Source organism: Schistocerca nitens, chromosome 11 (genome assembly GCF_023898315.1).
Source record: "Schistocerca nitens isolate TAMUIC-IGC-003100 chromosome 11, iqSchNite1.1, whole genome shotgun sequence".
Classification (NCBI taxonomy): domain Eukaryota; kingdom Metazoa; phylum Arthropoda; class Insecta; order Orthoptera; family Acrididae; genus Schistocerca; species Schistocerca nitens.
In genome coordinates, this window is record NC_064624.1 from 56,881,830 (window position 1) to 57,026,008 (window position 144,179).

Below are 144,179 nucleotides of genomic sequence, written 5' to 3' on the forward strand. Positions count from 1 at the left end.
CACATTCATGATTAACACTAACCTGTTGAGGCTACGTACTGATGTGCTTGATGCTAGTACTGTAGAGCAATGAGTCGCATGTCAACACAAGCACCGAAGTCAACATTACCTTTCTTCAATTGGGCCAACTGGCGGTGAATCGAGGAAGTACAGTACATACTGACGAAACTAAAATGAGCTCTAACATGGAAATTAAGCGTTTCTGGACACATGTCCACATAACATCTTTTCTTTATTTGTGTGTGAGGAATGTTTCCTGAAAGTTTGCCGGTACCTTTTTGTAACACCCTGTATAACACCATTCATGACCATTCATGACCATTGATGACAAGAGTGATTCAACTACTCAAAACAGATGACATAAGTTTTAATTTGAAGGCTGTGTGTCGAAAGGTTCAGGGCTAAGTTGCGCACCTGTGCTCAAAGGTTAAACAGATTAGAAAGCAATATGACAGTGATAAGGCTTACTTCAAGAAACCAACCTCTTAATTTCAATCAGCAACCCAGGTACGACTGGATCCCAACCCGTCGCATGGGACAATCTTATTTTCAACAAAGCTCTAGTGACAGTTGGCTGTTAATATTTCCAAAGTTAAACTGATTGTTAGTTATTAAGACCACTCTGAAGGAACGTCTTAAAACATTACTTGTGAACCCTTATTACAAAAAAACTCACTTGGCCGAACCACAAGATCCAGCTAAAATACTCCAATAATGACGCAGTCTTTCAAACACAGCGACACACAGCTTACTACAACAGGTTGTTCAGATCGTAACTGATGACTGGGAAATGTAGTTACAATCAAAGAATTGAACCAGTTAAAATCTAAATGTAACCACTGAAAGGTATGTGCTGAGATTCGATCAGGATAGAGCCAGAGAAAAATGTCGATAGTTCCCAACCGCAAGGTTGGACGAGTAGTACATCTTCGAGTAGTAAGATCTTTGACAGCTAACAGAGCTAGGTGCACGCGGTAAAAGTTCGAGTAGTGGTGAGGAGATGCGCAGAGACAGCAGACGTGTTTCGAGTCGGAGCTAGATGCCTGCAGGAGGCAGCCGGGTCGTGACAGCATCAAAGTAACAATTGGCGCTAAGCACATAATAAGCTATATATTGAGCGAAACTCGGCACATACCTGGGGAAACTAGAAAGAATAATTAATAAAATAGGTTTTCTTTGGTTAAATAATGTCCAAAAGCTAAATAGAAATCCCATTGTTGATGCAATAAGCGTTTTGTGAAACTTTCTCGTAAATCCATGCTATAGAAGTTTTTTTTAGTTTTTCACATGTGCCTTAAAAGTTTGAACAATAAATACTTTTCAGATAAAACTAGAGTTTCATCTCAGACCTTATGTCGTTCTCCGCATCCTGTGCTTGCATTGAACCAAAAGGTACATTAAAGTAAAGTTCCCATGAGTAAAGCTAATAATTTAATTTATCAGAGTAAAATAATCTGTATGCCATTGTACAGTTGGCAAATTATTCAGATCAGGACATAATTTTTATTAAGTAACAAACAGGACCAAAATGAGTAAAGTTGTCTAGAATGACAATTTTATGCCATTGCACTAGGGCTGAGTTGAATATATGTTTTATTATCGGCTAAACGGGAAGGAGTGCACGAGCTAAGTCCACAGACGCAGTCAGATGCAGGTTGGTGGCTTTCATTTATTTTTACCACTAAACTTTCACGCAGTCAGATGTGTATTTTGAGTATTAATTTTCCAACAATATTTTCATGCAGTCAGATAAAGTTCAGTTCAGTTAAATACGCAGTCAGATGCAAGTTTTATTAAAGACTAAAGCAGTCACATGCAGTTCAGTCTAGTTTAAGTAGAGAATTTTTATTAACAACACTTTCACCACAATGCCCCAGTTTTGTTTAACAGCAACTTGTGCCTTAGTACAATTGTTCCAGCTGTATTTACGACCAGGAGCTGATTCATTAGAACATTAATGATCGTGTATAAACCCGAAAGGAAAGGCGGTAGAATTGTGTGACAAATTTTCAGATTACAGCTAGTGTGTTAGAACAATACTATGGCCTATATTTACGACCAAAGAGCTGACCGAGTAAAGCTATGAGGGTCGGGAACAAAGCAGAAAATAGCAAGGAGGGCTGGTAGACAATTACACAAATCACCACGAGGATTACAGAATGTTAATTCCCTTTATCAGAAAGCAGCTCCATGGATCCACGGTGCGTCACGGTGGCTACCGAGTGGTGCCGATGAAAGCCAGGTAGAAGAGGCCAGCCAGGCCACAAGCAGTCGTCCGACACGAATGTCCGACGGGGTGTCGGCTTGCTGCTTGTAGTTGACGCTGACCCCGGTGAAGTACTCCGCTCTGTGCAGGCCCTCCTTGCGCAGCTCGTAGCTTCGGCTGCTCGGACCTCTTGTCGCGATGCTACTGCCAATCCCCAAACTTCTGTACCTCTCTCTCGGGCGAGCAGACCCCATATATACAGGGTGGTCCACTGATCGTGACCGGGCCAAATATCTCACGAATTAAGCGTCAAACGAAAAAACTACAAAGTACGAAACTTGCCTAGCTTGAAGGGGGAAAACAGATGGCGCTATGGTTGGCGTGCTAGATGGCGCTGCCATAGGTCAAACGGGTATCAACTGCGTTTTTTAAAAATAGGAACCCCCATTTTTTTCTACACATTCGTGTAGTACGTAAAGAAATATGGATGTTTTAGTTGGACCACTTTTTTCGCTTTGTGATGGATGGCACTGTAATAGTCACCAACATATGGCTCACAATTTTAGACGAACAGTTGGTAACAGCTAGGTTTTTTAAATTAAAAATACAGATCGTAGGTACGTTTGAACATTTTATTTCGGTTGTTCCAATGTCATTAATGTACCTTTGTGAACTTATCATTTCTGAGAACGCATGCTTTTACAGCATGATTACCTGTAAATAACACATTAATGCGATAAATGCTCAAAATGATGTCCGTCAACCTCAATGCATTTGGCAATACGTGTAACAACATTCCTCTCAACAGCGAGTAGTTCGCCTTCCGTAATGTTCGCACATACATTGACAATGCGCTGACGAATGTTCTCAGGCGTTGTCGGTGGATCACCAAAGCAAATATCCTTCAACTTTCCCCACAGAAAGAAATCCGGGGACGTCAGATCCGGTGAACGTGCGGGCCACGGTATGGTGCTTCGACGACCAATCCACCTGTCATTAAATATGCTATTCAATACCGCTTCGCCGGCCGCGGTGGTCTCGCGGTTCTAGGCGCGCAGTCCGGAACCGTGCGACTGCTACGGTCGCAGGTTCGAATCCTGCCTCGGGCATGGATGTGTGTGATGTCCTTAGGTTAGTTAGGTTTAAGTAGTTCTAAGTTCTAGGGGACTGATGACCACAGCTGTGAAGTCCCATAGTGCTCAGAGCCATTTGAACTAATACCGCTTCAACCTCACGCGAACTATGTGCCGGACATCCCCCATGTTGGAAGTACATCGCCATTCTGTCATGCAGTGAAACATCTTGTAGTAACGTCGGTAGAACATTACGTAGGAAATCAGCATACATTGCACCATTTAGGTTGCCATCGATAAAATGGGGGTCAATTATCTTTCCTCCCATCATGCCGCACCATACATTAACCCGCCAAGGGCGCTGATGTTGCTCTTGCCGCAGCCATCGTGGATTTTCCGTTGCCCAGTAGTGCATATTATGCCGGTTTACGTTACCGCTGATGGTGAATGACGCTTCGTCGCTAAATAGAACGCGTACAAAAAATCTTTCATCGTCCCGTAATTTATCTTGTGCCCAGTGGCAGAACTGTATACGACGTTAAAAGTCGTCGCCATGCCATTCCTGGTGCATAGAAATATGGTACGAGTGCAGTCGATGTTGATGTAGCATTCTCAACACCGACGTTTTTGAGATTCCCGATTCTCGCGCAGTTTGTCTGCTAGTGATGAGCTGGTTAGCCGCGACAGCAGCCAAAACACCTACTTGGGCATCATCAATTGTTGCAGGTCGTGGTTGACGCTTCACATGTGACTGAACACTTCCTGTTTCCTTAAATAACGTAACTATCCGGCGAAGGGTCCGGACACTTGGATGATGTCGTCCAGGATACCGAGCAGCATACATAGCACACGCCCGTTGGGCATTTTGATCACAGTAGCCATATATCAACACGATATCAACTTTTTCCTCAGTTGGTAAACGGTCCATTTTAACACGGGTAATGTATCACGGAGCAAATACCGTCCGCACTGGCGGAATGTTACGTGATACCACGTACTTATACGTTTGTGACTATTACAGCGGCATCTATCACAAAGCGAATAAAGTGGCCCAACTAAAACATTCATATTTCTTTACGTACTACACGAATATGTAATAAAAAATGGGTGTTCCTATTTAAAAAAAACGCAGTTGATATCCGTTTGACCTATGGTAGCGCCATCTAGCGGGCCAACGATAGCACCATCTTGTTTCCCCCTTCAAGCTAGACGAGTTTTGTTCTTTGTAGTTTTTTCGGTTGATGCTTATTTCGTGAGATATTTGGCCTGGTCACGATCAAAGGACCACCCTGTGTATCAGCAAGGAAAGACCTTCTCAGGGTATAACCCACTGATACCAACTCTTCCTCACAGATATTGGCAATGGCGCCGCAAGAGAGATAGCCGATACTACACCTGAGCCACTACTGTCAGACAGAGCAGTCTACTGACTCAATGACGCCATGGCTCAGAGGAGAGTCTGGTGAGAGAGGAAAATTCTAGTGGGAGTGAATGGTTCGGCTACAATAAGCAGGTGCAGATGGATATTGGTACCAGAAGTCATGTGAAGACTGTATTTCTGGATGAAGCACCTTTTACAAACCATGGGCAAATGAATCTTGGCAACGTGCCCTACTAGCCAGCAGAAAATCCTCACCAGCTAAGTGGATAAATAACCACCTTGATCTGTCAACGTTTGTGTAAAGAGACCATTAACAGAAGTGTTCAATGACATCAAAAGTAAAATATTGTCAACCAATCTGAGTTGTCGTCCTATGTAAAATCAGTAAGCGGTTCGAATTCGTCTATTCACTCACTCAATAACCTCACTGGCATCGAAATAGACGATAAAGAGATAAGGCCAAAATACTGAATTCGGTCTTCCGAAATTGTTCCACCGAAGAAGACCATAACGCAGTCCCCCCTTTCAGTCACTGTACAGAGGTGCAAATGGCAGGTATTGAGATAGGCGATAGTGGAATATAAAAGCAACTGCAGTGGCGTCGAAAGGCATCAGGACCAGATGAGGTACATACAAGATTCTTCAAAGATGATGTGAAAGAACTTGCTCCTCGTCTAGCGACGAAGGATATCTGAGGCAAGGAAGGATATCTAACGACTGGAGGAAAGTGAAGGCTATTCCCATTTTCAAGAAGGGCCGTAGGATAGATGCACACAGTTATACACCTACATCGTTGTTATCAATCTTTTGTAGAATTATGGGACATATTTTAGCTCAAGAACTACGATGTTTTGGACAACGAAAATCTCCTCTGTAAAAATCAACATAGATTCCGCAAACAGAGAATTGTAAAACTCAGCTCGCTGTCTTTTTCCATGAGAATCATAGACACGGCCCTCAGGTTCATACCGTGTTCCATGACTTTAGGAAGTCATTTGACACTGTCCCACACTGTCGTTTATTGAAACAAATACGAGTTTATCGAGTATTTTACCAGATTTGAGACTAGATTCAATACTTCCTTGCAGTTAGAACTCAGCACGTTGCTCTTAACGAAATAAGATCGACAGATGTAAAGGTAACTTCCGGAATACCCCAGTGAAGTGTGATAGGACCGTTACTGTTTGCAGTGTGTATAAATGATCTTATAGAAAGGGTCGCAAGCTCTTTAAGACTGTTTTCAGATCGTGCGGCCGTTGTCTATGGGAACGTAGCAACGGCAGAACACGGAAGCGATTTGCAAAATAACCTGCAGAGGATTGATGAATGGTGCAGCCTCTGCCAGTTGACCGTGGACGTAAATGAATATAACATATTGCGTGTACATAGGAAGAGAAGTCCAGTACTGTATAAGTACACTATTGGTGACAAATTTCTGGAAACTGTATCTACCGTAAAATACCTAGGAATAACTATTCACACCGACCTTCAGTGGAATGACCAGACAAAACAAATAGCGGGAAAAGCAGTTGCCAGACTGAGATTCATAGCAAGACTCTTAAGTAAATGGAGCTCATCCTCGAAGTGGCTCATATGGCGCTTTCTCGACCGAATCTTCAGTATTAGTTCGTTAATATGGAATCTTTACCTGGTAGGACTGATAGAAGAGACAGGGAAGAACCAACGAAGGGCGGCGCGTTTCGTCACGGGATCGTTTAACGGGTGCGACAGCATTACAGAGACGCTCTCCAAAGTCCACTGGCATACGTTTCAAGTGAGGCGTCATGCATCACAGACAGGTTCATTATTGAAATTTCGAGAGAGTACTTTCCGGGAGAATAGGGCAACATGTTACTTCCTCCTACATACACCTCACGTAATGACCACTACGAGAAATTTCGAGAAATTAGAGTCAATACAAAGGCTCACAGACATTTATTTTTACCATGCGCCATTCGCGAGTTGAACAAGGTACAGGGAATGAGTCAGCGGTACCAGAAGTACCCTCCGCCACACACCATTAAGTGGCTTCCGGAGTATGATCTAGATGCAGATGCTGTAGGTTTTTCGAGAATCGCATCAGTGGCTCCTGCTTCATCGATGGGATTCTACATAGCCATAATTATTTGCAGTTCGTAAGAGATATTTTGCCACAATTTTTGGACGACATCCTACTGGACACGGAGTAATTCACATTAAATCCCCATGACGGGTGTTGTTTTCATCCGAACAGGTAATTGCAAACCTCTTTATCGAAACGATGGGAGGTTGCTGGCTAGATGGTTTAAATATCAAATGATTAAATATCAAATGGCCTGTACATTCCTCAGGTTTAACCACTCTGGTCTTTCACCTATGCAGTAAATTAAAACAAGAGGCTCACAAGGAAGCACCACCAAATCCTAAGGACATGAAGTGTCATACAACACAGGCCAGAACTGTGATAAATCAAGATGATACTGAAGGTGCAGTTTTGTCTGTCCAGGATCGCTTTGTAGCATTCATCAGTGAGCAAAGTCAACACTTTGTGCACTTGATAACACAGTCTTCATAATAAACACACAGACCGTACTTGAGTGATAAGTTTTCTTACATTTGCTACAGTACGGAGGATGTTTGCGGGACGTATTCTCCTGATGGCGAGACTCTGCTTTGCGGCGCTGTTATCGTGTCACTACTTGATTATAAATCCCGCATGTTATGTCACTGAAACCATCTTTGAATGTTGTTTTCGACGCTACAGGAAAAAATATAGAGTTCCATTAAAAACATTGTAGGAGTCGTAATTCAGCCGGTATAAGCACTGAAAATTACACACATCAAAAAAAGTTTTGCATCACTTCCGCTCATAGAGTTCCGGAATATGTACAGAAAATTGGAATAGAGATCAACATAAACATCATTTCCGCCCTTTTCATTGCTCATGAACACCACACATTGCATCTTGTGACACCATAAAGCGAGACCTACAGAGGTGGTGGTCCAGATTGCTGTACAGACCGGTACCTCTAATACCCAGTAGCACGTCCTTTTGCGTTGATGCATCGCTGTATTCATCGTGGCATACTGTACACAAGTTCATTAAAGCGCTGTTGGTCCAGATTGTCCCACTCCTCAACGGCGATTCGTCGTAGATCCCTCAGAGTGGTTGGTGGGTCACGTCGTCCATAAACAGCCCTTCTCAGTCTGTCCCAGGCATGTTCGATAGGTTTTATGTCTGGAGAACATGCTGGCCGCTCTAGGCGAGCGATGTCGTTATCCTGAAGGAACTCATTCACAAGATGTGCACGATGGGGGCGCGAATTGTCGTCCATGAAGACGAATGCCTCGCCAATATGCTGCCGATATGGTTGCACTATGTCGTAGGATGGCATTCACGTATCAAGAAACCGTTATGGCGCCTTCCATGACCACCAGCGGCGTATGTCGAGGCCACGTATTGCCACCCCAATACAGCAGGGAACCTCCACCTACCTGCTCTCACTGGACAGTGTGTCTAAGCCATTCAGCCTGACCAGGTTGCCTCCAAACAAATCTCCGACGATTGTCTGGTTGAAGGCATATGCGACACTTATCGGTGAAGAGAACGTGATGCCAATCCTAGCAGTCCATTCGGCATGTTGTTGGGCTCATTAGTACTGCACTACAGGGTGTCGTGGTTGCAAAGATGGACCTCGCCATGGACGTCGGGAGTGGAGTTTTGCATCACCCAGCCTATTGCGTACAGTTTGAGTCGTAACACGACGTCCTGTGGCTGCATGAAAAGTATTATTCAACATGGTGGTGTTGGTGGTCGGCCTGAACGAGGCATGTCATCAACAGTTCCTGTCTCTCTGTATCTCCTACATGTCTGAACAACATCGCTTGGGTTCACTCTGAGATGCCTGGACACTTCCCTTTTTGGGAGCCCTTCCTGGCACAAAGTAACAATGCGGACACGATCGAACTGCGGTATTGACCGTCTAGGCACAGTTGAACTACAGACAACACGAGCCGTGTACCTCCTTCCTGGTGGAATGACTGGAAGTGATCGGCTGTCGGACCCCTCCGTCTAATAGCCCCTGCTCATGCCTCGTTGTTTACTTCTTTGGGCGGATTTAGTGACATCTCTGAACAGTCAAAGGGACTGTGTGTGTGATACAATATCCACAGTCAACGTCTATCTTCAGGAGTTCTGGGAACCGGGGTGCTGCAAAGCTTTTTTTTAAGTGTGTACTTGTGTACGACAGACAATAAGCCACATCATCTGCTACAATTCAGGAAAAATTACTTCTTGGTAATTCACTCATTCTCTATATATTTGGGACGGTCTGTCTTAGAAGCTCCACGCTGTATACTGGCGAAGCAAAAACCCGTTTACTGTGAGAATTAAGAGTAAAGCATAATATACGTCACCGAGTCCAAATACACTGACAGAAAAAAAATCACAACGCCGGGATTGGAGCTGAGCAACATAAAAGAAAGTTGGTAGGTGTGTTTCTACTTCTGAAAAATGATGTCTGTTTAGATTTCGTGCCAGTCGCTTAAGAGTGGCGCTATTAGCGCCACTATGAGGATGTAAATCAAGTTGGCCTTAGATACATGGTGGAACTGTCGTGAGCATTAGTTCCCTTTGAGACTGGACATAGTGAGATGTTAGTCAATGGCCTTAACGCGATAAAGATGCCATTATCAATGGGGTCACGAAACATGGCTATAAGAAGCTGGACTTCCCTGCTGCGATAACACAGAAAGGAGTGGCAGGAAAAAAGTTACTATCCATGATAGCTGGTAACAGTGGTCACGATAATATACAATGAAATGAACACCCTTAGCTGCTTACAGGCGTTGACATACGTCAACGGGGACAGATGAAAATGTGTGCTCCGACCGGGACTCGAACCCGGGATCTCCTGCTTACATGGCAGACGCTCTATCCATTTGAGCCACCGAGGACAGACGTTGAGAATGTGGGTTTCGCGGGAGGCGTGACAGAGATAAATCCCTGCAGTCGCGCTATCCTCTGTGCCCTCGGTGGCTCAGATGGATAGAGCGTCTGTCATGTAAGCAGGACATCCCGGGTTCGAGTCCCGGTCGGGGCACCCATTTTCATCTGTCCCCGTTGACATATGTCAACGCCTGTAAGCAGCGAAGGGTGTTCATTTGATTGTAATTTCATTCTAACGAGCTGCATGGTCACCGATGGTATCTGTTCTTTCGGACATGTCCGAGGGGAAGACCATGGTGTTCGGCAAATAACTGTGGCGCATCGTACTGCATCTGCATAAGCAGCTTGAGTAGCAGTTTGAACCACAACGACAGAACAGATTGCTACTAATCGCTTACTTCAAGGGCAGCTCCGAGCCAGAAGTCCTGTAGCGTGCATTCCACTGACCGCAAACCACTGTCATTTGTGACTTCAGTGGTGAAGTGAGAGTTCATTGGAGGGCAGGGTGAAGTTCTGTTGTGTTTTCTGATGAAAGATGGTTCTGCCTCTGTGTTAGTGATGGCCACGTGTTAGTTAGAAGGTGGCCAGTTGAGGGCCTGCAACCAACCTACACCTGGAGTTATGGTCTGGGACCATGACAGCAGGAGCATTATCGTAGTTACCCCATGCACCATTACTGCAAATATTTACGTCAGTCTGCTGGTCCGATCTGTTTTGCTACGATTCATGAACAGCATTTCTGGAGGTGTTTTCCAACAGGGTAACAGGCGAAATACCCTCACACTTCAAGAAGAGTATAATAATTCCAATCCCAAAGAAAGCAGGTGTTGACAGATGTGAAAATTACCGAACTATCAGTTTAATAAGTCACGGCTGCAAAATACTAACACGAATTCTTTACAGACGAATGGAAAAACTAGTAGAAGCGGACCTCGGGGAAGATCAGTTTGGATTCTGTAGAAATGTTGGAACACGTGAGGCAATACTGACCCTACGACTTATCTTAGAAGCTAGATTAAGGAAAGGCAAACCTACGTTTCTAGCATTTGTAGACTTAGAGAAGGCTTTTGACAATGTTGACTTGAATACTCTCTTTCAAATTCTGGAGGTGGCAGGGGTAAAATACAGGGAGCGAAAAGCTATTTACAATTTGTACAGAAAGCAGATGGCAGTTATAAGAGTCGAGGGACATAAAAGGGAAGCAGTGGTTAGGAAGGGAGTGAGACAGGGTTGTAGCCTCTCCCCGATGTTATTCAATCTCTATATTGAGCAAGCAGTGAAGGAAACAAAAGAAAAATTCGGAGTAGGTATTAAAATCCATGGAGAAGAAATAAAAACTTTGAGGTTCGCCGATGACATTGTAATTCTGACAGAGACGGCAAAGGACTTGGAAGAGCAGTTGAACGGAATGGATAGTATGTTGAAAGGAGGATATAAGATGAAAAATCAATAAAAGCAAAACGAGGATAATGGAATGTAGTCGAATTAAGTCAGGTGATGCTGAGGGAATTAGATTAGGAAATGAGACACTTAAAGTAGTAAAGGAGTTTTGCTATTTGGGGAGCAAAATAACTGATGATGGTCGAAGTAGACTGGCAATGGCAAGGAAAGCATTTCTGAAGAAGAGAAATTTGTTAACATCGACTATAGATTTAAGTGTCAGAAAGTCGTTTCTGAAAGTATTTGTATGGAGTGTAGCCATGTATGGAAGTGAAACATGGACGATAAATATTTTGGACAAGAAGAGAATAGAAGCTTTCGAAATGTGGTGCTACAGAAGAATGCTAAAGATTAGATGGATAGATCACATAATTAATGAGGAAGTATTGAATAGGATTGGGGAGAAGAGAAGTTTGTGGCACAACTTGAATAGAAAAAGGGATCGGTTGGTAGGACATGTTCTGAGGCATCACGGGATCACCAGTTTAGTATTGGACGGCAGCATGGAGGGTAAAAATCGTAGAGGGCGACCAAGAGATGAATACGCTAAGCAGATTCGAAAGGATGTAGGTTGCAGTAGGTACTGGGAGATGAAGAAGCTTGCACAGGATAGAATAGCATGGAGAGCTGCATCAAATCAGTCTCAGGACTGAAGACCACAACAACAACAACGCTCGCCCACATACCACTATTGTAACCCAGCATGATCTACAGAGTGTCAACATGTTGCCTAGGCCTGCTCGATCACCAGATCTGGCTCCAGTCAAGCACATTTGGGCATCATTGGACGACAAATCCATCGTCATCCACAAACAGCCTGTACCCTCCCTCCTGTATTAACCGACCATGTGCAGCATACATAGAACTCCAACCCGCAAATCGGCATACACGTTTGCATGCCTGCATTTAATATTCTGGCGGTTACACAGGTTACTGATACACCAGAATTTCACATTTGCAAGCGCTTATCTCATGTTTACATTAGCCTGTGATCCTGAAGTGTTAATAACATCAATATGTTACCTACACAAATATATTCCTGATATTTCATTAGCCTACATTAATTATTTTTTGGCGCTCCGATTTTTTTCCGTCTGTGTATTTTTATAAATTATGGGATTGGTGAAGAAGTTTTTACGAGTATCTGAGGGCTCCTGGCTGATGTCTACCAACAATCTATTACATACTCCTCCACCAGAATACCAAATTCCATTCTTAACTGTAGAAGGGGTGCATAACCTACATATAAATTATTTTTGCTTGTAGTACTGCGGTTGTGAATTTCGCAGTTCAGCCTACATTCATCTTGTTATTACCTAAAAACACCAACAGTGAGGTTTATGAGCCCATAAGTGTAAGAATCCCTTGGTCCCTGAAAAACTTCTGAAAGATGTTCAGTTACCGACTTTACATTGAACTCTTGTTGCATTCTTATGTAAAATTAGTAATTTTTGACCTCAATGCGTTGCCTCAGTATGCAAAAGTTCTAGCAATTCTGTCTGCATATCAATTCAGCGATGAGATTTCTTACAGCAAACCTGTCATACCGGAGCATTTTGGTTAAGTAATCGACCTCTTTTTGCCTCTACAGTTTATTATCCATTTGGATGCCTAGGAACATCGCTCATGTAGCCTCATCTAGCGTGTTCTCTTTGATCCCTACTTCTGGTGCAATATGTGTAAGTGATTTTCACTTTAATGGAATTGTACAATAGGAGTCTGTGAAAGATTAAGGCTTAACCTGAGTCCCTTATTCTCTAAGCACTGGACAGGACTGATGAGTCTGCATCCTTTACCAGTGCACATGTATCAACAGCGAACATCACAGATTTTGGAGAGTCATAAGACAAGGACAGGAGTGGTCCAAGCACCAAACCTAGTGGAATGTAATATTTAATGTTTTCTCACTCAGAATTTAGTCTCATTCCTATGGAACAGAGGAAAGCCACACTAGTTTAGTTTGCCTAGGATAATTTTACGATCCAAACAATCAAAGGCCTTAGTAAGAACACAGAAAATAGTCACAGAAAATGTCAATAGGAGAATTTGTCTTCCTTAATTCTGCCAGAACTGAGCTTAGAGCGTCGTATATTGCTTTGTCTGGTGAGAAGCCTGTACCAAAGACCAACCAACAGCTGTAATGAAAAGGTTATTAGCATGAATATTGTTCAGTGTTCTGCTATAGGTTACATCTAAAAAAAACATGGCAATGAAGAATGTGGATCTACACCCACTTTTAGAAATGAGTGTTGCTACTGCATATTTCCGCCTTTTGAGAAATGTAACTTTTCTAACTGACTGACTACAAAGATAACACAAAGGGAGGACGGGTTGCTACCAAGTCAGCACAACATGCATTTGCTCCGGTTGATATATTGCCATAACCGTAAGCCACTGCTTTTCGGTGACTTTTTTGTGATTTTTGTGATCTATTCTGCAGTTGATATGGTAAAATTCATGTCTGCTTAAGGAGTGTGCAATATGTGTCTGACTAGGCCAAGTGAATGTGTAGTCAATGATTCATTTTGTAGCTTGTGGTTTCAGCCGCTGTTAGGCACAAGTACCTAAATTTATTGGCCAAAAATTTGAATCTAACTTCATTTGTCTCACTGCTGCGGTCATCATGGTGTTGTCTCTATCTTTTGCCTTACAGAGTTCTTTCATTTCATTTCTAAGAATGTCCTAAACTGTCGTTGCTTTGGTCTCGTGACTTTGAATTTTTTGGTATATTGCATTTCTCTGCCTTTTCCATGATACAGTAAAGGATTTTGTAATTCTATTTGTGGTGCACCTTTGTCTTGATAAATGTTTGTTCTCTATATTATACAAAGCTCTAGAGCTCTATGTTCCTGCCACAAGAAAATTTGATTTCAAATGTTAGCCAACATTTTCTCTCCACTTCTAATTTGAGAAGCATGTGTGTCACCTACACCAGCATATGTATGATGCCAAGATTCTACAGGTACTTGAGTATTTCGATGTCTTGAACATGAGAGCTTAGAGATGAGATCAGTAAGAGCCTATTAACCCATGGCATCATATTGGTGCACATGTAAAGTGTGTGTAGTCACCATATTTTCCGCATATACCGTTGCAATAACAGTCAATGACGAGATGGTTAAGGGGAGGTTTGGATAATAGAAATAAGCGCTGCAAACCTGGAGGTTTGGATAATACAGATGTGCACTGCAAACTTGGCAATTTCCTGAAATAGGTTATTCACCAATCAGAGGTTATAAACTGTTAGCACAGATGAAATAGAATGCCTTAAATGTATTTTATACAAACAGAGAAATGGAACTCTTCTGGAAATCCATTTAAGTTTCCCTGGAATTCGGACCTTTTTTTTGTATCATAATTTTTTCCTTCCCTATTAGTTCATAAATCTGGGAACTTTATGGCGGCTTCTGTTATGGCAGAGCAACTGGATTGTATTTTGGGTTCACTGCTTGAATCACAAAATCTATAAAAAGAGAAATATTTGTCTTCCTCTATTTGACAATCCTGGACTCATTTACTGTATGTTTTTGTGTTTATGTTTTCAACTGGCAATTTTTGTTTTGTAGTGGTTGACATTTAACAGCTGGTGACACGTAATGCTTTTCTGTCTGGCTGCTAGGCCAGTGACAGATTCTGGAGTTGCGCTGGATGATGATAAACTATGTGATCAAAAGTATCCGGACACCTGACTGAAAATAACTTAAAATTTCGTGGCGCCCTCCATCGACAATGCTGGAATTCAACATGGTAGCCTTGATAACAGCTCTCGCATTCATATGTTCAATCAGGTGCTGGAAGGTTTCTTGGGGAATGACAGCCCATTCTTCACGGAATGGTGCACTGAGGAGAGGTATCGATGTCGGTCGGTGAGGCCTGGCACGAAGTCGGCGTTCCAAAACATCCCAAAGGTGTTTCATAGGTTTCAGGTCAGGACTCTGTGCAGGCCAATCCGTTACATGGATGTTATTGTCACGTAACCTCTCTGCCTCAGGAGGTGCATTATGAACAGGTGCTCGATTGTGTTGAAAGATGCAATCGCAACCCACAAATTGCTTTTCAACAATGGGAAGCAAGAAGATGCTTAAAACATCAATGTAAGCCTGTGTTGTGATAGTTCCATGCAAAACAACAAGGGGTGCAAGCCCCCTCCATGAAAAACACGACCACACTGTAACACCACCGCCTCCGAATTTTACTGTTGGCACTACACACGCTGGCAGATGTTCACTAGGCATTCGGCATCCCCACACCCTGCCATCGGATCAGCACACTGTGTACCGTGGTTCGTCACTCGACTCAACGTTTTTCCACTGTTCAATCGTCCTCCTTACACCAAGCGAGGCGTCGTTTGGCATTTACTGGGGTGATGTGTGACTTATGAGCAGCCTCTCGACCACGAAATACAAGTTTTCTGACCTCCTGCGTAATTGTTATAGTACCTGCAGTGGATCCTGATGCAGTTTGGAATTCCTGTGTGATGGTCTGGGAAGATGTCTACGTATTACGCATTACGACCCTCTTCAACTGTTGGCGGTCTCTGTCAGCCAATAGACGAGTTCGGCCTGTACGCTTTTGTGCTGTACGCGTCCCTTCACGTTTCCGCTTCACTAACACATCGGAGATAGTGGACCTAGGGATGTTTAGAAGTCTGGAAATCTCGCGTACAGACGTATGACACAAGTGACACCCAATCATCTGACTACGTTCAAAGTCCTTGAGTTCAATGGAGCAGCCCATTCTGCTCTCTCACAGTACAATGCAGCTAATATGAAAGACGTTTGTTTTTGGAAGTGTTCGGATACTTTTGATAACACAGTATTCACATGTTTAACTTCTGGGGCCTGAACTAATATCTTACTTCATTATTTCGTAGTTAGTATTACTACATCTAAATTATGTGGTGCACAAAACTTGTACCATAAAAAAATAAAATAAAATAAATCCGAGTTTGAATTGCATAAAACTGAGAAAGCATTAGATCGAGAAATAAATGTGTTAAAGTGAAAAATGGAAAGGTGTGACAAAAATATTATGCAGAAGATTTACAGCTGCTCATGATAGACAGTGTACCTTTATACATGAAGTTCTAAGAGACAAGGCTCTCCGACATGCAGATTAGATGAAAGTTGGTGACTCCTTGAGGTGGTCAAGCATATCCAAGAAATCATACAGAAATACTAAGTTTATTTATGTGAACGGTTAGAGGAGATGCATTTGTACAGAATACTATGCAGAAAGTTGTACCTTATATTAAGAAAAAGCTTGCTGTTAATCCTGCAACTACAGTATACTGGTCGTCCACATTCAGGAGAAGCAGCTGAAATACTGCTTTGGTAACGATAACCATAACAAAATATTATGTAATTATAATCACATGGTTATTCAGCAATATACAGATAAAACCAGTCCAGCTTTTGGAAATACATATAGGGCGAAGAAAAATTCCCGCACTCTGACTTTGCAGCGCAATTCCTCACATAGTGGCAATAAACGGACGTTGAAGATTGGCAGTCTGATAACACTGTAATCACATGTCGGTAAGTACCTATGTTAGAGGAGAGACCAGTGCTGTGCAGTTCCTGCAGTGGATAGTATTTTTGATTAGCATGCAGGAGGTCGGAAGTTCGATTCTGGGTCGAGGTTCATTTGTTTTTATTTTCTAAAAGTAGTCTGCTTGGTACGGTATCTGGCGACTTAATCACAAAACAACTTTTAAAGTTCGTCTTCTACAATACATTTGCAGTTACATACTATGAACACAGAAATGGAAGTACAATCATTTTCATTAGTCAGCTTTTAAAGAAGCCTTTTGCACGTCGTGCTCGCTAATTGTTTTTCACCACTGCAACTACTACATTCTAAACCTGTTTTCCCTGTAACCTCTTCCAATGGTCCAATCTAAATTATTTGCAAAGCATGTTGCTTGCCTTACTGGTGCTCTAGAGCCGCAGCAGCACTCCATCTTCAGGCCACAAGTGGCCCATCGGGACCATCAGACCGCCGTGTCATCCTCAGCGGAGGATGTGGATAGGAGGGGCATGTTGTCAGCACACCGCTCACCCAGTCGTTATGACGGTTTTCTGTGACGCTACTATTCGGTCGAGTAGCTCCTCAATTGGCATCCCAAGGCTGAGTGGACCCCAAAACATGGCAACAGCGCATGGCGGCCCAGATGGTCACCCATCTAAGTGAAGGCCACGCCCAACAGTGCTTAACTTCAGTCATCTGATGGGAACTGATGTATCCACTGCTGCAAGGCCATTGACTGGTGATCTAAGGTCCTTACTAACTGTAATAGACCTGAATGCGGCAAGAATAATAGTTGGTTTTAATTGGTGGAATAACTGGGGGAGGATACACATAAAAAAATTTGGAATCTGGTAGGTGCATTGGTGCAAAACAATTGGCGTCCACGACATGCAAATGTTTCCTTAAAAGTTGACTGATGAAATCGATAGTGTTTCCATTACTGTGTATGCAGTACATAACTGCAAATGTTTTGTAGAATACCCACTGTACTTTCTGTATGATGGTTAAGGCACCAGATACCGTACCACTCAGACTGCTTTTAGCAAATAAAAACAAATAAGCATCGATCCAGAATCGAACCCTCGACCTCCTGTAGGCTAACCCGAAATACTATACACTGTACCATGTGCACAGCACTACTAGCACCTCCTGACAGAGATAGTTATTTTATCAGATTTCCCATCTTTGACATCCATGTACCCACTGAAATATGCGCAGAACGGAATTTTGTGACAGACATTTTCGTATTGACAATATGCAAGTGTAGGGAAGCAGCATACCCACGCTTTATAAAATTCACATCATTAATCCTGGTACGCCGCGCCGGCAACGCCATACGTCGTGAAGAAGGAACTAAGTTAAGTGAAAAGCTGTTAAAACTTTTACTAACCTGCACTAAACGACTGTCGGCGATGGAACCGCAAAAAGAAACAGATGTTAAACCTAAATCAGGACCTATGTCTGTTGAAGGAACTGTAAATCCAGACAACAGTTCAAGTGTGAATACGCATGATAATAGTAATGTTAAAGTGAAATCCGAACTAGTGTCTCCTGACAGTAGTGTGAAAACGGGCAACGATTCAATAGTAGAGACCCCTGTAGAAAAACATCCAAATTTCGAAAATGGTTAAAGTTATTGAACTGATATCCAACACATATTGATTTTGTATTACCCCTGACATGCTAGAAACGTTTCAGGTTATTTGCTTCATTTTAAAGTATTGCGCAATATTTATGACGTCAGAGCTAGTTACAGCGGACTGGCTGGCACACAAAATGGAAAGACTGATGTGAATTTTATAAGGCGTGAGAATGCTGCTTCCCTACACAAGGAATCGCACTGCGAAGTCTGAGTTCGCAAATTTTTCTTCACCCTGTGTAACTAATGCAGTCATTACATTACACTATTAACAGAGAATTGTGAGCTGAGCCGAAGCAATGTCTATGTAGCTGAGCTGACCAGTGAGGGAGCATATACCTTTGTTGATCATGTATGGGTTTCTGCCATAACTGATGCTAGCTTCACATAAGCGTATAACACAGACACAGAGTAACAGAGTCTATCAGTATGGTACAGTTTTGCTCAGTTTACACTTTTGCTAAATGCATATGAAAGTGTCTGAAGATCCCACATAGTATCTGGTAGTATTACATAAAACTATGTCTACATGTGTTATAAAAAAATTTTTTTGTCCAAGCTCTCTTCTGCACATTGTTTCTCAGGAAAAAGGAGATAATTAAAATGGGTGACTAACAGCAAAACTGTCAAACTTGGTTTAAAAGACCAGTAAATTCGCGACAAATTTGCAGTGTAATCTGTATTGGTATACCAAAAGCAATTGGTTAGCCAGCAACAGTGACCTAAATGTGGTGTTTTGCTGGTATTGTCTGTTGTTTGGAAAGGACAGAAATACTAGTTGGACCAAAATTGGATACACACATTTGGGAAATTTACTGAAGCCGGTAACCAACAGCAGAGTGTCTGTTAACTACCTACGATTGTCTGTAGCTATAGCATCTTTTGAGGAAAACAGAGTAGAAACTGTGCATCTCAGAAGCCACAGCGACATCCAGGTCACCAAGGGATTCCAGTGGCACCCAAGATGTCGCAGGTCTCGTCACCGGCGCCCCGACATCACTGCAACTTTGAGTATTAGCTACAAGCTTGTTATTGGTAGTCAACGCAGCTTTCAGCTGTTTACGGATAGCAGCCAACTCTCCTTGTGTACGTTCACAATAATCACAGTCCTTAGACATATCGTAGTGTATATAAAATACATATATGGTCTCAAATGGCGCTACTGAAATTGAAATGTATACAAAATATACCAAAGGAGAATAAAGTAACACTAGAAGTTGCTGTACAGATTTCTCACAGTACTCTGAGACTGCAGGCTATTAAATAGAAATAAATATCTCTGCTGAAGTTGATGTATTTATAGACACCTGTTACTAGAAATCCTGTTTACCAAAAAGCTACTGCGCGAGACAAATATTCAAACTAGAATGCTCTGATCTAAACTGTATGCTGTCTACTAGCACAAAATTAAAACTTAGTGGCGTGACTGTCTCGCGATGAGGAAAATTTACACTACGAGGCTGCCATACACAAGGATATTCACAACTCTTACGCAAAAACAAAAACTACGATTAATTTACTAACCACTAGTCTACACAGTAAAATACACACATATAGTTCACTTCTTTGCATAAGCACATGAAAAAAACAAAGACCAAATTAATTTACTGTTTATCAGACAAGTGCTGTTGCTGCTGTCCATCTTCTCGGCTCGGCGGCTGCCACTACTCTTGGATGCCTATGGGAAGTCCTTTGATACTGTTTAATTTCAAAAATAAGCTGATGTAGGGTACAATACTGAAGAGTTTTGCAATAAAACCGTGGGTGAAATTGTAAAACTACTGAGTACCACTGTAATTTGATGCTAAATAAGTTTTCACCATTTTTTACATCTACATCTCTACCCTGCAAACCACCGTGGTGTTCATAGCAGAGGGGACATCCTATTATACCAGTTATTAGGGATTCTCCCTATTCAATTTGCGCATGGAGTGTGAGAAGAAAAGAATGATTGTTGCAATGCCTCTGTGTATGCAGTAATTATTCTAATCTTATCCTCATGATCCCTATATGAGCGATAGTATATCTGTAGAGTATTCATTTAAAGCTGGTTCTTGAAACTTGCTTACAGACTTTCTTGGGATAGTTTATGTTTGTCTTCAAGAGTCTCCCAGCTCAGTTCCTTCAGTATCTCTGTGACACTCTCCCATGGATTAAACAAACGTGTGAGCATATGTGCTGTCCTTTTCTGTATATGTCCAATACAACTGTTATTCGTATCTCGTATGGGCCCCACACATTTAGGCGGCATTTTAGAACCAGTTGCATGATTGATTTGTAAGCAATCTCTTTCGTAGACTGATGGGCACTTCTTAGTATTCTACCAATAAACCGAAGTCTACCACCTGCTTTACCCATGACTGAATCTATCATTTTATATCCTTAGAAAGTGTTACATCCAGGTACTTGTAGAAGTTGGCTGATTCCAACAGTGACTCATTGATATTGTAGTCATAGGATACTTCATTTTTTCGATTTGTGAAGTGCTAAATTTTATATTTCTGAACATATAGTGCAACTTACCAATCTCTGTACCACGTTGAAATCTTATCAAGATCTGACTGAATATTTATGCCACTTCTGTCAGATAGTACAACATTATACAGGATGTTCAAAAAGTCTCTCCACAGTGCTATATGATTGTTAGTCACGCATGCCATATGCCGCAGTGAATATACCGAAATAAAACTCAGTGAAATACAAGTTATTAATTTATTGAATATTCATTTTTACTGACACTGGTTGAGATAAACGAAACAGTGGAATGTTGGGAGAGTCCACTTTAAGGGAAGTGACCCAGGCAAGCGAACAATCATACGGCACATGCAGCTAACAATCATATGGCACTGCGGAGAGACGTTTTGAATACTCCATCATCTGTAAAAAGTCTGATTTTGCTATAAATATTGTTCACAAGGTTCTCAACATACAACATGAACAGCAAAGGTCTCAAATCACTTCCCTGAAACACACCCAAAGTTATTTCTACATCTGATGATGACTCTAGATCCTAGATAACATGCTGTGTCCTCCCTACCAAAAAGTCCTCAATTCAGTCACAAATTTCACTTGATACCCCAAACGATGGTACTTTTGTCAATGAGCGTATGTGCAGTACTGTGTCAATTGCTTTTCGAAAATCAAGAAGTACAGCATCTGCCTGAATGCCTTGGTCCAAGGTTTTCAGTGTGTCATGTAAGAAAAGTGCTAGTTGGGTTTCACATGATCGATGTTTTCGAAATCCATGCTGGCTGGCATTGAGGAGGTTTTAGGTCAGAATATAGTCTAAGATTATACAACAAATGAATTGTAATGTGTTAATTTGTTAGTGTCATTAATGTGAGTATTTCTTCAGTAGAAACGTTGTTTTCAACGCCAAAGAGAAACAAAAGCTGCTCTTGAAATTCTGCTGCAGGAGAAGACCTGTCTCATCTTGGAATTATTTCAGTTGAAGCTCACCTACTATTAGAACAAAGAATGAAGAAAATTTCTCTGAGGAAGTGGTTACCCAATTTGCTTCTGAGGAGAGAAGAATGGAATTTCAATTCGGTTGATCTTGCAGAGGTGGTCTACTCCCAGATAGCACAGTAAGCTGGTTTCAAACTTGTTTCCAGATGTAAAGTTCAAGTATATAAGCTTGATCAAAGCTGGAATATTCAAGCCTGTTAGTTGGATTCAAGCTTGAAACAAACATCAAAGTTGGCAGAGTTCAAGCTGTATTTCAAGCTTCACTTATCAAGTTTGGCCCAACTGTATCTACACACTTGGAATACAGCCTGGTATTTACAGCTTGTTTTAAGCTATATAATTATTAATCTGAATTTATTGAACCTAATTAATTAAATAAATATCAGAATGGAAATGGTGTGAAAAAAATTATCAAGACATGTATGTTTAAAAATTTTTATTTCCAAAGTGTTTAAAATTGTTTTATTTTAAAATTTAATTATCCTGAAGCCCCTCCGGCCCCAGCACAGAGACCAGAGCAGGATCAAATATCGATGACTTCTGCTGGTATAATGATCCTGTAACAGGTAAAAGAAAATGTTAGCCATACCTAAACATAAAAAATGTAAAAAGTTGAAACTGAGAAATTGCAGTTTATTTCAAGTTTGGGAAAATTATTTTAATTCAAGCTAAATTTTTACAGCTTGATGTAAACTGTGTAACAGGTTGATTTTTCAATCTTGAATTTTCAACTGAACCTAAACTCGATATCTACCTTGAAATAAGCTGTGTAACAGGTTGATTTTTCAATCTTGAATTTTCAACTGAACCTAAACTCAATATCCACCTTGAAATAAGCTTGAGTGCTAGCTGGACTGAAATGTCAAAGGTAACTCTAAAGCCAGAAGCTTGTTACATTCCATAAAAGTTTGCTTATAGTAATATAAATTGATATTAGTTCTAATTATTTCAGTATCTATTCCTTCAATGTAAACTGTTACCGGTACCAGGTGTGATTTCACTTCTTCAGCTGGGAGTGTTATTGAGACTTGGCTGTCCCTTGATGTACTATTCTTTTCTTAAAATTAAAATATTAATATTATTAATTCATTAATTCGCAATATAATTATAACTGATATAAAACAATGTAATATAATTATATACCAGTAATGATAATATTCAGTGCTTCGGCAGGCTCAATAATCTCTGCACGCCACTGTTCAATAATAACTGGTATCGTAGCATCATAAAAGTTTTGGCAGTCTGCTACGTGGGTCCCAACCAAATCCAAAAATAATATAAATACTGCATTAATTTTGTTCAGAAACAGATTTTCGTTTTCCTTTCATTGATGTCTGTAATATTTTGGTGCTTATGTATTACGGTACCTGGGAGATGTAATTTATTAGTTAGTGCGGTATATGTGCAACATGACGACCACTTGACTTCTACTGTGGACTTTACTGTGCATAAATAATATTTGTGGTCTATTTATGGTCTACATATGTAGTCAATGAAAACAGAGCATAGCATTCTACGAAAATAAGAAGCTGTGCAAGAGGAAAACGACGGCACTTTTGTGCCGGAGCAGTGTACACTCTCCGAGTGTTGTTGTTGTTTTTTTATTGATTTAAGCAAACAATCAGATTTCACATAGTTTAGTGGTTCCATATTCACTCTGTTGCAAGGTCTGCATTTTTGACAAGAATATTCTGCAGCCCTCAACACTTATTCCTTCTTCCACAGCTAATCTCTTTATGACACTGAACTTGTAATCTTTGATTTGTCAGCAGAAGTTACGCAGTGTTGTGGGTTTGCAGTGTCCAGGTGTTTATAAACTACGTCCTACAGGTAATAAACAAGTGACAAAAGGTTACCAAAATTGAAAGATGAAATGTTCAAAACTTATCTTCGAACATAATTATCACTTTTTAATCTCATAATTGACTGTGCCTCGTTAAGTATTTTTCCAACAACTTGTACTGTAGTGACAGTTCGTAGCAATGTCGTGTTAATGTTATGTTGCGGTGTGTTTGGAATTTATTTATTTATTTTTGTGTATTGAAACGGGTTAGTCGGAATCAACGTCGGTGAATTTGCTTCTTGTTTGGGACAACTTGTGGATTTAGTACATCGGTAATTGCTTTAGGTTAGGTTTCTCAAAACAAACCACCGGTGTTATTGCCCACGAGCTTGTAATTTTTCTAAATGCGACTAATAAGTTAATTTTTCCACCAGTATTTTGGTGCGTATCAAATACGCAACGTATACTGTGCATCAGATATGAAAAATACATGTAACATCTTGCAGAGCGTCTTGTGAATTACATACTATTTTCGCCGTCCTATACAATCTCTACATGCATCTTCCGTGAATTCGTACAAGGAACGGTTTGTACTTCCGAAGTTTTTGCAACAGTTTATGTATGCTATGATCTCCAGTGAGTGTGAAAGTCATTGTTAATTTCGTTGTGGTGGACGATGGAAGACAACCAACTTTTTACCTGATCTGTCTGGCTATGCAAATTTGTATACCAGTTGCGACGTAATAATGTTTACGAAGGATTCACAAGGGACAAGAAGAGCTTTTGCCGATATCTAATGTATTGCTCCTTTTTCTACCCTAAGGTATTTGTCGGCTTCTTCAATATTTCACTTTTAAGCGCAGATAGCGCATCATTTCGGGGATTGTGTACGTGGAGATAAAAGAAAATGTTACCGCATGTATTTATTGGTTTTATTAATTTAGCATCGTTGTCATCGTAAAAACTATATTGGACTTGTAATGCACAGAAATAAAAAAAAGTCTGGAATGTACAAAATGAAATTGTCTACAATACATACTAGAAAATTTTAATTTTTATTTGCATAGGAATGGTGTATAATAATTTGTTTCCCGGTAATAACTACATATAGAATAAATAGTAATATAGATTAAGTAGTACAGTATAGACTGAAACATACAAAGATAGGATTTATCGCACAGCTGCACTATATGTATTGGGGCTTGGTTTACGAAATCATTTTCTCAATCTTCAGGATATTCGTTTACTTAGATCTAGCAACTTTTATCACTAAGAAATTTAAGTTCTAATTTAAAATTGATATTGTCCTTTAAGTCTTTTATCTTTGAGGCAATGCATTAGAGTGTAATACCCATGCATCTTACATGCTTCTGATTTCAAACTCTATTTATTTCTTCTATGTGTAGGTCATTCATGTTCCCTATTCTATAATTGTGGCAGTTAGAATTTGTGTGGAGATTCCTTATATTTGCTTTGGTTATCAGTACACATTTAACAATGTAGGGTGGTGGGAGAGTATTCCTAATTTCCTGAAAAGAGGTCTGCAGAGAGTTTGTGTAGCTCTGTGGGCCATTATATGGACAGTGTGTTTCATAAGATAAGTTTTTTAAAAATTAGGTTTTGAACTGGGCAAAAATGATATTCCTTATGAGTCAACAGAATGGAAATGTCAAAAGTATGCCATTCTTATACCTTCGAAAGTGCAAATATTTGTGATAACTCTCAGTGCAAAGAAGGCTGAATTAGCTCTGTGTGTAAGGAGCCTTAAATGTTGCTTCAAAGTAATAGCTTCATGCATATGCATTCCTAACATTTTTGCAAACTGCACACACTACTAGTCTCTCATCCATTTTCAGACAAGCTTCAACCCGGATCATTTTACCAAGCTGAATGTAGTTTTTTTATTTGGTAATATTTTTTTAATTTTATCGATAGTCACTCATTATTAGACTTGTCATCAGTGTATAATAAAATTTTGATTATCGTATTGCAACTGTAAATGATTGACATATGTGAGAAAGAATGATAGTCCTAAGATGTTGCCCGAGGGGCACCTGTAAAGTAACTTCTTTTACTATTTGTACTGCCCTTATTTTCTGATTTGGATTAACAGTGGTGAGCTCACAGTCTGAGTTCTGTTTTTGAGATACAACTGAAACCACTGTTCCTGTGACACTAATTGCTTCCAGCTTATCAAGGAGGATTTCATGAAATTATGGTATTGGAAGGCTTTAGACATCTGTATTCATTGCTACCACACTTTTTAAATTATTTCTTGGGTGTAGTCTAAGACAACTGCAACTGTTGTGCTGTATTTTGCATGAAAGCCATGTTCAGAGTTCATTGCTGATTATCAATTTCATGTTTCTAATATTTTGGAGAAAGCAGAAAGAAGTGATATGGGATGGTACTTTTTCTATTTTATGCCTGTCTCACTTTTAGCCACTGTGGAAACAAACCTTCACGAAAGGATAAATTTGTAACATGTGTTAAAGGTTTTACGGTCTATGCTGCAGTCATTATTGTGATTGGATTGAAATTGGTACACCATCTCCACCCACGGTCATTTTTGTCTTAAGCTCCTAGTCAAACCTAATTACTCCTGTTCATCTCTTGAAGGAATGTTCATTCTAGAGGCAACATTTGGAACCTTTATTTATTTATTTATGCATTTATTTTACCTGGCAAGATTAGGGCCTTCAGGCCCTCTCTTACACCTAAACAGGCATACTCAGATTCAACAAATTTCAGTTTCTACAGAACATTAAGGACATATAACATGTTATACAGTATTAATGTTAAAGAAAAAAAGATAGAAATTATAAAAGTAGTACAATGATAATTATAACAATCAAAAAATAATTATAACAATCAATAATAATAATAATAATAATAATGACTATGTATATGAAAGTAAACATATTTTTCTTTTATGAATGTCAGTCCTATTGCTAGTTGGGATTCTTGCAGCTTGTGAGTTATTCTCATCAAGCAGAGACATAAGACGATAGAATGGGGTGAAAGAGATACAGAAGAGGTAGTAGGTTAGAGGAAGAGAAATAGAATGGTAAAATTCGAAGCTATGGTGGAGAGGAGAAAGAAAGAGATGAGAGGGGCACAACAATGGTGGCTATACCGTCCCTAATATGTAAGTCTCGAGTTCCCTCTTGAATGTTGAGTGGTTCTGGATAAGACGCAGATCACAGGGGAGCGCGTTCCATAGTTGTATGGCTGAGATGGAGAATGACACGGAGAAAGATTTTGTGTTATGTAAAGGTACAGCCAAGATGCTAGACATATCCGATCTGGTATTGCGGTTGTGGAATGATGATAGGTGTTTAATGTGAGAAGATAAGTATTGGGGGCACCAGTGGCTAAGAAATCAATGAAGTAAGCACATCGTGTGGAGATCGTGTGCCTTATGTGGGTGTATCCAACCTAGCTGGGAGTATGAAGGACTGATATGATCATACAACCGTATATTGCACACGTATCTAACGCAAGCATTCATCACTAGCTCGAGGCGTCTCGAATTTTCACTATTTGTGCCGTGTTGAACTACATCACAGTAGTAAAGATTAGGCAAGACTAGTGTTTGGACTAATTTTTAACATGGGTTGGAAATATTTTTCTAAATTTTTGAATTGCATGTAGGGAGGAGAGCGATTTCCGGCAAGCTGTGACTGTTTGTTCTTCCCAGTTTAGGTGTTCATCCAAGATTATTCCAAAGTCTTTTACTGTTTTTTGGTATGGTAGTTGGGTACCATTGAGGAGTATTTGAGGGACTGTTTCGCGAAAGTACCGACTGATTAACTTGGGATGAGATATAAGTATGACCTGGGATTTCTTGGGGTTTAGTTTCAGACCTAGGTTCTGTGCCCATCGAGAAACAGAGCAAAGATCTGCGTTCATACTCGCTACTCCTTTTGAGAATTTTGAGTTTAGTGAATGTGGTACTTTAAAAAAATAGGTATTAATGTAGTTTACCATTTCCTTCTTTTCTGTATTATAATTTTCAATGTGTTTATTATTTCTTCCTCTTCTCAAATGATACTAGTTTCATTTATTACACTTTCTCAAACAGTATGGCGAAACCATAAGCACAAGAACATTATAATTAGATAAACCAAGGTCAGTATTAATTACCTCCTCTTCATAGGAATCTAAAAAGTATGTATTGTCTATGAGAGTCTTTACTGTGTGTTATTAGAGTAGGACCTATAATACGGGATAACATATAAAAACACTATAAAATGTTCAGAAATGATATTTAACTGTGTCATTTCACATAATTGTCATAAAAGCCCCACCAAGAAGCACAGTTGCTTTTTCAAGGTACCCAATGTTTAAGCATCATTTCTAGTTTTGAAATAAATTTTTCTAAATCTCCACAAGGTGACCTATACACGGTCATTACCAGTTTCCCTTTTCTCACCATACAACGCAATAGCAGCTGTTTCAAAATGCTTTTCTACAATTAACTTTAAAGTATCATTTCTTTTTAATTTTACACGTTTTTCATATAAATGCAGATACCACCATTTTTGGCATTTTTCCTACAGTAAAAGCTAGCGAGTCTAAAAGAATGTATAATGAAACAATGGAAACTCCAGGTTGGAATATCAACAGTTTGAGAAGAACATTGATTGCTGCTTACTATAAAGATGACACACGAAGTTGCAGACAAGCACAATTAGGGCACTTACAAATTTTCATTTGGCCACAACCTTCGTCAGAAAAAGAAAATCACACACACATTCATTCACACAAACAGGAATACCTCACGCACACATGACCACCATCTCTGGCGGCTCAGACCAGAATGTTATTTAATTGATATTCCCTACACCAATTCTCTGAAAGACACATACACTGTCTGAAACTCATCTAAGACAACTTTCTAGTTAAAGGTAGTCATTCCTTAGAGACCGAATATATAGATTCATAACTTGGAAAGAATTTGGGGGAAGTCTAGATTTAGTTGCACTTACAATTTGTTTTATCAAGTTGGTTGTAGAGGTATTGGTTGTTTCTACATTTGTTGAAAGTACTATACTGCAACTTTGCCTGTCATGAGGTAGAAAAAATCCTGGTTTGTTCTTGAAAGTCATTTTGGTAAGCTCATTTTTCGTCTTTGGAGTGTTGTTTGTCACTATAGGTTGCACTGATCTTAGTTTTTCTTTATTCTGGCAACTACATTTGTGCTTGTTGCAGCAGAGATGGGCTGTACTAAATGTGTTATTCCAATGGTCCATAAAGCTGTTGGAGTCCACAGTTTGTCTTGAACTAGTCCTTTAGGGCACAGCTTGCAAAATTGGACAATGTGCTGTTTGAGTTAGAGAAGGAAAGTTGCCACTCACCATACAGCGGAGATGCTGAGTTGCAATAGGCACAACAAAAAGATTTATGCAATTATAGCTTTCGGCCATTAAGGCCTTTTTCAGCAACACACACACACACACGCACACACCATCCTGGATTTTGTTACCTTCATTTCTGTACACACATTAGTGCTTTGTTGACCCTTCTGTTTCCATTTGTAAATAATAGGATCATCATCTTTTGTTTCAGTAAATTTCCATATGTGTGGTTTTTTTTTTTATTTCTGTAGAAACATTTTATTTTCCCACATTATTAAAATGCAACTCTTGTCTTATATAATGTGCTCTTTCTAAGTCATCAAGTTTTGAAACAATGTGTTTGGGAAGGCTTTGGTAATTTTTTCCCATTTTTCTGTTCTTGACTTCTGTTTCCTTGTTTACCCATAGATGTGGAATTGATCTTTCCTGAATGGTATGCTTGGTAACACTATGTTTACATTTCTTAAAATATTTAGGGCGCTTCTAGCATACCTGATAGCTTTTTGGCTGTTGTTTTGGTAGACTTCACTTGCTCCAGCAAACATTAAAACAACGTCTTGGTTGGTTTGTGGCCCTGCTACTTTTTTTTTGGTCCTGTAGCCTTCATTCATTGGAGCATCTTGCTTAAATAAACGTGTTATATTAGGTTGTACTTCTTTCAACATTTCTGCCATATTTCATCCAAGACTGTCAGCAAGAATCAGTATTTTTCTTTGAAATCCAAAGTTTCCATTTGTATCATACTTGTGATCTGGTCTGTTGCTTTTTTTAATGATGGTGACCTGTATTTATATTGTTACTACTATCAAGACACTTTGTAACATGCACACTTGCCTGCCACTGGTACTCTGGTTTTCTGTTGCATTTGTTGAAACTATTTAGAGTCTTTTCCTTTTTATTCCTATTATTTTGTCTGCTTCATAAACTTGCAAATTGAGGGTTAACAACAATTTGCCAGAATGTGTATATTCCTGTGTAGTTTTGTATAAAGAAAGTGCAACAGCTTTGCAGATTTATGTAAAAAGAAAGTAATTGGTCTAGGAAGGACTATTTTTACTGACAAGAGTCATACATCATCAGAATGTAACAAAACATTCATCATGGATACAAACTTAAGAGGAGCAATTTAAACAAATTAGTTTTGTAAGAGGATTTTACCCCATATTAAAAGTGATTGATAATAAAGAATAAGTTGTACAACATGCGAGTATTATCTCTAGCCTGAGTAGCTATACAACTATACCATGTATAAGGAAAGCCATATAAAAGCAACTGCGTCAAAAATGCATATTAACTGTCTAACAAAGAGTGCTTCATAGGCTGCTGAACACTGCGTATGGGTAGATATGAATATTAGAGTGAACAAACTGGAGACTGACACTTGTGTTTTGAGATTAAGTACTCCAAATGTTGCAGACATGATTAAGCAGTATAAATTCCACTCTGTTGTTATGTACAGAGGCCGTAACGCAAGAAGAAGATGATTATAACAGTTTTGGTTTATCATACACAATAGGGTTGATGGTAGCAAATGGTTTTACGTAGCAAATTCACACTACACTTTTGGTATTAGTGTGGAACAAGCAATATATCTCTCCAGTAGTGCTCACAGTAGTTTACTATCCCTAACTCCAATGACACAAACAGTAGCAATCAATTTCATCATTTCTTTCCATGTGATAGCTTCTGCAAAACTTTAATTTTCTGTCATTTTGAGATAATAAGTTATGGCTGTTCATAACCTGACAGTTGCATCTCAGTTCTTATCATGGACTCTTGTTCTTCAGCTAATGTTGCACTTATGTCTGGTTAGTGGTTCATCTGCTGCAAATAGTACTGGATTGAAAATACTGCCTTTGATTTGTATCTCACAGCAACAGTGGAAATCAAATGTGACTGTTCTTATCTGGTTGCTTGTGTTTCAGGGACTAATAACTGCAGCAATGGACCACCGAATAACTATTTGGATAAAAGAAGAGAGAAAAAATGACGTACCAAGTACACCAGGCTCCACGGTAGGTGATTTTTTTACCATTGTTTCATTAATTTCTGTGTACAATATGCTGTGCAAATAAAGAGAATTCATGTCACATTTCTGGTAGCATGATTAATTCATTGTAATAAAAAATGTGGCTTTCTGAGGTTATATGCAGCATTTCTCAATGTTGTCCAGAGATTGCAATATCTCTTAAAATTCTCAAATTGTGGAGGGGGGAGTTTAACTTTAGTTTTTGTAATTTGTAGAAATTCTTAATGCACTGTTCATTGGCACTGATGATATGTTTGCATAAAATTAAGGTATGCTGTTGAAATAGTTGATGCATGATCTGCAAGAAGTCGGTCCCAATGGGCACAGTATGTCAGCAGATGACCTTGATGCCATCATCAGGTGAGCTGATGAACTGTTTGTTGGCACATGTATAATAGCACGGGCACTTACTGGAATGTTGTGCTCATTGGACACTGATATATGGCCATTTACCCATGATCTATTTTTTTCATGATTTATGCTGACAGAAGTTGAAGATTCTTGTAAATTATTATGCTTTTGTATGCTTATTTTAAATGAAAACTTCAATATGCAGTTTAAGTATGAATATTATGATATGTTAAATATTAGGGATGAAATTGAATTTAAAAATAAAATAGGAGCAGGAAGCTGATTATTACATTGTATATATAAGATTAACTGCATTGTTCACTACCATTATGGCAACTCACAACCAAACAGTCACCGTCCAACCTAACCTAGACATTGGCTGCACTACAGACCAATATTATGAATTTTAAGGTAATATTAATGCACATTCATTGGCAGTATGTTTGCAAAAAAATAGATTTATTCTGATCTAATACACTTGCTTTAAGTGTTAACTTTAATGTGTAAAATACGAATGAAGATAACTTTATTATCCCATTATCAATGTAATTTAAAAATAAAGTGGATGGAGGAATGCATTATTACATTGTATAGTTGAATTGTGGACACTAACCTGAAAAGAAGGGAGCACATGCTTTCAAAAAGTTGTGCTGAGGATTTGATGGGGATATTGTATAACTGCTGGGGAGATACTGAGTAATAGAATTGGGGAGAGAAGAAATTTAAGGCATAATTTGAGCAAAAGAAGTTTAGGGTAAAAATTGTGGGGATAGACCAAGGCTTGGCTACAGTAAGAAAGTTGAATTGTAGATTCTAGTATTTAGGCAGAAATAAAGAGGTCTGCACAGGATAGACTAGTGTGGGGAGCTACATCGAAGAAGTGTAAAGACTTAAGCCAATAAAACAACAGTGTAGGGATTACAAATTGTGATTTCTATATTAATGTAAGATTTTTAGAGGGCCGTAAAAGTAATTAAGAATAAGAATAAGAATCTTTATTGGCCGTTCAGTATTTTCTTATACAATGGGCTTCGTCAGTAAGTTCAATTACAGTATAAAGATGGTTATATTCTCATAACAATGTATATATAAATCATATGAAATTTAGTGTAGTACAATAGCACACATTTGGAATTTTATATATTTTTAATTTTACAGTAAAAGGAAAACATTATACAGATTTATATTAAGCAGGGAGTGTTCATGTTGATGACACTATGTCATTATCCTAAGCTATTGATACAAATTTAGGTCCTACTACTGGCAGAGGTACCTTTCTCTATGTTAAAACAGCAAATCTGCCATATTACAATCTTTAAATTCATCAACTAAGTAAAATGCTTTACCTTTGAGCCATTGACCCAATGTTGTCTTAAATTTACTGTTAGATACTGTTTGTACAATTTTAGGGAGCATATTAAACAGTTCGAGGCATACATATTAATAACTATTATGTATCTTAGACAATCTAGATTATGGCAGATCAATTGTGTGGTTTCGTCTTGTATTGTGGGTGTGGACAGATGACCTAAGGGGATATTGAGCTATGTTTTCTTTTACGTGTAGTAAGCAATAATAGATGTACAAACAAGGAACTGTCATGATGTTAAGTTTTTTGAAATGTTCCCTGCATGTATCCCTAGGAGATAAACCCACTATACATCGAAGAGCTTTTTTGCCATCTGAAAATTGATATTGAATTGGGAGAATTTCCCCAGAGCAGAATACCATATGAAAGATGGGGGTGGATATAAGCAAAATATGAATGCAGCAGTAAGTTTTGGCTGACATTACTCCTAAGCTTATAAAGTAGGAACATAGCACGTGCAAGTTTACAACAGACGTATGTGATATGTTTATCCCAGCTAAGTTTATGGTCAATCATCATTCCTAGCAGTTTAATGGACTTATTTTCTTTGTTTGATACCTTCAAATTAAAGAATATTTCCTCAGTTTTTGTTTCATTTATGAATAGGGAGTTTGCACTAAACCAATGAACCGATTTTTCAAATATTATATTATTTTTTTCTCGTACAGATTCAAGAGTCTATCCTGAATTGATAAAAGTTGTATCGTCTTCATAGAGGACTGTTTTATGGGGTAAATACTATGGCATATTGTTAACATACACTACAAACAGGAAGGGCCCAAGTATGGAGCCCTGTGGCATACCTCTTTTTATTGTTTGTGGGTTTGACACCTGCCCATTTACACTAACAAATTGTACTCTGTTGCTTAAGTAGGATTCTAATAAATTCAGGGTGTCCTCTTCCATGCAGTAGTGTCTTCATTTCATGATCAAAGTACTATGAGATACAGTGTCAAATGCTTTTTCAGGTCTAGGAGAGTAGCACAGGAGATTAATTTATTTTCAAAGCCATCATATATATCACTAACAATATTTTCAACTGCTTTAACTGTGGATAGTTGAGACCTGAATCCATACTGTGAGTTACTTAACAAATTATTCCTCTCAAAATAGTGATTCATTTGTTGGTGAACACAGTCTTCGATTATTTGAGATATTATTGGGATTAATGAGATAGGGCGATAGTTACTTGGATTTGATTTATCTCCTTTCTTAAATATGGGAATAGTTACTGCTATTTTCAAACAGCCGGGGAAAATCCCTTGCTGTAATATACGGTTAATGAGAGTGGTTAGAGGGGGCAGAAGATCACTTGATATCTTCTTTATGACAAAGTTTGACAGACCATAGAAGTCCTCTGCTCTGGAACTACTTAGTTTGCCTATTGCTTTGCTAACATCATTTTCAGTTACTGTTGCCCAGCAGAATTTATGGACTACATACTTATTTGAACCTAAAAGAGTTTTAGCATCAAGCATGGCATTGAGGGGAGACAAATCTTGTTGTAAACTGAAGTTAACAAAGTGTGATTTAAGATATCTGGGGCTATGGGTATAGCTAGTTGAGTTGTTGGTCTATTTATTTCACTTTTAATTACTTCCCAGGCAGCTTTACAGCTGTTTCTGGATTTAAGAATATAGTTATCATTCGCCCTACGTTTTGCCAAACTTATTTCAGATCTATAAATTTTTCTTATTCTAATGTACATCTCTTTGTACTCGTTGCTGTTATGAGATCTGTCCTTAAACATAAGAAGCATAATCCTGATGCTGTTGAGGTATGGTGTAAACCAATTATTTAGTCTCTGTGGTTTATGAGCTTGGTTATTATTCTGTCTTTTTACTAATCTGAGACAACACTCATCAAATATTCTTGCAATTTCCTCTATAAATAATTTGCTTGTGTTATTCACACACATATCTTTGTATAAGATGTCATTCCAGTTAACTGACCTTAATCTAGTTCTAAACTCTTTTATGTTGCATTCATTCATATGTCTAACAGTTTTGTGTTGTTCATCTGGAATGCTGACTGGAACTGTAATCCATAGGCCATCATGGTCAGCTAGGCCTAACTTGACTACTTCAATTTCAACATTATTTTCATGGATATTACTTATTGTCTAAGCATGCATTATATCTTGTAGGCTTATCGTTTAGACAATAGCAATCAAAAGCTCTTAGGCTATCCAAGAATTCCAATATGATATGACTCTGTACCCTGATATCCATATTAATATCACCAAAAATTAAGATTCTTTGGTATTTATATTTAGGCTTAGTTAGTAAGACTAACAGTTTTTTTAAATTTACCATAAATTCATATTCACTAGAAGACGGTGTGCGATATACAGATGCAACAATAATATTATGTTTAGGTATATGTACAACTGCAGCCTCAAAGATGGTGTCTATACACAGGTCTGTGACATCAATAGTAAAGTATTGTAGATTTAGTCCATTCTTAATATATATTATATATTATGGTTCTAGTGAACAATGCGAGCTATCAGTTCATTTTTTGAAGTGTATCATACATAGGTGGCATCTTGGATATTGTTTTTGTGTGTTCCAGTTGTAGATTGCAGTTGTTTTAGTTTGCTATTTAGTTGTAAGTGGCATATTAGGTTATATTTTTGCTACACTTGCAATTCATTTTAAGGTAAAGATGTTTTGGATCGAGTTGTATTCTATACCTATATTGTTTCTTTAATGATGAGGAGACAGGGTTGTAGCATAGTCAGTGGTTCAATTGGAAGGTCATAGGTTGATTGAGAGTTGAGAAAGCATAATAATTGTGTCATAATAGTCTTTTTTCCATTGTTACAAATATATCATTAAATGAAAACCCAACTTTTCTGCTGTAGTCTGGTATTCTCAAGATTTTTATTTTTTTATTTATTTTTGTCTGAAGTTAGTAATAACAAGATAAGTGTCATTTTTCCCATATATTCCCACTAGTTTCAGTTTCTATTTTTCTGTTGCCGACATCATCCATGGGTCATTTATTAAGGCTTATATATCTCTACCATGTTGTCATGTCATGAGTCTGTCAGTGCAGAGTCATGTTGTATATTTATCTCGTAGTTCCTTTGAAAGATGTTTGAAGAGACATTTATTGCAGTTACTGGTTTGAGAAGGAAGTTTCATATCATAATAATTTCTGTATTAGAACTTGGTTCTGAATTGTAAAGTAGGCCTCAGTAAGAACAAAGCAGGAAATTTTTATTTCGGACAAATGGCATTTAGTAGACATGCAATACTGTGTACATGCAATCTGATAAACTGCCGTGTGTATATTTGTGACAGTAACAGAGTTGTGGCAAAACTAAGAGGTTACAGACTGAAATACTGATTCTTGTAACTACGTCTTACATAGGCATCTTTTCATCACAATAAATGTTTGTAAAGTTGCAAGGCTTTTACAGAAGAATTAAACAATTTTTTGTGTAAATAATGTAACTTGAAATGTGATTGAAACTTTGTCACACTGTACAATACCTGTTACTTCCTATGCCTCACTAATCTTGAAAGTTTCTCTGGAAGCAGTGACAATGCAAATGTAAGAACTTGCCTGAGAAAACTGCAATGTAAAAATAGCTTCGGCAGAGTACTTATATGCAATGACAATATTGCAGAATTCATATGGATCGAGTCAAGCTAGACTCCACATTCAGTTTAAGCCTAGACTAAGAACAACAGGACAGAGATGAGCATAGTGCTTTGCATTTTGAATATATCACATTTTATCATTTACTTGATTTGAGGATTATCTTGCCCAAATTCAGGACATTCATTTTTTGAATGGTATCTACCATTGGTCTGACAATGAGAACAGCTGGAATAGTTTGTGATATATAACACCTATCTTTTCTATATTAATCTTCTCATACTACTCTTCTTTGAAATAACCATAGAAATGAAGATTACATACCACATTTATCTTTTGCACTACTTCTGTTGTACAAAAGTACATGGTTTATCAGTAGCTCAAAATTGTGTAAAAGTTACATGGGTGTTCCATCACTACATGAGAAATTATATGCAGAATGGTTCTGTATTGGCACATATCTATAAAATAATGTTATCAGTCACATAATTTTATTTTCAGTGTAATTGAAATAAATCTTATTGACTTTGTGTGACCCACAATTATTCTCTCACAAAAGAAAACTGAAAACAGGCAATAAAATGATAATTGCTAAATTATGTGGTGTCATTTATTCTTGACAAGTGCTTTAATTTAGCTGGAAACTTGTGAAACTTGGAAACAGTATGTGAAGATTAAATATATCCACTATACTTTGTGTTACTTTTACCGCAGGTCGAGGTATACCCCTCCAGTGTGAAAATAAAGGAAGAATTGCAAGATTATGTGAATGAAGAGGTAATTTTAAAATTTAGATGACTGAGTAGAATTAAGCACTGCTGTATTACTTCACAGCTGTGGTGAATACAGTAGAAGTAGGTGATACAGCTGTTTATTAGCATCTAAGTTTTTTCTGTAGTACTTCCAATAATGACACCCATAGTACGATAATATGCCCTCTAGAGCCAAGTATTGAAAGAATCAAAATATAGCAATTTTTCAGCATTGCAGTGTATGGTTTGAAGTATTATCTTCAAGAAGGCACAGTAGTTTGAACATAGTTTATTTGCATATTTGTGAAGACAAATAAAAACTCTGCCATGCCCTGGATTTGAACCACAATTCCACACTTTTTTGGCCAATTGCCTTCATGAGTAGGCTATCTACAGATTCCACTTTGACTGAATCAAATTGTCATTCTTACAATAGGTGCACTTAGGGGAGAGAACAAGACCGAGAACTCATTATACTTTTTGGAAATGACATAGAACAGATGCAAGACACAACAGTAACTTCATAAACACTGATTTACATGAGCCATTTTGGATTTGAGAGCTTTAGACTCACTTCTTTGAGGTGGGGGCAGCAGAAGACTTGCTTCTACTGTACAGAAGAGGAACTTGAAACTTAGCAAGTTGGAATAATTGCATTTGCTAAACTCTACTCCTCAGATAACTTTTTTAATTTCTTTTTTATATTATGCTGATAGTAGATGCAGAACATTTACATAAAGACCAAAATTATTATTTAGGCGATATTCCAGTAAAATTATTTATTCATCAGTTTATTTGAGTTCTGCTAATGCCAATGGTGTAGTTAATGATTCACTGTTTATGTTCTTTTAAGAGAAATCTGTAATTTACTTTATTCAGAAGCCATATGGTCGGAAACATATCGTGAGATAACAATTGTTTCTTTCCAGAGTGACAAAAATTATTTTAAGGCCCTCATTTCACTCTTTCAGTAAACATTTTATTATTTGTGAAAAGTCATGAACTAAAAAGTTATTCGTAATTAAAATTTCCACTACCCAGAAAATAATATTATTACCTGGACGTTTCAGTATGTTTATAATATCATAACTGTAGTTATAATTTTCTTGCTCTAATTTTTCTGAACTGGAAAATAGCTTTGGTTATCGAAGTAATTTGACAATTGAGAAAGGAAGAAAACTACTATCCTGTGAAATTTACAAGAGGCTCAGTAAATCCCCATGGCAGTGTGCGTGGTATGAATAAAATAATCCACCCAAGTTTATTTATTTCCCAATCGTCTATCACATAGATAAATCTAATTATTATCTGCTTCCTCATAATGTCATTGCCACTAATTTTGTTCGCTTTATATAGCAATAGGGATTTAGCTCCTAGTAATTGTTACAGTAACTTCACCATGGCAGAGTCATGATTAGCTATTTTCATCTTAATGTCTCAATGTAAAACTTCATAGAGTGCATTCATCCATTCCACATTTCAATGTCAAAGTCACTAATATGAGCAGATTTGTTACAGTAACTGTGTGTGATTATTTCATGAACTTGTTTGAAAAAACTGTGTCATGATATTGTGGAAGTGACATGTACAGAGGTGACACCCTCTGTGTCCATGGAGTGTGTTTGCTCTCTGTCCAGCAGTGCATGAAGTGTCATCACTCGCACCAAGTGGTAAACTACCAGAGGCCTATCTCTGTGCTCTTCATCAACGCTCCCATTGATTGCTAAGAGCATATCCTGTGTCTATTGAAGTAGTTTTCACATAGTCTAATTTCAACTGCTTCCTTGATCAAATAGTGCCAATAGTTTCATGCATGATCAAGAATTCTCATTCGTTCAAACAAAATCTTGTGTTCATTTAATAGGCTGCACACAGCCACCACAGATTTTTTGAGATTCTGTGTTTAAAGTGAGGCTCACACTCAACACAGCAATCAGCAACAGTACACATAGACTGGCCCAAATAACTTTTAAAACACTCACAAGGAATATTATAAATTCCTATGACTCTCAGGCAAAATTATCTTTAATGACTCACAAAATTTCTTTAATTTTACTTTGTGAGTGGGGTACTGGTTTATTCCTTGCCTCTTTAGGACACTATGTATTATACTAGTTGTTGCACAACAGAATGAAAGCTGAACCATGTGGTGGTCTGGCTTAGTTGAATGGTGTCATGTCTTGGTTTCCCCAACAGTATTGATTAATATTAGGGACAGAATACCTTTTCCTTTTCTACACTATCATTAGATGTGTAATCTTGGAAGTAAGGTGGTTCTTGTTCAAAATAGTCCTGGCTCTGTGTATTCAGGTGTTCAGAATAGCTCTCTTCTGAGCTGTATGGTGAAAGCTATGCCTGTTTGGATAAAAATCGATGTACATCAATTTGCTGTGCACAGAATGACAGTCATCCCTCTGATTTACATTCGAACAACACATCTATAAAGGGCAACTTCCTATCCTCCTCCACAGAGTCCTGGGTTCGATTCCAAGCTGGGTCAGTGATTTTTTTCTGTCCGGGGACTGGTTTGTGTTGGCTTCATCATTTCTTCTTCTTCTTTTGAGAATGTGACAGGACTGGAAATGGAGAAGATTGGGAATTTGTACGGGTGCAGATAACCACACAGCTGAGTCCACTACAAAACAGATATCATCATCCACATGCATTGTAAATTCATGTGGTTGATGAAGTGCTGCAGTACCTCACTGCCATTCGGTCAGATTGAAAAGTATTGTCAACATATTACCTGAAGAAGCAGGATGGACATAGGGAGCAGTGATCAATACTCATTCTTCAGAACACGCCATGAAGAAGATAACTATGGTTGGTGACACTGGCGAACTCATGGTTGCTCCATCAGCCATTTCATAATAATTTCCACTGTAGAAAATATAAGTGGTCATCAAGGTATACCAAAATAACTTTAAAATTTAGAAGAGAAATGAGTGGCCAGTAGTTTTATTGTATCTTACATTGGTACTTTGTAGGAAGGGAGATCGTGTCGAGGCTGATTGTGACTTGACTTAGAACTGTGTTCATCCGCTATATGGTTCAGCAAACATCTATGAGTTCTTAATGTGATGTTCACAGTTGCCAACTACAGGTCTCAACAATTTAATGAATTATTTTGTCAGTTTATATGAGGTCTGTCTAAAAAGTATCTGACCTTTTATTTTCCCACACAAAATAGACGATAGCATGGCATCTCTGTACACAGTAAAGGAAGAGACCTTTATGCACATGCGTGAATTTTGTCCCCTCTTTCCAGAACACCAGTCGCTGCCTGTTGGTTGCTAAGTGAGGTGCTACACAATGTGTTTGTCAGATTACTAATTCTCTCAAGATGACTGAACGTGTTGAGCAAAAATACTGCATCAAATTTTGTCAAAAGCTTAGTGATTCTCAAAGTGAAACAATTTGTAAGATGCAGCAGGTGTTTGGAGAAGATGCGATGGGTGTAACACAAATTAAGGAGTGGTTCAACTGATTCAAAAATGGCCGCACATCAGTGGAGAGTGACCAGCATTCTGGCAGGCCCTAAACTACTTGGAGTGCAGCTGTTGTTGAGAGAGTACAACATTTGATGATGGCAGGCCATTGTTTGACCATGTGGGAGATTGTCCAACAGGTTGGAGTGAGTAAAGATTCAGCACATGCAATTTTGCGTGATTATTTGAACATGCACCGAGTGGCTGCGAAATTCGTGCCCAAGTTGTTGTCACCAGAACAAAAATACCTTCATTTTGACGTTGCACAGGACCTTCTGGACACCACCAACACTGATCCTGGGTTTCTGAACACCATGATAACTGGAGATGAGTCATAGGTGTACGGGTCCGACCCAGAAACAAAAAGTCAGTTGTCACAATGGAAGCATCCCGAGTCTCCAAGGCTGAAGAAAGTGCGGCAGGTGTGAAGCAAAATCAAGGTGATGCTAACTGTCTTCTTTGCTGTCCGTGAAATTATGTATCACAAATACACACTGGAAGGACAAACAGTGCCAAAGGAGTACTATCAAGATGGTTTCCAACGACTCCATGATGTAGTTCCACACAAAAGACCAGACATGTGGACAGCGAAAAACTGGCAACTGCATCACGATAATGCCCCCACACATTCATCCCACTTGATCCAAAATTTCTTGGCCAAGCATGGAATCACAGCCGTTCACCAGCCTCCCTACTCTCTAGACATGGCTCCATGTGACTTCTGGTTGTTTCCAAAATTGAAGATGCCACTGAAAGGATCCTGTTTTGAAAGGAGAGATGAGATAATGCGGAACACGATGATGAAGCTTAACACCATTCCAAAAGACAACTTCCAGAGGGTGTTTCCAGCAGTGGAAGTATCGGTGGGCTAAGTGTGTGCAAGCACAAGGGGCCTACTTTGAAGAGGATTAGGGTCCCAACCCCATCAGGTATTCGAAATATTTTTTCTGGCCAAAGGTCAGATACTTTTTAGACAGGTCTCGTACATTGGAGAGCCAATAGCTCTAACAAAGTGTCCATGGTCGCCATCTTTGTGTATTTTAGGTAGACCATATAGCCTGTGTTGGGCTGTGATCTGACCTCATAATGGTATCAACTGGCCTTTTTGCCAGAGGAGAGTACAGCTGTGGGGAGCTGATGAATCAGTACATATCCATGTTATAGAAATGGCAGTGTTTGTATCCAACTGGAAACCTGCATTTACTCCATTAATTTCTAGCTGCAACATGAGCTTCTGCATCTCATGTGCTGACACTAGTGGCCCCAAGTGAAATAATGAGCAATTCACTGATGGCTGTTGCCATGTGCTAGCTGAGGCAGACACTTGCTAGATACCCCAGTTTGCAGCAGGCAAAACAGGTGATGCCATGAACAGGGCAGTGACACCATTGATGCTGTGGGCTGCAACCTGCACAAGATTTGATTGCATGAATTTCCTGGGACCCACTAATAGTGATGGGGAGCAACTGTTGCATGCATGTTTATTTGCTCTGGGACATGCCATAGGTTAACAAAGGACTTCTGCTTTTGCACATAGACTTACGATAAGGGCGGTGGTCCACCAACTACTGCAGTAACCACTGTATCTGAGTCACCAGATAAACAGGTGCTCATTAAGTCAGATGATTATGTTGAATGGAAGGAGTCAGTTGATTATTGACCACAACAGTGGCTAATACTACTAACAGTCAATGTCCAAAGGAGCTTGCACCAATCCAGTTACAGCAAGAGCTTTGGCAATTTGTAGCACATTGCCCAAGGTTGGCTCAGATGACCCTAAAGCCCTTGCATTAACTTCTCTACCAGGAGAAAGATTTATAACAGCATCCTGGATTACAAGTCTGCATATGATGTGTCACTCTGTTTACGAGAATAATGACACTTATATGCTAAGCCTTGCAAGTCAGCAGCACATTCCATGTATTTTTTGTATGTTGCTTAACACATTGGTGAAATTTGATTCTGGTTACAACTAAGTGGGTAGGATGATGAAAGTAACAGCCAGCAAACCACAAACATCTGAAAGGCTCTATTACTGGAGACTGAAATTGGATGGTTTTTTGCAACACTTTTTGCAGTTTATTAGTAGAAGACAGTAAGCATCCACTCTGGTATTCTTGGACCTTAGACATAACTTACAGTGAATGAAAGACAGACTTAAAACTCCTAACTCTTGTTTCCCTCATTGAAGCAGACAAATGATGGAGTGGGAGGTTATGAAGCTGCAACTGTACACACTTAGTTTTGCAGCTCTTGTAAGAGGAATTTCTGCTGTTGCTATTGGAATTCCTCTAGCTGTTCTTACTGGCCGATTGCTTTTCTTGCCATTGCTGTTGTAGCCACAACTACCACTCCACAGCTGTAGAAACTCAAGATCTATACTTCACTGAATAGATGCACAGTGAAATAGTTCTCATTGCCACTTTTCTGTCCTACTATGCATAGGTTGAACACAATTTATGGTCACTTGGAATGGCAGTGACACAGAGATCGGTGGAGCAATAAGAGGTTCCGGTAATTTAAGAAGATGGAATTCATGAAGTGAACAGATAGCCAGAAGCAAAGTCCAGAGCATAGCAAAATGATCAAAAGCATACTCAGAACAGTCTGGAGAGCAATCTGAATAAAAAATTACACATGAGCTTAACAAACTAAAAAATTTCTAAAAATGGTGCATTTGTAAGGCATCAAGTAGTTTAAGTAGAGTGCGAGCCCTTGAAAGCGAAATATTCTAAGTACTTGTCTGGCTCACAATTTTAAGCTCTCAGTAAATTTGAAATCAGTGCACACACTGCTGCAGAGTGAAAATTCATTCTATTTTTAAGATCCTTTTTTGAGCCCTGTTGTTCTTTATGTGAGGTGTGTTTGAAATCATAAACATTCACCCTCTTGCCATCCCCACATGTCATGTAGTGATGTAGTAGTTACAGAAGTGTGTGTGTGTGTGTGTGTGTGTGTGTGTGTGTGTGTGTGTGTGAGCTTTAAATGAGTAATATTTTTCTTTTTCCAGTTACTTCAAGATCCATTGAAAATCGTAGAGACTTGTTTCGATGGAAAGGAAGATGGAGGAATGGAACTGAATGCGAGTCCATCTGAGCGTAATGTAAGTTTTCATGTCAGTATTCTATGCTTCAGGTATGATAAGACAGTCGTGAAATGTAATGGGCACTTATACTTAAATTATCATAGCTGGTGTGGCATTTTAAACTATTAGAGCATATTATTTCTGCACAAGTTCAGTGACTGTGGTTATCTTTCTGTGCTTTGTGTAAGCTGTTATAGATGCTATTTGAGTAACACTCCTGACAAGTCTGTCATTGTTTTCCATGACCATTCTTATAATAATCTGCTTCGTTTGGAATGTATGAAATGAATGTCTTAAATTCATACTTATTACAGTGTGTAGCTGTATTATGTTGTGGCAGTTCCTTCTGCTTTTATTTCTTCATTTGTTGATCGTCCTTGATGTCGATGTAATGCGTCACTACACTGGTTAAAAAATGGGTTGTGGATTCTGACACTAACTACTGTAAATTATGTAGCCGAGACTTGCACAGTTGTGTTTTGCAGTACTTTGATTTCACTGTTCTCAACCGCCCCCCCTCCCCCCCCAATAATACACAGTTATATATGTATGGCCAGTGCACTGTCATTTAAACTTCCTATAAGCCTCATTAACAGTTTGCTGGTGAAACTTAACATACTGCTACAATAGTTTCTTGTTGAACATCTACAAGCAGTAAAACCTAACCACAAAGTTCAGTTCTCGAAGAATAAATGGGTACATATGGAAACAATCACTGTCATTGTCTTTACACATGGCCTAATTGTTTAACACTTATTTCACAGTTAATTTGAAGCATTGTTGTTCTAACCAACACAGGTTACTTGTCTGAAACTCGGCCGTGGACTGACTGTCTCATGACCAAAATTCAGGGCCTTGTATATCATCACAATAATAGATTCTGAAATGACACATTGTTTAAAGCTAAATTTTGAGAAATTACAATTAAAACTTAACTCATTCGATTAACTGAATGCATTGAAAAATTGGTTCTTTTTAGCAGTTTCTTCTACTAAAAGAGTTAGGCCAAATTATTTGTGTAAATCATGAAATTAACAAATATAGTTATGCAAACAATGCTTTTGACAAAACTGTTAATTACTTTGGAATTAATTAAGGGCTGGCTTTGCTAACATGTTTCCGACCAGAGCCAAATAGATACTTTAAGAATACCTGCATTTCGTCTTCTAAATATTTACAATTATTACAGGATTTATATTTTTTTATATGCCAACAACAGAATTTGAGTTATGAAACAATTACTGATTTTGCCCTATAATAAAAGATGCTAACTAGTTATAGTCAAAATAAATTAGAAAATCAATTACATACATAAAACTAAGCACGAAATTAGATCTGGTGTTATATTCTTTAAGGCGACCACACCCTGCCTATCTAACCCATGTTAATTTAGGCAAGTATTTGACCCATTTCTGAAAAAAACTATTTGATGCAGGACCTTAATACTTTCACTGTATGTTGCATGATGCTAATAGTCAACTGTACTAAAATCTACTTTATCCATTTTTATAGTTTTTAAGAAATACTTTTTTAAATTTATTAACAAAAAACTAAAATTTTTTCTGCAGAAAATATTTTTTGTGAACTTCCTAATGGGGAAATATTAATGAATGTAGAATAAGAGGTGGCTTTTTAAGTTATGCAGAGTCTCTGAAAATTTCATTCATTTATCTATGATAGTTTCCGATATAATGGGGCATATGTACTGAAAATTTCAGTTTGCAGGAAATTGACTGTAAAGAAAATTTTTTCGATATTTGTTACTTACAGTTAATTAAAACTGTCCTGCTCTGCCTCTAGCAGGTCTTCCAGCTTCTTTTTTCCACCTTCCTGGATGTTTGTCTTGCAGTCTTGGCCATATTAGATGCAGACCTGTCTGCATCGGCTATCCTCATTTTATCGCAATGTTGCAGCTCAGTTATCATATTTTCACCATGATTAATTCCCAGCTTTTTCTGTGTTTGCCCATGCAGACATTTCCTTAGGTGGTCAGGATGAGCCAAGTCTCAAAAAATAGGTTTAATTGCTGTAACAACAGCAGCAGGAAGAGAATGCTGGTGAGAATAAGATTCTCCAGTTGCCTGAACCCTATTGTATTTGCACCATGAATTTTCTCCTGATGGACACAATCCATTACATAGCTTATTATCAGTAGAGAACTTATGGAAGAATAAGGCCCAAACATCTCTCTTCATTGCTTCCCGATTTTCTTTATTTCTCGTAGTTGCCTGCCCGTAGTATACCTGCAAGTTTTCTATTTCAGTTTTAGTTAACCGACCCTGTACGGTCAACAATTTTCCATCTTCTAATTTTTTTCCTCTCATATCAACAGTTAGTTTTATCAGCCTTGTTCCCAAACATTTTGAACATGTCCTACACATTCTGTTTTGCTAATAATGGCATCTCCATATGGATTAGAGTTCACCACATTTTTGTATGCCTTACTGTCACCATCGCCCAAATATTTGGTGTACCGTACGCCTCTTGTTTCTATGGAGCGATGAAATATTTGTTGTACTCCATGAACTTCCATGCCACCACTTGTTTCTCTAAAATTAGCCACAGAGCTGTGTTCTTTATGTTCATTGACCACTATACATTATTTGCAATATTTAGACATTATCTCCCCATCTAACAATTTACTGGTGTCTACACTCGTGGCAATCACTACTCCATTCAGAGAAGTATGTCCTCTTTTCTGCAAACTTCCATCAAATGCAACTGCAATATCTAAACGTCCATAATTTTCTTCCGCTGCTTCCCTAGCAACCAGTTTCATGCTTTCCTCACTGACCTCACATACAGCTTTCTCTAATATTGCAGTCATTTTTTCAAATTTATTTGGTGGTTGATGTAAGTTCATCACTGAACAAAATGTTCTCCCTGCAGCCATTCCCTTGCCAATGGGCCGTAAGGCATAAACTAATCTAGTATTGATTGCATAAGGGCCACTTGCATCTGGTTTTTGAAGAACTCATAAATGAAATCACAGCTGAGCATTTTGTGCAAATTTAATCCAAAGCACTTGCTATGTCTTTTCCCCCACTGGCACTCTCATAAATTTTCACACGTAATTCACCACACTGTCTATATTGTACAAATTTAGAAATTACATCTGATGATAATCTCAAATTTATAATGATGTTACTTCACCCCTTGTCACTTAACAGTAAATTCATTGAAATGGTGAGAGCTTCTTTGATGATGCATTCGTTGAATAATTACAATTAGAAACATAGTTGCCAGGCGACATAACCTCTTGTACAGAAAACTTTCTAAACTTGTTTCCTCTAAATTGTTGTTTCTTGAAAATGCCTTTACATATCGTCATGTTCAATAAACACAACAAAACACATGTAAACAAGCACTGCAAACGTAAGTATAACAACTACTCGCAATCACACTTGAACAAAACTGACAATGTGTTTGAAAGCGTGTTGTTTACAAACAGCAGAAACAAAAGAGTACCAACCGTTGCATTCCAAGGATTGCCAACACACTCGGGAGTAAAAAAAATAAAAAATAAAAAAAAACCAACATGCAGTGTAAGGGATATAAAGATATATAATACATGCAGGAAAGTGGGCATGACACATAAATACAGGTGGTAGGAAAATGTTCTTTAAATGCTCAAAAAAAATTTTTTTTTCAGATAAATCTTTTTCAGAGTACTTAAATAAAGCCTTAATCTATTGAAATATGATGAAAACCGAAAATCAATATTTTTCGACCTGAACCATGGTGTTGTCCCCTTAAAACTAAGGGGGCAATCTTTCTCTTTTATGAAAATGCAGACAGTATTCATGTATGTTAATGGTAATTAGTTAAAATTAAAAAAAATGAATTTAAGATGGCAAAGCAAGAGGGGAATTAAAATTATCCCAACTTGCTTCGTCATGTCACCCCCACATTGGATTGACCAGATAGATATTGCTAATAGCTAAATGGGCAGTTCACTAACAACAAGTGATGCCAGAACTTGGGTTTAAAATCTACACACACAAAAATATTTTGTAAGAAATTCTATCAAAGAGTATATGTTTTTTTCAAATTTATATGTATGTGAACTAGCCATACGAAAATCCCCATACAAAGTAATTACATAAAGATCACAAAATATCTGCAAGTTATACTTTTAACAAAATTTATGCATTTTCATCATAAGAGATGTCCTTTTTGGGTAAGCAAAGACTTACATTTTAAAACACATACCACTTGGTACAAGCACTGCCTTGCTAAACAAATTAAATCCTCATGGGTTGGAAAAAAAAAATTAGATTACACTGCACATTGCAGTTCACTTGCTCAGTGCTCAGTTTTTTTCACAGGCACTTTCAATTTTTCAATGAGCTTTTAAACACTTTCTCTCCAAGCTGTCCACGCCTTCAACAGGTCCAAGTGGCAGTTAGCCAGGAAATGCACTGCTGTCAGTTCCCTTGGAGCTGGTTCTCCTCCACCACAGTACATGAAAAAATGAGACAAAATACCCTACTTTAGTACACTTACTTTTACTTCTAACTCAAGTCTAAAAAAGTTGTTTAACACTAATGGCAAATGATAGTCCTTACATCATAAATTAAATACATAGTTCTCATAACATTACAATAATTAGTGGCAAATCTGACTATAGTACGAAAGGTAGGGACGAGAAAAATTTTAAAATCAAGTGCACATTACAATGCAAAACATTACTCTTAAGTCATAACTGTCTGAAACTGGTTAAACTTGAAAGATTTGGTCTCTCTTCCATTTGCAAAAATAGCAAAAATTCAAGATGCGCAGTAGCACAAAGTTACTAATCATCACGTAATGAAAAAAAAATAGTGTCACCATTACATAACTTAATTACTATTCAAATCAAAATTACGGGGCTGGAAGTTGTACCAAATCCTTGCCCTACTTCTCTACTCAACTCTGAGTACTACTCATTCAAACAGAAAATTAAATCCTCATCAAATGTTCCAAAAAGGGAACTGACAGCAAGAATATTCACATCAGTCTAACATCTATCTGTTAATCAGCCAAATTAACTTTTCTTCACCCCATATGACCATTTTAAGCTCATAATTCCTCAGAACACAAATAGAAGTTTTCAGATATCATATCGATCCAGTGATGCAGCATTATATTATTTGTAAATATTGCTCTTTCTGTTAATCTCTCATTCCCAGGAAGGAGGAGCAGGAGGAGTATCAACCTCATAAAAAGAACCAGGGTTCTTCTGGTACCCTGTATAGGGCCTCTTCCCAGGGTAATGGTGAAGACCTCAATGGCATCTGCGACGGATGGCTTCAGAATGGTGTCGATGGCGAAAGATTCAAACCTATAGTGTCTGTACTCCAGAGGAATGGATACAAAAGGCGTCTGATTCAATGTTAGGGGTGGCCTCATTTAAACCATGGAAGGCAATGGGAAACCACCACTGTTATTTTCCCAAGACAACCTCATGGATTTACTCAATCTTAAATTAGATTCCGGAGTAAGTCCTCCAGTCAAATCTCTGAGGGGGGGAGGGGGGGGGGGGCAGGGTTGAGAGGAGCCTTGGAATGCAAAGATCAATCTGAACCATCCTTGTAAAGTGTTAAAAGGATAGCGACCTGGAATGTGCGAGGTCTCTTACAGACAGGAATGCTTGTTATCGTGGAGAGAGAAATGGATCTTAATGTGCTAGATGTACTTGGACTCAGCGAGACACTGGAGAGGGTGTGACCACTTCATGACTCAAGCAAAGAATACAGTATATTTTTCCGGGTGTGCGGATATGAATAAAAATGACATTGCTCTAGTGATTCCCAAGAACCTCTGTAATGCTTTCATGCTGTGAGCCCATTTGCAACAGAATTATCTCCATTAAAATGAAAACTATTCCATGCAATATCAAAATCATTCAGGCTTATGCTCCCACGGTAGCTTCATCAGACATAGTAATAGATGAATTCTATGAGTTGCTAGAAAATACTATCAGAAAGATACACAAAAAGGAAATATTAGTCATCCAAGGTGACTTTAATGCAAAGATAGGTGAGACTGTAGATGATGGACACATGAGCTCTGTGGTTGGACTTCATGGCCTGGAAGTGAAAAATGATCATGGGTAGTGGCTACTGGAATTTTGCATGAATAACAACTTATCTGTTTGGCATATCCTCTTTCAACATCACCCACAGCAGCAATGCACATGGATTTCTCCAGGGAATAGGGTTAGAAATCAGATTGATTTCATTTTGGTGAGACAATGCTGGCGTACTTCGGTCCTAGGTAGCAAGACCTATCCTGGAGCAGGCTGTGGCAGTGACCAATTCATGTTGTATATGATAATTAAGATAAAACTGAAAGTGACCAAAAATAAAACAGTAAGGCAGATTCATCTGACTGACAAAAATAGTCTCAAAGAATTTCAAGAAAGAACTGTGGTATCGTGTTGAAGCTGCATGGGCAGCTGTACCTGTACACGCCATCCAAGCTCTGTTTGACTCAATGCCCAGCCGTATCAGGGCCGTTATTATGGCCAGAGGTGGTTGTTCTGGGTACTGATTTCTCAGTATCTGTGCACCCAAATTGCGTGAAAATGTAATCACATGTCAGTTCTAGTATAATATATTTGTCCAATGAATACCCGTGTATCATCTGCATTTCTTCTTGGTGTAGCAATTTTAATGTCCAGTAGTGTAATTCGGAAAAATCCCTATTAATGTAGGTAAATAACTCATGATCTTGTAACATCAAAATCCAAAATTTTCGCCGTTTAATATCTGTTGATAACTTGCGCTGTACTTTTGATTTTGAAGCTGTAAGCTGTATTCCAGAAACTATATTTAATATGTAATTGATGTACTAATGTATTTATTTTTGACTGTATATAATTGATTGTAATTATAAAGAAATTGCTGGGTAATAGCCAAGTGAACATTATTGAAATGTGTCGATAGCAATTACGAAATGGTAGTAGTTGTGCCGTTGTTTCTTTGCGTATGAAGAATGTCATGTTGTGAGCAGTGAGGCAGCAGAGCAGCTTGAGTTGTGAAAGAGTCATGAAAGAATGCAGAAGTGTTTGTTGGGTGATCCCACTGCCGCGGTATGCAGCTATGCTCGTGCGAATGTAGACACGCCTGATTTGTAAACCCTTTTGAGAGGACAGTAGGGGAGTTGACATGCAAAGAAGCTGCAATTCAAACTGTTGCCTGTCCTATAATTATTCGTGGCTCTGGAGATGACTTGGGGTTCTCATCGAGGAGGAGCAGCAGCAGCAGCAGCAGCAACAACAACAACAACAACAATGGCAGCTTAGCATTATCGTTGGCTACTTTTTTAGGCGTCCGCACAGCTACAACATTGTAAGACTGTTAAGTGAAAAATTATAAACTTACATTGACATTGCCCAGCAACATTTCTTTCACAAAGTGTGAATAACTTGAATAATAACATGCAATAGCTCAAGCCTGTAGGGCACCTGTGTTGTCATTGTCCTGAGACATTATTACCAAGCAGGGTTGGTTTCCTTTCCATGCAATCACAACGTGTCATAAGAATATGAAAATTGATTAAATATTTACTATCAGTTTTTTGTTTTTTCTAACGACCAGTTTTGGTCTAAATTTTCTGCCTCAGCAACTGTTCATTTTTGTATTACATGACTGAGGCTACTTAAACTAAAATTTCACTGGAAAAACTAATAACTAAAGATTCAGCACAAATTAAGATTTCACAATTTCTTTTATTCTGTATTTAGCTTAGCGAGCGACTTCATCTGTCTTGGCATGTATTTTATTGTTTTTATTTTAAAAGTAAAACCAATTGCTCGTTTGCGTAAAGTAAAGTTAGTTCAATCTTTCACTACTCAAAAGTAAATTGCTTGCTTTTTCTAAATTTTGCATTATGTTATACTGAGGTTTCTGAAAGTATTTTTTTTTTTTTACCTGAAAAGTTTAAATTTAGCCAGTCATCTATTTAACCAGTAATTTCATTTAACTTTACTTTCAAAATTTAGTATTCCAGAATAAGTAACTGCAAACTCAGTGCTTTCTGATTCATGTATTTTCTCATGAATTGTGCAGTGGAAAAGCATGACAATCTTGTTGCCACACCAGTGATTATTGCTTAAATCTCTTTGCCATTACTTTTCTCAAGATGCTGGAGATCCATTACCGTAGTGAGCTGGTGACCATTTAATTATCCCCTTTTTAGTCAATTGGTGTTTACTTTGTGTTATCAGTGATTTTTGTAGTAAATATTATGTTGTACCCTTTTCCTCCGTGCTGTTTGTGAGCGATTGCACTGTACTCCACCTATGTTCTAGTTATCATCAGTTTCTTTCCTTAAGTGCAGAATAGATTCTTCCTTCAGAAATGTCTGTTGTACACTTTCCTCCAACTAACTGGCTTTATTTTCTGTTGATAATGATAGCCTTACTCACTGTAAAATTTCATTAGGCATGTGTGGTCATAATCAATTACATCACAATCCAGTAGGCCGATTAGGGAGGGGGAGGTTACAATCAGGCAAGAATTTTGCGGAAAACTGTGTGTGAAAGCATTTTCTTGAAAGCTGGAGCCTGCAGTTGATTATGGATGAAGCCGTGTATTGTAATAGCTTCAGTTCTACTTGGGATTTCCCTTCTCCGTGTAATGCGAAGAGATTACGTATGTAATTGTCAAATGCTGTTCTTCACCCGTCAGTAAAAGGATAAGCTACAGGGTTAACATAATGACATACACTATGGCCGATAGACGTTTTAATGAAAATGTTAGTATTCTGATTTCATCGACAAAGAGCCAATCATATGATTGACCACTTTGCTCACTGTATGAGTCAGTAATGTAGAGAAATGGCTCCATTTTTACATACGGTCGCAAAACTTTTTCCAAATACTGATGATATGTTTCTTTTGTGAGCTGTCCTGATTTTATGGCTGTTGCGTACACATTATGTTGTCTACCACTAATTGGTTTAAGCTTTGGTGGATTTGAGGACCATATTTGCCTCTGACAATAAGAGGAACAAATACTGTTGGTAACAGTTTTTTGGAAAGCGTTAATCCATGTCAGTTGTGATGATAAATCTCTCTTTAATACTACATCTGATGATAAACAATACAACAAGTATTTGAAATGCTTTCTTCTTTTGTCTATAATTACATCATGATGGTAGAAAAGATATTGAACTTGCATATTTCCATGACAACAAAAGAGAGAGGGGAAAAAATACAGGACACTGGATTTGAACACATGGTGCTAAAATTCAAAACTGTATTCAGGGCAGTTTGTTTCCAACTCACCTAGATATACATTACACAAGAGAACTGATACTGTCACAATGAAACTTTCATTGAATTTTTTCAGAAACTATAGAGTGTTGGCACCTAAGGCTAAATAGGCATCCCCTCCTTTTCACCCTTCTAAGCTTTCACTGCATCAGACAGCTGAGTACGCTATTTTCCCCTGTAAGTTAATTAGGCTGACTGTTGCCCATGTATCTGCCTAAAACTCAATCAGTTGCCCATCCACCACCAGTGTCAACGGAATACACTCAGTCAATGCTTGTAGGGCATTGTAAACAGCCTCAAAGTCCTGCGGAAACTCTGGGACTCTTGAAGACCATCCTGCAGCATGACGACTGTCATAAACGGATACCGAATGGCCTCCTTTTCAGCATACCTTACACGTGGAGCCTGTGAATAAGCAAGCCTGTCTAATATGCACCAAATGACACTCATGTTAGGACTGCCAACTTTCTCTTTGAGCAGAAACGGGTGCGGAGGAAGAACAGCGCTGGATGTCCGACCAACATCGTGAATGGGAATCATAACTTTTTGACATACTTGTAGCCACTGAGATTCCTGCAGGGAAAGTCAGGTAGTGTTGTGATATCACCACATGTTGTCATTGGTGTCATTGCACAGTTACTTGACAGAAGGCAAGGTTGGCTGGTCAGCTGCACAGGGCACCAGGGGTCTGCTTACTGTGCAAATCTAATTTCTCCCCCTGTCAGTTGTTGGAAAGCACATCCATTGCTGCTACCATAGTACATGTGATTCAGCAATCAGGTCAGCTTCATCTAAAGGAGGATCTGACAAGGCCAATGGCCTAGTTTGCACCTCAAGGTCACATGTTAGATTATCACATTTGTATATAGTGAGTCCGTATATGAGGTAGCACATTTGGGACACTTGAGTGAGAGACATTGAGGTGTTTTGCAAAGGTAAGTTTCTTGAGCTTGGTAGAGGGTTTCAAATTTTGCACTATTTTGTAGAACCTCACACTGCTGGAAATTAACAAGGCAGCCATATCAGCTAGGTTAATGATACACCTTACTTAACAGTGCAGCATGGACTGAAGCAGGTGCTTGCCCCACATTTCTGTACAGTCTTTGAAACTGGCTCTCAATTGAGGGCAGCAGAGGAGCAGGGAGTTGGAACACCAGCATAGAGACTGGCACAAAGGAAAGTACAAACATGACCAGCCCATATGATGGAAAACAACTAGCACGCAGATCCCTGAGGATGGTGCAATGTACAAGCCAGGTGTGTGTTAATGACGTCAGCTAAAGAACTGGCTGATCCGACCTATAGCTGCCAACAAGTAGACACCCAGGTGAGCAGTTGTGCCTATACAAATGGAGTGCGCACTGCCCCAATAGCTTCTTGCACTGCTGTGCTGCATGACCCACACTAGCCCATCTGCTCCATCTGTATGTCAAATTGAGGGACACGAAATAAAAATTTTATATCAGTGTTTAGAATACTTAGTTGTTGTAGTTAATTGGTTTAAAATATAAATTTTTGTATATTATATGTTCAGTTGTGCATAAAAACAAATAACTTTTTGAGATGTTATGCTGTTACATTGGGTTACAAAAGTAATACCTATTGATAGCTGCTTTGAATGTGACAGAAGTACAGGCACAAGAGCTATTACACAAATGTTTTAAGTAGGAATCTATAATGATAAAACTGAATTCCATGTCATGGATTAATGACAAAAAAGTTTGATCACTATCTCTCTGTAATGAGTGATGAAGAGATCAATACCATATGAAACAAAATCCCATACCCTTGGAAACCCTACAAGGAGCACTATAGATGACAAATGCAAAATACAAATAAAGAAAAGTGTCTGAAAGTATTGCTCTTTCTTCCTCCAAGACTCAAATGGGAATGGGCTTCAATAATTATAATAAGCTTTGACATAAAATAGGGCTTCAAGAATGAATAGTTAATAACAAATGAGATGCTAATATACTATATTAGTTAGAGAGACATGTATGTTGATGTCAGTTTTAGAGAACTTTGTAACACAGATAGTTATAAAACAGCTATTGGTTCGCATAGAAAAAAAGAATTTTTCACATAAAGTATGACACACAGATCAACATCTTATAATGTCACTATATTCCTAAAGGATGCCATTTGGATTCGCTTTGTGAGTTTGTGATTTTTACAAATTTGAAAAAATTCATAAAACAGTTTTTAAATGAAAATGCTCTTTCCATAATAAAGCATTTTTCCAAATATTTTCTTGTCTGTTTTGATGCCTTCTCCCTGTTGTTGCTTTTAGTTTCTTGGGGGGTTCCTGTTACTGCTGGTTCACACTTGGCGAGTAGTAGTTTGATCTAATTGTTATTTTGTTCTGGCAGATAACTGTACATTGCAGATGGCAACTACAGAGAGGCATTATGTATCCTACTTTTCCATGTTACTTACATATCAATAGTTAAATAATTGTTTACTCATTTTCTTTTTTAGAGAGCTTTACCTCATTCTGTTTTATACTGCAAATATTTTTAATCATATATTTGGGCCTGAGTTGCCAGTTGATGCCACTATGCAATTAGCTGTAGCTTTCAGTTCAAATAATTGGCCTTCCGATATGTTTACATTGTTAGTGTCTATTGGGGCCTGTTCAGTTGATGACTTATCATGTATTGTGCTGAAGTTTGTGCAGTTGTGTATGAAAGTAAGTTAAGTAATGGAACACTTTTTTCTAAAAGCAAGTTGATTTTATTGAGGATGTCAATACACCATATTATTCCCCACTTTTTTCCTACAAAATCTTATTTTTAAACATTATTTCCATTCAGTGTAATGACCTTACACCACCATACTGGGAGGACCTGTATGCCCACATGGTAGCACTCTACTGGTTGTCATCAGAGCCAACATGCTGCTACATCAATGATCTTTCTGCCATTTGTGTGCAGCTTCCAATGGAGTACATCCTTCATTTGGACAAACAGATGGATGTTGTAATGTGCAAGATCCAGGTTGTAGTGTGGGTGAGGAAGAACAGTCCAATGAAGTTTTGTGAGCTTCTCTCAGGTGCACAGATTTTTGTGAGGCCTTGCCTTGTCGTGAAGAAAGTGAAGTTCATTTGCATTTTTCTGGCAACGAACACGGTGAAGTTTTTTCTTCGATATTATGAGGGTTGTGCTACCTTTTTATAATGATGACAGATGCCTTTCGCAGCAGCTCACCGTGCTTTCCTTCATTCTTGTATCTCTGAAGACATCCTGCAGGCACCTATGAATATCTGCCATGCTCTGGTTTTCCACCAAAGGAAACTCGGTGACAGCTCTCTGCTTGGAACCCACCTCTGTAATAACAAATGCCTTTTTGAAGGCTACATATAGCACTGCCACATATCAGAACATCATTAAACTATATTGGCTGATGTTTATGATGCCCCATAGCAAAACCCTCATTTTTTCAATCATAATTTCCCATGAAAAAATTGTGCTGCATTACTTATTGAACATCCGTTGTATATAGTTAAAGGAAGACAATAATTTTTGTGTATCATAGATAACAGGGAAAGGACAGTTTTGTGTACACAGTAGCACAAAAAGTAATGAGAAATTGACAGTTTTTAGCCACATGACACAAATGGCACTTTTTATGTAATTAATGAAATTTAGTCTTGTCCCAGTTTTATGAAACACTGTCATAAATGTGAAGACAGTAGTGGTTGAATGTTGACATTGGGTTTTTAATTTTTTGTGAGCTGAGATTCGTGTGCAATGTTTCAATGACACTTCATGTCATGTGTAAAGAACTACAGCTCTAGATGTATTGTAAAATGAAAACATGATGCTTCCAATGAACTCCAGTTTGATAGCAGTTTTAATCACAGATGTTACATGTAGAGATACTGGGACAACAAATGGAATAAAAAGTAATGCATGTATGAGAGATCTTTAATGTGGTGCATCAAGTAAATTCCATATTTTCTTTGTACACAATTATAAATATGAAAACTATCAAATACAGCATTTCAGCTTTGCAGACATGTGTATCAATATGACATTGGTAGTTTTGTGTCTATCAGCCACTTGCAAGACAGAGTATATGATGGTATGCAAATATCATTATCAGCATATAAGATAAATTGATGGTTTTTAAGTCGTGCTACTGAGTAGGATGATAGCTTTTATGGAATCACATTTATTGGGTTTGCCAACTCACAACCAAATTACCACCTTTCAACACAACCTAGACATTGGGCTATGCAACAGATTGGGCTACTCATCACAAACATCATTCACCAAGTAGTGTAATGTCAGTCATGTTTGTATGATTTATGCCCTGTGTTGTGACTGGTTGGCAGAAGCATCATGTTGATTTATGGGTTTGTGAAAATCAAGTACTATATTTGGGCCGGCCGAAGTGGCCGTGCGGTTCTAGGCCTGCAGTCTGGAACCGCGAGACCGCTACGGTCGCAGGTTCGAATCCTGCCTTGGGCATGGATGTGTGTGATGTCCTTAGGTTAGTTAGGTTTAACTAGTTCTAAGTTCTAGGGGACTAATGACCTCAGAAGTTGAGTCCCATAGTGCTCAGAGCCATTTGAACCATTTACTATATTTGGTTATATTCATATTTACACCAGCATACTATTCAGATGTGCAGGGCAGTTGAATTGCATTTGTGATCTCTCCATAGCAAGTCAGTTTTGTACAACTTGTGTGTAAATATCAGGAAATGTGTTTTCCTGTATTTCAAGCGAAATGAGTTTGAATGATTCTTTATAAATATGGGTAAACAAATTTTTGATAATTTGACATTTTGAAAATAAGCTTCTGAAAAATTAGAAGTGACAAATAATTCAGGCAGAAGTGAAGCAAATACTGAATCACAGAGTTTCACCTTCAAACTTGGCGAGCAACTCTTAGCCACAGATCCAAGCTAATGAATCACATCCCTTCATAATTTAATAGTAAAAAATTTCTGTGCCAACAAGAAATGCAGATATTGTGAAACATATGATGATGGACTGAAGGCAGTTTGTCTGTTGAGTTCAAATAAAGATTCTGGACAGCTACTTTCATGCTGCTGCAAAATGTTGGGTTGATGGTATAATGCTAAAGGAGAGAATTTTAAAGTTGTGTCAATGTATTCATTTAAAAAACTTTAAAGTGTATGGTTGGAGAGAGATTTTATTTCTAATATATTAAATTTAAGATTTAAAAAAAATGTTTTCTTTCTCCAGTAATGTAAATAAATCTGATGTCAACAGACATATTGTAATTCAGAGTTATCATCTGCAACAAAGATAATAAAACAATGAAAGAAAACAGAAATAAACAACACGAAGCACTTAAAAATAACCCATCAGAAACTAAAATCAAATTTGAACAAAAAGACACAAAAACTTGGCATACAATAATACAAACATTGTCAAAAATAGAGCCAAAATTGGCTGAAAATAAAACAGCTTTTTCCTGTCCTCATATTGCATCTATACATAGGGTGATGCAATAATCCCAACCTATACACAGTAAGGCTAATTCTGCATACATATCGTATTAGTTACAGAATTGGCTGTAAGTAAGTGATGTTACCCAGAGAAAATCATTTACAGCCTCTCATATGAAGTCTCAATAGAGCAAAACAAGAAAAACTATCTACTTGGATCATCCTTTTGGGTTGCTAAGGTTTTTGCTTGTGTGGAGAACAAAATTATTCTTGATAAACTAAAATGCTTTGGTATCAATATTCTCTCTTGTGTGAAACAAAAGCAGATGGTCCATTGATTGACTTTTACATGAAAATGAAACAACTCACAAGGGAATGATCCACTCTGACATTTCAGAACCCATGTGGAAATTTTTCAGGAGAAATGAACCATGAAAATTTTAGCTGCTAGGACAAAATTTTAAATATTTTTGAAAAATGGTGGAAGTTAATATTTTTTGTCACATGTTGATCTACTATTAATGGCACTTTTTTACTAGTGTGTGGAACAGTGAATGAGCAGAAGTAATTGTGACAAGAGAGAATAGTGTTACAATCCAGGACTACACACAGACATGGAAATTACAAGCACTTAAGTTTTACCAAATATGACATACACCTAAACTGTTTTATATGTATTATTGCAAAGATGACTAACAGAGAATGAAATTTGTGGCACATTTTGACTTTACATTACATGTCTTCCATCACGTCAATTAGGAATTCTTTGTTTTAAACTGGAATAGTACATACACATACATAATTTAAAATAATCCATATAGAACAGTTATAGTAATGAATTCTGAAATTTGCACATTTTACTCACAATGAAATAATTTCTTTGTTATTCCTTATAGTTGTCACAAAAATAAGAAATGTTCACAGAGTGACAGAAAGAAACATTTTCCTTGCACTAGGCACACTTAACAAAAATGGAAGTTACTGCAGTAAGCACTTCTCAGTAATTGCTAGTTTTATTTAGATAAAATTGAGATGATCTCTGTTCTGCATATTGTTTTGTTTACTAGACATATTTGATCAAATTTGAAAACTTACAACGCAAATAACTAAAGTTGAAAGATAATTTCCTGCTGATAAATGTGAAATGATGGAGATCTAGCTGTCTCAGATTGTCCAACAATTTTCTGAAAACTACTTACCACTGTTGAGAAATTTTTTTGTCAAGGATTGAATCACATTAATTATTCCTAGGGAATTCACATAATATCAAGTCATTTTGTCATCTTCCTGAAAGACATAGCTGATATGTACAGGTTAGTAGTCCAACAAAAGCAGTGAATTATTTTCTCCAGACAGCAAGAAGTTTTGAACAAAATGTTGTAACCTGGTGTTTCATATTTCTCCGTACTTTGATACATTAATTACAAGATTAGTCCCTAAACACTCCCAGACAGCATCAGCCTCTCTCCCCACTCCTACACTACTATCCCTTCCCTTTCCGCACCCCCTCCAGACTGCTGCTTGCATACCATGTGATAGTTGCATTCTGGCCTTAGATGCTGGAGTTAGCTGTCATGTGTGGATGAAGTGTGCTTGCTTGTGTGTATGAATGGTTTGTGTCTTTTACTGGTGAAGACTGTGACTGAAAGATTTATGTGAGTTCTTTTAATTGTGCCTGTCTGCAACATAACATTTCTTCTTGACAGTAAGTAGCATGTCTTTTCCTACGTTGTCAATTACAAGATCCTTGCATGTTATCTTTCTTTTTCAACTTTTGGTCCTAATTTCCCTGAGGCTCCTGAAGACTGACACAAGACTTGTATTATTTGTGTACAAATGTGTCATAGCATTGGAGATTAGAAAACACCATGTTTTACTATGAAGTAGTGAGTTATGGTCTGCACACAGTTCTCACATGAACCTTTGATTAATCAGTGGTATATGCTGCAGTTGCTGAGATAACAATAAGCTTTGTCTTCTCATTAGCTTTGAATTTCCCTATAGTATATCCTAATAAAGACACCACCTTGAAACAGCCACAGAATGTAAACTATGTAATTTTATGACTGCTTGATTCTGCTTAACCACCTTGAATAAGCAGAAATTACCATTGTTCATCTCGTTTGCAATTCAGGAGCCCAACTGAATAGATCTTCATAGGTAATGGTATGTTCTCTCTCATGAGTAGTTATAAGTTGTAAGGGGGCTTCGCCAACTTTCATTTTGGTTCATATTTCTTTCTTCCTTTTAAACAATTCTTTCAGATTTTATGAAATGGGCCCAGCTTTTCACACTCCATCACTTCAGATGGAGTATTGCTGAGTGCAAAACAATGAAATATGTTGTTATCCGATTCCCCAGAAGTTAAACTCTGAAAATTGTACTACAAGCAATAATGGAATCTGCTGCAGTTCCAACAGCCATAGTCATGTGTTGATGTGTTACTAGCTGTAAAATTTCCACCATTATAAAATGAAAATGTGCAGTGAGGAACAGAAACAAAAAACACACAAGAAATGTGCCATCAAAGTGTTGAAAGCAATCATTTCTTTTTTTACTGCTGATTTTGTGGTCTATGCAGTGAACCTGAAATTACCTTCCAGTTACTTATTCAGGACTGCGCCTATTACAAAGTCCCAAATGAGAAACAATGTCTACATAATAAAATATCCCCTACAGACCCATGGAACAAAATGGCTTGTGTGTGCAAATGAGGAAAGTGAGACTCCTGGTACCTGGAAGAGTTACACCTCCCTGTGTCATGACATTCATTTCAGAATTCTATTCTATCTGTGTTTACAGTTTATAGCCTCTAAATAAAGAATAACCTATTTGAGGAAAATCCAAGGTTGGAATGGTGGTGATCATCAGTACCACCCGTGGTGTACGTGCAACGTATGTTTCCCACCCATTAGAGAGGATGGTTAACAACAGAGATCAAAGTGTCTTTTCAGGAAGAGTGAGTTTTAGAGCTGTACATAATTCAGAGGACTAACTCTAATCAAAACAATGTGCACTTCAAGTAGAATTACAGAATTGTGAGAAAGACAAAACTATGCACTACGCCTAAAAAATTCAAAATTACAAGAACAAGACAAAAGAAGTTTGGGCATTATTTGAAAGAAATTTTCTTAACTCTGTAAAACAAATGATGATGAACTCCCTGAGGAGTGTAGCAGTGAAACGGATGAAATTAAATTCAAGTCATTGGAACAATTCATTGAATTTATAAGCCAAACATTAGCTGTAAACAAAGGGGGTAAGAAATGAATTGTTGAAAGGAGATGCAATACACTTATACAGGTATTGCCCATTCCTCCATTAGACTTTAGTTTTGTCTTATAAACTATAGAAGGGATTACAAAATCTTCAGATCATCAAAAAGAAGTGATATTTGTGATTTATGATGTTATTTCAGCCAAAATACTGAAATATAGTGTCAACTTTATATTACCCCACCTCCTTTGGTTATCTTTGCGGTTGGCCAGTGAGTTGAGGTGTATTTGCTGAAAGAGTGCAATATGCTGTGGTAAAACACATTTATAAAAGTGGATGTATGCAAGTGAGCTGTGACCATAGATCCGTATCCCTCTTCCCATGTTCTCATTTTTTCCCCCTTTCTTCAGAAGGTTATTGGTAACATAATATTGAATAACAGCTGTTGGTCTTCCATAAAGACTTCTCTACAGCGGACAGAATATGTGATGTCAGTATGTAATGTCTACTAGAACTAAAAGTTAAGACTTATCCTCTTAATATTGTGATTTTGCCAGGGCCTTGGATACTATGTCTATTTGTTGTTAGTAATAATGATGAAAGTAGTCTGAAATGTGAGTCAAAATCACAGTACAGGAATTAAAAGTAATTTCCATATGGACTAAGCATACCTGTCTACAGTTAATGAGTTTGGGAGTCTGGTTCAATGTCTGTTACAGCTTAGCAGTAGACATCAGGGAGGATTTTAAAAATGTTCCTTTTTAGCCACTCATTCTGTAATTTACCCAAATATTTGGCTCCAGTTATGTTAATTATGCTTAACTCTTGATGCTCGTTTCACCTGTATGCAGGACGAGACAGTCCACAATAGAGATATTCACAATGAGTAAATATGGCAAGGTGCAGTTTTCCCTAAGCTATAGCCAACAATGTGACGAATTTTCTAACTTGTTTAAGTAATTTTTAATGCTTCTAGTTGTTGAAGACTTTAAAAAAACAGTATTGTTTACTTTTTTCTCTGATATCCTAAAGAGAGTCTGACAAAGTGTGTAATGGTGGAACATGTGGAACTTGATCAGATAGTAATACATGGTGACAGTGCTGCAAACCACTTCTAAGCAATATAATGTGTAGTGGGTTGTGTGTTTGGAAGTGGAGAAGGGTAGATACTTTTTGAATACGATCCCATCCCAATTGCCTATATTGACCAGCTCATGTTCTCTTCTTCCTCTACAGCACTGCACTACAGTGGAGATTAAATGTTTGATAAACAGTCAGTTTGCTATGGAGGGAATTTGTGGGTGTTGAGCGATGTAACACAGATCTGATAAGACTTCAATGTATTGATAGAAAACACTTCAGTGACATTTGCTAATAATACATGTTCTGAAAAAGGGTCAAGATCATAATACTACACATTTCTGGAGGATAACAGAAGAAGCATGAAATTGGTTCACAGGTAACAGGTTAACCCTTAATCTAGCACAGACTTACAAGTCAGGTAGTCATGAAAGACTTTCTAGTGAATCCAACAATGTTTATCTTAGCAGCAATTGCCATTCTTTTGCCATCAAATAAAAGCTACTATTGGTCTTAGCAATAGTATATGTTGCTCCGCCTCTGTCCCACTGTCAGGTGAAGAGGTCCCACTAATCTCTGTTCCAGTGTACAAATTGTGTTGCATGGTGCTTCATGACCACAGGATTCATTGATTTTGCATTGTAAGTTGCCCGTTTTAATATTCTAAACCAGTAAAAGACCAAAGGTGTTATGGCTGGTGAGTGGGCAGGCCATTTCATATTTTACAAGCAATCAGTCGAATGGTCTCAAAGTGTTGTGACATGAAGATCTGTAGTGATCTGTGCTGCGTGGATAGAAGATTTGTCATGGTGGTATTATGTGGATTGTTTTGTATCTAGTGGACTCTAAACCGGCAGCGACATATGTTACAAACTGTAGAAACTCCATCAATAAAACAAGGACAAACGATGCAGTCCCTCCAAAGCATATACCACATGTTGACAGACCAAAGTTGTTTATCCTTTTCTCTCTGTCAGTGTGGATTTTCAACTGACCAGTTTGCATGATGCAGAAATGGATTTGCCCTTGATTTATAAGCAGTGCTTCATTCAGAAACAAAATATTAGGATAACTACTGCTAGCGTTCACCCCTGGTAGCTCAGTGGTCAACATGACAGAATGTCAATCCTAAGGGCCCGGGTTCAATTCCCGGCTGGGTTGGAGATTTTCTCTGCTCAGGAACTGGAAGCTGTGTTGTCCTAATCATTATTTCATCCCCATTGACACACAAGTCGCCGAAGTGGCTCAAATCAAAAGACTTGCACCCGGGGAACGGTCCACCTGATGGGAGACCCTAGTCACATGACACTTACTTACTTACTACTGCTAGCCATGTCCATTTGAATCTGATTACTGTAGTAAGCCTCCTTTCTCAACAGTTTCTAAACCACCCCCCAAACTTCTCACCATTACCCAGTTGACAGTTTCTTAATTCCTTGTGATGTGTCCTTCAAAATGATAGCTTCTTGTAGTCAGTTGGTACCCAAATTGATTTAGCATCTTCCATCAGCCTTCTTGTGTAGCATCATGTATCATGTTTCAAATGCCTCTATTCTTTTGTGAAGTGTTTATCATTCACATTTGACATCTGTATGAGACTACACTTCAGACAAACACCTTCAAAAAAGTTTTCCTAACTTAAATATATGTTTGATGTTAACTTCTTTGTGGAGATATGTTTTTTCTATTGCTTGTCTTCATGTTGCATCCTCTCTACTTTGGCCATCATCAGGCATTTTTTCTTCAAATAGCGAAAATCATCTGCTACTCCTAATCTGGTTCTCTCAGCATCACGTTATTTAATTTCAATTCATTCCATCATCCCTGTTGTCCTTTTGTGGATATTTATGTACACCTTATAAGCCCTTTTGAAGACTCCATCATTTTTGTGCAATTATTCTTTCCAGGCTTTTTCTGTCTGACAGAATTACAATTTTATCAGTAAACACTGGGTTTTATTTCTTCTTCTTGAACATTAATTCTGTTCTAACGTTTTCCTTGGTTTCTTTTACTACCTGTCCGGTGTTCAGACTGAAAAAATGGGAGGATAGGGTACAACTCAGTCACATTCCCTTCTCAACTACTGCCTTGGGTTCATGTCCTTCAACTCTTATAACAGCAGTCAACTTTCTAGACTCAATGTAGATAAGTCCACCTTCAAAGTTTCCCAGTCTATAGTGTCAAAAGCTTACTCTAAATTTACAAATACTGTAAAAAGGCGCTTGTCTTTCTTCAGTTATCTACTGAGATCAGTTGTAAGGTCATCATTTCTTCACATGCTCCTACATTTTTTCAGATCCCAAAATGAACTCTTAGTTGACTTCTACAAGTTACTCCACTCTTGTGTAAATAATTCATGTTAATATTTTGCAATCACAAATTATTAAACTTACAGTTCAGTAATATTCCCATCTGTCAACACCTGCCTTCTTGGGAGTTGGAATTATTACATTCTTCCTGAATTGTTATAGTATTTCTCACATTTCTTACATGCTGGGTGGAATATTTTTACATACATAATATGCATATACAAATCAGGTAATGTAAAAGTAATATCTATTGTTATCAATGTGTGTGGACTAGCACAAGTGATATTAGGTTGTTAATGTACTTTACAGATATCACCTGTCCTCGCCTGTTCATGTTGTTAGTGTGTGTCTTGCCATTTTTCACACCTCTCAAAACTTACCTTCATGTAGGGCTTTACAAAATGTTGTATGTGAGTGAGTAAATGAATGAATAAATGAAAAAACAAATTTTTTTACATTGACAAAAATCTTTAATCTTGAGTCATATTTTATACTTTATCTAAAAGTTTCCTCGCTTCATGAATTTAGTGTGTGCATATACCACATGAGCAATGATACTCAGCTTGTATGTTCTTTGTTTTTTACAGATTGAAGTATATGAAGAGTTCATCAGTACTGAATATGATCCTATCAGAGTTAAGAAAGAGGAGGTAAGTTGCTTGTATACATTAAGGTCTAGTAAATATTTATGTTCTCAGAAATATAACTATCTCTGGTCTAGTTTTAGGCTGATTGCACGTAGTGGATCTTGGAATTTGTGAAAGGGAAGTAGTAGTATTTATAGAGAAACACACATTCAACTGCATGTGGCATATTCTTATATTATGTACATGACAGATCACAGATAAATGGGCAGTCTTATTACACTTAAGATCTTTAGGTGAAATTTAAATTTTTGCTTTCTGGAACAACTGAACCCAACTTCTGACTATATGTGTGCCCCCACTGTACCCTTAGCTTTGAAGTTCTTTTGTGAAATAGTCCAAACTTTTTTGAGACAAAAGAAACTCTCAATTCACCTACAGAGCCAATTACAGGCAGATTGAATGAACAGTGGGGTGCAGGGCTGCGCCTACTCATCATCACCAAGTTTGTCAAAATTTGTGGGAGATATAGAGCTTGGCAGAAAATTAAAAACAAAAAGAAATAAATTTCCACATAGGATCTTGACCCCATGACTTTCAGATTACCATTCCGTACTCTTTTCAAAGTGCCAACCAATGCCTGGAAACCAAACTAACATAAATGGCTCATGTCTTGCCCAGCCTATGCCAAAAATACTATTTTTTCTAAGCTCTTGGCGATCTGCAACTCCTACTTCTGTAACTTTCATTTCTGGCCAAGCCCTGCATACATAAAAAATTGATGATGAATAGACATGTCACATTGTTCGAAGGTCTCACACTACAAATTCAAAGGTCTGTGCTTCAATCCTCATTTAATCCTGTGTTTTCTTTTCAGCTTATTTCTGCTTTAAGCTTGGGGAATGATTTGTATAGATGAGAAATGGCAAGTGCATTGTTGTTTGGAGGCCACATTCAGCTCTTTCTCTTCTTATACCTTGGTGGATATGTGAACCGTGTCATTTACCACAGTTCCCGTTTCTCCCTTGGTTTACTCCTGTTTGGAGTTTCCGTGCTTTCCTAGAGGGCGTTGTGGAGCCTCCGTGAGTGCGCGCACTGGGAGGAGGCGCTGTGTGCTGTGCCCAGGGCGGAGGAGGCAGTTGAGACGAGTGTTCAGCCCTGGACGACCGTTCTGCAGTGGGACGCTCGGACCCTCTATGCTAAGTCTGGATGGGCCCAAAAACCCATGGTGTGAGGAAACAAGAGTCCGTATATCTGTGGACAACGTTTGGTTTCCATTCATGGGTAGGGGAAGCTATGAAGTCTGTCTGCAGCTGCCAATAACCTCCAGAAGGTGGTGTCGTCACTGAAAGTAAGATTTTTCATCTAGTTAGTGCAACGGCCATCGTCTGGCAGGGCCAATCTCCCAGTGTTGTGGGAGCTATTAATAACTGTGGGGCAACGTTTCTCTGCTTTGAGTTTGTAATCGGAAATTACTTTGCGTGTGTGTTACTGCCCCCTTACATGACCGTGCATTTGTACACCATACCGACTTAAGGTACACATTGTAAAGAAACAAAATAGAAAAATTTTTTGGCTATAGTCCTTCTGCAAACCGTTGTATTCCCATGGATGGCATAGGTCACTGTTTGGATAAGCACATTGTAAAATGTTAAATATCCTTGTACTGTCTGGTGGAGAGATAAAGTCAATTAATTTTATGGATGTCTGAAATGCTAGATTATGGTGTGTTTAGTATGTAGGCATATTTAACTTTGGTCGTTATTGTGTATATATTCTTGTGTTAAGGTTGGTGTCATTTAAGTGTTCTATTTAATTATATTTAAAGTAGTGCTAGAGTTTCTATTTGGTAATCTGCCTAGCCATGACTGATGTCAGTTGCTTGGTCTGTCTGAAATGTTGGGCCTGTTGGGTAGAGACCATTGTTGACTTGCTCTCCTCAGCTCCGAAGTCCCATATTGATACTACAGTGGTAGTTCTGCTGGAATCTCATTTGCAGAAGTTATCAGCTCTTGTGAGCACCAATAAAGCTTCCTTTGCCTCTGTAAATTTTGTTCGCTGGCCAGCAAGCTTTGGTTAATGATTAAAAATTGCCAACTGGTCTTCGTCCAACCTAGTGGCTTGTGTTAGACGAGTTCCCTTTCCAGTTCAGGCAAATGTTTCCTCCTCCTGGTGGAGCCGTCCTCTTTCCCGAGCCACACTGGGTAAGAGTGGCCCAAGTGTCTATTGCAGCTCAATGTTCCAGGAGAATGAAATAAGAGGTTAATTATCTACTACACCATTATCCCCAAGAAAGCTGAATTAGAATAGTTCTGGATAATCTAAGTCTTGTACACTATTAAGATAGTTCTAGGCCTGGAGAAATTGCTGTTAGGTAAAATTTAAGCTTCTTTGTCGGTAATCCAGCGTATTCCATGATCCAACATTGTTATAGAACTGAAAGATTTGATTTTGATAAATTTGCTGAGACATGACTTAATTATTTGCAATTGATGTTAATTGCTTTAAACGAATATTCTTTAATTTGTGGTTATAATTCTTAATAAGTGATCGTCCTTAATGGTGTAACATTTAATGTATGTCTGATTGTCCCCTATATCACCTGCTGACTTCATTCAGAGACTGAAAAGGTGATCCTTGCTCAAGTTTATGAGACTGTATTAACTGTTGATCTTTATTGTTTAGGGTCTTAAAAATATTTATTAAAAAGGACTAATTTTAGATTCCTATTGTTTATGCATTCTTAAGTTATATAGCAAATATTACAAGTGCAAATATTCTCTCATTGATACAAGTGCTTGTTCTGTGGCTTACACTGAAAGGTGTGACAATAAATGCAAAATCTAAAATGAAGCATTGGGGCAAAATAATCCTTTCCCTTATCATTACCGTTAAAGATAACTGTTTGTTTGTCACTTGTTATTGAAACTGGTTGGGAGAATAGTTTGACCTCGTAGAAAGAGTACAATCAGATGGTAGCAGAGACTGATTGTTCCCTGCTTCACTCTTCTGCATTTGCTGTTGATCCCTCTATTTGCCAAGTGTTGCTGTTTGTGATAATTCCTGATTTTGATATTTCGGTGACTTCCATCATCATGGGGCAACGTGATTGCCTGGGGCTCGGTCTGTTAAAAATGATCAATTGATTTATGAACTCTGGATTCGGAAGCAACACATACAGGGTGGGGTGCCCGAATTAATTGCTAAATTGTGTGGGGCATCGCATAACCTGCTTGCAAGTTCTGGGGAGGTCATAGGGCAAGTTAGTGACACCATAAGTTTGATTAGTGGGGGAGTTGAGGACTTGCTCCGAAATGTTATGTTTCTCCAGGGGAGCAATGTGACTCCTAAACAGAGGGGGTGGCTGCAGGCCCAGTTATGCCACTGGTCCTCACGTATTCGTGTACTGGAGGTATTCTCCTTGAATAGGGAACAGGACATGCTCGAGCAACTTGATCGAAAGATCAATGAATTGCAGGGCAAGACGAGTATATTAGGATTGGAATGAATTTGTGATGCTTACTGAGATCCTCTTGGAAGTCTTGCGTGGACAAGCCACGTTGTGCCAATTTAGAGAGTGTATTATTAAATGCATGTTGTTTCCGCGCGTTCGTCAGCATTTGGAAACTCAGTATTACTGGAGGGTCCAAGGCCTGACTGAAACATTAGCTCAATACGTGGAGAGGATGCAGATGGCTGTGAGTGGCCTTAATATGGTGATGGAGGAGTGAGATACTGTTTTGGTAATCATCCAAGGAATGAGACCTGAGGACCGGTCATGCACTCAGTTTGTCCAAGAAATGAGATCTTATACAAATTTAACCGATCTCATCAACTCTATTGAGGCATTTAGTTTTTCTGATCAATGACGGCAGGAAACAGCTGCAGGTTCCGATAATACCACAATCACGAAACACTCTGAGATGTCTCATTCCTTATTATCACCTCAACGTACATATTACAGGCGTGGATCACTTGAGCACTTAGTTCACAATTGTCAGGTGGAGCGAACCCCTCATTCTAACAAATGACGCCAGGGGAGAGAGAGTCATGGGTTTAAAGGGCATGTTCCTAAGGGATGTGCACATGTCAAACCAGTCGCGAAGGCTTGGTTCCCACGTCTCTGTGCTTTTCTTAATCATGACTTGGTCTGTGCATTGCTCGATACCGGGTGTGCTGTTTCCTTAACTTGATTACTTTTGATATTTAGAGTTTCGTGGCATATGCAAGTTTCCCTCCTTGTCTCCCACTATACAGGGATGTTGTACTGTCAATGGAGATAAGTTGCCTGTGGTGGGGGAGTTAAGAGGGAGTATTGCTGTAGGCGGTTTTTTGTGGCCCATCCAGCTTTTCGTTGCTGAAAATTTGTCAGTTAACCTGCCTCTAGGGAGTGATTTTGTCCAAAAGGTGGACTTGATACTTGATCTTGGTGGTAATACCTTCAGTTTTCGGTTTTGTCCCCACGAAAAATTCACGTTTTGTTCTTGTAAGGAATCCCTCGGTTTGAACCCTGTTGATATTATTATCCCCAAATTCGATGTCGTTCACTTGTCTGCTTCACAGCGAGATAGTTTGCTCCAATTGTTGGAGCGCTATCCCCAGGTTCTTACTAATTGCTTGGGGGTTACTGACTGAATTCACTATAAAATTCGGCTGGTTGACGATATCCCAGTATGCCAAGCTCCAACAGTTATCACCTCCCAAAATGTGTGTTTTACGAAACAAAATTCAGGAGATGTTAGCGAATGACGTCATTCGGCCATCCACATATCCTTATGTTTCTCCAATGTTTTTGGTCCCCAAGGAGAATGACAGGGATTATCGATCCATGGTGGACTATCGCCAGCTCAACCAGCAAGTAATATTGGAGTCAGTTCCCATGCCTGAGCTCCATAATTGCTTCATCTGGTTTGCCGGCACCCGTTGGTTTTTGGTGCTCAATCTTAATCAGACATACCATCAAATTCCCCTAACAGAGGATTCTAAACCAGTAATGGCTTTTGTTAAAGATTGGAACCTATTGGCGTTCAATCATGTTCCGTTCGGACTTGCCACTGGAGCTGCTGTGTTACCTTATTCATTGGGTAATGTCATGGGAGATCTTAAATTTAATTGCCTGTACAAATATTTAGATAATGATGTTGTTTATAGTTCTAGTTTTGACGAATATCTCAAACATTTGAGTTTAGTTTTGGACTGTTTGGGACAAGCTTGTTTAACCATTAAACATAATAAGATCAACTTGTTTCATCATCAGATTTCCTTTTTGGGACATTTGGTCTCGGCAGATGGGATCAGGATCGACCAGGAACGAACGGTTAGTCTGAGACTTTTCCAGACCCCGAAATAAGAAGGAAATTGTGAGATTCATTGGCATGGCCAACTACTTTCATAAATTCGTGCCCAATTTTGTGCAGTTAGCCGCCCCCCTCCATTAACAGCTTATGCAGTCAGAACAAAGAGTTCCAGTGGGGAGAGAGCCAGCAGGCAGCGTTTGAGGGTCTCAAGACTGCCGTGACTAATCCACCAGTTCTGGTAGTTCCTGATTTCAATAAGACCTTTATTCTGCAGACTGATGTGTCCAGGGGAGGCATGGCTGCCGTACTCATGCAGGAAGTCGATGGGGATAGACGGCGCGTCGTCTACGCCTCGTGTTGCCTTTCTGAGACTGAGAATAGGTATTCTGTCTATGAATAGGAAGCCTTGGCCATCCTCTTTGCTCTGGAGAGGTTTAAATTTTACCTGGAGCATCAAGAATTTTGTTTGGAAACAGATAATCAGGCATTGCGTTGGGCACTGGCTCGCCCTATAAAGACCGGATGTCTCGCGTTGGCGGTGCGAATTTCAGCATTTCGGTTCCAGGTCAGTCACACAAGTGGAGTTGATAACCAGGTCGCAGACGCTCTCAGCCATGTATTCAATCCGAGCAAGAAGAGCTACAGGGTGATGATCAATTAATTGTAGGATGTGTTCTTGGCGAAATCCCATCATTGTTTGTTGACATTGCTAGTAAACAACGAGAAGATCCTTGGTGGGGTCCCATTAAGGAGGCCCTCCTCTCTGGTAAGCACATTCTGCAATACAATTCAAGTAAAGGTATCGTATGTAAGCAAGTTGGTAAGACCGGACAGTCCAAAATTTGTCTTCCTCAGCTGTTGGTGAACCCCATTTTCCAGTATTTTCATAACCCTGTTATTGGGGGGGGGGGGTCATTTGGGGGTGGCTAAGTCTCTGGGGAAGATTAGTCAGCAACTCACTTGGCCTTCCATGGGGCATCAAGTAAGGAGGCTCATCAGCCACTGTGGTTTGTGTAAGATGGGAAAACGTAATGATGGCACACATGTGGGATTGTTACAGTCCGAGAGGGAACAGAACCCTATGGATAAGTGTTTTATTGATTATATCTGTCCCCTTCCTCACACCAGTCATGCCAGTAAATATATTTTTGTCATTGTCGACACTTTTAGTCGGTTTGTGTGGCTTTTTCCCAGTCGAGGAATCACAGCTAACCACACTATCCAACATCATACTAAAATATTTAGTGTCTTCGGCCCTCCCAAGACTGTTGTTAGCGATAATGCCTCAGCTTTTACACCTCGCCAATTCAAGCGTTTTTGTTTTGGGAATGGTGTTTTTCATATGACAACAACTCCTTATTACCCTCAACCCTCGTTTGCCGAATGTTTTAACCGTAACTTGAAGGCGGCCTTGATCATCTACCATACTGGATTCTTCAACAAGCATTTTATTGCTCTGAAGTACTATTTCATGTACCTGAGTAAAGAGTTCTTTCACAAATATGGAGGTAAAAGATTTTTCACTAGATAGAGAAGCATTCGGGGGAAGAAATCTGTTTTCATACTCTGCCAAACTATCTATACATTTTCCACTTCTGTGAAGCAGCCTAATACAGGCAAATGGGTGTTCTGCAAAACATTATGGTTAACATATGACTAGCCTTACACAATGGTGTTGTGACAAAAATTGGTGATTCATTGCTTTTGTCTTGAGTACTTTAAATTTTTATTGTGTTGAAAATATAGCAGCTGACCACAAATTCTCAATGATATACAGTTAAAAAGAATGATATTATCTGAAGTGGATTATCAAGCATCTGATGTTATGCTATTTAAATTGTGTAGCTGATTTATGGAACTAATGTTATTTATTGCAAAACACATGGTTATGCTATGTCAATATGTGCTTGCAGCAATGTAATCTGTCTGTAACATACCATCCACAGTTAATTGAGATGCTTCTTCAAATCATAGTTTATACAATATTACACCATTTAATTTCCCATGTAGACTATGGAGCAGTTACAAACGAACTAATAGTGAGGCTAGCTTCCTTTTCTCTTTTGTGTTGAAAACCATTGTAGGTAATTCAGTATACTTAATTCATTGTATTTTTATTTTTCTATTACTGTTCTTCAATTGGTGTAGGATTCGGCATCTGAGAATGATTGTCTCGATGAATGTGACCCACTGAGCATGGCAGATTATCAGGTAAGCCATTCATCACTTTTAGCTATTTGAACTGAGTATATCATCTTTCTTTTATTACAACTTTATGCTACCAGATAGTTCTCTACATAGTGAATATTACATTAAAGAGGAGAAATATGAAACAGTTGATGATGACTGAGTGACATTATTTGACACTGTGGAAACCTCAAATGTACTTGTGATTTGTGTGCTGGTAGAGCTCACAGAAAATATAAGTTTTTATGGGCAGTGAATTTCCCATTTGTGAATTACTGTGTAAGTAAATAACTTTGTTAATCTTCTTGTAATATAAATTCAAATTATTGTTTAACCTTGCATCTAAAGTGAACATATCAAAGCAGTAAATAATTATGACTGAGAATGAAGTGTGATAGAACTGTTGCTGTTTATGATGTATATAAATGATTAGTAGAAAGTGTTGGGAGTGTTATTGTGTTTGCAGATGATGCAGTTGTCTATGCCAGAAGATAGTAACGATTTGCAATACAGCCAACAGAGGATTGATGAATGATGCAGGTTATGGTAATCAACCCTGAACGTGAAAAAATACATACGTGTACATAAGTAGGAAAAGAAATCCACCACTGTAAAACTACACTATTGTTGACGAACTGCTGGAAACAGTGAAGCTTTGTGGCAGATTAAAACTGTGTTCCAGACCTATGCCTTTCGCAGGCAACTGCCCTACTGTCTGAGCTCCCCAAGCATGACTCACGCCCCAACCTCACAGCTTTACTTCTGCCAGTATCTCATCTCCTACCTTCCAAACTTCACAGAAGCTCTCCTGCGAACCATGCAGATCTAGCACTCCTGCAAGAAAGGATGTTGTGGAGACATGGCTTAGCCACAGCCTGGGGAATGTTTACAGAATGAGATTTTCACTCTGCAGTGGAGTGTGTGCTGATATAAAACTTCCTGGCAGATTAAAACTGTGTGCTGGACTGAGACTTGAACTTGGGACCTTTGCCTTTTGTGGGCAAGTGCTCTATCGTCTGAGCTACCCAAGCACAGCTCACACCCCTTCCTCACAGCTTTACTTCTGGCAGTATCTTGTCTCCTACCTTCCAAATTTCACACGGGGCATGAGTCATGCTTGGGTAGCTCAGATGGTAGAGCACTTGCCCATGAAAGGCAAAGATTCCGAGTTCGAGTCTCGGTCCGGCACACAGTTTTAATCTGCCAGGAAGTTTCATATCAGCGAACACTCTGCTGCAGAGTGAAAATCTCATTCTGCAGGAAACAGCATCTACCATAAACTCCCTAGAAGTAACTATCCAGAGTGATCGTAAGTGGAATGAGCACATAAAACAAATAGTGGGGAAAACAGATGCCAGACTGAGATTGATAGGAAAAAATCTTAATGTAACTTATCCATGAAAGAAGGTAGGAGCAATAGAAGAGATAGAGAACATCCAATGATAAGTATCACATTTCATCACAGGATCATTTGGTTGGCACTACAGTGTTACAGAGATTCTCAACCAAGTTGAGTGGCACACACTACAAGAGAGCCGTTGTTCATAACAGAGAGGTTTGCTATTGATATTTTGTGAGAGTATTTTTGGGAAGAGTGTGATAACATGTTACTTCCTCCCACATACATCTCACAGAATGACGACTTTGAGAAAATTTGAGGTATTAGAGTCAATGCAGAGGCTTACTTATGGTCATATTTCCCACATGCCATTTGCGATTGGAGCAGGGAAGGGGGATAAGTGATTGGTACAAAAAGTACTTTGCACCACAAACTGTATTTATTTATCAAAAACCAGTTTTGACAAAGTCACCATCTTGAAGTCACTGACATAATAACAGAAACAGGTGGTAAATTAATTGTGTGTGTTAGCTTAGAAAGCTGGTGTTCTGTGTAGAGCTACTATTGTAGAAATAGTATAATCTTGATAGATTCATACACAGAAATAGCCAAGTATCACTTAAGTTGTTCAGCAAATGTGAATTGATTTAGACTAATTTGCAAATCAGTGGAATGCACCCAAACTCCTCTAAACAAGGCCGTTAACTTATGACATATATCTTACTTGAGCTGTGCTGTGTAAAATGACTAAAAATGACTATTGTACAGACAAATGTAACCTCAATGACTGACTTCTTAAAAAAGGCCTATTGGAATATCTAAGTTTTATAATGTTAGGTGATTATTGTGCATATTACATTATTTTTTCATGAAGCAGTACAATTTAGAAATATTGTTAACTAGGCGGCCAGTATGTGATAAGTTTTCTGAGCCTAGTTTATGTTTATAGAACATTTCCTGTACACTCATTTTCGATTATGTAAACAAAACTTTATAGCTTTGGAGTACAGTCTGGCACCAGATGATTACACTAGTGTATGTGGATTTTTGTTTGTACTACCATGCTCAAAAGTATTGGAATAATCTGAATTGCATTTCGCATAATTTGTGTGCAACCCACATAGTGCAACTCTACTAAAAGTTCTCCGCTCTCTTTCTGTTTTACAGTCATTTGACTATACAAAATTGGTACTACAAGAGACCACAAGATATAACTGCTCTGTATGGTTACCTATTCATATGCAAATTAATGTTGCAGTAATGCAGTTATCAGAAAATACGTGACTAGAGATGATACAGCCATTTCCCTTCTAAAATAAAATATATTACAATAAATGATATTTTAAAAGGAAAGTTTCAACATGAAATCGTGTTACGAACATTTTTACACTGGACTGGAACCAAGGACTGCATCCAGCAACTATTGTTTCTGTTAACTAACAGAGAAAAGTATTAAGAAAGGTTTCAGTCACAAGTACCCAACTGTGCACTGGTTTAAACTTGAAGTGACACAGCATAGAGTTGTGTGTTGGATGGGGATTCAAACCAAGCATCTAATCAGATTGTTAACTAAGCACAATCAAATGTTAGGTATAAAAAATTGAGAGATGACAAACTGAAATGCTGAGATGAAAAACTTTGAACAAGGTACCTATCGTGATAATTTTGTAGCCATCAGTAGACTTTAAAAATCTATTTATTTCATTATGATGCGCACATGTTTCAACTGGAAATAATGTGAGAAAAATTTCTGTGCTGGGTGGGAGTTGAAACTTGCACATCGTTGTTGACCACTCATTAAGAGATATTGATTATAGAGTTCTTTGTAACCAGTATGTACTATTGGCCTGTTTGAACATGAAATTATATGACAAAATCTGTATGTCTGTCTGGGAGTTGAAACCGGTACCAGTCCTTAAAGTTGAAAACGCATCGCGAGATATTAATAAAAATCTAAACCATTCGTGACTTGTAGTTTCGTGTGCACATGCTTCAACTTAAAATGACATGATGGAAAGTTTTGTGCCAGATTAGGATTTGAAATGACAAACACACTCTTTGTCGAGACATTTGGGAGTTCGGAATCTTGGGGAAACAATGAAACAGTGTAACTGCATCATCTCACCCAACAGATCCCAGTCCAGCATCAACATCTAATATTACTATATAATAAGAAATAAGTGTCTTGTTACTTCAGATGATGATTGGCTGATTAATAGAAAGAAATTTCACATGTAAGAAACCAAACTGGCAACAGCTGTTACCTGGTGTGGGTTTTGCCTGTCAAGTTCCAATCTATACTGACTGTCCTGAAGTAGGTAGCAAAGGGACATCATGTTTAATGGGGATTTGCAACCACTGTGCAACTCTATGTTGTTCAGCTTGCATTACCAGATGTGTAGAGGGTCTGTATCTGCTTGCTAAAAATGGTTGTCTGATGTATGAATTGAGCCCAGACCTTAAGCACATGTAGCTACAGTCATTCCAACAGACCACCAACATTTACAGAGCGTTGTTTATGATGGCATCATAATGAAGGATGATCCATACTGGAGGTTCTTTACAACCTCTCATATACATTCATTTCGTTGTTTGTCCACATTGATATTGACTAGCTGTCTTGGCTTAACTGTGCCTATTTTTACTTTATTTTTTAATTACATAAGTAAAATCACATAACAGCCAGTTGCATGCACTGGCAAAACACTAGCATGCTCAAATTTCTGCTGGATATGTTGAACCTATGCTGATGTATTTACACTGGTGTCCTAACTTAAAGCAACAACTGCCACTTCCCCATACTGTGTCTAATTCATGACATAATCATGCAGACTGTCAATAGATGCCAGTACAATCATGTTCTGCATGGAAGATGGCATTCCAATCAACAGACAACCATGTCAGCAATGACATCAAGTCACCTGTGAAGCAGGGTGGTGTCTGCAAGGTAGTCCCACATACACAATTACTGTGTACACAGTCATAGATGGTGCAGTATGACACAGAGAAGACCTCTACAGACACTGTGCTGTGGAGGGCCATAGGAAGAATGGAAGCAGGAGAGTCGCAAACTGATGTGACCCGATGGCTCAATGTGAATCGTTCTGTTGTTTCTTGGATGAGGTGATAGTCTATAGAGACCAAAACCATGTCCTGGAGACGAGGACAGGGCCAAGTATGTGTGACATCTGAAAGAGTGAACTGTTATTTGGCTGTAAGGGCATGATGGTACCACTTTAATCTGCTTTGCAACTGACATCTGACCTTGCAGTATCCCATGGACATGTTGTTTCAAGGCAAATGATTTACAGAAGCCTTCAGCAGAGTGGCCTTTATTGTTGAGACCTGCTGTCTGTTTACCTCTGGTATGCCTTCATAGAAGGGAACCTCTAGAGTGGAGCTGTCAACATGCCACCTGGATGGTTGAACGATGGGCTACTGTTCTTCTCACAAATGAGTCCCAATTTGCTCTGGAGAGTGATTTTCAATAGACTTGCATCTGGAGGGAATGTGGAATACGATTTCAGAACTGAAACATTGTGTAAAGAGGCCAGTATCAAGGAAGATTCCTAATGTGTAGGCAGGGATTATGTTGATCACTCAGATACTTCTTCATGAAATTGTACAGATGAATCAGCAGGATTTAACTGCTGTCAAGTACAGTGAAGAAATCTTGGGATCTAATACATGGTTGTTGGGCAGCACTGTGGGCCAAGACCTCATATTGATGGACAATATTGCTCGATGTTATAGAGCATGGGTGGCTGATGTTTTTTTGGAAATGGAACATACTGCAGACATGCCATGGCCTGTTCACTCTCCCAATTTGAATCCTATTAGAGCATGTCTGGAATGCATTAGGGAGATGGGTTGCATCACATCAGCATCCACCAACCACTCACCAAGACTTACAAGCAGCTATGCAGGAAGAATGAGCATTATTGCCTCAACATAAGAGTGATGACATCATTCACAGTGCACTCCACCATTGTCAGGCCTGTACTGCTGCCAGAAGTGATCACACCCTTTACTGAGCACATTAACCAGTTGTCGGAATGTGTGTATTGCAAGTCTGTTAAGTTGGAAAAAAATTAAGAAAGTGTTTGTCTACCATTATGCATGTTGCAGTTGATTATGTTCTGTATTCTTTACATTATTTCTACTTTACAATCACCTGTTTATGTTGTTTTATAGCAAAATAAATGCAACCTTGCAAAATTTCTGTTTGTTTGCTTGAATTTTTTACTCGGGTTTATTTATGGTCTCATAATAAATATGCCACATGTAAACACACAGCCAGACATTGAGCATTCTCACATCTTTACATTTTTAAACCACTTTTCATCTTGTATAATTAAATAGATACGGGTGTAGTGACCTTTTCTCATGCAGCATATTATGTGAAGATTATTGAAATATGTAGTCCTCAAGGACAAATTCACCAAAAAGTTGGATAAGTGCGAGTATGACTGCCCTCCAAGGGTTCTGTGCAAAATTAAATTGTGTTTATAGATGGTGGTGGTGATGATAATGACAATGATAATGATGATTTTTGTTTGGCATAAGGCCCTGGTGCAAGTCTTATGTTAGACACCACTTTGATGACATGCATATCCTTAACCTACCCCAGGTATCCAGCTGGGGAAAGAGGATTTACAGTTTAACATAGAATCCAAAGTGTGTGCTGTTTCTGGTTACTCCTCACAGCTTTGAAATGTGAAGGGTGGATTAAAAGGAAGACTGAAAACTAAGTGATCTGATAAAAAATTGTTCCCACAACCTCCCAGTTTCCAGGACCGACATGTATATGCATGTAAATGATTTCATGAGTGAATTTGTATCAAAATATGTTATGCGTATGGCCATACGTTTCGATTGCGTTAACTTAGAAGCTTGAATTAATTACACTGCAAAAGGACCACAGACATCAGTATTTCACATAAACTTTAATTCAGTATTTCTACCCATTGGTTGGCCCTAAAAAGAAAAAAAGAAAAGAAAAAGAAAAAAATGTGAGCCTTCAAAATGTGATGTTATGCAGATAGTGGCACAAATATCATTTTTTGTGTCAAGAACTGCATCCCAGAGCATGTGTCCATCACATTTTGCATATGTTTGAACAAGTGAAACACTTTGTTCTTGCAACATACAAAAATTGACTAAGGAAACTGTGTATAGTGTTGATTATTAATTTGTCTCTGTTGTTTTTCTGTTACATTCAATAAACCAATGAGAACATTATAAAATATGGTCTGTGCTAATACAAATAAGTGGCAACTTGTCAGGATACTCTTATGACAAAAATCTAGCTTAAAAAAAGGAATACTGTTTGCAACATGAGACTACCCAAAACATCACACATTGGCAAGTTATTATGCACTTGTGAACTTCCTAGTGGAGTCTCTTGTCCTACCGAACAAGAATTTTTGGATTACCACAAAAATATACAAACCTTGAAGTGAGGGTAGACCCACAAATCCAGTTAACAAATTATTCAATGCCACACACAACCAACTGAATTCTCTATTCACAAAAAACTTGTGCTGGTATAAGGAGAAAAATATGTTTTAACAAGGATGCAATGTCACAGTTTCTTAAATTTTTTGCATTTGTATCTAGTGGGTACTACATTGATACTGGGATGAGACCTAAGTTGGTAAAGTGAAGATGTCCTTAATGGTTTTCAGTCAGGAAGCTTATACCTCAGTAACAGAATATGTAAAAAGGCAGACAAAATGCTTGGGCCTCTCATGCTATTAGGACCTATAGCTAATGTAGTATTCCCTGTATGAAGTGGCCATGTTACCATTTAGGCAACCACTCAGTATGGCTAACTATGTGTTCTCACTGTGATATTTTGATTAACAGAAATAATTAGTAGTGTTAAATATAGGTTATAGATTCTGTGTGGAATGACCTTCTGGGAATCAAATAATAAACTTGACACCCCAATGTTACACTTTAAGAGAGAATCCTTCAGATTATTTGTTGGAAATGACAACAGAATTGCAAGTGAATTTAACAGGACAATAGTGAACCACACCACGATATAAGTTGATGGTCGTGTAGTTGCCAAATGTATTCTACAGTGTTGCAAATTCTCCACATGCTGTGCTGATTAACACTTGGATGCCTGCCTGTAGATGATGTGCCAATGCTGGCTGCTACTACCTTCACTGCCAGCCAAAATACAATTTGGATGTAAGGCATAATTATGAATAATATCTAGCTTCACAGACTGTAATTGAAACATCACAAACAAAGAAAAGGGGAATTACTATATGGCAGTGCTCTTCAGTAGATGTCGTAAGTATTTTTTCTGTCAAACAAAGAAGCTGACATACCAGATGCAGTTCATTTCATTTCATTTCCCATCAGTAATCATTATGAGGAGATGACACTTTTTATTCTTTTGGTGATTATGGACTTATCAGCAAAAAAGTGCTCTTGTTGGAACAAAAAAATTGAATATTATTCTATTTATTTAAAAGACTCTAACTAAAAAGTGGGGTATCAGTAGCATCATTCTATCTTCCTCAGTAGTTTCAAAAAATGTTACCAAAATTTTTTGCTTGCTAACATATTTGTGCCCTTTTTAACATGCAAGTCACCTCTCACTCCCACAAGTTCCGCTACGTGCAACTCACTCACACCCACTAGCCTATCACAGTAAGTCACTTAAGCAGACATCCAGTCCCATTTACTCATTCTCAATCACTGTTTCAGCCCATCTCACTATACTTCCCTCTTTGTGTCTGTCACTGTCTCCTGTCTTACAGCCACAGTTTCCTTTGTTCTTTCCTACCACTACACCCCCCCCTCTCTCTTCTCTCTCTCTCTCTCTCTCTCTCTCTCTCTCTCTCTCTCTCTCTCTCTCTCGCTCTCTCCCCCCCTCCCCCCTCCCCTCCCCCTTCCCTCTCCCCTTCCCCCTCCCCCTCCCCCCACTTGAGCCATTGACTCTCTCACATTATCACTGGGTCTCACCCACTTCCACTTTCTCCTTGTCTGGTACTGTCTCGGGTCATTCCTTGGCACTGTTCTGTTACTGTCAACTATATTCCACTGCCATTGTGTTGGTATCTTTTTCTCACACTGCTGTTCTTACCTTCACCCTTTCTGTACCACAATTTTTGTCTACTATGTTCCAGTATTTGTTGCATTTCTGTTTCCCAGTGACACTGTCTCTTCGCACAGCATAAAAATTGTGAATATGTTAGCAAGCCAGAATTTTTCAGAAAATTTTTAGAAGTGGTAGGGAAGGTAGGATAAGGCAACTTTTCAGTGTCTTTTACATAAACAGGAAAATATTAGCATTTTTTGTGCTCCAATAGGAGTGTTTTTTCATTAGTTACATTCTTTCCCCTGCTGCATCAGGGCATGTAACCATATGAAAAACCCATCTATTGTTCAGTAAAAGTTAGATGGTTTACCTACATGAATCTGAAACAATGTAAAACTAATTTTGCACTTCAGACCATATTTTAAGTCCAAAAAATTGTGGCACGTGTTTCAGCACTACAACATGGGGTTCTCAGATGGTACTGGAAACACTTTACAGCATATTTCTCCATGCTGTATCACTTTATAAACTACATGTTCACCCAACAGGGGATTTTACATGTACAAGTAGGATAGATTTGAACCTCTACATCTTAAAAACAGACAAAAGTGTCAAGAAAAGTTAAAAGGGCGTTAGGAATTGGGTTCTTAAGAGTATATCATAAAAATTTGCTGGGTTTTGGTATGGTGACAACAGAAAAATGTTTAAAAAAACATTTGTGGGGTTTTCTGTGGAACTGCCCATGATCTAATGGTGCCTCCACAAGTCCCATGAAGCCCACTGTAGACTCATCGAATTCAAAAAGAACAAACCAGTTTGCTCCATTTGCTTAAGCTGGAGGAAGTATGTAATATTTATACTTTGACCATGTACTGGATGATAGTCACACTGAGATAATCCTTCTGTTGGGTATACAAATGGTCCCTATGGCTGTCCAAAACACTTGAACCTACCTTTTTGTCATTAACAGAACCTGAGGGACGAGGAATGGAAAATCCTCTTTCTATGTGCAGTGTTTTGCAGCATATTATGTTTTGGAACATATTCTTCCAGTGGTATGATATAACCTTTCAAATGAAGAAAGTGAAGTGGACTTAAAAACACTCAAATTGATGGACCAAGTTTTTTAAGCTTCTGCTGATGTGAAGGGAGAAGCAGCTGCCATCAGCACATGTAAAAAGGAACATAAAATGCAGACAGTATTGTCTGTAATACCTGAAATTTGTCTTCACTAAGCAAACCTGCCATTCATTCTGGAATCATCTAAATAATGAATAGTATCATATATTTGGAGGGATTACAACATAATCACTGATGTCTTTTTGACAGTGAAAGTACATATGATGAATGATTGTGTCAAAATGTGGTGCACTTCAGATGGAAGGAAGCTAAAATACTAGTAAGGTCAGACAACCTGAGTGTGGGGTGAAGTTTCTACAGAATCCTTCACAGGTGGCAATGTTTGCTTTTTGTATTAATTCCTGATTTTTCGTACTAGCAAAGCCTCTGGAGTATCAGATACTTCATATGAGAATTAACATAGTGTAAGTGCTAAAAACAGACTACTACATGAAATAGTTCTCAACATTATGAATGTGATGCAGTTTGACCCTAATTTTAATTTCATTTAATTTTAATTAAATCTTCTGAAGACATGCAGAATGAGTTCAAACTACTCTGAAAGTACTGTTATGTGCCCCGTGAAAGCTCAGAGCCAATGTTATATTGGTTAATAGTCAGAACTAATTGCAGAGATGCATCAAACTCTTCATTTTTGTACAGGAGCAACTAGGTTACTACAGGTATTTTGTTAATTCCAAGCCAGTTAGAGAACATTCTTACATGTAAGCAACTTATCATATGGTGTCCCCTTCTCTCCTGTTTCCCTCATGTATTCTCACCTCTGTTAATTGTTGCTACTAATTGTGATATGCATAGTATACAAATGTTGCAAGTTACTGCTACTGATAATGATACATCCTGTAGAGAAATCTTACAGTTTTGGCATCCTGGCACTCCCCTTCTTGGTGCCACAAGTGCTGGCTTGTGTTGTTTAGGCCTAATACAGGCCCTGTTAATTCCATACATAATTTGCATAAAAACCTAATCATGTGGTGCACAAGTGAAATGATGGTTATGCACATGTTCCATGCATTACAATTTGATAATCAGTTCACTGCCACCCATCTTTGAAAGTTCTGAATTTTACTGTAAGTTAGCATGTCCTGTGTGAAAGTTCCCAAGAGTATAATACATTTTTGTAGAGACTCATTCCCATCTACACCTCACTTTTGGCGCACTGCCTTGCTTGACGAGTTAGTGGCTTTTTGCAAAAGCTCTGAACAAACTAATGAAAGCAAAGACACTGGCTGCTCCTCAATGTTTTATCATATCAGACAAATGCCTAATGTATTCTTATTATTGGAATGGATTATTCTAAAACTTTGGACAGAAACTTTCACTTTTGACGATATTTATGACACAGTTATATTTTCATTTAAAAACCTGAAAAGACGAAAGTTGATACATTTAAGATGCAGTTTTTCAGAAGAATGATGAAAATTGACTGATAAGAAATGGAAACCTGTGCTGCAGAAATAATGACAAAATGAATACTTGGAAAATATTAGGCAAAACAGGGTGACAGAACACATGCTAGGACAGTAAGAAATAACTGTCATGGTACTAGAAGAGCTACAGAGGGAAAAAGCTGTAGAGGAGCTGCATCAAATTATCCAAGAGTAAAGGTAAAAAAAAAGCTTAATTAGAGAATTTTGCATATGTTTTTGCAGTTGTAGTCTTTGTCCAAAGATTGGTTTGATGCAATTTTCTTTGCTAATCCAGTAAGTGCATAACTACATAACTACTGCAACTTGCTCCTACTTTGACGTCCTTCCATATTCAAAGCTTGGTCTCACTCATCAGTTCTTACCACCACCCCCTACCCCTGCACACAACTCCCTCCATTACATTGTCACAATTCCCCCCACGGGACTCACAGCTCTTTCGTGAGTTGATATGTGACACACATGGGACCTCGAGCTATTGTATCCCATTCTTCCTTCCTGGGCTGCATTTCCTGCCCAATTCCCCTCCTTCCCCCTCTGCTCCTCCTTCCCCTCTCTTTGTGTTCTTACTTATGTTGACCTGGCTATCCACCTGGTTTCCTGTATTCCTTCTGGTTTTAGTTCCCCGTACTGTTTCCTTTTCACCCTTACATTTTGGCATTTTTGGTTTCCCTGTGGAGTATGACCTCCACTTTTAAATTTTCCCTCTGTAATGTGAGCCATTTGAGGAAGAACTTCCTCCCTAGCATCTACAATGTTGATTCATCTCCCCCTTCCTTCTGCTCTTCCTTCCCTGCCGTAGCCCCCCCCCCCCCCCCAACCCTGCTATGTCACCAGTGCATGTAGCCAGCTCATGGGATACGATGTTATGTACCCATGTGGCTGAGCCCCCTGTCAGTATAGGGATCATAGTTATGATACCTGTTCTGCTGCCTCTCCATATGTGAGGAGGGAGCCTTGTGTTCTGCCATGTGTGTGTGTTACCTGTAATGACCATTACTCTCCACGCTCATCAGATTCCAAGGTTTAGAAGAAGGAAAAGAAGATCAGGAGTGTAAGTCCCTTGATCATTTATACTACACTGAGCCTTGTCAGAAATATGAACAACTTCACCCTGTGCTGATGACATCTAACTTTGCCTGTTATGTCCTTTCCTCTCCTCCTTACCCCAGTCTCACTCCCTTCCTCTCACCCTCCCCTGTGGTTCCCATGTCCTCCCCTCTGGGTGCCTATCCCCTTTCTCAGCCAGAGAAGTGGCACTGACTGGTGATGGGGCTCTTTCCCAGGACCTCCTCCCCCTGGCACCTCTCAGGGAGAGAGAGAGACCCACAGTCTGTGCACCACAAGGTTGCCTGCTGTCTTTCGGTTCCAGATCTTGCAGAAGCCTGCTCCCCCTCTGTGCTCTGCCCTTCTCGAACTAAGGAAGAGAAGCAGAAACATAATTTCTAGGACAACCCTACACCCCTCTCAGTACCCCTGAAGGTGCTATCTCCCACCTCCTAACCTGATTCTGACCATTTGTGGCTGTCAGCTCGTCCTCGTTGGTGATGGATAGTGTCCCAGTGGCGTGATTGAATCCACCCCATTTGCTTTCCATTTCGATCCCTTTCCTCGTTTATTCAATAGAACTGTAATGGAATCTGTGGTCACCTACCAGAGTTGCAATCCCTTATTTCCTTTTACTTGGCAGTTTGTGTTGTTCTTCAGGAATCTCATTTTACTAATGCTCACTCCTCAACCTTTCATGGGTTCTGTTCTTTCTGTCTGAACTGGGCCAGCCTTCTGAGGGCTTCCAGGAGCGTTTGCACATTGGTCCATACAAATGTTGTTAATACACAGATCCCTCTTTGTACCACACTGGAAGCAGTTGCTGTCTGGTCCCCTTGGACTCTGCATTCGTGGCTTGCAATCTCTATCTCCCTCCTGACAAGCAGCCTACATCTGCACCGCTAACTACTCTCCTTCAGCAACTCTCCCCTCTCTTCCACATTCGTGGGGGACTTGATGCCTGTCACCGAGCGAGGTGGCGCAGTGGTTAGACACTGGACTCGCATTCGGGAGGACGACAGTTCAATCCCGCGTCCGGCCATCCTGATTTAGGTTTTCCGTGATTTCCCTAAATCACTCCAGGAAAATGCCGGGATGGTTCCTCTGAAAGGGCACGGCCGACTTCCTTCCCCATCCTTCCCTAATCCTATGAGACCGATGACCACGCTGTCTGGTCTCCTTCTCCTAACAACCAACCAACCAACCTTAATGCCTGTCACCTTTTCTCATCTAGTCAGGGGCTCGTCACTGACAAATTTAAATTTCTTGCAGACTGCAACCTGTGCCTTCTTAATGACTGTTCACCTACTCACTCTAGCACTGTGTATGGCCTTTTCTCTGCCATTGATCTTTTGCTCACTTCCCCTACCCTTCTTCCTTCCTAACACTGCACCCACATGATGACCTCTGCAATAGTGATCATTTCTGTTTCATTCTCTCATTCCCTTTCTGGCTCTCACTGGTCATGTTACCCCGCTGGGCTTTCCATCATGCAGATTGGCCTCTGTATGCCTCCCAGGTCGTGTTCACACTTTCCTTGTCAGATTGTATTGATGAAGTGGTTGAGATCTGACCAATAAGATAATTCACACCACTGGCATTGCCATTCCCCGCTCCACAGGCCCCATTTGCTGTTGGCTAGTTTCATAGTGGAGCAGGGACATTAACACTGCCATCCATGATTGTCATTGCACCTTGCAACCTCTTAAGTGGCACATGTCCTCCACTGATCTTATTACCTTTAAATGTCTTCTGCCAAACCCCATTACCTAATAAAACAGAGCTAGTAGTTTTGTTGGAAACACTTCATCTCCCTCCTAAGTTCTTTCCTTCCTTCGTCTTGGGTGTGGGCTACACTCCGCCCCCTCCAATGTTGTCAACTGCAGTCTTCCATTCCAGGCCTTGCCATTACAGGTAGTCTTTGTACAGATCCATCAGTTCTCATGGAACATCTCATGGCTAATTTTGTCATCAGCTTTGTCATCAGCATCCTATCCAGCCACCACCTCGTCCAGAAACAGTGGGCTGAAGCTTCCCACTTAAGTTTCACCCTCTGTTGAACTGTCATGTCCTGAGAGGGAGTGAGGAGGATTGCTATAAGCACAACAAAGGAGCTTACCTCATGCAGTGGAATTCACTGAGGTTAATTGTGGTGGGCCACCTACTTTGGCTGAAAAAATGGCTCTGAGCACTATGGTACTCAACTGCTGAGGTCATAAGTCCCCTAGAACTTAGAACTACTTAAACTTAACTAACCTAAGGACACCACACACATCCATGCCCGAGGCAAGATTCGAACCTGCAACTGTAGCGGTCGTGTGGTTCCAGACTGTAGCGCCTAGAACCGCTCGGCCACTCCGGCCGTCTTGGCTGAAAAGTAAACTTTGAGTGATGCATTGTAGGGAAATCAGTAAGACTATTCAAGGAGAATGGTAAAAGTGGCTAACAGTCGATGTACCCCTGGTGCATTCCCTTATATATGCAACCATCAGGATTCAATCATTGATCAGTAGAAACAAGTCAGCTCTTCAGCTGAATCACATTTTTGCTACATTAGGTCAGTGATCATCTCTGAAGATTTCATCATCGGGGTGAATGGTGGCTTGAAACATGCAGCATGCCATGGATGCAGGCTGGTGAGAGCAGTGTTATGTTGTGGGAGACATTCTCCTGCAGTTGTGTGGGAGCTTTGGTAGTAATCGAAGACACACTGACAGCTATGACTTACCTGCATTCTTTCATGCTTGATGTCTTCCCTCATGTTGATATAGTCTTTCAGAAGTATGATTGTCCATGTCTGAGAGCCAGATCCGTAGTACAGTGGTTTGAGGAGCTTTATAGTGAACTCACGTTGATTTCTCAGTGACCAAATTTACCTGTTGTAAATCATGTGAAACCTATCTGGGTGATAGTTGGGTGCCATACCATATACGCAAATCAACTGCCCATTGTTTACATGAATTATGTGTCCTGTGCATAGACATCTAATGCCGTATATGCCCACAAACCTACCACCAATCTGTTGGATCTCTGGTATGCAGAATCAGTGATGTATACTATTTGAAAGAGAGGTAGATAAGCAATTAAGAAGGTATCCATAATGTTTTGGCGCATTAGCGTATTTTTCTCCTTATACCAACACACTTCTTGAGGTTTTTGTGAGTCCAAAAGTCAGTTGATTATGTGTGGCATTGAATAACTTAAATGGATTTGTTGGTGGGTCTCCTCTCACTGTGAGGTTTATATATTTTTGTGGTATTCCCAAAATGTTTCTTGGGTAGGACAAGGGACATCACTAAATGCAGATCATATCAGGCTCAAAAGTGTGTAATGTCTTGTTAATGTGTGATGTTTTGGGTAGTCTTGTGTTGCAAATAGTATCTGTTTTATTAAGTTAGACTTCCTTCATGAGTGTGTCGTGGTAAATTATAATTCAATTGTATTACAGTAAAGCGTAATTTTGATAGTGTTCCCCATTGGTGTATTGAATATAACAAAAAAAAAAAAACATGAGAGACAAGTTAATCATCAAAAATATATCCCCCTGCCCCCATTAACTAAGTCTGATGGTTGTGAGGCAATTTTTGGATTCCAAATCTTTAGAAAGCTGCTGCGTTGGAGATAAAGATATTGCCAGTCCAAGCTTAAAACACATTTTCACCCATAAAGAAAATTTTTGTGGTTGTTTGATAAGAAGTGAGAAAGAAAACCATTTGAGGAAGCTAGATCCAAAGAAATAGTGCAATAGTGACCATTTTTCAGCCAAACTCCTGTACAGGTCATTCTGTGAAATCAGCAAAATGCAGATTGGCAACACCTTCCATATGTTGCTACCGCAAACTATCTCAGTTGTTGAAACATAGGCCAGTAGCAATGGAGATGCCTGGGATGCAGTTCTAAACACTCTAATCATCATCTTTTTGCCCCTAGATTAATAATATTAGATTTTGAACACTCATACTGACCTATGCTTATTTTGCTTTGTTAGGGCGAAAAAATATTTTCTGTTTATGAAGTTGATGAACAGTGGTTAAAATCCCTGTCTGACCATGATGATTTTTGTTTTCTGTTATTTCTTTAAATTGATTTTTTCTATTTTTTGTTGCTGTCTGTCTGTCTGTCTGTCCGTCCATCCATCCATCCATCCATCCATCCATCCATCAATCAGTTAACGCTTTTTTCTCAGGAATGGGTAGCAGAATTGAATTGAAATTTGTTAAATACTAAATCTATGGTACCTTGGCAGTGAAAAAAATTTAAGGTCCTAAGTCAAAGCAATCAGAAGATATTGCCATATGTATCACACATTTTGATACTCAAAAACTCACTCATCACATCGTATAAATGAATACTCTGTATACATGTCAGTCCTCATGGTCTTGTGGTAAGGCATGTGCATGGAAACTGAAAAGTCATAGGATTGATTCTCAGCTGGATCACCAATTTTTCACTCTTCTTTTTTAGCTAGCCTTCATATATCAAAGACATAAAGAGTTTGGATTCCACATTAAACTGTAACTCTCAATTGCCCAACTGGGCGACTGGTTTAGTTTAGGGACACACAAGCTCCCTAAGTGATGTCCAATAGAAAGACTTGCACCAGGTCATTGAGTCAACCAATATCATCATCATCATCATCATCATCATCATAGTAATTTGATTTTGTACAGAACCCTCATAGGGTGGGTCATACAGTTATAAAGTTTTTAGGGTTTTTTTCCCCTGATGGATTACAGGCTTAAATGATCATCACAATGAATCCTCTGTGTGAGAAAATGCGGTTTAGAAACAAAAAAGATTGTTGGGCTCAATATCTAGCCTTTGGCTTTACACTATGCCATATTTATCAGTAAACCATAAATACATGCATCTGTACAGCAGCAGAAATGTCTGTTTCCTACAATGTTTCCAATTTGTGTAGCTGTCTGTTATGTGATTTTATAACAGTGATTACAAAGTAAAGCCAAAAGCACATACTGGGTAGTCGAGGAACCTAATGAATATTGTGTGGATGGACAATGAAATGGATGTTTGGAACAGGTCGTAATGAACCTCCATCAAATCAAAATCCTTTCAGTGTGGCACACCCTTCTTTATGATTCAGTCATAAAGCAATGCTCTATGAATGTTGGTTGTCTATTGGAATAATTCTAGCTGTATATGCCAAAGGTCTGTGTTCGATTCACACATCAGGCAGCCATTGTTAGCAAACACAGACACTCTTCATATCTGGTAACCCCAGCTGAACAGTTTAGTTTGCTCTGTAGTATGATATCCACATTAAATGTCATGTCTATTTGCTACCTGCTGGAGGAGAGTCAGTGTAGATTGGGCCATGAGAGAGAGAGAGAGTGGATATCATACCAGGTTGAGACTCTGTCACCGGTAAGCTTCCTTCCACAAGAGGTTTATTTATCTAATTATTTATTGTTTGTTTATTTTAATGAGTCAGTGTTCATCTAAGGTTCCAAGGCACTTATCTCTTGTATATTAATATGAGATGTTGACAATATTGGTGCTGGACTGGAATCAAATCTCAGATCTCTCCTTTCATTGGGTTTGAATGTTTTCAGATGTATTTGTTCTACTGTTCTTTCTTTCCCTAAGACTCTGAACTCCAGGTCTTCCCAAATAGTGCATGTCGTGGTTCAAATCCTAGTCTGGCACAAAAGAATCCATCATGTCATTTCAAGTTGTGGCATGTACACACCAAACTACAAGACACAAATGGTTATGGTTTTTAATACTTCTCAGTGGTTTTCAGCTGTAAGGATTCATATTGGTTTCGACTCCCAGCACAGAACGTTTTGCCATATTATGTCTTGCTCAAACAGGTCACTAATAGATACTGGTTAAAAAGAACTCTATAGTCAACATCTCTTTGTGGGTAGTTCTGTTAGCTCAGAAATGTTCCTCACAGTATTTCCAGTTGAAACATGTGCACATCTTCAGGAAACACAAGTATATATAGACAAGTATTTATTGACATGAAAACTGCCAAATGTGGCACTTTAATTTTTAAAGCTGCAAATCACCATGTTGTCCCCTTAATGTGCCTCTGTCATCCAAACACAGCACAGAATATGTGAGATATAAACATCACAGTTATCAAATATGAGAAATGAAATTGTGGTGCATAAATAGTATAACTGACAGCTTGGAGAATATCATTCATTGCTCTTGTCAACTTGCAACCAAGTTATCAGCTTTTAACATAACATAGACCTTGGGCTACACAAGAAATCAGATGTCACAAGACTGTACTCCCAACATGTGAGGTCAAAGACAAAAAGGGACCTCTTCTTGGAAATTTTCAATTTTGAGTTATTTATATTTTCAAATTAAGTATTAAATTGTGAATAATTTGGTGTAACAGTCATACCTTAATTTCTTTTTGTTTTACTTACAGACATTTAAAGTTTGTTAAATGAAAAAGGTCATTTTGTGGAAAATGCTTTCAAAAGTTCAAAGTAAAACAAAACCTCCATATTTTACAGTTAAGAAAACAATTTTATTCCAAAATGCAGCTCTAAATGTCCTCTTTTAAACCGTATAAAAATGTTTCACAACTCTTCAGCTTGACACCTTAAATTGACCATTTTCAATGCTTCTTTGAGGGTCCAGAGACGTCTTGGGAGTTATCAGGCTCAGAATCAGTAACAGGTTTCAGCAACAATGTAGAGTTCAATTTGAGGACACAAAAGTCTTTGAATTTGCCTTTGCAGTATGGTCTGATGTTTTTGAAGAGGTAGTCCCGATGTATCATTGTCGTTTCTTCTGGAGTCACTTCATTGGGAAATCTGTGAGGTGCATCTTCTGATGTGAATTACCATTGCAAAAACACATGCCCTGCAGTGTTGATTTTACTATATACTTCACTTTTGTTCACTGCATTGAACTCAAAGTGGTTGTGCTGAGTTATAATGGGACACTTTCTCGGTACCATTATAGTGAAAAAATGTAACCACTCATGTATTTTCGCAAGAACTTCATTTTGTTCAGTTCCAACCATCACAGCAGAATTAACATCAGTTGTTGTTATTGTTTTTTTGATGCAGTCAACAAAGTCTGACAAGGAGGAGACATAAGTTACTTTGAACTTTTGTTGGCCCAATCACAAGCAAATTTTGTGTTCCTACTGGCATGAATGACACAATAGTTTCCTTATTTTTCTTTTCGTAAATCTGCCTTGCCAAGTACCCCATCAATATATTGTTTTGTTTGGCCCAACAATCTCAAGGTGAATAAACATTTTTTTCTCATAAATGTTTTGTTTTCTAAATGATGATGAAAAAGTTCCTTAGTTGTAATGCCACTCTCAGTAATGAGATAGTTTATTCGGGATTTCACACTTAACACCCAAAATACCAACTTTTAACTGACAATAAAATAAATAGGATTTGGTTACAAACAGTTGTTTGGTATGTGCACTTGTTGTGTCATATTGAAATTGTACTGCAAATAAGTTTTATCACCATTTGCAAAGTTTTCTCTAGTTTTATTTATGGTGGTATAATAAATTCTCTCCCCAGAAACAATCTGTAGGTGGCATCTCAATTTTTCAGTCATTCGCAATTTTGTTTGTTCATAAACAAATGTTATTTCTGCCTCAGATGTAAAATGTTTCTGGCATAAAGCACATAAAACTGGTCAGGGTTTCATAACTAATATATCAGGGCAAAGTTCCCTCCAAATGTGTTTGAATGTACAGGTTTTTGTAACATGTCACCTATAAAAGATGCTATTTAAGTTTCATATGCCATTTGAAGGTAGTAGCTTTAAACATGTGTAGAATACTGTGTTGCTTCTGACAGGCAATATGATAGCATGCTTTCTGTGCAATTGTTCAGAAATTATGTAGAAATTTAGTGTCAGAAAAAGATATTCCAGTATTTTTTAGTTTCCTTGCTTTTTCATGTACTTTTCCAATCAGTCAATCCTGTAGTGTTACACACTTTACTAAGATGTTTCGAACTTTTAATTTTGATCTGGTGACCATATAGATGGTTTTAAAGACCATCCTACATTTTAACTTTCCTGTTTTTTTTTTCTTTTTTTTCCTAACTAAATGTTGATGTAGAATCTCTGATCAGACAGCAAAGTTGACCTTAAGTCACTTCATTTAGTGGATTAACATTATCATGTCAATGACCGATTTTTATGCAATAATAGCACACTTGCTAAAAGTCATTAGCTTGAATAAGTAACAACCATTTTCTTTACATCTGCAGCCAGTTTCTAGAAAATTCACTAGAAGGTTATGATAGTTCTTAACATTATAACTGTCGACAATCAGTACAATTATTAGTTACAGCCAGGTTTTTCCCACATTCATTTTTGGAGAGTTATCCACATTTGAAATGTTTTTTAACAAAGTTTCTGAAAGATTGACTGACTCTTCTCCTTCAGGCAGATCTTCATATTCACATCATTCATCATACTTAAAGATCTTTCTCAAAAATAATCTGCACACACATCTTCATCATTGATATGTAGTTATCAAAACCTGTCTTATTTAATATATTTAAAAATCAGTCTTTGATCATTTCTACTAGACAGACATCAGTCAATCATAGGTAGACAAGCAATACTTTGTAATGACTTTTAATTTTAACTAGACACTCAACAGCTCAGAAACAAACTTAGCTAGTTGTGTTGCTGCACTAATCGATTTGCATTCATTTGCATGGTTACCAACACTTGTTTACAAATGTGTAATGCAGTATGGTAAATGTTTAAAATAAATAACCATTAATAATAAGTAACTCTTAAAAAGAAATATACAGAGCTAGAGTTTGAATATCAGCAATATTGTTGGCTTGTAAACCTATGAAGGAATATGTACCTGTATTTAGGGCAGACATTATTGTTATAAGGAAACTTTCTTCTGATGAAAGAGACCACAAATAGTTGCCTCATTTGCTGCTGACATTCATGAGAGATTAGTTTTCAAGGTGATGCATGTTAGCCAAGTGCATTAATGACAAGAGGTCTCTTGTCAGCCCATGTTATTTCTCTATAAACAACAAGAAGTACCTTCTTCTAGGCATCATGTCCACTGCTTTCATGACAGATTTATTATCAATTGTATCTTGTAGAGGATGCACTAAAGTGCGTTAAATTGAAAAAATCAATAATTTTGAGCAAACAACTTTTTTTATGGTACTGAACATTTGACTTTGCCTACAGGAATTATATGAAGATTCTAAAAAAGTAGCCCTAAAATTGGCAAAATAGCCCCAAAGTTGGCAAATAATGTTATAAAAATCAACCATAATATAAAATTATATTTCCCATGTACTGGTGTTCCATATTAGTGAGATGAAATACAAAGTGGCAGGGTATAATTTGTGAGACTGTTGCTGACAGATATTTGGATGTGGACGCACATCCAAGTCTTGGAAATACTTCAAAATTTGGTTAATAGTAAGGTCAGCTTTTGTTCTTTGTTCCATCCCCTCCCCCCACCTCCATTCCCATGTCAGTAGAAACTTGTTACAGCTTCCTTTGGAAGAACTTTAACAGATCAATTTTTATGTCTCACATTCCATGAAAATAACAAGCCTTTGATATGTTCATGGTGAAGTTCTGAAAATTAAAAAAAATCTTGACTTAAGCAAATATTTAGCATTTAGTCAAGAAAGGGGGGGAATGTAATATGTCACGTGCAAATGTGGTGAACAAAGCAATCAAAAATAGCCAACCAAAGCTCTCTCTGAACCTTCCACGGAAAAAAATGGTTGTTAAAAACGTGAAAACTGATTCTGCTCCATAAGATGAATCCCTGATACCATTAAACAATGTTTTTTCAAGTACTTTGTATTTTTCCCCTATGTTGAGTGGCATTTGATATGAAAAATGTATGTCGACTCTGCACCTAATGCAATCACTTTCTGCTCCTTTCGAAATGGAACTAGCAGCTCAGTTGCAGGAAACTGTGCATTGGAAGATGCTTCTGACATTTTGTTGTTGAGAGAACTTTCTGTTGATATCAAATATTTTGTATCCTTTATAGTTATTTATTGGCAATAGTCCAAAACAAGTATAATCTTTGGAATTATTTTAGCTACATCTACCTCCTAGCATATCCATGTAATTGTTTTGTTGAGACAGAGATGTGTCCAAACAACATATCAGTGTGTCAGGTTAACTGTAACAGAGTGTTTTCCTCATATGACTGCCAGCCCCAACAAAGACAGAACTCCCACAAGTATTGAACTGGTGCTGAGAAGCAATAGTTACCACAGTACCAACTTTTTGATGTTATGCTCCTTTGTTTTCCTCTTTCCTGGATTTTAGAGAAAATCCATATGGTGCTGCAGGTAAGTACTACTTCCAGTAATTCAGATGGCAGCAGTTTGTATATGTAACAAGCTATATTTGATTTTTAATGAAAGTGGTTACCAACTTTTTTCTTCCAATGGAGGAAACCCACCATAATAATATCTTTTGAAACCAAAAAGAAAGTTTACAGGTTGTAGGCTTCTCTGTAGCTTCAATAGGAGAAACAGAGTGTGCAGGTCAATCAGGTAGTTGGTCTGAAAATGCTGAAAAATTTTGTCTGTTTCAAGGTGAGCTAAAGAGATTATACTCTACTTTTGATATTATGCCCATTCTTCAAGCAACCAGCAGCAGACATTTCCACATTAAAAACACCATGTATAAATTTATTTCATTCCTTAGAAAGCAAAAATTAATCATTTAGGGACAACTTCTCAGACTTTGGGTGTCTTCAACGTAAGTAATCTGTTGTGACATATAATCAGCATATTTTGTTCAGGATGAAAGCTCAGATACTGTATTAAGCTTGACTAGTTTTGCTACAAATGATGCAATACTTTCCACAATGAACAGCCTACTAAGATGCTTCTGAATTGTGGAGTTTTTTTTTTTTTTTTTTTTTTTAATGCATTGTGGTAGAGAGAGAGAGAGAGAGTGTTAGTTAGTTTTCTGAATAATGGACTAGTATAACAAGTTTACCAAGTCAGTATGATCTTTGATGTGGGAAAATTACCATGTCTGTACAGTCAGATTTTATGGTGATCCAAACCAATAAATATGCTAAACAGGTTGCCAAAGATCAACTGAAAAACCATATTTCATGGAGATCTGTGAGATTTCTTTGTAGTCACACCTTGATTATGATTGTACAGTGTGTGCTTCAACAAGGAAGACACATTGCACATGTTTGAGTTGCAGTTATTACTTTGAGAAAGCTTGTTGGAAATTTGGAAGCCAAATAATTGTCCAGCACCTGCATGCAACAGCTGCTGAACGAAAATCATCTTTCTCAGGCATATTAAATAGTTCATCTTTTATATTTTTCCTGGTCTCTGCTAATTGATATCACCATGTAACAAATAATATTCTCATAAATTGTCTGACAGTTATAGAACTCGTATTTACTGGAATAGGTGTAGATCAAACTACACTACTTCACTGTTACTACTTGATAATAGTGTTGCTCATGAGGTTGTTTTATGAGAACAGAGCTCTCATCACAATTAAACTGAAGCCTCTGAAATTGTCCCATTGAATGGGGAGTGAGGGAATATCAAACAACTGGCTTCCATAGTCCTGGGTTAGAAATGCTACTTTGAATCACATACATATGATGTATATGTATCACTTAAGATACCATTTGATATGCATAGGATATTAATAATCCACTTTTATCCTAATAACTAACAGGAATGTAGGCAGGTGATGTCATTGACAACCACTGATATTTCAACAAGGTCACAATCTGCATTTTCAAATCAAAACTGCAGAAAGCAAACACACACACACACACACACACACACACACACACACACACACACACTGTAAGCACTGGCACCATTACAAACCAAAGATGACCAGTGTCAGATGTTATTGAGTGAAATTAACAATCAGTGGGTCTGTTAGCATAAACTTGTTTTTTCTTTTTGTGAAGGGAGAGAGCAAGATTCCATGCAGAATTTAAACAAATCATCTATCTCTATTTATAAAGTTACTTGCTAATTTAATTCCAACAGCTTCCCTAATAACACTCTCCCAAGGACTCGATTGCATGCTAGAAACTCTGTGTTCTGCAGTGGCAGATTTGCTTGGCTTTTTTAAGGGTATGTGCCACTTATGCTCAGTATATTGGTCCTCCGTAGTACTGATTGTCTGACCAATATATGACATGCCACAACTGCAAGGAATAATGAAGACACTCACCTTACACAACCAGAAACAACCCTTATGGCCCTGATCTTAGATGGAGATCAAAGACATCTTCACGTCTTATTTTCACAAAATACAATGAATTCTGTAGGAAATGCTCCCTGCATAAGGCAAAAATGCCATAGACTATAGGGTCACCATAATATTATCATCACTCACACAATACACTTTGTCAGTAGTGCAACTCACATCTCATCCAAAAGGTGACTTTGAGATGGGCTAAATCTCAGGGTCAGATATGACATGGGCCCTGTGAACCAATTTACGAACTACCCCTTTGCATTGAGCCAGATGGTGACAACTATCAGCCTTTAGATACAAGTCGGTGTGAATATGCTTCCTATAAACAAAATGTCCCCAACATACCATGCACCTTCCTCCTGACCAGCGCATCAAGGAAGGGAAGACAGCCATCCTTTTCCACCTCCTTCATGAGACAGACATTCAGTTGGATTAAATTCCGGTTTTCTAAAACGTCATTCAAATTCCCACTTGGAGCCAAACAACAGAAGTATTGTGTGCATTCCCAATAAGAAAAAATAGTTTTTGAAATCTGCAGTCTCCAAAGCCTGCATAATCAAATTGGTAATAATAGGTGAGAATAGGCTTGCCATCACAATTCCATCTGTCTGCTCACAGTACTGGTCATTGAATAAAGAGTAAGAGGAAGTCAATTCATGTTAAAAAAGGCGTGTTAGTTCAGCATCAAATGTAACATCAGTCAACTGTAATGAATCAGACAGAAGAACAAGAGTGAAGAGAGAGCGCACATCAAAACTTAATAGAGTAGATAAAGATAAATGGTGATTGTGGTTTTTATTTAAATTCTGCATGGAATCCTGCTCCCTCCTCTGTCAAAAAACAGAGGGCCAGAGTTTATGCTACCTCGCTCATTGATTATTAGTTTCACCATCATTAACTTCTGATATTGATCATCTGTGGTTTGCGGTGGCACTGGTGTTGACTGTGTGTGTGTGTGTGTGTGTGTGTGTGTGTGTGTGTGTCTCCAGAGTTTCTCTGAAAACCAAGATTCACAGCTCTCACTTGCTGCAGTTTTGCTTCGAAACTTTCAGGATGTGCTCATATCAAAATATTGGTTGTTTTTGACATCACCCTGCTGCATTACTATAAGTTACCTGAACATTGTGTATGCTGGGAGAAACTCGGGTCTCAAATCTATTTTTACTTTGACAAATAGTCACTATGTCTGCATAAAATAGCAGCCATTGTCATCATGTCTGTATTAACCACCTAGACATGGGTGTCAAATTTTATTTTTTAAATGAAATTGTGGTTTTTTGGTTGAACAATAGTAATTATAGATAATTTATAGTGCTGTAATGCATTCTCTTTGAGTTTTTATATTGTCAAATAATTCTTAACTACCAAAAATCATCATAGACATAAAACATTTATAAATTACAAATGCTGCTACACCAATTTTTTTAATTAGTATAAATAAAATAAAATTTGCCATACATCTCAATATATTTGATCTACACTATTTTTGATTCCCTGCACTTAATTCAAATATTGTGGAAAGCAATACACAGTTATCCAAGTACTTCCTATCCCAATGAAGCATTTTATTGTTAAGAGAAGTATAACATTTCAGGTGATATGTATTCAGTACACTACAAGAACAGTAGAACAATGTAATTTTAAATGCAGTTTTAGTATTTTATATCTTCCCAGTTGTATGATTTTTTAAAATATATGACTTATTTTGGTATCAGCTTTATGTATGAATTGTTCCAAATAAATTTCATTTAATGAAAAAGAAATCTGGAGTGACTAAGTAAAACTGCTCAATGTTTTAATCACCCAGTCAGTGTGTAGGAGCTCAAACTAGTGCGCTGGTGGACTATTTAACCACATCTGCTGACCGATTCTACTTCATAATCCTAGGTTTATTTTCTATTAGATAGAAGTTACTGGTGAGGAGTCATATGTGAAGCTGATGTTGCTTTATAACATAGCTGAACGCTATATTGGGGTGCCAATGTGAGTCAGTATTCAGAATTTTATTGACTACTTAACTGTTCTCAGAATCAACACTCTCAGCTGTAATTTTGTATTATGAATTCAGACTTTTGAAGTGGAAGTAGCAAGGAATCAATAGTGTGTTGAAACAAAATTAGAAATGATTGTGCTAAATAAAAGCAACTTTCAAAAAGTCTTATAACATTGTCAACGAACATAATGAGGATGGAAAGCTCTACTGAAAACACAGAATGCCGATGTCGATATAGGAAAACATGCAACTATATTATTATTATTATTATTATTATTATTATTATTATTATCGTCCTGAGAACCTATGATCACAGAGATTCATCCAGCTTGGCAAGTACATCCGTGGGACATATTGCACTGCTAAAAATCTGCTGGAGTGGAGGACACACATTATTGGGGTGAATGCCTGGATGAATGTGGGGAGCAGTAGCAGTGATAGGTGAAACCAGCCAAAGAGCAATGTGTGATTCAGTTGCTTCAAACAGATAAGTTTTGTTAATCTGCTGTCTAATTGTTCAACTGGTCTAAAATTGTTGGGATTGAATTTCCCTTCCACAACTTGTTTAGTCTAAACTGCCTTAAAGAAATTTGATAATTTGTCAGATCCTCAAAGGTGTTACTATTTTAACTAATTGAGGCATTTTATTCTGTGATGTTTCTCATTAATTATACTGTGGTCCATGTTTTTCTGTGTCAGAATGATTAAAATTTGACTGATCGTAGAATTTACGAGAAGATGTGTGTTTCACATCTGCAAGGTGAAAAAGTGCTCATAGCTCTTAAGGTATGCATTGAAGAGTTCATGTTTACTGGACATTTTTGGTGTGTTTTAGTCCATTCTACCATGTCTCAAAATATGGACTACTTTTTCAACATTAAGTATACAGTTACTAAAGATTGTTTCCTTTATAAACTAGTTTTTCAATACTTTCTTCTACTTTCAGCTGAATTATTCCTTCAGTAACATACATTTTTCCGGTAGCCATGCAGTAATCTCTCATTCCGTACTATGAGCAACATGTTTCACCATATCCAGTCAGTTCTGGGAAGTATATTTTATGTCATATAATGTGCACAAAGCTGGAGAAAAGGAGGCTTTGGGCAGGGAATCATAACTGATTTTGAGAATTTCTGCAGGGAAGGGGATTTATGCTCAATTAAATTAAGCAATAAGCCCAGAAACATGTAGAATGAGGCTGATATGGACTGATGTAGAAAGCACTTGTGCAACACTGGTACTTATTCAATCAGCAATAGATACCATTGTAAGAGAAGTTGAGTACAGGGTAATAGGAACATGACAAATAGTGGTTACTTAAGTGAAAGCATTTTTTAAATGTGTTCAGGAGGAGACTGTGTGAACAGGTGGTGTACTTGTGGCAAAATAAATAATTAAAAATAGCGAGAATCAGGAATACAAAATAAAAACTTACGTTGGGTAGACACTACTTTTTATCTATCAAGGTGGCAGATTGTGCAACAAGCAACGACAGAGAGAAATATTACAAGCATTTCCAGACTTCTTTAATTGTAGATGAATTTAATGAAACAAAGATTGCTCAGTGAAAATAATGGAAGACTGGGATACACACATGTTTTTTCCCTCATACAGTTTGGTGCTCACAGTTAGTACTTACAGAATTATTTACAGTAGGGGTAAATTTTCGTTGGTAATTTTTGTCTAATAGTCACTTGCAAGTACTTTGTGTAAATGCCTGAGAATTTTGCAAGAGCAGATGTGAGAAGCATTTATGCACAGGAGAGTGAGTGTCTGTGAGGGCTCAGAGATCTCCCTCTGTGAGATTTTTCCATTGTAATTCTGCATGTGAAGGAAGAGGTTCTTATGGAAGATGCGAGTCTGCAGCTGCATTTTTTATACTTTCAGTGCCAAAGAAAATACGTAAAAGACTGTGTTATGTTGGGTAAGAGTGAATTAAGCAGCAAAATGATTTTGGAGCATTGCAGTGCTTTTGATCAAAGATCCACATCAATATTTAAATTTTATGAGAATGGCAGCTATGGAGATGGAAGAAATATTTCTAAATTCTAAATGCAGACTGCTTTTGTCACTAATATTTCTTGCATCAGGTGTGTTTACACTCTTAATATTTGGTAAAGTGACAATTATGATGAAATAAATTTGCATAAGATTTCGTCAAATACCCATACTTCTTCAAAGGCCAAATAAGGTGGATGTGAGATAAATAAAGCATTTCCAGACACACATTTATTTGAATTTTTTTCTTGCATATCCTTAGGAAACCACTCATAAATTCCTGAATGTCTGTTCTTCAGCACCCTTTATAATCAACAAATACCATGTTATATAAAGTTGTAAATACAGCTATATTACTTGAAGGTAAATGACATTTTTCAGACTTCCAAAATAATTGCTTTTGAACATAACTTCACTTGTTTCTGTGTTATAGAACTACTTGTTCTGTTTCTATAGATTGTTGATATTCTGGTACTTCTGTGGAGGTGTTATACAGTGTAAAAATTTGAGCCAAAAAGCTTCGCTTCTTATCTCAGTAAATGTAGTCCAATAGCTGTACACTCCAAAATACTGGCCTTTCCTCATACAAACTAATTAAATCCACAGTTTTTCCTAAATCCAACTCTTGGCAGCTTTCTTCATTATGTATTTTGCTGACACATTGCTGATGTCCATTCACAGTGCTTATCTGTAGTGACTGCAGTCTCAACTGTCCAAACAATGCTGTTACATATTTATAGAATGTCTGGTTGGCGTGGGAAGTGCATTGCTTTATCATTCATATTTTCATATTAATGTGGGATCGAGACATTTCAGTGACAGTTTTTTTTTCCAATCTTAAATAATATGTCTGCCATGTGTTAGTAAGTTATTTGCTGCACAGCATTGCATAAGTCTAGAACTGTTGAAATAGACTAACTGCTGTTGAATTAATATGGGACTTTGTTTTGGTTTCAAACTTATAAATGTGCATTCTACATCAGTTATACTGTTAATATTGACGAACTTCAGAGATTGCTTAGCCTAAAAAAAAAAATGAACAGTGTCTCCTCTGTTGTAAAGGATTAACCCCAAATCCAGTGACAGACTTTTGTAGGGTATTCTAGGATATTTTCTAATTACAGCAAGCTTCCAATAATCTGGATTAATGGGGACCAAAATGCTTATGACGATACTACAAACTGCTATTCACCACATTTACAAAGCATGCTATTTGTCACATTAAACTTTTAACTGAAGCATTTTTCACTGAAAATGGGCAACTAACCCACAAAGTTACTCTCCAAACACACTGTGTACTGTGTCACTGGCTTTCAATTCCCTTGTGAGAAATAGTCTACATTCCATGGTTTTGTTCACTTTTTTCCTGTTTGTGGTTCTCATTTTCCATAGTGTGAAAACATAGGTATAGTCAAAAAAATCTCTTCCCTTAACTCTCAGCCTGTCTTCAAAAGGCTCATCTTCACTCACTTCATACCAAACTCACTTTGTTCACTAGATCTGTATCACTTAATTGATAGAATCCTGGCTCACAACCATTACTATTGGACAGTTTGTGGAAATTTTTTGTGGTCCACTTGCTCACAACTGGAAATCAGTATTCTGTTGGAAAATATTCATTCTGATTAAAAAAGAATAATTCAGGCTTTGTATGTTACCTTTTCAAAAATTCTGCATAATTAGTCTGCACCCAAGTAATCAGAAGCTAACTGCATTTTCATGTAAGAGAGCTATTCTCTCCAGCAGCACATTACAGAGAAACTGCATTTCTTTGGGTTTCTTACACCTGTTCATTTCTGTATCTGTATTGCAATGAAAATATCAGGATGACAAACGTGCTGTGTATCTTCTTTAGAAACAAACTTATTCTGTTTACTCACAATGCTTGCTGTTGACAAGCTTAATTTCTTTCTCACTTCATCTATAGCCTTGCATTCAGTTTTTTCTCAATTTTCTTCTTCTCCCTCTTCTTTTTTGTGATAATGTACAATAATGCTGATGTACTGTGTGTAACAAAATTTCCTACACAGGTTCTGAGAACAGGTTCCTTGCACCAAAACAAGAAAAAGAGTGCAGAAACATGGGCACTGAAATGCTTATCTTAAGAGCTATGAGCGCCTGATCAGTAGAAGAGGATACCTTTTTCAGCATGAATTTCAGTGGTTTCCATGCCATGGCTATTAAGAATTTTGTGTAGTGCAGATGTGGATTTTGATATGTTATTGAGACATATGGCTTGAATCAATTTGAAGGGCTATTTTCTGGTAAATTTGGTACAAGGGATCTGTGGTCACTGCTGGCTCTTTACAGACTAATATTGTGGTTAAGATTTATTTGGTTTGTTACCCCAATTTGATTCTGAGAAAATGCCATTAAGTAATTATCCCAAAACAATTGCTGAGCTTAAAACTACCATTTTGGAGGTCATTAACAGCACTGATGTTCCAACACTTCAGTGGGTCATGTAGAATTTTGCAATTTGTCTGCGCCACAGCATCGCCAAGGATGGCAGAGATATTGAACATGTCATAACCTAAATCCGAATATCTGTAATGACGTTTACTTGTTGAATAGGGTGTGTGCATGCCATTATTGGTAACTAACTCATGTTTTTTCATATAGCTCAATAATTGTCACCCTGTATGTGTATCAAATTTGAAACAATAGTTTACATTTTCAGGAAGATGAACAAGCATAAGCTGGAAGCTACCTGCAGATTAAAAAAGTATGTTTGACTAGGCCTTGAAACTTTTCCCTTGTGTTCCATGGTCTGGTACAAGTTTCATGTGCCTAGAAGTTTCAAAACAGAGCGCGTGCGCACTCATGTGTGTGCGCACGCACACACACACACACACACACACACACACACACACACACACACACACACACACACACACACTGCTACAGAGTGAAAGCTTCATTCTGAAAACCAGTGGTTGTTTGGTAGCCTCCCTCTATTTCATGTGGTAATATAAATGTGATAGTGTGCACGTCCTTCTAAATTACCACATGTGATGCTTTCCATGAGAATGTATTACTGATCGACAATAAAATTCGTCTTTAGGCATATGTGAGCAGACATGAATCTTATATACAGTTTGAGAGCACTTTTTTCTCTGTGGATGTGATGAAGTACTGCACCACTCAAATTTTTGGTGTGTATCTGTGATGGAAGTAATTTTTAAAAACTTTTTGCATGCATTCTGTGTCCTCTAAAAATTGCAACATAATTTAAGTGCACATAACAAGTAGGCAGTGTAATTCATATTTATTAATTGAGTCTAAAGAGTAGTAGAGTGCTGTTTGTATTTCTTCTTTACTGCCATACATTTTTCATCCATTGCATAATAATATAATGAAATATTTCAGGAGGGAGCATCGGAAGGAAGCGTACCAGGCAGTATACGGTAAGGACGTCATTATACACCATATATTTGTTTTTGAGAAGTACTGATTTCTATTGTCTCATGGGAAATCGGATGCAACATACAGATTATTTAAATTACTTATTGCTTTGTCAACAAGCAGCTATGTTACAAGGTAATATGATCCATAATATGAAGGTTGGTCATAAATTAATCTCTAATTGGCAGTGGGAAGTAGACAAACACTTCTAGCTTCATGGCACTTGCAGGTTGCAAAGGCATACTTTGAAAAGCACATTGTCAGCTCTCTGTTCTGTTCATCAATCGGTAAGCAATAAGGAGTTGAAATGAATGGTGTTATTGCATATCTGCCAGTTGAAAGGTATGTCTTGTCATTTACTTTCTGCTGAAATTCATGGTCAGTTATGTTGTGTATATGGTGATGGGGTTTTAAGTGATGGTGCTGTGAAGGAGTTGTGCTGAAATTTCAAGGGTGATCATAGAGATATGCATGATCATCATGGTCAGGGAAGACATTCACATGTGAGTGATGAACTTGTGCAGCATGTTGATGGAATTTTGTGTGCAATATGTTAGTGCACAGTTTCTGAACTTCCTGATGAAATGACTCAGATTTGAAAAGCAAACCTTATTAACGTCAGAGAGAGGTTAGTTTATCATAAATTTTATGCAAGTCCACAAAACCGAAACAATGTGTTCATCCTTGACATTCTATCAACACTGCCATGTAGAGAGGCAATTCTGAACAAAATCATGACTGGGATGAGACATGGATGACGTACATAAATCCTGGAACTAAGGAATAGTCCAAATAGCGGATGCACATTCATTCTCTCAATAAGACAAAAAATTCTGGAAGATGCTGTCAAATTCTATAATGATGTCTACAGTTACTTAGTATTGTAAACGAATTTTCACAACCGATTTTGTGAGGATAATGCATTAGAATACTGTGAGAGACTTAAAATTCTCCAAAAGCATCAGATCATTAATAAAGGAACCAACAGTGTTTGACCCCATACTGCAAATTAAATGAAGGAAAACTCACATTTTTGTCTGGAGGTTTTTCGACATTCTCCCTTAGTCCAGACTAGACACCAAGCAGTTTACACATCTTTTACACCAAGCAGTTTACACCTCTTTTCAATGATGAAGGCCTAACTGGCTGCACAGCACTCAGTGATTGTTGATGAACTGTGGAATGCTGTCAACAACTGGCTGGAATGAAATACCAGGTGACTCCATTCTTTGATGAAGGCGTAAAGAAGCTTGTGTCACATATGACAAACATGTGAGTGTTGGTAGCGACTGTTGAGAAGTAATGTCAACAGGTAACTACAAATTTTACATTAAAAATGATCTAATTATTTTCTTTTCTTTAAATAGCCAATCAGAGAATAATTTACAAACAGCCCTCTTACATTTATATGTGGAATTAGTGCTTCGTGAGCATCAAGTTTCGACATACTGCTCACCTGTTTTTGATGTTGCATTTGGTTTTATGTATCATGATGTTCCAGATCTTGATGAAGTGAAATGATGTTCTAGAAACTGATACTGTATAGTGCCGAGTGATGTATTGCAAATGACAGCTAAATTTGAGTGTGTTTCTTCTCACTTTATTTGCAATAAAATGTTGTGGATGGCCAGTTCCAGTTCCACAGATCACATTTAGTGCAGGTAAAGAGACATGTACATCCACCTTGATAAATGTACTCAGAAGAGAACAAAGTCAAGCATTAGTTATACATGGTGTTTGTCGAACTTCACTGTACTGTAACATGCAGTGACAGACTCATGAGAGGAACAGTGCATGTGAGAATACTTGTAGTACAATCACCAGAATTAATCACATTGTCCAGTAAATATTAGTGGCCAAACATTGACATTTTAGGTTATAGATACAATATTTAGGTGTCACACAGCAATGTCAAATCACAGATTTTCACATGAAACATTTGGCATTGGATATGTATACGTTGGAAGGATTGGGCATGGAATGGGTATCCAGATTGGTGCGGTTAAGTAAGTGAAAAGTTGGCCAGTTTCCAAAAAGAACTCTGAAGGATTTATTCCATAAAAGGGCCACCTAGGGGGAAGAAAACCACTGACTAGAGAGGTTGCCACTGAGACCAAAATGTTTTGGGTGGCTTTTGAGAGCAGGAGAGGTATGTGTTAGCTGGCCAGCCACCAGCAAGCAAGAGATAGTAGCACCTTCACTCATTCTCATGTGTGCCTGCACCACATGACCCACTCATGGCACCCTACCAGCCAATGAGGGTGAACAAGTCCTTACTATGAGAACCTTAAAAAGTCAGCATCATGTGCTGAAGCCATGGGAGAATGTGGGCAATCTGCACAGCATCCAAGATTGCAACAAAGAATTAAGAACTCTCAGTAAAAAGTTTTGAAAAATATACTTCCTCTTCCCTTTACACACTGGTGGGCCCTGCGTATTCCTTGCCCCTTGTGCAGGAATCAAGTATAAATTCTTAAAATTTCTTAGCAAAATTCAGTGATGGAAAGATATGTCTCCCTTAATAGGGAGCACGGGAACAAGGCCCTATGAAGTAACACGAGTGGGGAGGTATTATTATTTCATTTAAAATAAATAGGGGTGTAGTTTAGAACTTAATGCATGTTATACAATATTTTAATGAATGTAAATCATAATTTTACAATGTGCTATTGTTTGTTATTTCTTTTACTCATCTTTGATTACAAAATTGCCTTTGGATCAGAAAATTATGACCTCATTGCATCTTGCCTTGCACACTCAGGGGGTAATCTGGTCTTTGGTGAAGACGTACGGTGCGCAGTGTCAGTAGGTAGGGTATTGTATGAGGAGACAAAGGTCACACAGCTGTAAGAATCAGCAGCAATATATAAGCAGCCCTTGTGTATGGCTGCAGAGAACAGCTGTGCTGCAGAAGCTAAGTGACTAGTGGTGTCTGCTGGGTGATGTTGTCCAAAGAAAGTTACCCAAAACGGCAAGTCCCTATGTGGTGGACATTAGTGGGAGGCCCAGAGGGAGTGTTTACACAATAAAAAGGGTTAAACAAAATAGGGGTTCTTTCCCTTTCAATTACATTACTTCTGCTAGTGATGTAACAAGACTATTAGTAACTAGGTTCTAAGCTGGTCTTTCCTTTGTCACTGACAATATGAAACTAATTTTTATTCACTAAGTACAAAGATGCTGATGTGAAATTGAAGAACCCTTTTACAAAACACTTCGCGTGACTAATCTTATAACCATCCACACATATCTGAAGAAGGGATCCATGCTTCATTGGCTGTTAAAGTTCACTGGTGGCTGGCACTCAGCAACAAGTTGAGGTTGTCTGTAACAATAAACTCTTTTGTATAAAAATCTCTTAACTTCATCACGGAGAGCTAGTGCTAGATGAGCGGAAATATTGTTATGCGATGTCACAGTTAACATATGTTTTTGCTGGTCATCCCAAGAAAGTTACCCAAAAAGGCACAGATAGCTGAAACAAGTGTAAAGAAGAAGCAATGGGTTGTGAGACTGACAACCACTGGAGTATATTTTTAGAGCAGATTGAAGTTCTGGCAATGAGAAATAGGGGAAAATTGGGAGCAATATAAAATAGGTTTTCAGGCACAAAAGTGAAACAAAAGCCCTGGATACTGTCAGCTGTTGATTTAAACAAGGTGAGAGATTTATGTGCAGTGTTGCCAGTGTTCCAAGGATACAGAAACACACAATCTTAGCTGCAACAGATTGGCATCACACTGAGGGCAGTGGGGTATAATTAACAATGTACCATTAGAATCAACTGTGGATCACATAGGCACATGTGAGACGATTCATCCTCATAACTGAGTTTTGTAGAGAGTGGCTAGTTAATGCAGTAAGAAGGGAGATTCAATGTCTGTGACCTTGGCTGGAAAAGACAAGATGTTGAGCTGGTATTTCTGGGAAAGTTTAGCCATGGACAATTCTCCATCAACAAAAGGATGATGTTGGTAGTCCAGCAGTAGTATAAGAATTAGACAGGTTTAAATAAATCCAGTAACAAACAACAGCAGTCGCCCACCAATATTAATTCACAAAGAACCGAGTTGCTCAAAATATGTTGGAACCAGTCTTTGTCTTGAGTGTAATACTCTCTCTCTCTCTCTCTCTCTGAGTGCCCATTCGCTAAATAGGTAATGCAAATGCAGGAGCTGCAGAAGGCTGGAAATGTTTGTTGCAAACAGCCAATGAGTTATTGCAGTTTCTGGCATAATAGTGAGGAACAACCCATAGTGATTAGGAAGAGGAGGGGTAGCTACACAGTAGTACTTTAACATAAACAATGACACATTACTATCACAGGAAATAAATGGTTATGCCCCTTGTACAAAATTTCAAACACTTCATCAAAATATAAAAGCATTAAAATACTAATGTATTAAACATAACATAGGAAAATCAGCACATATACTGATTAATTACAATGTAGCCTAAAATGTGTGTTACTCGTCATCCCATTGACCACTGATCTGCCCAAGCTGTGTGTCACATGCTAGGAGCTGTGTAGAACTTCTGCAACACCTCTGAAGCACCGTAAGCAAAGTTGTTCATTCCTCCATCTGAAGTGGTGACAGGTAAGGTATCCTGTCAGGTGTAGAGGTTGATGAGAGTGTAGACGATGAGGAGGAGCCAGAACCCCACCCATGTGGGTGGCAAGCCAACAGGGCGATATTAGAGTCCAGAGCCAGGTCCACCTCATGCCAGATCACATGAAGACATCTGCCATCAGGAAAAGGAACCAAAAGTCCCCAGTGCAGAGTGACAATGAGTCAGAAGAAACACCAACTCTGGCCTGTTTTGGACCTTCAACATCAAATGATAAGACCTTACCATCAAATCCACGTAAACTGGAAACATGTCAAGAAAGAGAGAGAGGATTTCCCTGGTGAAACATTGCATTGCGAATTAGATGCCATGGATTTCCAGTTGGATTCTGACAATGACCAAAACCAAGGAATGGAGGTCACTGGAAGGGACAATACACGAGAGTATGGTTTTATTCCTGTTTGTCAGAAACACCAACAAAAATGCAGCCAAACTGCACAGCACCTCCCTACAAAGTGTTGAGCAGAGAAAGTGGAAATGAGAAACCATTTTGCACTAATCACGCCACTGGAAGAGGCGCACGCACTCAACCAATCACAGCTACCACTGGCCCAACAAGAAGGAGCCATTCAACCAATCAAACCCAAGCATCAGAAAGTGCTGCCAGTCATGATTTATTAAATGGAGAAATATGCTGAGTGCTTTGAAAGCAAAGGTGATAGAATGAAATACCACTTCAATAACAATGAGGACCAATGCATTCCCATCAAATTTTTCAAAACATACTGGCTGCCATATTTCTCTCACCAGCCACCTGAACAAAAAGATATAAGTCGTCATCAAACGAGTTCCTGTGTCAGTAACAGAAGAGGAACTGACACAGGAGAAGAAGCCTTTCCAAAAACAAAAGTACACAAATACAAAACTAGCAGAACCAGCTCAGAAAAATCTGACATCTATGTGTATACTGCAACAATCTTCCTCCTGCCAATTACAATGCAAGGATCTGGGACATATAATACTTGATCTACACTAGAGTTCGAACCAAACTCTAGAAAGGAAAGGTGATGTGGACAAAACCAATGTCACAAATGCCAACATTTTGAGTGTACCACCAACAATTGTTACATGCTGGCATTGTGTGCATATTGTGTCAAATGCAGTGACAATGCCTATTGAGGCTGTCCCCAACCAGAAATTGCACAACCAGAATACACTAATTGCCATGGAGAACACATTGCCCTCTTTCATGGGTCCAAAGTATACCAGTCACTTGCTACCACTACCAACCTCCCTCCCTCCCTCCCTCCCTCCCTCCCTCCCTCCCTCCCTTCCTGCCTCTCTCCCTTCCTCTCTCCCTTCCTCTCTCCCTTCCTCTCTCCCTTCCTCTCTCCCTCCCTCTCTCCCTCCATCCGTCTCTCCCTGCCTGCCTGCCCTACACACACACACACACACACACACACACACACACACACACACACACACACACAACACCACCAGCACCACCAGCACCACCCATTACCAAATCAAGATTCCTTCATGCCTCAGGACGTCCTATTAAATGATACATGCTTTTATTCAGGTTGTAAAATATGATAGTTACTTCCCAAATGGATTCAGTACCACCTCAATATCTCATCAGCAGTTTCAGCATTCTTCTGAAGAACCAGGTGTCAAAAGCACCTATTTTCTTCTCGTCTGAACTGTTTATATCCTACGTTTCAGTTCTGTGCAAGGTTACCTTTGATGCAAATACTTTCAAACATTTAAATTTATATTCGATGTAAACTAGTTCCTCATTTTCAGAAATGTTTTTCTCGCTCATGCACCCTGCTTTTTCTATTCCCTGTACTTCAGCCACCTCCACTTGTTTTGCTGCCTCAATAACAAAACTCATCTACTACTTTAAAGCCCGATTTCCTATCTTAATTCCCTCAGAATCATCTGGTGTAATTGAGATACATTTCATTATCCTTATTTTACTTCTGTTGATATTTATAACCTTTTTTCATGACATTATCCATTCAGTTCAACTGTTCCTCTAAGGCTTTTGCTATTACTGACAGAATTACTGTCTTCTCCAATATTTTGTGTTTTTATTTATTTTTCTGTTAACTTAAATTTCCTTTGCAAATTTCTCCTTTGTATCCTTGACTGGTTGCTCAATGCACAATTGAATAACGTCAGGAATTGACAACACTCTCTACCTACCTTCTCAACAACCCTTCATGTCTTTCCATCACAGTCTGGTTTTTATAGAAGTTGTAAATAACCTTTCAGTCCCTGTATTTTATCCATGCTACCTACTGAATTTCAGTGTGTCTTATAGTCAACATTGTCAAATCTTTCCTCAAAATCGATGAGTGCTAAAAATGTAAGTTTGCCATCGTTAAACATACCTTCTGAGAGAGGGCCCGTCTTGCGTCATGTGTTCTGACATTTGTCTGGAATCGAAACTGATCTTCCCTGAGCTCAGCTTCCATTAGTCTTTTTTTCTTTGATACTTCTGTAAATAATTTGTGTCAGTATTTTGCAACTATGACTTATTAGACCAATTGTTCGATAATAGTCTCATCTATCAGCAATTGCCACCTTTAGCATTGGATATTACACTCTTCTCGATCTGAGAGTATTTTTCCTGTACCACAAATGTTGTGTACCCAGTGGAATAGTTTTATTGTAGTGTTTTCTGCCGAGTATCCCAATAATTTTGAGGAAATGTCATTTGCTCCAAATGCCTTGTTTAGATTTATGTGATTCAGTGTTGCATCAATTCAATTCAGTATTTCATTTGTTGTCCAAGGACTTTGATAATCTATCACCAATGATAATCTATCACCAAAACGGCTGTCAATATTAACTCTTACAGTAATAATTCTTAACCAAAGGGATTTTGCTCCAACAAGAATTTACATTCAGATAAACGAACAATAGACAGTGTAAAAAAATTATGTAGCATTTGTAATGAGGTGCACTTGTATGTGGGGTCATAGGGTGTCAATGCAGTTAACATATAGTTTTGCAAATTTTTCCCTTTCAAACATTAAGTACGAGTTATAATGATGCTACGATCAGCTGCTGTTGAAATATGTCCAGCAAATGAGATTTTCAGTTTTTGGTACATCTAAGAGAGAAAAAATAATTACAACAGCTTTTGAAGAGTTGGACAACCCAAACAATTCCCCCACTCTTATTTTATGAAAGCTATTCATAGATAGGATGTACCGAAATGCATATGTAATTCACTGGCCTATTAATTTGGCTAACTAGGTGGCTACCTGCTCCATATCTTTCAAAAGCACATAAGCGATGCACAAGATACTGTTTATTCATGGAAGCATTTTTCCTGCCATTAGCTGGAAACATGACAACATCCCTGAATGTATTTGACAACACTGTGATCTTTGACTGACTTCATGTAGATTCAGGAAATTATCATACTACCTTTACTTATTATTTTCTTATCATTATGATTAAATATTATGACTGATTCTCACTTAAGTAACAGTAACACAGTTACAGAATTTGGTTTTGAGTCCAGGCAACTCGTTCTAGCCTGAAACTACAACTGCTCTCATCTTTTACATTTCAAACTATCCACCTTGCCTGCCTCTGGGGCAAAGAGAGATCATTGTCAGCTAGCTCAGTGGTAAAATCTTCACCTTTCAAAGGGAAGACTGTGGTAGCTGTTAGCTGAAATCTCGCTGGAGACAAGATTTTTACTTCTCTGTAACAAAGTAACACTCAGGCATATTGACAGTCAGTAAAGAAATTTTTAGAAAATTTCTCCCTCATAAGTTTCTTTGCTACTTTCATTCAGTACCATGTAGATCTAAAGATGAAAAACCTACAGATTTGCACAGTTGTTATTGCTGCTTTAAGTGAATAATACTAAAAAGAATGTTATTTACTCATAATGTTAATAGTGTAATGGAAGGCTAAAAAACGTAATTGCTTCACTAAATAAGCTTCATGTTTGCAGTACACATAAGACATAAAGAAATAGCTGCAACAGCTTCTGAAGACTGGGGCTGTACAAATAATGCCTCTTGCCCTTCAGTTATGATTTTTGAGTTGCAATTGATGAGTCTGGATATTGTTTTTTTATAAGTATGCTTTATATCAAAATCTAAGTTACAAAAATGTTAAAATTCATTGGGCTATACTTCAGATATTTCAGCTGCAAGTTAATGTGATAGGAGTAGACTTCACCATGTCCTCAAAACACCATCTTCCCAATTGCTAGCCAGCTCAGCACATCAGCTTAGAGAAAGTATTTCTCCATTCGCTAGTCTAATGATGAATTGACAACATTGTGCAATATAAATGGCAACAATGTGATCATGATTTACTTCCTGTTGTGGTTCATAACTGTCCTGTTAAAATAACTTTGTATGTCATTGTCACTACTGATACACAGTGTAAGTGCTTCTCACTGGAGGTTAATGATTGGGTGTCAGATTTATTATTTGATTCCAGGAAAGTCATTACACACAGAATCTATAACTAATCACATGTTTAACATTACTAATCATGTCCATTAAACAACAATACCACAATGAGAGAGAAGTTGCTGCATTAGCTGTAGGACCGTATCCCGCTAAAGACCTAAACATTTTGTCTGCTTTTTACTTTTCCCGTTGCCGAGCTTTAAGCATTCAGGTTGAGAACCATTAAGGAAATTTTAGCTTCACCATCTTTAGTGTCTTTGAAATTTCGATATACTACCCCATAGATGTAAAGGTGAAAAATTTGAAGAAATTGTGACCTTATATCCTTGTTAAAACATTTGTTTGCTTATACCTAAACTCATCTTAGGTTTTTGTCGGTACACAATTCAGTTGATTGTGTGTGGCACTGAATGATTTAGCTGGGTTTCTTCTTGGATCGACTCACAATCTGAGGTTTGTGTATTTTAGTGGTAATCCTGAAATGCCACTCAGGTAGGATCAAGACTTTTCTAGGCAAGGACCACACTGGGCTCAAAAGTGCAGAATATTCTGGTAATATGTTTTATTAACTTAGACTTTCGTTGTGAGTGTATCCTGCTAAATTGTAATTCACACACACACAAATAAAACTATATTTTATGAGAGACAAGCAAAGCCAGAAGTAGCCAAAAAGTTATTATTCAAGATGTAATTCAATTGTGTTACAACTGAGCATATTTTCATAGTGTTTCTTGTTGGTTTATTGAATATAACTAAAGAGGGTAGAAGAGAATTAATCAACAATAATGTAGCCCCCATTAATTAAAACTGCCTGACAATGGTAACACAGTTTTTTGATTCTATGCCTGTAGAGAGCTACTGATTTACACTCATGCTCATAAATTAAGGATAATGCTGATACATGGTGAAACAATGCTCTGGTGGGTGGTTTATGGGGTATGACCACGCGGTGCATTTGATCTGCAGTCGTCGCATGGTGGTGCTGGCAGCAGTCCACATATGTAGAGGTGTGTTGGTGCAAGTCAGAGTACGGTGCAGAGAGTAAGTGTGGTGACTGTTTGTTGAAAATGGCCCAAAGAACATATTGATGACGTTATGAGCGGTAGAATACCAAGGTGACTGGAGGGCTGATCAAACATAGCAGGTTGTAGCACGGGCCCCCCCCATGTGCCACGAAGTGTGATCTCAAGATTATGGCAATGATTACAGCAGACAGGAAACATGTCCAGACACTACAGTACGGGACATCCACAGTGTACAACACCACAAGAAGGCCGATATCTCACCATCAGTGCCCGCAGACAGCCACGGAGTACTGCAGGTAGCCTTGTTCGTGACCTTACCGCAGCCACTGGAACCGTTGTCTCCAGACACACAGTCTACAGATGACTGAACAGATATAGTTTATTCATCCGAAGACCTGCAAGGTGCATTCCACTGACCCCGATCACAGGAGAGCTCGTAAATCCTGGTGTCAAGAACACAGTACATGGATATTGGAACAGTGGTCACAGGTTATGTTCACAGATGAGTTCAGGTATAGTCTGAACAGTGATTCTCGTCGGGTTTTCATCTGGCGTGAACCAGGAATCAGATACCAACCCTTTAATGTCCTTGTAAGGTACCTGTATGGAGGTTGTGGTTTGATGGTGTGGGGTGGGATTATGATTGCTAAATGTACACCCCAGCATGTCTTTGACAGAAGAACTGTAACAGGTCAGGTGTATCGGGACATCATTTTGCACCAGTATGTCCGCCTCTTCAGGGGTGCAGTGTGTCCTACCCTCCTCCTGATGCATGATAACGGACGGCCCCACTGAGCTGCCATCATGGAGGAGTACCTTGAAACAGAAGATATCAGGCGAATGGAATGGCCCACGTGTTTTCCTGACCTAAACCCCATCGAGCACTTCTGGGGTGCTCTTGGTCGACGTATTGCTGCGTGTCTTCAAATCCCTAGGACACTTCAGGAGCTCCGACAGGCACTGGTGCAAGAATGGGAGGCTATACCCAAGCAGCTGCTTGACCACCTGATCCAGAGTATGCCAACCTGTTGTGCGGCCTGTGTACATGTGCATGGTGATCATATCTCATATTGATGTTGGGGTACATGCACAGGAAACAGTGGCGTTTTGTAGCACATGTGTTTTTTTTCTCAACTTATCACCAATACCATGGACTTACAGATCTGTGTCTTGTGTTCCCTATGCGCCTATGCTATTAGCGCCAGTTTTGTGTAGTGCCACATTGTGTGGCACCACATTCTGCAATTATCGGTAATTTATGAGCATGAGTGTAGAAACAAAGGCGTCATCAATCCAGGTTTAATGTACGTTTTTGACCACAAATAAAAGTTCTTGATAGTTATTTGATAAGAGGTGAGAAATATAAATGTTGAGGGTGCTAGATCAGAAAAAATGCTCAGTAGGGGTTGCTTTCTGGCCAAGTTCCTGACTTGTTACTTCTGTGACAGAATGTAGATAGTCATTCTCGTACAGTAACTACATTAGCTGCAATTTACTTCGATACTTTTTGTATGTTGAGACAGCAAGGCATCTCAGATATTGAAATGGATGCCAACTGCGATGGGCACACTCACACACCCCTGGTATGCAGTTCTTAACACAAAACATCATCTTTGTGCAACGACATATGTTTTCTGTGTATAAAGTTCAAACTTAGTGGTTCAAAAAGTGGTTCAGACCCCCATGTGATAATGCTGTTTTATATCTTCAGTTATTGACTTTTTTCCATTTGTTGTATGTTTCTCTATTTCTGGCGAACATGTAGAGATACTGAGTTGAAATTTATATAAAATACTGATGTGTACTGTCCCTTGGCAGTATAAATAATTGAAGCTTATCACTACATCTAGGTATTCTGATAACCACAAACTCACTCATCAAATCCTTTCAATGAACAATGTGCATAAATGTCAGTTCTGGTGGTCTAGCAGTAAAGTACATGGCTGGAAATTGAGAGGCCGTGGGACTGATTCTGTCAGATCACCACTGTCTCTGTTTTCACCTTAATGTAGCCTTAGCATCTGAACGATGTACGGAATCACCAGAAACAACACAATGCAGAGTCATTTGTTAAATTGTAGCGCCCTTTTCCCTGGCTGCATAACTGGGGTAGGTTAGGAATACCTAACTAACCGAAGTGACGTCCATTGAATGACTTGCACCATGGCGTTGAGCCACACAAAATAATAATAATAATAATAATAATAATAATAATAATAATAATAATAATAATAATAATAGTTATTGTTATTATTATTATTATTATTATTGGTAAACACATTTGAAATTTGTACATAACTGTGAGTGTGAGTCCTCCTTGCACTTCTCAATATTTTAGGTAATTTTGGCCCAGGTGGACTAAATATATCAATAGTCTTCACACAGTATGCTTCATGAAAAGGTCAGTATGTCTTTACCACGAAATGTGGTTCAGAAACATAATGATGAAAATGTAGTCGATATCTGGCCTTTGCATTTACACTGCATCATATTTATAAGTAAACCATAAAATAATGGTTACTTCAGCCCAAAATCACAAGTGGAAAGCAACACTTCCAGTAGAAATTCCTGCAGCCTACCGTGTTCGCAGCTTGTGCAGCTGGGTGTTATGTGATTCTATTTTAATGATAACAAAACCTAGTCAAAAGTATACATTGGGTATCCAAGACAGCTGTTCGGATTAACAAAGAAATTAATGTAACCAGCGGGCTGTAATCAGCCTCTAGACAATCAGAATTCTCTTTCTGTGTGCTGCATCCTTCTTTATGACACAATCATGAGCGAGTGCTCTGTGAAGGTTGGTGGTTTCTTGGAGTGATTCTAGCTTTGCATGCTAAGTGTCTGCGTTTGAGTCACACATTAGATAATCGTTTTTGACACACACAGACACACACACACACACACACACACACACACACACACACACACCACTTCACCTGTGGTAAAGCAAGTTGAACAGTGTAGGTTTTCACCATGGTTTCGAATCCACATTAAATATGACATCACTTCCCTACCTGCCTTGGGCATGGATGTGTGTGATGTCCTTAGGTTAGTTAGGTTTAAGTAGTTCTAAGTTCTAGGGAACTAATGACCTCAGAAGTTAAGTCCCATAGTGCTCAGAGCCATTTTGAACCTTCGCTACCTCATTTAGGAGTGTCGGTGTAGGTAGGGACATGACAGAGGTGGGTGTTATGCCAGGTAGAAACTCTGCCACCATTACATACGTTTTTTGATCGTAATGTAAGGTCACAAGTCACTTATTTCTTATTGCACCTCAATTTGAGATGTTGTAAATATTGGTCTGAACTGGGATTCGAAATCTCTCCTTTAGGTGGGTTTGACTTGTTTGTGACAATTCATATCCACCATTCTATTGTTTCCTCAAGTTTCTGAAATTCTCAAGATCTCCATAAAGAGCACGTATCTCAGTTTGAATCCTGGTCTGCCATAAAAATATTCATCATGTCATTTCAGGTTGTAGTACGTGCGCAGGTGTAAAATGCTTATGATTTCTAACACTTCTCCATGCTTTTTCTACAATAACGTTTGGTACAGGTTTCGATTCACAATCAGATATGGATCTTTTCATCATATCATTTCGTGTTCAACATGCCACTCTTGGTTACTGGTGAAAAGGAATCCGATAGTTAGTGTCTGTTCATGTGTAGTCAACAGTTATGACATGGGCAGGGTTTGCCTCTCATTCAGCACAGAAATTAATGTCATGTTATGTCCAGTTCAGATATGTGAACATCTCGCCACTGGTGAAATTACCCGATTTTTATAGTCTATTTGTCGCCAGAAGTCGACGACAATAGGTCGAATCCCAGTAAGGCAAAACTTTTTGGTTTAGTCCTTTTATTTTCAGTAATCTCGATACTGGTGAAAATGTAATATTTCTAACATTTGATTGTGCTTAGTTAACAATCCAATTAGTTGCTGGGTTCGAGTCCCCATCCAACACAAAACATTATGCCATGTCATTTCAAATTCAAACCAGTGCACACTTTGTTACTTGTGATTGAAACCAGATTTAATACCTTTCGTGGTCAGTCAAGAGGCACAACAGTAGCTGGATCGAGGTCCTGGGTCCCAGTCCAATACAAAAATGTTTGTGATGAAATTTCAAGTTGAACTTTGTTTTTTGAAATGCCTCTTACTGTAATAAATATGAGTTTACAAGCGTCATGGCTATGTCACCTCTAATAACACGTTTTCTGATATTTGCATTATCGTAATATTAATTTGCCTCTAGATTGATAGCTATAAATAGCTATCTGTTGTGGTCTCTTGTAGTAACGATTTTCTGTAGTCCAATGACTGTACAGAAAAGAGAGCAGAGGACTTGTGATATAGTTACATTATGTGGGTTGCATACAAATGCAATTCATTTCGTTCAGTCACTTTTGAGTGAGTTAGCCCATGATTGCCTGGTTATCAAGTGTCCTCAGCACAGTCTTATTCATCACACGGTGTCTTTAGCTTTCATGTTGAAGGAACATTCTGCAGAGATTTTCTGTGGTGTATACAATTTGTTGAGAAGCATTTTCATACTGAACTATGTTGAGATTGCACTGGTTCACAAGTACAGAAAATCTCAGTTTTCTTTTCTGCAGCTTTTCTGTTCCATTGAGATGTGCCTTATCACCTATCTGTTGATTTTTTATGTTGGGCATAAATGAAGAAATATACATACACACATCTGGCCTAGCTTTTAACTGCACAAAACAAATATTGGCTATAATATTACACTAAGAACGCAAGTGCACAGATAAATAGGCATCTGTAGACTGGCAGTATAACTAGCCATCTGAATGACTGCCAGCCACTGAAAAAATGTGGTCTGTTACATTTTTAGGCCCGCACTTGGTACAAGGCACAACTGACTCTGACATTAAATGTTTCCTCATCTGCAGTGTTGTATGTACTTATCAAGTGTCAGAACATTAATTCTACTAGAAGGTTACAAAAGTATGTCAACAACACATGTGATGCTTGTGTCAAGTGTTTCAGTGATATACCTTCATCTAAAATACATAAACATTGTTACCATTTCTGTCTGAAAACATGTTACTGGTGGTTTTTAGAATGAGGTAATGTCACTAGACTTTTTACAAGTTTTTGGTAATGCTTCACCTTAGCAAGTGCCATTTTAGGGGAAGAAGATCACGTATCATTACTCACACTATAAAAATGTAATCTTTTATTTTATGTATTGTTTATCACATATTCCATTAACCTTTTTTGTGATAAATCACAAGGATGTGGAACGAGTCATAATTACATAACACAGATATAATACATGTATATAAAAGTAATAGAAATGCGCTATAAAATGATGAGTAAGCTTTATGGTTAAACTTGAGTCTAAGGTATAGCTCAAGTAACATCAAACAATTACTGAGATATAAATTCTAGTGCATTGTCCAACTTAAATAGTTGAGTCAGAGCAAAACACATTAAAACATAGTTTTAAGAATATAAGTACCAATGGATAGACAATTTAGAAAAAGTCACTCATTGCTTTATCTGCAGGTACTCATCAAGAGAGTAAAAGGAATTTCCCATTAGGTATTCTCTTAATTTATGTTTAAAAGTAGGTAACACATAAATGTGAATTTTAATGTCTGAAGGAAGAAAGAAGAAAATTCTTGTGGCAGAATAATTAACACCTTTTTCCACAAGACTTAGATCTTTCAGACTCCTATATAAATCATTTTTTGACTTAGTATCATGATCATGACATTCACTATTAGTTTTAAAAAGAGTCTGGTTATTAGAAACAAAGATGAAAAAAATATGTATTGAGAGTTGACTTAATATTTGTAACTTATGGAACAAATTGCTGCAAGAATACCTTGGATGAACACGGCTCATGATGCTCACAGCTCTCTTCTGTGCAGTAAATATTTTTTTGATTAAAGGCTGGTTACCGCAAAATATTATGCCATATGACATGATAGAATGAAAATAACCAAAGTAGGCTGCTTTGATAGTGTCCACATCACCAAAGGGGGTGATTACTCGCAGAGCATAAGTTGCCACACTTAGCCTTCTATGTAGGTTTAGGATATGCACAGACCAGTTAAACTTGCCGTCAATTAGAATGCCCAAGAACTTAGGTGATTCACAACATAGAATATTTAGTTTACAACAGTTTAAGTGGCATACTTCATTTTGTTGCTGAGATGTATGAAATTGCATAAACTGAGTTTTTTCAAGATTTAGAGTTAGTCCGTTGCACTTAAACCAGTGTAGGATGTCAACAAGTACAGCATTATATTTATTTTCTAGGTCATTGTTAGTTCGACTTTCAAGCAGAATAGTGGTATCAACAGCAAAATGAATAAATTTATACTAGGTTCTCTACAAAGTGGGATATCATTGATGAAGATAAGAAAAGCAAGGGTCCCAAAATGGACCCTTGAGACACTCCATACTTTAATGTGCCCCAATTGATGAGACAAGACTATCACAAACACCATTAATTACACCTTCTGTTTCGTAGATATGATTCAATCCTCCTACCAGTGCCACTTCTCAAGCCATAAGTATTAGCCTTCTGTAAGATAATGTTGTGGTCCAGACAGTCAATGGCCTTTAACAAGTCACAGAAGATTCCAATAGCGACATTTTATTATTTATTGACTCTAAAATTTCATTTGTGAGATAATAAATATCCTGCTCAGTTGATCTATGCTTTTGGAAACTAGACTGGTTTGTTTTGAGTGTGTTGTGGTTGCCAAGATGTTCTACAATTCTTGTATACATTAGTTTCTTAAATACTTTCGAGAAACTACTTGGTAATGATATTGGGCAGTAGTTAGATAAATTGGTTTTGTCACCCTTCTTGAAAAGTGGGTTTTGTCACCCTTCTTGAAAAGTGGTTTCACAATGTCAAGCCTTAATCTCTCTGGGACAACAGACTCATTAAAAATGTGACACAGGACTTGACATATATGGTCACTACAGTGGTTTAGAATTTTAGGTGAAATGCTGTCAAAACCTGTGGAATTTTTATTTTTTAAAGACTTGATAGCATTTTTAACCTCAGTAATAGTGACTGGGGCAACACATATTGGGTCATATATGTTGGGATTAGCTCTTTGTAATAAACACATAGCAGCATTTAAGAATCCCGTACAACCTACATTTTCTGCTGCAGTTAAGAAATGATTTTTGAATATGTTGGATACAGTTAGAGGATTATGAATTACCTCATCATTAAAGATTATCTTTATGGTATTAACAGTCTTGTTACTCTTCCCACACTCTCCCTTTATAACATTCCAAACTGCTTATATTTTGTTCTTGGATTTATCAATTTCAGACTTAATATACAAGCTCCTGGATTTCTTTATCACCATTTTTCAAATTTTACAATATATTTTATAGTGAGACCTTTCAAGGGGATCATTTCATACTCTCAGTGAGGCATGTAGCTCCCTCTTAGTCCTACAAGAAATTTTAATACCTTCAATAATCCGAGCTTTAGTGGAAGAAACCTCATTGTTCTTTCTGCAAGTCTTTTTTGAGAAGGCCATTTCAAACATAGAAGTAAATTTATTTAAATAAAGGTTAAATTTAACATAAACATCTGATGAACTATACACTGGAGCTCAATCTATCTGTGTCAAATGGTAATTAAAGGCAGACATAGTTTCAGTGTTTGTAAGCCTATAGGACCAATAGGTGTGGGAGACTTCATCACACAGACTAATGTTATTGACTTTAAGAAGTTGTCCATCATGGTCAGACAGGCCATAAATTACTTTGCTGACACTAGCACTGTTGACTATACTCTTGTCAATGAAAAAACACACATCAAAAAAAGCTTTGCATCACCCTGGTTCCCAGAACTCCTGAAGATAGATCGTGACTGTGGATATTGTATCACAGACACAGTCCCTTTGACTGTTCAGAGATGTCACTAAACTTGCCCAAAGATGTAAACAACCATTCATGAGCAGCGCCAATTAGATAGAGGGAGTCTGATAGCCGATCAGTTCCAGTCATTCCACCAGGAAGGAGGTACATGGCTCGTGTTGTCTGTAGTTCAACCATGCCTAGATGGTCAATACAGCTGTTCGATCACATGCACATTGTTACTTTGTGCCAGCAAGGGCTCTCAACAAGGGAAATGTCCAGGCATCTCTGAGTGAACCAAAGTGATGTCATTTGGACATGGAGAAGATACAGAGAGATGGGAACGGATGATGCCATGCCTTGCTCAGGCCGCCGAAGGGGTACTACTACTGCAGTGGATGGCTGCTACCTACAGATTATGGCTGGAGGGGACCCCGACAGCAACACCACCATGTTGAATAATGCTTTTTGTGCAGCCACAGGATGTCATGTTATGACTCATACTGTGCACAATAGGCTGGATGATGCGTAACTTCACTCCAACATCCATCGCGAGGTCCATGTTTCCTACCTTGACACCATGCAGCATAGGCCCAACAACATTCCAAATGGACTGCTCAGTATTGGCATCAATTTCTCTTCACTGATGAGTGTCACATATGCCTTCAACCAGACATTTGTTAGACACGTGTTTGGAGGCAACCCGGTTGGGCTGAATGCCTTAGACACTCTGTCCAGCGAGTGCAGCAAGGTGGAGGTTCCCTGCTGTTTTGGGGTGGCATTATGTGGGGCAGAAGTATGCCACTAGTGGTCATTGAAGGCGCCTTATGATATATGAATGTCATCCTCCAACCGATAGTGCAACCATATTGGCAGTGTATTTGTGAGGTATTAGTCTTCATGGACGACAATTCACGCCCCCATCGTGCACATCTTGTGAATGACTTCTTTCAGGATAACAACATCGCTCAACTAGAATGGCCAGCATGTTCTCTGAACATGAACCCTATCAAACATGCCTGGGATAGATTGAAAAGGGCTGTTTATGGATGACATGACACACCAACCACTCTGAGGGATCTATACCGAATCGCCATTGAGGAGTGGGACACTCTGGACCAACAGTGCCTTGATGAACTTGTGGACAGTATGCCACAATGAATACAGGCATGTATCAATGCCAGAGCACGTGCTACTAGGTATTAGAGATACCAGTGTGTAGAGCAATCTGGACCACCAACCTCTGAAGGTCTCACTGTGTGGTGGTACAACATGCAAAGTGTGGTTTTTATGAACAGTAAAAAGGGCAGAAATGATGTTTATGTTAATCTGTCTTCCAGTTTTCTGTATGGGTTACTGAACTCCCGGAACCAAGGTGATGCAAAACTTCTTTTGATGTGCGTGTTATCTAAAAGGCTCCCGCAATTTTGTGTAACTCTTAGTGGGCCAGTTAATCGATGTTATTAACAGCCTAATATTGCTTTTTATATGCATTTTAACTAGAGCTCTGTGAGGTTATGCACTAACTGAACTTCCGAGAAAGGCTGTAGTATTTAACTACGGGAATTATGTTTCCAAGACTCTATAAAACATTTAAACTGAACTGTATTGTGTATAATCTGTTAGTAAGTAACACCAAGAAACTGATCAGAACACATGATCAAAAAACAGACAACTTAGCCACTGTACAAACCAATTGACTAAACACCATCTTAAGAAGGAACAAAGGCATTTGGCTAGATTCTTGTTAAGATAGAGATAAAACATAAACAAACACTTTGGTGGAAGAAGACAGACATGAGAAGATGATCTCAAAAATACACCACCAAAATAAAATTTTATAGCAAAATAAGAAACAATTTCGAGTACACACACACACACACACACACACACACACACACACACACACACACACACACACACACACACAGTTACAGATCTCTAATTGTGGAGAAAAATCGAACATTGCACCAAAATAGAATTGTATTATTTCTCAAAATACACATGCTGTGTAACAAGTCATTATGTCAACTGACCATCATTGCCCCACTCAATAGTATCTAAAATGCTTATACTGGAAAACAGTCCCCCTGAAAAATGACAAATACCCTGACATCAGATCACTGTACTGTTTGGCTGACTTTGACATCAAATTAAAGGAGGATTATTGACGAATTTAAGACATGAGAAAAAAATTCTGTACTTCAGTAATTCTCGCCCACAGATGCATTTTATGCTACAGGGTAGATAGGAATAGCACCCATCTGTGTTTGGCAATGTTACAGATCCAATATTTGATTAATTTAATGCATGGTACAACAATTGAACAACTCAGAGTGACCTCTAAGTTACGTCAATAGCGTCGACAAGCCAGCAATGTGTATTTTAGTAAGTAATGTAGACAATTTATATGCGGTTCAACATAATTTGAAGTTCCTCCATGCTGGCCACTGTGACCAAGCGATTCTTGGTGCTTCAGTCCAGAACCATGCTGCTGCTACAGTCGCAGGTTCGAATCCTGCCCCGGGCATGGATGTGTGTGATGTCCTTAGGTTAGTTAGGTTTAAGTGGTTCTAAGTCTAGGCGACTGATGACCTCAGATGTTAAATCCCATAGTGCTTAGAGCCATTTTTGAAGTTCCACTATGCCTTGCAAAGTATCAAAGTATGGCACAGAAGTTGGACTTTGACTGTCAGCAAGTGCTTTAATTTTTCTTGGTTGTCCAATGTGGAAGCCAAGCATATTTTTGTACTGAAGAACTATTAAGTTACATTGGTACTGCCCCATGTGTTTTACACTTGAAATCTTACCTACTTTGAGAAATAGTTCTTTTGTGCAAAGTTCCAATTTGAGTCCATAATCAGAGATCTGGAACTATTCTTGGTGTGTGTGTGTGTGTGTGTGTGTGTGTGTGTGTGTGTGTGTGTGTGTGTGTGTGTGAGAGAGAGAGAGAGAGAGAGAGAGAGAGAGACATAATGATAATTTAGATGTTTGGTATAGGAGATACACCTTTTTTTGTAATTTTTTGGATAAATATTTCTGAAGAAGAAGCAAAAGAAATTCAGATTGTATGTATACCATTGAGCAAAACTAAGACTCGTGTTTGGGGGTTACATTGAGATTGGGTACTTCATTTCGATACCTGCTAGAATATTCTACTGTAGTTATTTGGAGACTAGAGAGAGGAGGTGGTGCGGGACATAATTATGTAATGCATTCAAGGTCATTGATTGCATTATTGCCCTGACATGTAGGCAACCTAAAGGTTAAAGGTGAAATTTGCCCTATTTGGTGTACCTTTCCCACTTACCACCAATTTTTTGGAGAACTTCACAATTCCCTTAACTTGGGAATAACTACCCAAGGCCTTGAGAAATGCTTTCAGGTTAATGTTACTACTTCTCCTGAAATGTAATTTTTGTAATGTCAGTGTGTCTGTGTGTTAGACATTCTTTTGTGAGCTCGATATCTAATTTCTTGTAATTTACACAAGCTGCTGCTCTACAACTGAAGCTCACTCTGCCTCTTGATATTGCTATTTTCTTTCACTGGACAGTGCACTGCCTGTTTCCTTAGAATTCAGAAAATTTTTGCTCAATAACTGTGGTCTGCAGTTTTCTCCATCTGTGTTTCTTGAACCTTTAATTTGTACTCTGTTGTTTTTATTTATTTTTATATTTGATGGCATTTATTTTCTAACTATTGGCTAGGTACTATAGCAGGTTGTATACATCTATTATTACAATCTTTCACATTATTTGTGCATAACATGATGAGGATTCTATCCACCTATGCTAATATGTCAGTAAACAACAACTATATCAATTCAGTAATATTGTAGTGTGTTAGTATATTATAACAAAGTTAAGAATATAGATATGCTGAACCTCTGTTATTAAAGGTGGATTCTGTGTACTCAGTTGTATATATTTATGGCATTTTAATAATTTTATCACCTAATCTATAGTATAATTCTATCACTTATCTATATCCATACACAAATGTCTGCTACATGCAATGACCCTGGAAAGATATGTAGATATTTCTACACCTCTCACTCAGTTTCAGGCACTATATGACAGACTCAAGTCTCTAACTGTAGCAGGCAGTAAATTTCATACTGTTGTATTGTCCTGACGCAATTAGAGAAGTTTTTTTTACATGTGGCACAAAAACCAGGAATCTTTATCCTCATCTTTTCTCCTCAGAACACACTGTTTCATTGTCAGTTTAATCAAAGCTACCTTCCCATGTGGCCATGATCTTGTGACAGGCTTCACACTTATCCTTCAGCAAACTTCCATAATTATTGGGTGAGCTGGGGGGGGGGGGGGGAGCAGTACCTGAGATGGCCTAGAAAGAATGTGCTTCGCTTTACTCTTCTTATGAGAGCTGGATCATCTTGCATCTTTGCTGCATGTGTCACATTCTTCCAGGTGGTAAGCATTTGGATTTCCTATCACCATTTCACACTGTTATCCTTGCACTATTGCATTGCATGCATTTTCCTGTTGTATGCCAGTAGCCCTTGTGAGTGGATCTTTGAGAGGTACTACAAGATTCAGACACCTCTCTGGACCACAGAATTTTGTATATGGACAAAATATTATTAACAACCAAGGTTCATGCTCCTGAAATGAAGAATTACTTGTTCTGGAGTTCCAATCTCACCAAACAAGTTTTCATCTTGTTTGTATTATAGGAAATACCATGTGTACCCATCCGTCTACTGCAATTCTTTTGTGTATTGCATCTAAAATTATTTCCTGCACTTTTTCTGAATTTTCTCTTCATACCCAATAAATGGCTTATCTTTTTCGAATATCCAACTGTTGTATTCACTTGGAGTCATAAAAGTATTCCCCACTGCATTCTTCTGAGTGTTAATACCACCACTTCCTGCCTGTTTGTGTGCTCTGAATGAAACTTGGGCCATCAGGACAGCTTCATGTTACTGCCCAGATGGTATTCTGTACTGAAGAGAGGCAGCACAGATAGTCATGTTCTTAATTATTGTGTCTTTCTGGTACTGCTTTGATTTGGTGCGTAAGTCAGGCCGTTGTTGAGATACAGACCAAGACAACAAAACACCTGTTATCTCTTGATTGACATATTGTTTAGTCATGGCCAGTTCGTGTCCTAGAGTTCACCCTTCTAGAGTACGTGAAGTGTTTTGTGTACTGTCAGTTGCAGCATGGGCAAGCACTAGCTATGCAGCATTGCTAAACCTTCATTACATGTATTCAATGCCTGTTCTGTGAAATCACATGAAACCATTGTTAGCAGTTGGTCTGCATGTGACTCAACTTCATTAACTCACAGAGTATATCCAGTATTTCAAAAACGGGCTTCAAATTAATGTCCTAAAAAGTAGGTCTGCAGTCAGCTCCTTGTGGGCCCTCCTTTCTGTAGTTACATCAACAGTTGTACTCTGCAAACCACAGTGAGGTGCATGGCAGGTGATACATCCCATTGTACAAGAATTAGGGTTTCATGCTCTTCCACTCATGTATGGAACATGCGAAGAATGATTCTTTGAATGACTTTGTGCATGCGGTAATTATTCTAATCTTATCATCATGATCCCTATATGAGTGATAGGTTGGGGGTTGTTGTATATTCGTAGAGTAATCATTTAAAGCCAGTTCCTGAAACTTTGCTAACAGACTTTCTTGGGATAGTTTACATCTGTCTTGAAGAGTCTCTTTAAATTCAGTTCTTTTAATATCTGTGTGACACTCTCCCATGGATTAAACAAACCTATGACCATTCATGTTGCCCTTCTCCATTTATGTACAGCATCCCCTGTTAGTCCTATCTGGTATGGCATCCACACATTTAGCAATATTCTAGAAATGGCCGCACAAGTGATTTGTAAACAATCTCCTTTCTAGACTGGTTGCACTTCCCTGGGGCACATCTGAAATTATTTCTACATCTGACTGACACTATCGAAGATAACATGCTGTGTCCTCCCTTCCAAAAATTCCTCTTTCCAGTCACAAATTTCACTTTATCCCCATATGTTTGTACTTTTGAAAATAAGTGCAGGTGTCATACTGAGTCAAGTGCTTATTGGAAATCAAGAAATACTGCATCTGCCCGATTACCTTGATCTAAAGCTTTCTATATTTTATGCGAGAAAGTGCAGTTGGGTTTCACATGATCGGTGTTTTCCAAATCCGTGCTGGTGGGTACTGAGGTGGTCATTCAGTTTAAGATATCTCATTCTGTTTGAGCTGAGACTATGTTCCAAGAATCTACAAAAAATTGATGTCAAGGATATTGAATGGTAGTTTTGTGGATTACTTCTACTACCCTTCATATAGACAGATGTTATCTGTGCCAATTTCCAACAACTGTGCACAGTTTTTTGTTCGAGGGAGCTATGATAGATTATAGTTAGAAGAGGGGCTAACTCAGTAGGAAAATCAGTATAGAATCTGATAGGGATTCCATCAGGCCCTGGAGCTTTGCCCAGTTTTCGTGATTGCAGCTCTTTCTCAACATCACTGACACCAATACTTATCTCATTCATCTTTTCAGTGGTGCAAGGATTAAATTGGTGTCAATTCTCAAGTGTTTTCCTTTGTAAAGGAACATTTGAAAATGGAGCCAAGCATTTCAGCTTTTGCTTTGGTACCCTGAATATGAGTTCCTCATTTCAGTATCTCATTCACTAGGTATTGGGATACTAACTTTGGTCCCACTAACAGCCTTTACATACAACCAGAATTTTTTTGGGTTCTGTGGAAGGTCACTTGACAGTATTCTGCTATGGTAGCCATTGCTCTCTTGATAGGCAAAGGTGTTTCATTTAGCATCTCTATATCTATAGCCCTACGCTTTATTTTACACCTATGATGCAGTAATCTCTGCGTCTTTAGAAGTTTCATTACAGATACCGTATACCATGGATGCTCCCTCCCATTATGAACTGTTTGACTGGGTACATATCTGTCCAGTGTGTGTTCAACTATTCTTTTAAACTTGAGCCAGAGTTCCTCTACATGGTCCTGCCCTGTGCTGAAAGTTTCAAGTTCCTCTTTCAGATATGACATTACCGATTTTTTATTTGGTTTATTGAACATTTATATCTTTGTGCTTGTTTTAGTTGTCCTTTGTACTTTGGTTATCATTGTTGCCACAACCGCATCATGGTCACTGATACCGGTTTTGATGTGGACATCCTCAAAGAGGTCAGGTTTATTTATTGCCATTAGATCCAATATATTTCTGTCATGAGTGGGGTTCCTAACTATCTGCTCTCGGTAGTTTTCAGAGAAGGCATTTAGTAAAGTTTCACAGGATGTATTATGTCCATGACTAACAAAACTGTAACTTTCCCAATTAATTGTTGGATGATTAAAGTCTCCACCAGTTATTACAGTATAATTAGGGGACTTAGCAACAAGTGAACTCAGGTTTTCTGAAAGGTTTTTTTGTTTCTTTTTTGCCCTCTGTTCTCAAGCTGTCGATTAATCTGTTAAGTTATGCTCAGATTATTTTCTCAGCCAGAACAAACATTTACACCACAGTATGCACAAATGTGTACTTGCCTGTTCTATTTCACAGTCATTGTTACGGAGTCTACAGTTCCTTAGGAACTTAAAGAAGGCCTCTTAAAGTGTTTCATCACACACAAAGTCATGAGATCCTTCAACCCTTAGTCCCCAATGCTCTCTTTCTTGATTATTATGATAAAAAACAAAGGAAAAAGGTAAGCCTCAGCACATCATCATAATACCGTCCATCTAGGCTGTAGCATGAAGATTCCATGCAGTAGCACATGAATGAATTACTACCACATTCATGCAGTAATAAACTATACCCATGTACCTGCTGCCACAATGTTGTACATCATTTTTTGAATTAAAAAGTCTTTAAATAAAAACGCATTTCATCTTTGTGGTTCATCTTTGGATTATGTATAGGGATAAGAGTATAAGCAAAAATTAAGGTACAGTCCTAGTTTGTACAATTCTAAATCCTTCCAGACTAACAATGTAAGGGGAGGCCACTTTTGTCTGAATTCAAAGGAATAGTACCAACAACAGTTGAGAGGTTTATACTAAATAAATTAACTAAAGACCCAAAATAAGTCGTAAAAATGTTCATCTACATCTTTATGGCTACTCTGCAAATCACACTTAAATGCCATGTGGAGTGGCTCAGCGGTTTGAGGCGCCTTGCCACAGATTTTGTGACCCTCCTGCCCGAGATGTGACTCCTCCCTCGGGCATGGGTGTGTGTGTGTTGTTCTTAGTATAAGTTTGTTTAAGTTAGTTTAAGTAGTGTGTAAGTCTATGGACCTATGACTTCAGCAGTTTGGTCCCTTAGGAATTCACACACATTTGAACACTTAAATACATGGTAGAGGGTTCATCGAACCACCTTCACACTAATTCTCTATTATTCCACCTTGAACAATGCATGGCAAAGATCAACACCTGTGTCTTTCCTTGCAAGCTCTGATCTCCCTTTGTTATTCTGATCGTTGTCAACAAAATACTTTCACATTTGGAGGAGGAAATTGGTGACTGAAATTTCGTCAGAACATCCTGCCATAATCAGAAACACTTTTGTCTTAATGGTTTCCACACCAAATTCTGTATCATGTGTGTGACACTCTCTGCTCTATTTCTCGATAATACGAAACATGCTTGGCTTCTTTGTGCTTTCTTGATGTACTCCATTAATCCTATTTGATAAGTATCCCACAGCATGCAGCAGCACTCCAAAAGAGGATGGACAAGTGTAGTGTAGGCAAGTAGAACACAGTGTTTGATTAGCATTCGCTAGATCATTTTCTGTGTGTTCTTCCCAATTTAACTTGTTCATAATTTTAATTCCTGGGTATTTAGTTGAATTTACAGCCTTTAGATTCGATTGATTTATTGTGTAACAGAAGTTCAACGGACTCTTTTTAGCACTCATGTGGATAACTTCACTCGTTTCATTATTTAGCTTCAATTGCCAATTTCCGCACCATACAGATACCTAAATCGTTTTCCTTGCAGAAACAACGAAAAAAGCACGCCAAATTTAAATGAACGCAGAATCCAGAAGATTGGCGATCTTTTACAGAAGCTCAAAGTTTAGCGCAGACTTCTGTGTTTCATGCTTATAATAATTTCCACAGTGAAACTTTGTCTCGAAACGTGGCAGAAAATCCAAAGAGTTTATGGCCCTATGTAAAGTATGATAGTGGCAAGACACAATCAGTGGTTCCTCTGCATGGTAGTAATAGAAATACCATCAATGTCACTGTTGCTGAAGAAGAGCCTTCCGAAATTCCTTCACTAAATAAGGTAAATAAATATACCAGGCTTCAAATCAGGAACAGCTGCCAACACGAGTAACTTAGAAGTAGTTGTCCTCAGAGTAGCGAAGCCACTTAAATTACTTAATGAGAGCAAGTCTTCTGGTCCAGATTTTATACAAATTAGGTTCCTTCCAGAGTATGTTGGTGCAATAGCTCCAAACTTATCAACCGATTGCTTGAAGAAATTTGCATAGTTCACACCAATATTCAAGAAAGGCAATAGGAGTAATCTACTAAATTATAGGCCAGTGTCATTAATGTCGATATGCAGCAGGATTCTGGAACATTTATATAGCGTTCAAACATATGATTTACCTCAAACAGAATGTTCTTGACACATAGTCAACATGGATTTAAAAAACGTCATTCTTGTGAAACACAAATAGCTCGTTACCCGCAAGAAGTGTTGAATGCTATCAACAAGGGATTTTAAATTGATTCCATATTTATAGATTTCCAGAAGGCTTAAGATACCATACCCAACAAGCAGCCTGTAATCAAATTGCGCGCTTATGGAATGTCGACTCAGTTACGCAACTAGACTTATGATTTCCTGTCAGAAAGGTCACATTTTGTAGTAATGGACAGAAAGTCGTTGAGTAAAAGAGAAGTGATTTGTGGTATAGGTCCTCTGTTGTTCCTTGTCTACACTCCTGGAAATGGAAACAAGAACACATTGACACCGGTGTGTCAGACACACCATACTTGCTCCGGACACTGCGAGAGGGCTGTACAAGCAATGATCACTCGCACGGCACAGCGGACGCACCAGGAACCGCGGTGTTAGCCGTCGAATGGCGCTAGCTGCGCAGCATTTGTGCACCGCCGCCGTCAGTGTCAGCCAGTTTGCCGTGGCATACGGAGCTCCATCGCAGTCTTTAACACTGGTAGCATGCCGCGAAAGCGTGGACGTGAACCGTATGTGCAGTTGACGGACTTTGAGCGAGGGCGTATAGTGGGCATGCGGAAGGCCGGGTGGACGTACCGCCAAATTGCTCAACACGTGGGGCGTGAGGTCTCCACAGTACATCGATGTTGTCGCCAGTGGTCGGCGGAAGGTGCACGTGCCCGTCGACCTGGGACCGGACTGCAGCGACGCACGGATGCACGCCAAGACCGTAGGATCCTACGCAGTGCCGTAGGGGACCGCACCACCACTTCCCAGCAAATTAGGGACACTGTTGCTCTTGGGGTATCGGCGAGGACCATTCGCAACCGTCTCCATGAAGCTGGGCTACGGTCCCGCACACCGTTAGGCCATCTTCCGCTCACGCCCCAACATCGTGCAGCCCGCCTCCAGTGGTGTCGCGGCAGGCGTGAATGGAGGGACGAATGGAGACGTGTCGTCTTCAGCGATGAGAGTCGCTTCTGCCTTGGTGCCAATGATGGTCGTATGCGTGTTTGGCGCCGTGCAGGTGAGCGCCACAATCAGGACTGCATACGACCGAGGCACACAGGGCCAACACCCGGCATGGTGTGGGGAGTGATCTCCTACACTGGCCGTACACCACTGGTGATCGTCGAGGGGACACTGAATAGTGCACGGTACATCCAAACCGTCATCGAACCCATCGTTCTACCATTCGTAGACTGGCAAGGGAACTTGCTGTTCCAACAGGACAATGCACGTCCGCATGTATCCCGTGCCACCCAACGTGCTCTAGAAGGTGTAAGTCAACTACCCTGGCCAGTAAGATCTCCGGATCTGTCCCCCATTGAGCATGTTTGGGACTGGATGAAGCGTCGTCTCACGCAGTCTGCACGTCCAGCACGAACGCTGGTCCAACTGAGGCGCCAGGTGGAAATGGCATGGCAAGCCGTTCCACAGGACTACATCCAGCATCTCTACGATCGTCTCCATGGGAGAATAGCAGCCTGCATTGCTGCGAAAGGTGGATATACACTGTACTAGTGCCGACATTGTGCATGCTCTGTTGCCTGTGTCTATGTGCCTGTGGTTCTGTCAGTGTGATCATGTGATGTATCTGACCCCAGGAATGTGTCAATAAAGTTTCCCCTTCCTGGGACAATGAATTCACGGTGTTCTTATTTCAATTTCCAGGAGTGTATATAAACGATTTAGGAGACAATCTCAGCAACTGTTTTAGTTTTTTTGCAGGCGGCGGCGGCAGTGGTGGTGGTGGTGGTGGTGGTGGTGGTGGTAACTATTGATGTCATCAGTCGCTAGGCTTACACTTAAACTAACTGACGCTAAGGACAACACACACACACACAACACACACACACACACACACACACACACACACACACACACACCCTGCCCAGGGGATGACTCGAACCTCCGATGGGGGTAGCTGCACGAGTGTGGCAACACGTCTCAGACCTGCAGCTGCCAGGTGCAGCTGTTTGCAGATGATGCTGTCATTTCTGCTACGGTCGCAGGTTCGAATCCTGCCTCGGGCGTGGGTGTGTGTGATGTCCTTAGGTTAGTTAGGTTTAAGTAGTCTAAGTTCTAGGGGACTGATGACCACAGCAGTTGAGTCCCATAGTGCTCAGAGCCATTTGACCCATTTTTTTGATGCTGTCATTTATCGACTAGTAAAGTTATCAGAAGATCAAACCAATGAAGACAATATATCAGTATTGTGTAAAATTCAGCAATTCACCCTAAATAATGAAAAGTGTGAGGTCATCCAAGGATGTTCAAAGGAATCTATTAAACTTAAGTTACACAATAAAGCAATCATATCTAAAGCCCATCAGATTAACTAAATACCTAATATTGCAATTACAAACGACTGAAACTGAAAAAAAAATATAGAAAATGCTGTGGGGAAGGTGAACCAAAGATTGTGTTTTGTTGGTAGATGCAACAGATCTATTAGAGGGACTGCCTACACTACACAATGAAGTACAGCTGACCAGTGTGGGATCCTCACCACAAAGGATTAATGGAGCACACCAAGAAAGTTCAACGAAGGGCAGCGCATTTTATGCTATGGAGAAAATGGAGAGAAAGTGTCACAGACATAATATAGGATTTCGGGTGGAAATCCTTTCAACAAATGCGTTTTTCGTTGCTGCAGTACTTTCTCAGGAAATTTCAATCACCAACATTTGACAGAAACCTACTTAGGGGGAAACGATCATCATCATAAAGTAATTGAAGCCAGAGCTCACACAGAAAGATGTAGGTGTTAGTTTTTCCATGTGCTTTTAAAGAGTGGACTAATAGGGTATTAGTGTGAAGATGGTTCGGTGAACCCTCTGCCAGGCACTTACCTGTGAGTTGCATAGTATCACTGTAGATGTAAAATTAGGAAGTTTTATTGAATTTATAATTTTCCTTTTACAAAGTTCTAAATATAAAAAAACTGCTTTGTGCTAGACTGAAACATCCATCAAATCAGATGGACCTGTCGAGACCTCCTTTTTTCAAATTGTAAAAACCATCAAATTGCTCTGATCTACATTGAAGCATGTGTCAGATAAAATGAACCAGCAGAGATCTAGCCAAAAACAACTAATGTAATCTGTAACTGCAGGTATGAATACAAAATAAATAATCAAAATGAATGAGAAATATATAAGTGAAGTCACCAGCAGGCCAGAATGGTTAAATGGTAGGACCACACTCTCACTGAAGTGTACAGATTTAAACAAAATACACAGTAGTGACAGTGTAACGTCACAGAAGGAATATGAAGCGGCCACACAGCTGAGCAGCGGAATGAGGCTTGCATATAGTGTCTGTGGAGGACATACATAGGTGGCGCTCAAAGCAGTTGTGTGACCAGTGTGCTGTTTAATGCTTACAAAAAAAGGTCAAATAATGATTGATTGGTTCACTAAAATGAAATTAAGTGATTGCAATTAATCAGAACACTGTTGCCCACAGAGAAACCTCTAAATTACTCCAGGTGAGCCAAATAGTAGCCGGCCGCAGTGGTCTCGCAGTTCTAGGCGCTCAGTCCGGAACCGCGCAACTGCTACGGTCGCAGGTTCGAATCCTGCCTTGGGCATGGATGTGTGTGATGTCCTTAGGTTAGTTAGGATTAAGTAGTTCTAAGTTCTAGGGGACTGATGACCACAGATGTTGAGTCCCATAGTGCTCAGAGCCATTTGAACCAAATAGTAACATCAGCCATAACTAAATAAAACTGCAAGGTAAGCATCAATGATGGACCTCATTCCAATAACTGAGGATAGAAACGTTTGTTAAAACAGCAAGTCCCGACTTGACTTTAAAAATATAATGTCAGGAATGATTCACTTCATGGGAAGTTAATAAACTGAAATGGAACTCATTAGAAGAGCATAACGAAACTTGTGTAAAAATGTTAAGAACTGATATCACCAAATGATAGTGACCGTGATTTCTGCTAGTGAATCAGTAAAAAATTGTTCGTTGATAGTACACGTGTACTCTAGGATTTCCAACTCTTCCAATAAATCAAGCTTTTTGCCTTTCTGAGCTCAACATGAGATGCAGAGATGGGGTGACTGGTCCCCTGCAGTCTTCAAATGTTCAGCAAATGTAGGATGCTACTTTACGTGATGTTTTTGTTTAACAGATGCTTGCTAGATCTCATGCTAAATATTCTTCCAATTCGACAGGCAATGTGGGTTCATCTTGTTAAATGTGTGCTTAAGTCCAGCACAGAGCCATTTTATGGTTTTTAAAATGTTGAAAAGGGAAAGGCCTTGGTGGGTCCATCTGACTTGACATATGCTCCAGTCTAGTACAGAGCTGTTTTATTGTTTCTGATGTATATTGTAACAGGGAAATTTGGAGGACAGGCAACAATTTCTGATTTACATTTAGAATGTGGAAGTAGGACCATAACCTAATTTTTGTTTATTTTGTTATCCCTGTAGATGATCTAAAGATGGCAAACGACAGCAAAATGCGTTGTTATTAAAAGACTAAGTTGCAAAGAAGAATGTTTTTCATTCAGATATTCTACTTATGGTTGCTGTAACAGGTGGTCTAATGAAATGGAAGATATTTACGAATTGTACATAAAATCTAATTGTGAGCTTGCTGCTTCAAGGTACCACATTATGTATAAACTGAACTTGTTCACTGAGTGCCATGCGGACAATTACTGATAGTTTTATTATATTACCTGTTATTGGGAAGCTTTCATCGTGGATTCTCCATTTAGAGCCAAAAATGTTTGCTGTAAGTAGCTAAAAATTCATGTGAAGTGGTAAATGAAGTTTTTTCATAAACAAGACTTCTGAAAAACAACCTGTTTAACTAAATGAATGCTTTATTACTAGCACATCAGTATGAATGCAGTTCTGTGCTACACAAGCTGGCAAATCAATGTGGAGACTCCACCTGCAAAAAAGAATCTCAACTCAGAAATTGTGAATCAGTGTGTATTTCTTTATGTGCATGCTATAAATTCACTATCCATTCAAACTAAGAATTTTTGAATCTAAAATAATGTTTTTCTGTATACAGAAAATTAAGATATTTACGGCTCTTCTGTTAATGCTTCAGATTAATTAAAACCACTGGTGAAGAAACATGTCTGCAGGGAGCGACTGGTGATGAGCTGGACATTGCTGCAGAGAGATCAGCACATTCTGTAGGAATTAGAACACCGAGGCAAGTTTCTTCCTCTCAGGAGCAAATTGCCTTTTGCTCTAGTAATAATTACAATTTTGAGGAAAATGTCTTCACATGTAGTTCATGCCAGCAGTCGTTTTCATCAAAATACAGTCTCACAAGGCATGTATTCATTCACATTGATGGAGTAGAGCCACCTGAGAATATCTGTAAGTGGTGTGGCAAAGTATTTACCTCCCATGACAGCCTCAGCAAGCATTCTGTGGTGCAGAAGGTTAAAAGTCGAGAGAAATGTGATCAACATAGCACTCTTTCCTATGAATATGATAGTCTCCAGTTCTGTGAAGTAGTGTCCACTGGCGAGACACCACACACATTTGAGTTTCTTGAGGAACCGTTCACTCCATCTGCTCAAGCCAATAAAAATACATTAGCATACACTGTCGAGAGGCCACATAAATGTTCTGTCTGTGGGAAGTCTTTCACTGCGTCTGGTTCTCTCAAGAAACACATCTTACTACACACTGGTGAGAGACGTCACAAATGTGAGTTTTGTGGTAAATCTTTTACACGGATTGATTGTCTGAAGACACATGAATTAACACATGGCGAAAGAACGCACAAATGCGAAATTTGTGGAAAAGCCTTTACTCAGTCTGGTCACCTCAAGAAGCACGAATTAATACATACTGGCGAAAAACGACATAAATGTGGTGTCTGTGGAAAATCCTTCACGGAGTCTGGTACTCTCAAGAAACATGTTTTAACACATACTACCGAGAGACCACACAAATGTGTTGTCTGTGGGAAAGCTTTCATTCAGTCTAGTAGCCTCAAGAAGCATTCGGTACTACATACTGGCGAGAGTCGACACAAATGTGACGTTTGTGGTAAAGCCTTTCATTATTTTTACCATCTCAAGCATCATGCATTAACACACACTGGCCTGAAACCACATAAATGTGACATCTGTGGTAAATCGTTCACAGAGTCTAGCAGTCTCAAAAAGCACGAGTTGATTCATACTGGCGAGAGACCACACAAATGTGTCTGTGGGAAATCTTTCACAGAGGCACGTCATCTTAAGCAGCATTTATTAACACACAATGGCTTGAGGCCATACAAATGTGACGTTTGTGGAAAAGCCTTTAATCACTTGTATGTTCTCAATAGGCATGTGTTAATACATGTTGGCGAGGGAGCACATAAGTGTGATGTCTGTGGGAAATCCTTTAGACAGTCTAGTAATCTCAAGAGGCACACTATAATTCATACTGGTAAAAGGGCACATAAATGAGATGTATGTGGGTTAGCTGTTATTCCATCCAATGGTTTCAAAGGCACACATTAATAGATACTGATGACAGGCCAAACAAAACTGACACCTGTGCAAATGCCTTTCCCTTACTGGTTATCTTGGGAAGCATGCAGTAATAAATAATTACAAGACATTATATAAATCTGATAACCATAGGGAATGATATAGGTGTTATTGATGATATTAATAAAAAAAGACATTCTTATATTTTTATTCGTTTCCTGTATGAATTAATGAACGTCACTGATCTGCCTAAATCGCCCGAAATCAGTAGTATATATTGGAGAAGTGCTGTGGTTCTAAGACTGTTAGCTGCAGTGTCAGGTTTCTTACAGCTAATATTAGGTAAATAGATCAGTTAATGTGTGGGGTGTATTACAGAGTTAAGACTGAATCTATTATCAAGGCTAGCATCTTGTTTGAAAGTAATAGTCTGCATGGTGTAGAGGAGAAATGTGACTATTGTGAAAGATATTTCTTTGGAGACATTTAAAGGCTACAGAGTTGTGTTTAGTTAACAATATTTACACAGATGAACATGTATCATCTTACATGTGGAAATGAGTGCAGATATTGTAAAACTGTTTTGGTGAAAGTAGACATCTAAAATTGTGCATTTGTATGTATTAAGTATTTGTTTCACATCTGCAAAATTACGCTGAGCCCTTGAAAGTTAACAATATATGTATATCAGATTTTTCAGTTCTTTTAAATAGGGTGGTTCATTAGGCTGTACTCTAGTAATATAGTTTTTTGTATTGAGAAGAAAAATTTATTCTCAGACGTTCATTTGAGGTGTGTTTTAAAATATCATTGAAACAGGCTGAATGGTATCTGTAATTAATTCATGGACCAGATATAATGCAGATGCATCTTTTATGAAGGTGTGGATGATGATGCCTACCGGCATATTTTGTGAAATTGAATTCATTCTTTGAGTTTGTAGGTATGTTTATACTATTTAACATATTTTATCAGTTCCCTGTGAAATATTGTGTCATTACTTATGTATGTTATGGACTGCAATTAAATTATTTTCATGTATTTGTAATATTTGTTGTATAATTTTCTACTGACATATGTTTCTTTAATTGTTTATACACACATCAAAAAAAGTTTTGTATCATTCCAGTTCTCAGAATTACTGAAGATAGACGCTGACTGTGGATATTGTGTCACAGTCACAGTCCCTTACACTGTTCAGAGATGTCACTAAGCCCACCCAAAGATGTAAACAACCATGCATGAGCAGCGCCTGTTAGACGGAGAGGGTCCAACAGTTCTAGTAATTCCACCAAGGAGGTGGTACACGGCTCATGTTGTCTGTAGTTCAACCTTGCCTAGACGGTCAGTAGCATGGTTCAATTGTGTCCACATAGTTGCTTTGTGCCAGGAAGGGCTCTCAAAAAGGGAAATGTCCAGGTGTCTCAGAGTGAACCAATGCAATGTTGTTTGGACATGGAGGAGATACAGAGAGACAGTAACTTGTCAAGGTACATCTTTGCAACAACAACACCATGCAGTGCAGCACAGATGGGCTCAACGACGTGCCAAATGGACCACTAAGGATTGGCTTAATGTTCTCTTCACTGATGAGTGCCACATATACCTTCAACCACACGATCATGGGAAACATGTTTGGAGGCAACCTGGTCAGGCTGAAAGCCTTAGACACACTGTCCAGTGAGTAAAGCAAGGTGGAGGTTCCCTGCTGTTTTTGGGTTGCGTTATGTGGGGCCGACATATGCCGCTAGTGGTCATGGAAGGCACCAAAATAGCTGTATGATACGTGAACGCCATCCTCCTACCGATAGTGCAACCATATCAGCAGCGTATTGGAGAGGCATTCATCTTCATGGACGACAATTCACATCCGCATCATGCACATATTGTGAATGCTTCCTTCAGTATGACGATATCACTCGACTAGAGTGGCCAGCATGTTCTCCAAAGATGAACCCTATCAAACATGCCTGGGATAGATTGAAAAGGGCTGTTTATGGATGACATGACACACCAATCACTATGAGGGATCTATTCTGAATCGCCATTGAGGAGTGGGACAATCTGGACCAACAGTGCCTTGATGAACTTGTGGATAGTATGTCACAATCGGTACAGGCGTGCATCAATGCAAGACGACGTGCTACTGGGTATTAGAGATATCAGTGTGTACAGCAGTCTGGACCACCACCCTCTGAATGTCTCACTGGATGGTAGTACAACATGCAAGGTGTGGTTTTGATGAACAATAAAAAGGGCAGAAATGATGTTTATGTTGATCTCTGTTCCAATTTTCTGTACGGGTTCCAGACCTTTCAGAACTGAGGTGATGCGAAACTTTTTTTGATGTGTGTATTTAACCATTCACACAATAACAGTTGATATCAACACTACATTAATTCAGAGGACTCCAATATTGTTGCTCTATTACATTAATTGTAATCCTGATTTATTTCCTTATGTATTACCCATTACATTTAGCTCTAGGAAATTTCCTTTGTTCTCAACTGGAGGTAACAATCCCATGGGGTCAATGTTTGATATTTTCAGAATGCAGGATACATTTAAAAAAGGATGAAACAGCTTTTTGTGTCAAGTGCTATTCTTCAGATTAATGCATACCACAAGATTTTTTTTTTTTTGTTTTCTTATTCAGGTAAATGTAAATGACGTGTGGCTTGGGCCTCCCGTCGAGTAGACCATTTGCTGGGTGCAAGTCTTTTGATTTTACGCCACTTTGGTGACTTTCGCATCGATGGGGATGAAATGATGATTAGGACAACACAAAACGCAGTCCCTGAGTGGAGAAAATCTCTGACCCAGCCGGGAATCGAACCCGGGCTCTTAGGATTGACATTCTGTTGCGCTGATCACTCAGCTACTGGGGGCAGACTACTTATTCAGATAAGGAAGAACTATTGGATTGACTCATACTTGTTACTCTTTCATCATTATTTGTGGATAATACATAATTATTTCATTTTAGCATGTTTTACGTTTCTTCACCATCCAGTGGTGGTATTAACCCTTTTAGGCTGCCTTATTCCTTTGGGATTTCTTTTACAACAGTGTAACATTGCTTGATATGAAAATGTCATGCATTTGAAGTAGCCAGAAAAATTCTTTGCCCTGAATCAACAGAGGTATTCTGAAAAAACAGGAGCTGGTGATCATTCAGTATCCAACTACCAAATGTGATCACCTTTATCACTTCTCTTCCTTCTTCTTCCTTCTCCTAGTACTGCCGAATTACTTATCTGTCATGTAATGCATCACATGACAGGTAGAATGTCATTTTCTAGGCTTGGGTGCAACAATATTGGAGCATTACATGGTGCCTCCATAATTTCCTGAGTCTTGTGTACATTTATCTGCCCTGACCATGCACTACTTCTCTTCTACATTTCATGGAGCACTCTAATGTTCAGTACTTTGTCACCTAAGAGTCCTCAGTAGAATCTGTTGGATTTGAATAAACTCTTAAGGTGTTGTATTGTCTATTGGCAATGGAAATTCCTTTCTAGCTCTCAATTAGGATGGATTCGACATTATACCATAAGTGTCAATTACAAAAGTTAATTTCCTATTGTCCAGACTTGGATTTTTGAAAATTCAAATAGGCCTCCACCAACTCTCACTTCTCACATACTTCTTTTACAGTCTCCAAATGTCCTTTCCGGTTTTCACTAGCTATTAGCAAATCATCAGTGTAAACTGCAATTTTCTTCAATAACTTTTCTTCTAGCATTGTGTTTAATGTCTGAATGAACGCAAAAACAGATCCATGTAACCTGGAAGATAATGGCCCATACTGGTAACAACAGCCTTCATATAGAAATGCCGTGAATGGTCTCGATTAGAGATAGAGCGAAACCTTGTGGTAGTCATGTGTTAAGTCTAAACTTGTGAAGATTCCTGCTGCTTTGAATTTCTGAAGTATTTCTTCTATATTTATTGGTCTATCTCATCCCTGCTCAAATACTTTATTTGCTTGGCATGCATACAAAACCAGACGATTTTTTCTATTTTTCTTAGGAACAAGTATGAGGGGTATGTTATATTGATTCCTGGCCCATTCAATCACACTGGTGACGGCATCTTTTGCTATTACGGACGAATTTCCACGTTTTTGCAAGATATTTGAGGTCCTTCTATCTTCATTTCAGGCTGTGCCTCCTGAAACTACTGCCTGTTTCCTGCTTGGTAATTCATAGTTTGAGTTGCATTGCACATTGATTGCCAAGACTCATATTCATTCCGGCACACCCCACACCTGTCTTCTCCTCATATCTCCATTCTCATAGTTTGATTGACCATAATTGTGCATCCTGCACAAATCTTCTTTCCCATTCCTTGTAGCTTTGTTGTGTATAACCTCCACGTCCTCTACCCCTCTGCCTCCAACCTTTGCTTCTTTGTTCTACTTCATGCCTTTCTGGTGGTCGTCTTTCAGTATCAGAAGTGTTCGTGAATGTTTCCGTCAGCCTCTCCTCCCTCCCCATTTGCGTGCCTATCATATGTGTTTGTTCTGGTGAGTATATAATCACTCGCATGAGATAGCTACAGACATCTTGCAGCAATTGCTGTATTACCCAATGGACAACCATTCTCTCATCAAACAGGGCAAGGTTTCTTTCAGGTTTAGAACAGGTTCATCCACCCTTTTATTACATGGGCAGTTACAGATTGATGTTAGTATGTCATGTTACTTATTTTTCAACCACTATTTGTCAAGAAACATTCTCTTGAATTCCCCATATGACATACATTCTCATTCAAGTCATATGCCCCAGTTACAAGCTCTGAGTGATTCACTATATAATTTATTTTGGTTTCTTCATCCCAACTGTCCTCTAACAGACCTAAAAAGTTTTTAACGAAAGCTGCTGGTTGGAGTTTGCCCTTGGGATGAAATTTGCTGTATTTGGAGCTATTAATAAAATCCACTTGTGAGCTGCTTTTACCAAGTATTGTGGCTTCTCCATTAAGGATCCCATCTCCTGTATTATTTTCTTCTTTACTGCCAAATACACCCATTTTCTCCATGGATTGTTGCAACTCTCCTACCACCTTCTCTACCTTTCTCTTGATTTCATTAACCTTTTTGGTTATTTTCTCTTATTTTTCTCTATGCTGCATGAAAGACTTGATACCACTTCAATAGTGTCTTCCAATTTTATATAATTTTTACAAATTTTATTGATTTTGGCATTATTTAAGTTTACCTGGTTTGTTAATTCTTAGTTCACAACCAAATAACCTTTCTCTGCATTCTGTTATTATGTTATCCAGTGCCTGTTTAAATTCTTTAACTTCTTCCTATAATTTTTAAATATTTCCTTCTGTGTAATTTGTTGAAGCCATGCTATGCAGGAAGGTCATGATACTTTCACTATATTTTTCCTTTTCTACCTGTTTTATCAGTGTTTTTGTGAATGTTTCATATCTTCCATCCACTTTGATACTCCTTTCTCCTTGCTCCTCTGCCAGCCGCGGTGGTCTCGCGGTTCTAGGCGCGCAGTCCGGAATCGCGCGAACTGCTACGGTCGCAGGTTCGAATCCTGCCTCGGGCATGGATGTGTGTGATGTCGTGAG

The 144,179-nt window shown here is 38.6% G+C and overlaps 1 protein-coding gene across 1 annotated transcript; it reads left to right on the plus strand.

Moving 5' to 3' along the window:
• Positions 1–23,437: 23,437 nt before the first annotated feature.
• LOC126213273 (uncharacterized) lies at positions 23,438–73,809 on the plus strand. Its single transcript, XM_049940935.1, has 7 exons — positions 23,438–23,493; positions 30,732–30,821; positions 36,879–36,941; positions 43,415–43,507; positions 65,365–65,427; positions 72,807–72,869; positions 73,312–73,809. The coding sequence occupies exons 2-7, from the start codon at positions 30,750–30,752 to the stop codon at positions 73,378–73,380; spliced, it is 423 nt and encodes a 140-aa protein (XP_049796892.1). The 5' UTR covers positions 23,438–23,493; positions 30,732–30,749; the 3' UTR covers positions 73,381–73,809.
• The last annotated feature ends 70,370 nt before the right edge of the window (positions 73,810–144,179 follow it).

Bases quoted from the DNA above. Each gene is read 5' to 3' on its own strand.
- LOC126213273 (XM_049940935.1), top strand. From the start codon at position 30,750: ATGGACCACCGAATAACTATTTGGATAAAAGAAGAGAGAAAAAATGAC. The intron at 36,942-43,414 runs GTAATTTTAAAA...TTCTTTTTCCAG, and splicing joins AAGATTATGTGAATGAAGAG to TTACTTCAAGATCCATTGAA. The intron at 65,428-72,806 runs GTAAGTTGCTTG...CAATTGGTGTAG, and splicing joins TCAGAGTTAAGAAAGAGGAG to GATTCGGCATCTGAGAATGA.